We start from the raw sequence: 144,179 nt of genomic DNA on the forward strand, positions 1-144,179 counted from the left end.
GGGAGGATAACGCAGCCATGTCGGCTGCTGAAAGAGTTCAACACAGCTGGGCAGAGCTCTACGGGGTTTGAGTGAGCTGAATGTCCAGATGCAGGTAACTGACTGAATATTGTTTTTATTGGTTGTGATCGAGGAGAAAGGGAAGCGCTCAGAAAAGACCAAAGCCTTCTGTAAACACTGTAAATACTTTCTTTCTGCACGTTTTGTCAAATTTGTGAGTTTTTTTTTTTTGTCACTAGAGTTTGTGGAGCGGTGAAATAAAAACCGTGAACAGTCACCTGCGACTACGCCATATTTGTTGAGAGGTTTTGAGGAAAGAGCCCCGTCACAACGTGGCTTCTCTCCAGCGGCCCTATTCTTAGCCCGGGTATCATCCTCGTCGTGTGTTGGAGTGAGGGTTATTTTTAGCCGGGCCGTCACGTGACGCCAGCGCCAGCGGAGTCTCACAGCTGTAAGCTCTCGGTGCGACATGTTGCAGATCCGCTGCTTCGACATCTCGGGGCTTTTTAAGGAACTCAGACGTTCCCCATCTTTTTTTTTTTTTTAAGCTTCCGGTGCGGAAAAAAAAATAACTGAACGAACTCGAACAATGGCTCATTCAGTGGCTTTGTTATTGTGGCTTGAAATGACTACTTTTCAGATTCCATCCTGCTCTGTAATTTCAGTTTGAGAGGGAAAGCTTGATTGAGTGTCTTTCGGAAACTATGACAAAAGAAGAAAAAGATTAATGTAATTACTGATTCTCTGAAGACGGTGAAAATATTCCAGTTCAGAACTATTAACCTTTCTATAAATTATGGATTTCTACAGTTTGTCTGTGTGAAGGTATTTGAATAATGCAGCCATTAAACGTATGCAGAAGCCGCAGAGAGCCACAGGTGAAGCTCGGACCGAAACGGGAGACTTTCTATTTAATGCTAATTATTCTCACAAGGCTTCATGCTTCGCTTTATTCTCAAACTTAGACGGTAATTAATACAACAAAGAATGTCTGCTGTGTTGGAAATTTAATAGTGGACCCGGCATCCAAAGCAGGTGATTACGGGCCTTCAATCTGCAATTACTGTTTGGATTACCGCCTGTGTTCGAAAATAAACCCGGGAGGAAAACAACAAGAGGCTTGAGGAGCTTTGCCGCCCGGCAGCCACACCTGTACAGGTCAGAACAATTAATCACGGGACGCTTAAGTAGAAATGACAGGAGCGACTTGCACCCTGTCATTTCCTTGCAATGATATGATCTATAATTTTGCTGGGAGAGATTTCTATCGTCACTGAAATCTACTAATTTAGCGACTTCTGCGCCACTTCTGAAGGAGCACAGGCTCTCTCATCCGACGGGGCTCAATACGCCTGCGGGTCCCACACTGTAATTTTCCCTCTCCGATTATCCACGGTTATCAGTCATGGTCAGCGGAGAAAGTAGTTTGAGAGCGAAGGGAGACGATGGGAAGAGGAGCCGCCCACACTCCGCAAACCTGCAATCAAGAACTTTCTATGATCCAGGTGTATTGGAGAAGCGTCGCAGCAGCAGCTGCATGGAGAACAGACAACGGGCCTCCACAAGCAACTCAAGGATTCCATAGATTCCCAGTTTTCACCACATTTCAAGAAGAAACACCATTTTTGCTTCTCAGTTTCAGACAAATTTCGTCTTCACACGGCATCAATATCCCAGCTCCTCCTGGACTGGGTAGTTTCAGAGTTGACAGTCACAGAACGACCATTTAACGTTATGCCTGATCAGTCTGTGCACTCACACAGGATTAGAAACATCTTCACCCGGACGGGATTCATTCTGACTCCCACCTGAAGGAATCATCCAGAGAATTACACCAAACACACCAACACCTCACCAGAAACCATCAAACTGCAATTTCAGTCCACCGAGAAAAAGAAAAAGGAAATCCTCTCTGAGATTAGAGGCAGACATTACCGGCGCTCTGCCTATTTTGGACATTATTCGCGATGAGCTTTCTGGGGAATAATGACTTCGGCTCTGGTCGTCATTCACCACAGCAATAAAGCCCATTTCAGCCCGGCTTCAATGGAGGAGGCTCTCAAATCTTCTCTCAGAGAAATTACAGTCATACAAACAGGAAATCTGAGTCGAACAAAGCCAGGAGGCAAACAGGTCGTTTCCAGTGATGCTCTCAGGTTATCAAATGCATAGAAACAAGTCAATCTTACGGAGATTAAAATAAGAAAATCACAGGCATCATGTGTCTAAAGCATTTCAATCCATTATAATGCTGCATATGGCTTCTCTACTTCCTGGTTCCCATGAAATGGATTAGAAATACATTACTTTTATGTGTACAATTAATTCCAGTCATATTCTGGTTTTTCATCCCTATGACTTTTTCTATAAGATGACGATGATCCTCGTCCTCATCCGGGCTTCAGATCGCCTCATGTCATAACATCCCCAGCCGACGCGGCGCTTAAAGAAAACCTTGTGTTTTGGCTCTCAGCAGCCCGGCCTGCTGCCGCCGCAGACAGAACTCACCAATCAGCGGCCCAGCGTGGCCCAGCGTGGCCCAGTCGGAGGAGGATGGCTGATTGCAGCTCATCAGCCTGTCAGCTGGAGGCGCAGGCTGAACGGAGCCCGGGGTCCAGTGGCTTTCCCCGATGCCAGCCTGTCGTCCTCAAGATCAGTTATGTTCTGTAAAAGATGAGAGCGGCTGGATGATGCGGCACGTCTCGGAACATTTATGTGAATGTGATCGGTGTATAGATGTGCTGAGGCAGGTCATGTGAGGTTGTGCAGTGTCGCTACCCTCACGAAATTTAACAAAAATCAAGGTTTTCTTTGAGTTTTTTACCATTTTTTTGGTGATTTGACAGGATTGGAAGCTCTTGCAGAACAGTTTTGGTCCACGGGCCTTATATTTGACACCACAGCTCTGTGTGCATTTCCCTGATCTGGTCGCTTAACAGGATTTGAAGAAGTGAGAGTTTCCCCAGTAGACTTGCTGGAGTAGCACTTCATGTCCGTGCAGCTCGTGAGTTAAATGAACATCCTGCTGTAATGGATCCAGTCCATTCAAACGAGCCCAAAGCACCATTAGAAGGAAACTAAACTCATTCTGGGCAGAAATGCACATTTTAAATCTAATAAGAGTCCTCTTGGACATATGCCAGCGGTGGTTTGTAATTTCAGAATCATGCTTTCTGTTATTTATTTGAGTTCACAAAGAGATAAAATATGATCCTTCAGCGCTCCACGTGTTAGCAGCAAACAGCCCATTAAGTCTCTCAAAAACGAACATTTTAATTTAAGGACAGTGAATGTGTTGTGAGATGGCACAAAAACACATCAATACCAAACGCGTTTTCAAATTAATTGAACGGTTCAGAAGCGACGGGGGAACAAAAAGCGTTTTCAAGCAGACGGCCTCCCACGCGCGCGTGTCCACATTAAATCAAATGTACTTCTGAAGCAGCTGTTTGGAGAGCCGACGTGTTTGTGATTGTGGTGAGGAGCAGGCCGGCTGTGAGGGCAATAACTCCGGTATCTGCACCGAGAGAGAAGATTGAAGGACAGAACGAGAAAGCACACAGGCGAGGAGAGGTCATCCGTGTTTGTGCCCCCAACCTTCGAAGGAAAAGAGAAGAGAAGGTACTTTACGGTGAGAGAGAGAGAACCGCAGATCAACACTTTGAGTGCTGCTGCTGCTGCAGATTACAATCTGACTCTGCAAACTCACAGCTCAGCCCATAAAAAAAAAAAAAAAAATTATTTGAAATAAATTCAGAGGGCAGTAGAAAAATATCAAGTGTCAGGCTCTGATTTCATCACTCATAAGAGGATTGAGGAAGTGATCAGGAAAATCAGCTCAGGGAGGAAAAAGCTCGGACTGGACAGACGGATGGATGGAAATACTATATTACACAATTTAAAAATGAGTTTAAGAGCAAAAACTCTGTCCGTTAAAAAGAAAAGAAAAAAAAACCAGTCCGTGACACACACCAACTTCCCTCCGGTTCGCAGGTCAGAGTCCTTAGCAACCAGCATAGCAACAGCTCTGTAGAAAAAGCTGTCGAATTGCACGTCGAAATGAAAAAACTGCAGATCACATCCATAAACCGAGTGGAAACTATGAAGATAAAGTGTATATTTGTCTCTAGAGAGGCATTGTAAATTACAATACAGAGATTTCTCCATTCTATAGTTTTTATTGTTGTTCTTCCTTTTATCCATTTCAGAATCAATTTCAAAGAATGTGTTATGTTTTGAACATCAAACTGAAGTCATTATTCATAGTCTGTAGCATGAATTAAGACTAGTTGTTCTCTAGAGGAGAACAGTCTTGTGTGGGAACTATAGCAACTAAAGTACACAATTAACATTTTGAAAATTTTATAAATACAAATACACTATAGCAGCAGAGAAATGTAGACTGAAGACCGTCAATAAAATACAACAGACTACTGTGTATTAGAATAGAACAGAAATACTTCATAAATCATTCATACAGTCAATAACTTTCGTATGAAAAACTATCTTTTAAACAATTTGTTTTGTTTCTAATAGTGGTGAATGACTGAATATTTTCAAGTAGAAAAACAAAACTATAGGTTATGGTATTTGAGGCACAGTGTTTGGGACAGTGAACAGTACTATTGTGTTTTACATGGGGGGGTTATATTCATAAAAAAACAAACTAATTATAGGAACTATAAAAGACTAACCTTGGCGTGGCAGATGGTGCATCCGTCATTCTTGTCCCCCTGAACATCCGCCCATGTGTGACCGGTGTGGATCTTTTTGGAGGCAGTCTCCATTTATTTTAGTACTGAGCCCCGGACATGACATGGTAAAAAAAAATAGAAAATTAAATTGTGGCCACGAATTAATAAATCGTGCGCACGAATTACTAATTCGTTCCCACGAATTAGGTATATCATTCATATACTGAACATTCCAGTAAAGTTGGCAGCATATTGACAGATACGGACTTTCGGTCTCAATACAAAACATCAGTAACATACAAAGGGCGCTTCCATCCCATCGTTGTGAGGTGGACGATATGCTACAAGCTCATTTTTATTAAAAGTATCTGTATCAAGCAGCAGAAACAATATTGATTTCAATCAGCACCCAGTAGTGCTTCGTGGTTAAGGGACCATCTACAATTTACAAGACGTTGCAACAGTGAAGACAAATAGTACAAAAAAACAACAACAACAAAACATAATACCACCACTGGGATTCACTACAGTGTCACCATAATCACCACAACCTTCATTTGTCTCCTATCAAATTTATTGGATATGGTATTTGTCTTCACTGTTGCAGCGTCTTGTAAATTGTAGACGGTCCCTTAACCCCGCAGCACTTTCTGCTGCTTGATAGACAGATACTTTTAATAAAAATGAACTTGTAGCATATCGTCCACCTCACAACGATGGGATGCAGGCGCCCTTTGTATGTTACTGACGTTTTGTGAAAGAGTTATTGAGTTTGAAAGTCCGTATCTATCAATATGCTGCCAACTTTACTGGACTGTTCAGTATATCAATGATATAACTAATTCGTGGGAATGAATTAGTAATTCGTGGCCGCATTTTTTTTTTTTTTTTTCACCATGTCATGTCCGGGGCTCCGTATTTTTGGGCTCCTGACACACAGCAGAAAAATAAAATCCTCCCGTCAGCAGTCACTAAAACACATGCCCCTACACAGACCAATTAATAACAAAATGAATATCTCATAACAAGTTTATGCTAGCTACAACAGAAATTTCGCCGGACTCAAATGCCGCTTACCTCCCCCGCAAAATTCAGAGACAAAACGGGAGAGAATTGGCGCGAAAAAGGCACTTATCGAGGGCAGTGTTACACAGAATGTGGCACCCAAACCAAAGTTCCACTTACTGACTAGGAGGTACAAACAGTCAGGCGTTAACTGAAACAAAAACAAACAAACAAGAACCACAGATATATAGACATTAAACCGAAAATTATGCATGAATGCTTGAAAGCAGTATTCAATTAGACAAAGGCAGCCACTGACGGAACAGAACAAACAACCCAGCATCAGCAACAATAAACTCTTCAGAACAGAAGAAGGAATAAAGAGCAGCTTTTCTTACCTGTATTTGGGCTGTATGTTCGTAAATCCTTCGTTATACATTAGATAAAGTTCTCCTGGTCCGAAGCACGTTTTCACAAAAACTGGATTCTCTTTTGTTTGTTGACAGGTGTGCTTAATTAGAGCAGCTGTATGTCACACGTTAAAGTCGCCGCCATCTTGGACCGGGCAATGTACGGAAAGCAAAGGGAGTCAATTCAATGATAAATATGGAATCTTTAATTTACTTTATCAACCTTTAAAATAATCAAAAATACTCATTATGTTCATCAATAACATTTCTATGCGTTCATTTTCACATTAATGCCATGTAATGTAGTGTTTCTGAAATTAGCTCTTGTATCTAACCAGCTAACTAAAGTAATTAAAACACCTGAATTTCAGTTCATGTGTTTTCTGACTGGAACCGAAAAATTTGAACAAAACTCAAAATCGGCATCAAAGTGACAAAGAAAATTATTCAAAACTGACTTTCTTCATTAAATATTCTCACTTAGACTGCTGTTCGCGTCTGTTTTCTGATGACTGTGTGAGATTGTAAATCCGTTTCTCATCGTGTTGCCCGTTGAAGTCGCCAACGCTCCATGTCCCTGGACATTCTCAGGCTCTTCCAGCTCCAGCACTTAGAATTCACCATCATATTTCCTCCCAATAAGCAGTGATCACAGGAGACAGGTGCAGCAGTAGGTAGCGGAGTGGCCATGTTGTGTCAGTAATGGTGAAATAATGTCCACAACAAAGGCCTTGTGGGGCTCTCACTGTCTTTTATCTGTCTGTGGTGAGGGAGGAAGGGAGAGAAGATGCAAGAGAGCATCATTACAAGTCCATCTGCACTCTTTATCTAATCACAAATGGCTTTGGAGAGGAGTTTCAAAACCATCAGCAGTGCTGTTTCACAGAGTTTCCCGCAACAACCCCCCCCCTCCCCAGCCAGCCATTATGGAAATGAAAACACAAACCGTGCCTTTCCCGGCTTTTTGCCTCGGTTTGACCGTGACATATGAAATGAAAGACGATGACGAAAGCCGGAGTGAGACGGATCTCTGGGGGACTGGAAGTGATTTTGACGTCTGATGCGACGGAAACGTTTCCCGTCAAGGTGACCTCTTTATCCCAGGGAAATAGTCTTAATGTGGAGCCACCACACAATGGAGGGGCCGTCGTTTCAGCGCCAGCTGTCTTGTTCCCTTTGAGCTAAAGGCCAACACTGTGTTCCTGAAGGCTGCCTCGTCCGCAGCTCTCCTCGGATCTGCACCATCGTGTGCCCAGTGGAAGTTTCCTGCTCGTGTAGTGTCATGGCGCCACGTGGAGCGCGACCTTTTCAACCATGTGTCACCTGCCCCGCGATGCTCAGGGTGGCCCTCTCAGCGCCGGTCGTCTGAATGTCAGCGTGGTGAGGCTCCAGCGAAGCAGCCGGAGCTCCAGAAACAGGAGAGAAGACGGCGGATGGAGGAACGTTCACATTCAGTAGCTTCTCATGGATGGATGTCAGACTGTGTTTTCATATGACAACATATTATCCAAAGAGATGCATGTGGGAGATTCCAAGAACCACATTCACAACAAATCTACATAAACACTTCAAAAAACTGCAAACAACTGTGGTATTATGGGTAGTTCATAGAAGCAGCCCTGGTAAATGTTAATATATATAAATTTAGGGATGATGGTGAAAGTGTACTCAGAGAAAAAATATTATACTGAAATTATAATAAACAATGTATTTGTAATTCAGGAAGAATCGTATCCAAGCCTCTCTATCAGTCTCACAATGTTAAGGTCCATTTGAACCATCCTGCAGAAGCGTTTTTTACAAAACTAATACGATTTTTACCCTAAAATACATCATTTATCCTAAATAATGGATGAAATGTCCTCCAACTAACATTTTTAATTAATAATATCAGTTTGAAACCTTAATTGTGCTCTCATTGAAATATGCACACTTAAAAAAAAACACTTGTTTTAGCAAAAAATGTCATTTTAAAAACTGCAACATCCTCTCATATTTAAATGCAAGTTTTTACACCTGCAGCAACATTATTATAATTGTAAATTTCATTATGCAGTGAGTTTCCTCTGGCTGTGCAGCATGCTGACTCACCACAACACACACAGTCTGATCCTCTGCATGACACTTCACCTAGAGCAGGAGTGTCAAACATGAGGCCAGTGGGCCAAAACGGGTCCACAGGAGGCTCCAATCCGGCCAAACCACCAAACAAAGCAAACAAACAAAAAAATTAAAAAAATCAAGAAAACATTGATTATTTTCACAAATTTCCTCAGCGTAGAAACAACACTGACACCTGAGCAGAGATATTGGTGATGCTGCCATGAAAGCTAGCTACCTGGCTACAATCAAACTAGCTTCATGCTGTCAGGGGGAGTTTGGAAAAACGCCCATAATGCAACAGCTAGAGAAGGTTTTCATTTTACATTTCACTGTATTTTATACCAGGCTTCACTGTATCTGGCTTTAAATGTTCTGTCATTTCATTGAGATGTGGTGGAAAAGTTTGACTGTTTCTTTGATCTTTGAAAATGACCTGCTGCAGTTTGTTTTCCGTTGGGTGTTTAGACCTTCACGTCGACTCATGGCGGGTGGTGTCGGAGGTGCGCGTCCCTCCCAGCAGTGCAGCCTTTGCAGGAGCGGAGTGAAAGCAAACGGGGATAATTGCCTTGTTAGGGCTTCCTGTGAAGTGGGCTCCCCGGCGGGCTGCCATGGAAATGGCCATAAATATATGGATGAACCCGGTACTCCGTCTCCACGCCCAGGAACCACCTGCGAGCCATATGGCAACAAACCGGTTCAGGTAAACTACAAACGTGGAGACACATTAAAAGCTGGTGGTGAAACAAAGCTAACATGAGAACGTTGATGCTAACGCTACAGTAAACAGGACCTCCTTCATGTCACTGTCAGGGTTGATGAGGCTCTGGTAAACAGGAGCTTGGCAAAATAGTAACAGTCAAGACAGCGGCTAATGCTAATGGTGGAGCTAACAGTTCCTGAGCAGGACAGAGAGACAGCAGCTCCAAAACCAAGACTTCAGTGGATATAAATGTTTAAATTAAAGGAATCTAAAACTAAACATTATTTAAAGGAAAGTCCTTTTTTCAGATAGTGGTCAAGGGTCTGCTGCGGGATTCTAACCTGCTCCTCTAACCTCCAGGCCATCACAGTCCCACCAAAACCACTGGAGGCAGAAAGAGATGGGGAATCGAACCTACAACCTTCCAAATGTGATTTAAAGTAGTTACTTCAGAACAACTTTGTCGCTAAACGCCAACAGACGAACGGAAGGACAAAGAGGATGTCTTGATTTCAGTGTTTAGATGACAGATGGCTGATGAGTGCGTGTGTGTGTGTGTGTGTGTGTGTGTGTGCATGTGTGTGTGTGTGTCATCCATCTGCACAGAGTCAACTCTCCCTGTTTACATATTGCAGGACGGAGCGAAGGTGAAGCTCCGGCCACTTCGGCTCCTCGTCTCACTGGGAAGGATCAGCTGGAGTCTCAGACAGTCGGATAGCAACGCTAGCGTGCGTCTCTCCTGGGGGGGGGGGGGCAAAATGAGAGTCAGCTCAGGGCTGAACATGCACCTCTGCCTCTCCCCTGCTGACTCTGGAGTGCTGATAATGAGGAGGAGGAGGAGGAGGAGGAGGAGGAGGGATGCCCATGTCTGCCTGTGCACACACGCCATTGCAGGTCACCTCCTTAAATCACGCCACGCAAACGGCGCCAAAACACACACGACGGGCAACAACTTCTCGGAGGGAGGCCGGCGCTGCCATGGTAACGGCTCGGAGTGACCTTCAGAGGCTGCTGATGCTCCCCGGAGCCGCCTCCTATTCTGCTTGGCGTGGACTTTGTGAGTCATCAACAACATTCAAATTCACATGCTCTCCCTCTCCGGAGGTTCGGCTTATTAAAATGGATGAGCGAAGTGGTGGGGGTGTGGGGGGGACCACAGAAATAGCAACAAACCCAAGTGTGCTGAGAGCTTTTCCAGCCCGTGCAAAGACGATAACAAATCTGTCAGCAACAAGATCTGTCCTGAACGAGATCAAGATCAAAGGACCTGATCCTCCATGAATCCATCAGTTTATGGAAGAGCGGTTAAAGGAGTCTGGAGGAACTCCACCAGACCAGGTGGACCAGCTCACACCTTCAGGAGCCAGGCACCGAGGAAAACCCCAGCAGGGCCAGAGAGGCTGCCTCCTCAGCTCACACTGACGGGATCCCGGCTGAGGACACTGCCACCCACTGGTGGAAGGCCAGAAGTGAAGCATGATGGGAGTGATAGGAGAGGCTCTCCATCTTCTTCTGGATGCCCGCACCCTCAAAAACACCAATACTCAAGTGTCTTCGCTGAGTTTTGATTTACCGACGTCTGAAGAGCTGAGAACAGCGTGAGATGATTGGATATCGGGTGCAACGTCTCTCAAGACGGACTCGGTCGTGTGTCTTTGAAGACGTTCCACTGTTTATTTGGGTACCGTCGTCATTCTGCCACACGAACAGCCGAGGAAAGTTCACAACATCCAGGACTTCACCCTTCATCAGCACATTTCTTCCTGGTTTCACAAAAAATTAACTGCAAATTGATGAAAATTCCCAAAATATACACCCAAAATGCTTTTTTTTCTCCATTTAAAACAATGGTATTCATTAGTGTGTAGCCATGGAGTGTGTGTGTGTGTGTGCAGGGTGGGGGGGATCTTCACCAAGAATTCCCTCTCAGATGGATGCGACCGGATGACCACACACAATTTTTTTCAAAACATCGATACACACGTCGTATGCCCCGTTGCCACGGCAACCCCGCCGGCCGGCAGCACATCTCCGGAGCGGACGACTTCATTCCCCGAGAGGGAATTAAACCCTGGAGTCTGCCAGGAGGAGGCTTCTATGTGCTAGTGTGTGTGTGTGTGTGTGTGTGTGTGTGTGTGTGTGTGTGTGTGTACTGAAGGACTAAACTGACCCACATTTAAAAAGAAGAACAAAAGTGGAAACTTGGACCCTTAATCTAACAGCATGTTGAAACACTGGTGATAAAAACTGCATATTTATTAACAGTGAATTTAATTTAAATATAAAAATTCAAAAAGTATTTGCAAAAAAATAAAAATTCACCCGAGATTTTTTTTTTACATCAACAGACTAATTTATATGCAAATATGAAAATAATTGTTCCTTCTTCATCACCATTCAGTCACAGTGCTAGCAAGATCATAAAAACTGGAAACTTTTTAATTGGCGTCCATAATGCCGTCCGGCCTCAGGGCAGCGGAGCAAGTTCACAATTATCACTGTCTGAAAGAAAGTCCAGCGTCCCTTTAAAGCACGGACGTGTCCCAAATGTCAGATTTTCAGTTTAAAAGCCGCCTGGAGCAGAAGCCAATCAGAACGTCGGAGTGAAGTCAGTGCAGAGCGTCTTAATTTCTCGTACATGTTAAAGTGAAGCCCCCCCCCCCCCGCTGGTCTGTCAGCTGGAGCATCTTTGTGTCGATGCTCCAGCTTCCTCATGAATATTGAGGTCCAAATCAAAGAGCGGCGCCGGCTAATTGCATTTCAACGCAGGAAAAACTCCTTTTGTTTTCTTTACAAGGCAGTAAAAATCTCTGTTCCGTTTCTTTCATCTTTCTTGTGGTTTTAGTCATTTTTCCCCCAATGTCACACTTGCATTGAGGAGTTTCTTTGGTTTCCTTGGACAGTAAAAGCCAAACATTTAAAAGTAAATGTTGGATTTTTCCCGGCCTGATGAGCTTAAATGATGCCATTTGTTAAATGTCAGGTCTGAGCTGCTGCTGTTCGCTGATTCCTTTCCCGGTGACTCTTCTGCTGCATTTCAACAAAGGGCAGCTCCGCGGTACGAAGACGAGGCGTCTCAAGTCTTGCTTTTTTTAACAGTTTTCCAGATCCGATATGTTCGCCTTCAGAGGACGGCGGGAGATCCAGTTCAGGAGAGGAGATCTGAGTTTTAAAAAAAATCTTTTTTGTTTTGCACAAATAATGATCTATAATGACGACAATGATAATAAAACAATCTAGATTACAGAGAAATATGATCAGAGAGAAAGAGGAAGAAAGAAAACCATCAAAACATTAACCGAATGAAGAAAAACATTTTCTAAATTTTCTGAACTGATGGTTTGGACTGATGAACGCGTTTCCACATGGTGTAAACTGGAGCCGACGACTTCTTTGGCTCCCTGCTTTAGTGGCTTCACGGTGCTCGCTACCATCCTGCAGTCTCCAGTGGTATCTGGCAGGATCCTTGAGATTGGAACGGTTACATAACCACACACGGTGCCTATATGTAATCCTCTCAGCCACTATAGCGGGCGACGGCGTGAACCGTCTAGAAATATTGCCGGTGCCGGGAGACACTTTCTGCAGAGCCTCACAAAAGAACCGCCATCCTGCCCCGACGGCAAGAAGGCGGCTTGCTGGGAAACCGTGTTCGCAGGCAGTGAAACCTGTAATTTACTGAGCGCTGATAAGACAGACAGGATTGTGATGCTTTGGTGGGGGTCTGATTGTGCTGCTGAGAGCGAGCGGCGGCTTATTGTGACAAAGCAAAGGCACGTATGAAATGTGGCCGCCCTCCTTTCACCATTCCAAATGGCAAACCCTACAAGTTCCCATAAAAATGCTAATGGGGATTACGGAGAGAGCCTGCAGCACTTCCCATCAGGCGAGGGGGGGGGGGGCATTATCTGCAAATTTAGCTGACATTAGTCCTGATACAGCGCCTATATGAATCCTCAACTCTGTCACCAGGTGAGGGAATTAATGTGTGTGTGGCGGAGACGGAGGCTTCAGGTTTGTGATTGGCATGTTGAATCATCACGGTGTGTGTGTGTGTGTGTGTGTGTGTGTGTGTGTGTGTGTGTGTGTGTGTGTATGAAACGGAGCCCCCCCGCTACCGTCACATTGCATTACCGACTCAGTGGCATGGTATCATCACATCAAATTAGTCTTAATGAACACAAGCGAGTCGACTGAGGAGAGAGATAATCAAACTTTTATTAAATGACTTAATCTTCTGTACATGCATAATGTAATGGAGAGAGAGAGAGAGAGAGAGATCTATGATGTCTGCCCGTGATGATGATCTTCACCCCCCCCCCCCCCCCCCGAAGTCTGAGTGCACAAAGAAGCAGGATTGCTTTTGTCTATAGATGCAGAGCTACCAGACCAGCCTGTTTCCCTTGAGTAAACGACAGAGGTGCATTTTCAACAGTATATTCCTTCAGTTCATTTGGTTATCATACAAAATTTAAAAAAAAAAAAAAGTTCTCCAGGCATTTTTTTTAAAGGTTTGACAAAAGCAGCTAAACATCTATCAGACGTTGCATTGTGTAAACCCGAACAGAATCCACACATACTCATAGAAAGCATTGTTTTCAGGCTTTCACAGAAACAAAATGACTCGGGTGAGTGTGTGTGTGTGTGTGTGTGTGTGTGTTTGTGTGTGGAGATGTGTGTACTGATATGTGAGTCTGAGATTTTTAAGTGCAGGTAAACATTAGTGCATGTGTGGGGTTAGATTAGATTCTGTTTTCACCCCTCTCCTGGTGGATTTTGCTTCTGCTGTTACACAGAGGGTTTTTTTGCCCCCAGTTTGGACTGGCAGGCTGACGCTCATCAGGCCTTTTGGTCTTTATTGATACCAAGTTGATTAGTCGTAAATCAAAGTGATTACAAATATAACTTCACAAGGAGAAGCAAACCTGTGAGTCTAGGCTGAGGGCAAAGAAACCCCATTAGAACCTCAGAAGTACCATGACACACACACACACACACATCATTCTGCTTCCAGAACAGTCCCAAACATTTCTCCACTGACAGGAATAAAACTCATTAACCTCAAGAAGAAACTATTGATAAAGAAAAGCGTCGAATTGATCGTATAACATGTTTAAAATGAGCCTTTATTCAGATTTGTAGAAGCCCCCCCACCCAAACCTCCACCCTCAAGTGGGATTAAAAATGTACCGAGAGGCGGATCTGGTGCGGCTGCTGGCGACCGAAGCTCCAGGCTTCCACCAGTGTTCGTGTTTTCCAGACTGTGAGGCACTGCGGAGCTTTGGCTGCCGACTCCTGCTGAATTTGGTCCAAACTGCTTCGGCCTCAGACACAATCCAAACGCCGCAGATGGATGTCAAGTCTCCATTTTAGCCTCTTTTAAGCCATTTGTAATTTTTTTGCAGCACATACATTCATATATTTTTCCTTTTTTTTTTTTTCTTTTTTAAAGACTTTATCAGAAATCCAAAAAAAAACCAAAAAAATTAATCTAAGTGGCCTATATACAAAACATTTACATTAAATATGGAAAGGACGACCTCCACCGCTCAGCTCAGCCTTCACCGCACATGGAAGAAACCCTCCTCGGGGGAGGGAGTGTGTTTTTTAAAGGCCACAAGCCTCCGAGGACGACTAGCCAACAGTCTCACCTCTAACAGACAACAGACACGGAGAACAGGCGGCGCGGTGGCACAGCGGGACGGTCGGTCAGGCCGGTGGCTCCGGGTTCTACCTCGTCAGCTGACCCACCACCTTCAGCAGCGTCTTGTTCTCCTGCTTCAGCTGCTCGTTCTCGTCCTCGATGTCGTCCAGGTCCTGAAAACGGCATTATTGCCATTAGAAGGTCAGTTTTGTTTGCTAATCACTGGATATTGAAAAATGCGCGACAGTTAAACACATCAACCTCCTCAAAAAAAAAAAAAAAAAAAAAAACCTGCCACTTTAACTTTCCAAACTACAAAATCTCTGTTCCTTTATCAGTAGATGGTTAATCCTGTCTGCAGTCTGAACTCTCCACCAGACAGGATTTCTGTCTTAACAGCTTATCAAACACAGCGGTTAAACTTTATCTTTTCATTCTCTCCCAGACAAACTTCTGCGGTGACTCCGGGTTCAATCCTGCACCGCAGACGCCGTGCGGATGGGCTGTTATCTCCGGCTTTAGCGCCGCGGGAGCCTCTCTCAGGGACATCTGTGACGCCTCCCGCTGCGCTGACCCTCCTGACATCAAGCACTTCTCCTCCAAACAGCTTCCCGCTCTGGGTGTAATGCTCTGGCCTCTGCACCGGCTGACGGGCTGTGCACCGTAATCACACCAGGTGAGAACATTATTTCAGCTTGTTTCGGAAAACGTACACACGGACGGGTGTTTCAGCAGAGCACCGAACCCCAGAGTAGTCAGAGGGAGACGGAGGCAGGGCGGGTCTGGAGTTTTACTGAGTGACGACTTCCTCAGGACGAGAAGGGACGACCGATTCCTCTTCATCAAGCCGACATGACACAACTTCTTCAGCCTCGTTTCTATTCCCAGCAACTTGCATCCCTGGGTTTTAGTTGAGGTATTTCAATTGTAGATACAACTTCCAAAACATTCTACAAATTTCAAGAGACGCCAGGAGACACTCCACAGGTCAAGAGATGCTCTAGAGGTCAAGAGACACTCTAGAGGTCAAGAGACACTCTAGAGGTCAAGAGACACTCCAGAGGTCAAGAGACACTCCAGAGGTCAAGAGACACTCCAAAAGTCAAGAGACCCAAGAGACGCACTAGAGGTCAAGAGACACTCCAGAGGTCAAGAGACGCTCCAAAAGTCAAGAGACACTCCACAGGTCAAGAGACGCTCCAAAAGTCAAGAGACCCAAGAGACGCACTAGAGGTCAAGAGACACTCCAGAGGTCAAGAGACGCTCCAAAAGTCAAGAGACACTCCAAAAGTCAAGAGACACTCCACAGGTCAAGAGACACTCCACAGGTCAAGAGACACTCCACAGGTCAAGAGACACTCCACAGGTCAAGAGACACTCCACAGGTCAAGAGACACTCCACAGGTCAAGAGACACTCCACAGGTCAAGAGACACTCCACAGGTCAAGAGACACTCCACAGGTCAAGAGACACTCCACAGGTCAAGAGACGCTCCAAAAGTCAACGAGACACTCCAAAAGTCAACGAGACACTCCACAGGTCAAGAGACGCTCCAAAAGTCAACGAGACACTCCAAAAGTCAACGAGACACTCCAAAAGTCAACGAGACACTCCAAAAGTCAACGAGACACTCCACAGGTCAAGAGACACTCCACAGGTCAAGAGACGCTCCAAAAGTCAAGAGACACTCCAAAAGTCAAGAGACACTCCACAGGTCAAGAGCTAAACTGTTGATGTGTTTCACAGAACAGAGAGAGAACAGTCAGTTTGAACACAACTTTCAATTCAGAAGTTTTGAAGTGACTTTTAGTTTTTCTTCTATTCCGCCTCAAAATAAACCAAGAAAACCTGAAGTGAAAGAACTTTAAATGAAGACTGAAAGCTGTTTACAGCTGAACGCTGTGATTTTTCTGATGTTTTCATCTGAAACTCCACAATTCCTCCTTTATTGATCCCTGTTAGTTTTCTTTTTTTTTTCCTCTAACAGTGAGTACTTATCAGAACCTGGTGAAAGCAGCCGCGGCAGGGAAAACCAAAATGACAGAAAACACTCTCAAATTTAACTCGACACAAAGAGCATTTTCGTAGACGAACAGAATCTCGTTTGTTGAATCAATAAAGCGTAAATGTAATCTGTGACACAGGCGTTCAGTAATAACCTGTTAGAACGGCTTTTAAAGGGCGAGGCGCATTTCGCTCGCCGTCTTATTCCCAGCATGCGCACGTTTACAAAGAAAACACATGTTTATGTCCAAATCCTGATGGAAACCTAGAAAATAGTCGAAAAAGACACGACGATCACGCAACAACTCCAGCAAAATGTCAGATGCTGATTTGTGACTCCCACACGCCTCCCACACACACAAAAAACACAAAGCAACACGGGGGGGGGAAGCAAAAAAGCAGACAACAGAGCAGAACAGTGGTGCCGGCAGGACTCACTCTGTTCAGCAGGTCGATTTCTTCTCTCAGCCTCCCGATGAGATCGTCTTTGTCCTGGTGAGCCTTCTGCAGCCGGCCGTTCTCCTGCCGCTCTCTGGCCAGCTCCTGAAACACACGGACGTTAGCGGCACGCTAACCTGGACGCTGGGACGGCGCTTCATGCAAACGTCGCGGATTAAGGGAGGAGATACGACGAGCACTGGCTTGTCCAAACATCATATTTGATGTTCTTCACCGGTTTGAGGCACTCGGGGTTTTATGTGATTGGCTACTGACTCGGGGTTTGTCGTGGAAGAGAATAAAGAGTGCAAAAATGCTTCAACAATCCAGGTAAACGAACACTCGAAATGTAACTAAAGTCTCCCATTTTCACCTGAAAACGTCATGGAAATTAAGCCCAAATTGCAACTGGTGCAAAGAAAAATCAAACTGAATCTAACTCAATTTGCAAACTTCTAAAACTAACTGTGGCTCTTGTTCAGTGTTTGTCAAAGCTTGACTGAAAAAGCCCCTTTTTCCCGTCAAAATCACACGATAGCGCCGACTTTTCACGACTTGACAGCTTCAATAACAGTATGCAATCTTCTGTTTTCCAATTCCGCTCCGCAGACTCCACTCCGCAGACTGCCAGCAAATAACTGTCTCCTTTATATACTACTTTTGTCTTTCTTTCAATTGTACTTAAAAGCCAGCGTCGTCTTGTCCGCCTCCTCTCGAGGAAATTAATGAATATTGTTCCTCTTTTCCAGAGACAGAAGACTGTATGCTGGTAATAAACCGAGCGTTATCGAGCACGCATTTTCACGTCTCTGAGGAGTTGCAGAGGAGTATTCAAAGAGTTTCTGAAGGAATTCGCAGTGCAGGTACAGGAGGAGGCAAAACGTCATGAAAGAGGCCGTTTTCATCCCGAGGCTCAAAAGAAGATGGGAGCTTTGAATTCCCCCAGAAACTCCACAGCATCTGGGCATGTTTTTAGAGGAGTCAGGCGCTGAAATCCAGCGAGAAATTCAACATTTTTAAGAAACTCACGTATGGGTTGATGTGACCGTCTCCTCCTCCGAGTCTGGTTCTACAGAAAGTCTAAAATATAAGAAATTCGCGGCCCCAAAAAATCTAAAATGGGATTTGAGAGGCATAGCTTGACCCGTAGAAACACTGAAGGCACAGAGGTCAGAGCTGCACTTACTTTAAAACCCACTTTCTTTACTTTTCAGGGCTGAGAGGAGAAACGTGACTCACTGTTCGCACCTCGCTGCCTCCGCCGGTGATTTAAAAGCCTGGAACGCCGCAGCCACCAGATGTTGGGTAAATATCAAACCTCTGTGATACGGAAAGACTTGGAGGACGCTCAAGAACAACAGGAGACGACCTTCTCACAGCGGGCAGCAGAGAGAAATCTGCCCAATTTCTGACTCATCGCCACCATGAAACAGCACAACTCACTTCTGTAAGAAATTCCTAAAAATAGCAGGAGAACTCGCCGAGCTTCCTAAATAAACTCTCCAAACGGCTCCTCGTGTCGCTGTGTCAGACTCCAGGCGACTCCACCCGTTTACCTTCTCCAGATCTTCTATCCTCTTCTCCAGGCTTCCGGCTCCTCCGTCTCGGCCTTGGCGGTTGTGTCGATGCCTCGCCTCTTCTTCAGAACTGACACAAAAACAAAAACAGGCACTGCTAGTGCTCAGCACAACCACTCAGGTCTTTTTTTTTTTTTTCTTTTTTTGTCTTAAATTATTCAGAAGAACAAGAAAAGTGGAACAGAAAGTGTTTGATTTCCGGCGTTGAGGGTTTCCGGGGCTGCATTCGTTTGAAGGTATGAACCACTGGCTTCAATAGGACGACACGTCCATCATCAAAAGAACAGGTGGGGATATCTTCTGCCCGTTCGCCCTTTCAATTAGACGTGCATTATTAACGGCCCGTCCCTCCGCCTTTTATTCCTCTAATGGAGAAACGGCCGTCAAGGATTTGCAACTCTGGTGCAGAAAGGATTCTGATTAGGAAACAATTTACACTGAAATAGGCTCAGGAATGGAATGGCGGCGGGAGAAACGGCTTCACAGCTCTTTGTGTGCAGCCGGAGCAGAACATTAAGCTTATCTCCCTCTCGCTTCCCGGCTGCTCGCAGGGCATCCGGGGAGGAATATTCATGTGCCGCATACTTTCTCACTGACCTTATTCCAATAATTATTGACGTGGAAACTTGGGAGCGAAGCGAAAACACCCACTCGCCGCTATCCGAGGACTGTGGCAGGTTTCGGAAATCTCCCGGGGAATCAAATTACTGGGGAGTCTGCAGGCTTCACTGGGTTGTCTGAAGCGGGACTGCTGGCAGGTTTCAGGCAGACAGGAAAAGTTGTTGGCAAGACAAAGGACAAATATAACTCCTTTGTACCATCTGCGCTCGTTTTAAGACCTGCCAGATATGACGTCCCCCATTATGCAACCCGTTCACCTCCGCGGGTCCAAACACAAATCTGCTTCTCTTCTCCAGCTTTTTGCTTTTCGTGCAGCAGAACATCAACACGGTGCTATAAGGAACACATAATCAATTTCATTCCTTGAAACACTCATGCTCCAAGATAAAGTGCTTTTCATTCGTCTTCCTCAGCGTCTTCATCACTAACTGATCTTTATCAAGAACAGATGTGTGCACATAAATATGGAACAAGCAATATAGCAACACAGTCACCGTAAAATATGGACCAAAAGAGAGATGCATATATAAACAAGACGCCTGGGCAGGTACTCCAGCTCCAGCATGAACAGCAGATGTTGAAGCTGAGCCTAAACATCCACAGCCTCCATGCTAAATATCACACTGCGGCCCATTAGCACCCCGCGGGGTGAAGTCTGGGGGAGGAGCCAATCACACTCCTGGGAGTCTCAGCGGGCGGGACGGACACGGCGGGGAGCCCGGGCAGCCGGATCAGGTAGAACCACGTCTCCACAAACCCCGGCGTCAGAACGGGCACGCTGTTCAAGCGTCTGGCGCCGACCCACGCCGTTTTCAGCTGAAGTTATGAACGCGCCAACGTCTCGGCGCAGATCAAACCTCCAGGACGTGGCTGCGTCGTTTCAGGCCGGAATCCAGGCGTGCTCTTCAGTGTGACGTGCGTTAGCATTACAGCGTGGTGCTAACCAACTTCTACTGTTACACTACTGCTTTACATTTTTGCATTGCTGAAAAAAAAAAAAAAAAATCTGAAAAAAACTGAGCGGTCCAGTCCCGAAAATGTCAAAGATTTTACCAAAATATTGAATCTGATCCATTATTAGTTTTAGTGAAATGTCAATTCCCTCTTCAGTAATTTGAGAACAGAAATTTCCCATCAAAATGATTCTTTTAATACCAGTGCCATTAAACATAATCAGACTTTCTGTAATGGGTTCAACTTCTTTGAATTTTAGTCAAATTTGTCATTTTAGTTGACTTTAAAATCTTATTTACTCATTACAGAGCTGTGCATTAACAATTTGTGGTCTTACTAACTGCACTTTTCCACTAAAATTACAAAATTACTGCCAGACTCATTAAAAATGTATACTTCACATACTTTGGATGTATTCACACCACGTCATTTAATTGATAATCATTCGATATCCGATGGACATATTCAGGATTTCAAGCACAGTGAATTACAGTAAAATACCGTGTGTCCACTTCACAAAGAAAGGACTTTGACTTTCATTACGATCAGGAGCTGAGAGTGAGACCGAGGGGGGGGGGGGGGGGGGGGGGGGGGGGGGAGACGGCCTGGACGAACTGTCCGAGGTACAGATGGCGTCCTGTCAGCTGCGGTTCAAAACAACCATCAAACATGGTGAACCATGGGCGCTTCGAAGGAAAAACAACAACAGCGAGGTATCGGGGGGGGGGGGGGGGGGGGGGGGGCCTCGGACCGTTTCAGGGAAAAGCTGCTCTCGTAATTAATGACTCAAACCGACGCTTCTCATCGCTGCTTCGCCTCATTTTCCTGACGCATTAGTGGTGATGCTGAGGCAGAGATACTCCACAATAAATAAAATAATATGATTAAAAAAACAAAAAAAAAACAGTCTAACCTTTTGTGGCGGCTTGTTCCAGATCTGGGAGTCTCCTGAGGACAGAAAGAAAGAAACGTGTTCAGTTTTTGTCTCCACAGAAATAAATCTAAACTCTCCAACAATGATTTTAAAGCTACAATTTCACAGGGATATTGATGAACAGCTACAGACGCAGAGTATGCAACCAATAAACAACCACAACAAAAACAAGATTTGATTCAATAGAAACTGAAAGAAATGTTAAAGAAAAGACATCTGGCGTACCACATTTGTGAAGAAACAAATATAATGGAGCAGAAAAGAAACTTTTCAGGGGCAGCAGCATTTATAGAAAGAAAGGCCTTGAGGTTGTGTATGAATGTTTGTGAATAGGAGCTTCTTAGCTGATGAATAGCTGGACTTTATTCCATCTAATAGTTCAGCAGAGACCCGGTGGCCCCGAGTTGTGGAGCACAATCTAGTTCTGCGACATGACGGTGCATGTTTATCTTATTTTTCCCATTATTGTAAGATCTAAAGGTTGTTTAGATCTATACTGCGGCGATGCTCTAATAAAAATCGCCTTGGGTAGAAAAGCATTTCTCTCGCCAAATAAAGTGTGTGTCACAGAGGGTGTAAGATGAATTCGCAGCTCTTCTTTCCTGAGGTCCTGTGCAGTCAAGGGTTGCGGGTTTGATTGAGGAGCCTCGGCTCTGCTGCAATCTATCAGTCAGGGCTCGGCTTTGGCCTGAATCTTAGCGTACGGCCGCCTGTCTCATCCAGGCCTCATCCATTACCGCCGTTCCACGGATCCGGGACGGATTCAGCAAGGCGGAAGGAAAGGAGAGAGGTTTGCAGCAGCAGGAGGCTTCACGCCGAGCGAGAGCAGGTTCCACTCTCATCACCACTGGAATTAATTAAAAGCTGTTGGATGAACGTCGCTCCAGACGCTGACAGACAGATGAGGTTATTCAATACGCTTCTATTCTCCGAGAACTGAACCCACGAAGACCGTTGGACTGCAGGACCACGACTTCACACAGAAACTAGGCTTCCACAAACTATCATCTAAGATTCGCTCCTTGTGTTGCAGGTAAGAACACCGGAGCACATTCAAGACCGATATTGTCCACCTCAGGAAGTGGTCTGGCGCTGGAGTGCAGCGGCGCTAATGTCTCCTATTTAAGGCTGCGAATGAAAATAACATTCATTGTCACCGAGTACGAATCACACTGATTGCTTCACAGTCGTTCAGATTGTTTTCTGAGACGTGAGAAACTGCAATCACTCTACAATTCTTCCAAATCTGGAACTTACAAAAAAAAAAAAAAAAAAAGGAGATTTTTCCTCTGCCAATCAACCAAGTGTGTACAAATACAAAATGCTGTCTAAATGTAAATGTACTTTCACTGTCTGCAACGTAAGTCAGCCTGGAGGATTCTTTGAATATACAATTGACCTGCGGGTCCAGAGTGCGGCTGTCCGACAGGCGCCTGATAATGTGAGAAATTATTCTTTGCTTTCACCGAGGAAGTCCGGCGCTGCTATTTCGTGCGATGCTGCATGCGCGAGTGTGCTTCATACGCCGAGTCAGCCGGCTGACAGTCGAGGAGTGAGCCAGCCGGATTATTTCCTGAGGTAATAAGAGTCAAAACAAGGGTGTGCGGGGAGGTCGCGGCGGTCGGCGCCCCGATCACGCTGTGCCGGTGGCTTGTTCGCACGCGGTGACACCGACATTCAAAACAAATGGATAAAGAGATCCCAAGAATACGTCTGCCTTTAAAACCACAGGAAAGAGGCTGGAGCACGCAGCGATCACAGCAATTCAAGTTAATGTCACGCATTAACAATATGCACCAATAAACTCAAAAAAAAACTATCATAATGTGTTGAGTGGAAACGCGGCCTCTCTAAAGTGTTTCACGGCGCTCACCCGCTGCCTGCTGCGCGAGTCTGAAAGCCAAGGCCGGAGTAACTCATGTACAGCTGCCTCCCCGCACACAAAACCAGCTTGTGTAACTTTATTTATCATGCTTGAGCTGCGCTGACAGCTTCCATAAGCCACAGCCCTGAGCTCAGACTCGCTGGGAAAACACACACAGGCTGAATATCGGCTGGAAAACGAGTGTTTTATCAGCCAGCCGTCCCGTTCTTCACCGTGGCTTTCCAACGTGTGCCGAGACACGGGCTGCATGCGTGGATGAATAATCTCACTTCATGACAGGTTATTAAATCTAAAAGCCTCGATGGGATTTTCCTCTGAAGAACTAGATCTTTAGCCAAACAGAGCTCAGAAGGTTTCTCTGCACAAGAGTGATAAAGATCACCATTTCACTGGAGGCCTTCAATAAGGTCAAGGTGAACAAGAAAAATGCATGATGGGGAATTTAAAAGAGCGCGCAGCGTAGTAGAACCGCATGGCTGAGAGAGATAACCTGCTGCAGAAGCACAGAATACCTGCACATCATCTGAGCAGGTTGTAATTGTCTCGACGTGGCGCGTTCTGTGGTTCAGAGACTCCATTATCAAAATTAATCTAATGACTCGACTGGCTCCGTAATTAATTACTTCAGTCAGAAGACGTTTCGTCGTCACTCCCATGCTTCAGTTTCTGCGTTCATCGTTCCTGCTTCTATTCGGCTCGTGTTTCTTTGCACGACTGTGTTTTCGTTGGTTCACCAACTCACAGGAGTGTTGAAGCGACCGAATGTAGAACGTCGAGCGTCCAGCACTCCCACAACGTGCTCCGTACCGCCACTGCTTCCAGACCGAGAGGCGATAATGAAAAATGCAAATGAGGTTAGAAGTCGCTGGCCGGACGCCGTCGGCGCTCCTCCAGGTGCAGGAGACGAGACGGGGCGCCGCATTAAAAGCAGATGATGCCGAGGAATGTTCCATGTGCTTCTGGATCAGTGGAACAGGTTTTTTTTTTTTTTTTTCTTCTTTCCTCCTTGCAGGACTTGCATACCAGAGGAAAGTCAGCTCTGATAAGCAGGAGCACATGCCTGCAGAGGGCCTCACAGAGTCCAGGAACGTGGCGAAGAACACCGATTCCAACACGTCGGAGCTTTTTAACCATCTGATGGACTATTTGACACTCCCTCCACGAGAGCGTCTCCCGGCTGGAAGGCCCGGCTCCACGCGCCCCATCAGCAGGCCCGACACGGCCACCGCTCGTCTGGCTCTTGATGAATGCGGCCCGGAGAGGAACGCCACATTTCTGAGACGCTCCATCTCTCACAGACGTCTCCAGATGACAGCTCTGTTCGCAGAAATCCCATCTCTGCCCCCCCCCGCCATCCCCCCCGGCAGAACAGAAATATCAGTTTAATATGAGTGACGGTGGAGCGTCTGACGGTTCCATCCTGCGTCGCCACATCTGCTGCGTGTTAGAGTTCATCCAGAGGTGGGGGGGGGGGATCAGACCCGGAGGGCACCGAGCCCTCCGCTCAACCAGATGTGTGTCAGGTCGTCTGAACCGCTCGCTGTTTGTTTACGCGCCAGCATTTCATGTCAACAACCCAGCAATCCGTTGCTTTTTACCGGGTTTTTTTTCCCCCTCCCTCTTCTCGTCTCCAGGCCGTATCCCAGCAGGTGCCGTCACAATCTTCCTGTTAGCGTTGTGTTTGTGTACATATTTCATACACAAGACTTCGCTTCGCGTAAACAGCCTGAGACGGTTCCAGCTAACCCCCCCACCACCACCACCACCCAAAAACAAAATAAGCCCGCTGATGCAGAACAGCCAATCCATGTGGAACGCCACTCGCAGCGACATCCAGAGTTGTCGCACACAGCGGCGGAGCCATCCCTTTCTCTTTTTTCACCCTTAATGTCTGTTAAAATGGCAATTTTGGTGTCAGTCAGAGGAGTTCTGCAGGAATACAAACACAGCGGATGCTTCGCTCTTCGCTACACAGCTGGACTCCTTTCACATCCTCCGTGCTTGATTTCATATTGAAAATCGCTCGCCGTGCATCGGGAGGCAGTTGCAAATCGCGCCGCCGCTCCTGTCAGATGGAGCAGCTGCAAATTACAAGCGAGTCACTTTTCTGCTTCCGTTTAGTTTCATTACTGAATCATTTACGTCCTCGGTTTAACAGATCATTTGTCGCGGCTTCGTTCTCGTGTCCACACAGCCTGACTTGGCGTTTCTCCACCGTGCGTGCTTCAGAGGAGAACGTATGGGGATGCATGACGTGCAGGAGGCTCATGGCGTGCATCGCTGCATGCATTTGTTGATAAACTGAGGCAACGTGGCGTGAGGCCTCACACAGAGCCAAACGGGGGGGGGCACTGATGGAACAGCCGCCCTGGCACTTCCAGATGAAGTGTGATGATTTATCTCTTCAATTCACCTTTTTTAAATCTGAATTTGATCAATAATCATTGTGATCATAAATCAGAGAGGACAAAAGAATAAGAAAGCTGTGCAATGACTGCAGAAAGAGCAGGAAGTTGTGGAAAAAGTCACGACTTGTGAGGCGGTGTGTGTCCGAGCAGCTTCTCAGCCTTTCGGGGTGTGTTCTGCGGCGCGGAGCAGTGATGAAACGCTCAGACACCTCGGGACGTTGCATCAGCGCAGAGCCGCTGATCTCCGCCGGAGTCTCCCGAAGCAACACTGCCTCTGTTTGGCAGCAGGCGTGAAACGACCTGCACAGGATTCAGACCAGAGGCGCTGCCACTGCAGACCCCTCCCCCCCTCACCATTAAGTAGCCGGTGGCGGGGTCGGCCGTCATGGACTCGTTCTGGAAGGTGTTGGCCTGAACCAGCTCCTCCTCCTCCCTCCGGTCCTTCTCCCCAACATCGTCGTCATCCAGCTCGTCCAGACTCTGAAAAGAAGAAAACACATTAAATAACACAAGAAAATATTGATTTTTAACAAGTTTTAGTCAGATCACATCCTGACTTTTAGCAGCTCGTGTGCAGTCAGTTGCAGGTTCTGTGCATGTCGAGGCTCCCGGCGGTTTAAACCCAGGAGCAAAACTCCGGCCGGACTCTCTCTCATCTGTGGTGACGGAGTACGGCTCAGAGGCTTCAGGAGGAACTGCAGGGTTCAGGCTTACCCGAGCTCCAACCCTTTCTCCTCGACAGAAAGAATGAGGCTCTGATTCCACGCAGAAGTTTTGAAAGTGAAACTTTGAGAAACTTTCAAATGACTACTCGCTTGCTAAAAAAAACTCTCCTTCTAATGGAGACGAATCGGCCCGGATCGGGAGAGATCCTTTGAAGACATGATCACATTCGCTTCCAGGAATCTCAAACGCTGCCCGGCACCCTGAACCCTGCCGAGGCAACAGGAAACCCGTCTGAGCGAAGGCCTTTCACCTCCTGGGGACGGTGGAGGAGGAGGGGTTGGGTGGGGGGGGGGGGTCTTTTGACCAGTGGAATGTCCCTTGAAAACACAATAAAAACAGAAGTGTGTAAACACTCGGCCTGTGACGGCCTGGACGGGAGTTAGCTTTCATTATTCAGGCGGACATCTCAGACATTTCCTGGGAAAACCTCCAGCTTCACTCCTTCTCCTCCGTCGTCGTCTGGATTCCTCGCTTTATCTCGGAGTGGGGGGGGGGGGCCTGCTGCTGCCCCCCCGGCTTCCTCCTTCGCAGCACGTTCCAGCGTGGCAGTTAGCGGGTTCATGTGTCGGGAGTGGCGAGGACAGATTGCATAAACAGAGCTCAACCGTTGGGACGGCCGGCCGGATCGTGACGAGAGACGCGGACCCCCCCCCCCGGGGCGGTGGGGGGTGAGGGGTGGGGGGGGGGTACTTTTCCTGTTCCTCGCTGCGGGGCGAACAAAAGATGCCCGCTCGACAGATCCGTCGGCGGTAAAAATAGCCGTACAAGGCTAACAAGGAATGCGGCCGTTTGCGAGGCCTTTCCTGCCAAACGCTTTATCGGCCGTCCTCGGGGAGAACGCCAGCTCGGCGCTCCGCTCCATGCCCACCAATCCTCACCCCCCCGCATGCGCACACACACACACACACACACACACACACACACAAAACCCTCAGAAATCAGACCTGGAACCAGAGGGCTCCAGCCCTTCACAACCAAACTTTAATTGTCTAAATCTACAAGCAAGCGGGACGCCGCTCCGGAGCGGACGGGGCATCATTTTAGGATTAGGACCAAAACAATAAGTTGGAAAAGCAAAAAGCGAAAAAAAAAAAAAAAAGACATTAAACAGAAGCCCGTCTGTGTCAACACGACGTGACTCAGCTCTCTGCTATGCACCAACTCGCCTGAAATGTGAAATCGGGGATCTTGAGGTTTATTTTGGACAGACGCGCAGCTCCATTTTGCTCTCCGCGATCCCAAATTGTGGTGGTTTTTTTTTTTTTATCTAATCCAAATACAGGGGGAAAGGGAGATCTGTGTGCAACCATATAAGGGATGTTTTTACTCCTGATACCCTCAAAATGTGTGTGTTTTACAGGCTGGATCCTGAAGAGAAAGTGATGAGAAGCAGATTAATATCTGACAATGTTTTAAAACTCAATTAGAGTTGGAAAAAGACAAGGCTGCTAAAATGGTAAAGGAGACAATATTTACATATTTTTAGAGGACAGTTCCTACAATAATGAAAATACTGTGTTTTCTATTCTGCTTTTTGATTTACTTCAGCATATTTTCATCTTTTAAGGGAAGAAGCACGAGATTTGTTCCTGCTACCAGTTTCCTTGTTGACTAAACTAAAACTCAAGTAGTAGAAAACAGTCCAGGTTTAAAGTTTCATATTTTAAACCCCGTTCTTGCATACACTGTGCTCAGAAAGAGCTCAAAGAGCTCACAAGCTCAGTTCCATGAGGAGTGGGCCGGACCGGCCAACCAGTCCAAAAATAACCTTAATATTTTGTACTTTAAAGGTTTTCTCTATTGTGATTGAGCATACAGTATGTTACGGAAATGTCGATATTCTTGCAAAAACCAAATAGTTATCACAGTAATTCACAACAATCTCAACATGAAGCCAATTTTCAATGAAACCTTCTGGTGCAAAATACAGAAAAATGTGGAAAAAACTTTCCCTAAAGCTGTTGCACTCTGCATGAGTTGACAAACTCACTCTAACACCATGGCTTTGGACGTCCTGGTTTTCCAAAATGACGGGACTGTACTTTCAATAAAGCAGATCGTCGTCTTCATTACATGAATAAAACACTGAGCAACTGATATTTCTGTTTCCAGAAAGCAATATATTCGTTCCTAAAACCAACCCTTCGCTCACATGCCTAAAAAACCCCCGAAACAATGGAAAATACTTTTATCATTGAGACTTTTCTCCTTAAAACTGTATTTGTTTGTAGATGTTGTGTTTATGCAGCAGAACTCTGACCACACGGACATGGAAACTTCCGAGGATTCAAATAAAGCCCACAAGGCCTGAGACTAATTATGATGGATGAAGACACTCAACTGTGGCGTTCTCAGATTAGATTAACAAAACACCGCTGGATTACGAGCGGAGTGACCGCAGGGGATTACGTTAAACTGTGCGAACGGTCTCCTGGTGAGTGAAAACTCAGAACGATGAGGAGGAAACATGCCAAGTCAGGGATGTGTGGGAGAGCAGAACACGAGGGGCCCGACCTGCAGGATGCTCCCTGCTTCCTGTTTACAGCAGGACGGAGTGTCAGGGCCTCGCTAAACTGTTTACTCAAGTCCAAAACCCCGGCGTCGCTCTGAACATCCAGCACGCCGCACATACAGAATTGAAGAAGCTGCATCTGGAGCGGAGATTCACGCTCTATCGGAAAGCCTGTTGTGGTTGGAAACTCTCTCTTTGGGGAGGAAAATGATCGCTCATCTCTTCTGAAGCTGGAATGTGAAAGCAGCGGCGCGGCGGGCCGCCTGATTTACTCTGAATCTAAAGACGTATGTGTGACGGCAGCTCGGGGCGAAGGTGGAGATATGAAAAGATGAAATGAGACATAAGTACCAAGTTCAGATTTTTTCCTGTATTAAGAGTTTTGCAGCATTGATTAAACGTCTGATCTCATTAACCTTTACATTTTGAACATTTTATTTAAATTGCTCTAATTATTCATTACCTTCCTGCTTTTGGTTTTCAGTTCTTGATTTTGTTTTTCTGAGGTGTCAGAATAAACATCAAGACTCCACAAAAAGCTTCTCAACAGCACAGGAAATGAAATGTATTAAAACCCTCTGATTAAGATAATTTCTAACCTGGCACATTCCTTCTAAAATAATAATATGGTGATGACAGTCACAGAATTAGAGCATACAAAAGTAAAACACATGCAGTCTGAACTTTTACAGACAGCCAATATTAAAAAAAAGTTTTGCCTCATTTAAATTGAGAAACATGTAACAGTGTCTATATATTTCCATATATCCACACATCCTTGTTTATTCCCTAATACATATTATTTTCCAGCTCCTTAGTATTCCAATGTCTGTTTTACTTTAGGACTCTGAAAGAGCAAAACACAAAAACAAAACAAAAAAAACAAAAAACAAAACACTAAACATTACCAAAGGGAGCATGTACCTAAAAATGGAGTAATTCCAGTCTGACCCACTGGGTGGCAGTAGTGAGTCACTGTGCGTCAAACTCCTGAACGTTTCTCCATTAAAATCCGAAGCTGCTGCTCACTGCACCACCCTGTGGCACAAACCGGCATTACAAGACCGATTAGGTTCAGGCTGAAAGAGATTTCTCTGTAACATCAGTTGCTTTAACTTTACAAAGTTTGATTTTACTGTAAGAAAATAAACGTGAGCATGCGAGCGGTTTTGTGTTGGTGCCAGCGCCGCGTCCACTTAGCCCTCAGATTCATCTCTAAACAAGCAAAGGGCAGCTCGCTGCTTTACCGAGGCCTTAATGATTTGTTTGTATTAATCACCCGCCGCTCGCCGGCGTCGTTAAGATGATCTATTACAAGAGAGGGCGCTGCTCGCACGCCGCCTCGCCGGTCACTCCAGGTGACGGCGCCGCGCCGCGCTCAGGTACGGCACAGATCAGAGCGAGGACATCCACAGCGGAGCCGCCGGCTGATTAACGCGCCGCCGCCGACTGGCGAGGTCAGCGGCCGGTCTGGCGGCGGCTCGCCGGCTCTGCGCCGCAGAGAGACTTCCTCTGACAGCCGTGAAGAGAGGATGGCAAAAAAATATATCACATTTAATCCCGTAAAAACGGACTTTCCTCACCTGCTGTGGCCTCAGTCAGATAAACTTTTCTTTTGTCTGGCGTGGAAAAAGTTGGCGAGTGGGAGGCGACACACTACAAGCTCTCAGGCATGTCAGATTTACTCCAAAATTTAACATTTTTACTGATTTTAAGGGATCTTTAAGAAAATCATAATCTAATCCAGCCTCATTGCAACTGGCCGAACCAGAGTGATAATGTTCATTTCGTCATAAATCCAGCGTCTTTCTGCTTGATTCAAGTCTCTAAATAACACAGCGGGGGTTTTTTTTTTTGGCCGCAGGGTTATTTAGGGATGAAGTCAAATAGTGTGTGAGACATTCTCAAGAGTCAAAGCTCCAATTGGCCTCAGAGCCGGAGGCTGCTCCCTTCAAAGTGACGCGTTTATCAAGTTCAATCCCGTCAGCCTGACCCCTATTTTACACTCCAATGGGGACCCGAGCTGTTTTAATCGGCGCTCATCCGAACAAAACCAGCTCCATTTAAAGAGGAGGGGAGCAGAAAACAATCAGCAGGGGTCTGGATGTGAGAGCTGACCCGGCGAGCAGCGTCAGGGTTTCTGTGGAAGTGTCGGCGCGAGGAAGGGGGGGGGGGCCGAGTAGTGCTGGGCAGAGAGCTTAATACATGTGTGGGAAACCGCTCTGCGAGCGCTTCGCCAGGCTTGTTCTCCGCTCTATAACCTTCACGGCGGCTTGGAACGGAGCGGCGCTTTCAGCTGAGCTTGTAAAGTTTCTGGCTCGCGGTGTTTGAGAGGGCGGGACGGCGTGGAGGGGGGGCATTTAAAGCGACTTCACAGCAACTCCACAGAGAAATCCCTCCAGGGTGGATTAAATAATTTGGTGCTCCTGCAGCTCCCGCCTGTACATGCGCAAAAAAAAAAAAAAAAACAATCTGCGCTATTTGCATGCATGTTAAAAACAGCTTTACCAAGTTCCAGGCTACTTCTTACTTCTGGTAATAACCAAATCATTGAAATAAAGTAAAAAGGAGTTCTGCTGCAGCTTCCTGCCATGCACATGTCTTCTCATACATTTGCAGGAATCCAGCAATTCGATACAAAACAGCTACAAGTCCCACCAGGAGATTAAACTAAACCATCTTCGCGCGTTCTGACTCATCCGAGTTGCACAGGTTGAATTCTGCAGTAACTTTGGTGTAGAAACTTGTTCCAGAGTCATTTGGGAGGTTTCCACTTAAGTTAGCCGTTAGCATAACGCTAACACTAAAACCCACTACACGTGCTCGCCGATTGGTTTCTATCGTCGCTGCATATCTTGCAGCGGTTCTGTTCAAACTCTTCTGTACTAATTTATTTCTCCTGGAAGTCCACACGTCAGACTTGTGCCAGTTTTAACTTGTTGAGATCAAGTGTTCCGTAATATCCGGCGAGCTATCATGAAAGTTTTCACACTCACGAAATCTCATCATCTGCAAAGAGATCGACTTCCTGATCATATGATTTACAGGAAGGAGGCTGAAATGAAGAAGAGATGCTGTTTGCACGAGACTCTACATCAGACAAACAAGAAAAATGGACACAAAACACTCTGTATTGCAGTTTCTGTAACATTCCTCTCACTTTTTATCGGAATATTTTGAAGCATGTCTAAAAAAAAAAAAAATACAAATGAAACAAGTTTTACCACTAAAAATATCAGTAAAACATCACAGTATTTCAGTGGTCTTTGCAGTTCAAACCAGGTGATCTCTGAACGAGGCGGTGTGCAAGAAAAGGTTTGGAAATGTTGATACTTGGCTGTAAGTGCGTTGTAAGTGCGTCAGCGAAGAGAAGAAACCAGCTATCACCCCCGTCAGTCAGAGCTGCCGTGTCTCTGGCATCGGCAGGTGCGTATTATGTGGTTTCTTTGTGGGCAGATAATAAATAACAGTTACTCTGCTTCAAAAGGCCGCCTGAAACAAGACTCGGCGACGAAGCAGGAGAGTGGGAGGGCTTCAGAGGAGGACCTGGAGCTGCGACCTCAAGCAGACCTCCGACACAGTTTTCTGTCCACCACTGATTAGCATTTGAAAGCAGTTAGCATTAAATCATTGAAAAATGTGCAATCGGATGTTATTTATGCCTGCTGTTCTTGATGCTCTACGACCAGAAAAATCAACAAAAAAAAAAAAAACCCTCTCATTTACCAGGCTGGCAGTGAACACAACTCCTGTTTTCCATTGTTTTCACGGAGCCCGGCCGGTCCGTGCTCTCCGGTTCCTCCGGGCGTAAACACTGTCAGCTCAGGAAATGCAGAGCAGGTCAGGACTGCTGTGTAGGACGTTATCTGTGGCTTCACTGGTAAAAACTGCTGGGTATTACCGATGCTGACCTGCATCTGGCTGCAGGAGAGTCGTGTTGTAGTAGCAGACGCTCATATCTCTACATATGAATGAGATGAAATGAAGCTAATTCCAACAAACATGACCAGAAGGGCCCACTATGAGTCAACTCTAAAACATTAAGACAAGGAAATACTGGCAATGCATTCTCCAGACTATAAGTCACACTTGTTGGTCGTAGGATTTATATTTGCAGACACACAGATACCATCTGTGACCACTAGATGTCACTATAGCAGCTGAAGAATCTTATTTACGGCCATGGTTAATGAAAAAATATTGTCGATATTGATCCTTCAGGTTGTTGGTTTTATGCAATTTATCTTCATCTGATTCAAATGTTTTCCGTTTGCGTGTTTTTTCGTTTTTTGTTTTTTTTTAAGAAATGGCTGTAAATGCATAACCTCGCTGCTGCCCAATGGATGAACCGGTTAATGCATTCACACTTTGAATAAATGCATCTGGTAGATAAAATATTGCTCCGTATGGAGGTTGAATTACAGAGCCAGGTTTTATTGCATTTTAAGTACTGAAGAATTTGCCTTTGAACTCATGTCTAAATGCCACATCTCACATCAACCTTACTTACTTTCACAAAAAAAAAAAAACCGTTACATCAGGTTCAACTGAATTAAAATCTCTTCACTCATGAATTTGGATCATTACAAGAGTTGATGTTCTCACAGCAATCAGCTATGAGAAGCAAAGCTCTCAGAACCAGAACCAGAAGACTGTTAATGATATCCAAGAAATTCAAGACCGACTAGAAAGCATTTAAAAGGATATCCGAGTCATTATGGAGGTCACCAGACTGACCAGACTCTGAAATATCTGTAAAACAGCAACGTGAAAGAATTGACGTCATTTTGCAAAACGTCACAGAAACTTTCACTCATCGCTCATTTTTTTGACAATTCACACGAACTCTAAACAAATCTAATATTAAATGTGTTTTATTGGGTTTGATGCTTCAGATGAAACTGAATGAAAACTAACGTTCCAGTTTCTGCCCAAAAGTTTGGATGTGAATTGGTAGGAGTATCGGTTCACATGCGCTACGAAGTAGGCGGATTTGGGACTCCAGAGACTATCCAGTTGTCGGCTGGTCCAAGCTGCGGGGCTGTATGCTAACAGTCTTAGCCACATACGGGCTAACCGGCTTTAGCACCGATTAGCTCATACTGCTCGGAGCTAAAGCGCCACAAAAGTCGGAAGAGTGGATATTTTACAAGAACAACAAAGAAAGAACAACAAAGAACATGCCAAAGACGGACGACATGGAGGAGATCAAACGATCATTGAACTTTATGTCTGGAGAACTGTCAAAGATAACATCACAACAGGAGCAGCTGCTCAAACTCGTGGATGAAGTAGCAACCCTGAAAACTCTGTTAAATGAAAAGGAGAAAAGGATTTCTTTCTTGGAACTACGAGTCGATGAACTTGAGCAGTACACACGGAGGGAGGATTTAATCATTTCTGGGCTGGAGACCCGACACCGGACCTACGCCAGAGTGACAGCCAACGCAGAGACCACGGAGGACGCACCGCGGGGAGAGCTGTTGTCGCTGGAGCAAGAGGTGGTGGATTTCTTGAACAGTAAAAACATCAACATCCGTAAGGAAGCGATTTCTGTTTGTCACACTTTACCCAGAAAGTCAGAAAACACCAGACCTGCTATTGTAATACGTTTCATTAGCAGGAACATGAAAAACGATGTCTTAATGCAAGCAAGAAATCTGAGAGGCACAAATGTATTTATGAACGAACATCTTACAAAAAAGAACGGAAGCATCGCGAGAGAAGCAAGACTTTTTTTTTTTTTTTTTTTTTTTTTTTTTTTTTCCTTTTTTTTTTTTTTATTATTAATCCAATTTCAAACACACAACAGTTACTCAGAACACAAAAGGGGGATACACATACACATAGTCTAAACAAAAAGTACAAATTAGCACTGCAATATGTCAGCCAGCATAAGACAGAAACAAAACAGTCAGCGTGAGGGGAATCCCTTAAGCAAGTAAGATGATTTCGATGGGCCTATAAATGTCAAATACAGGTTCCAGGTGGAATAAAAAGCATCAGATGAGGAAGTGAACATACAAGTAATGAATTCACTAGGAATACATTCCATTACAAGATTGTGCCAAGTTCTCTTGGTAGGAGCCGAGTCTTTGATCCAAAAACACAAAATATTTTTCCTGGCAGCAAAAGTCAACAAATTAAACAGTCGTTTGTGCTGCTTAGAATGAATACGAGGGTCCGGAAGGCCGAGTAGAAGATGTTTGGGATCCAGGGGTATTATGGTATTAAATATAAAAGACAAGTCTTTCACCACACCAGACCAATAATTCTGCATTTTGACACAGGACCACACGCAATGGAAATAGTCACCAACCTCAGATTTGCATTTCCAACACAGCGGAGAAAAATTTGAGTCCATCTTATGTTTAAGAACAGGTGTTATGTGTATACGATGCAAGATCCTAAATTGAATTGACTTAGTTCGATTACAGATGGATATTTTGGAAGCTTTTTCCCAAACATCATACCAAACCTCTGGATCAATTAATATTCCCATATCCTTTTCCCAATCTAGTTTTACAGACATGGAGACTGGGAGAGTAGTAGAGACTATCGTTTTATAAAATATTGAAATTGACTTCTTACCACTGTGGGAGCAGAGTAAGTTTTCCACCACAGATAAGTCATTTATTAATTTTGTGCCACTGGTGACAAAATGTCTGAGTTGTAAATATCTAAAAAAATCTGTTTTCTGAAGGCCAAATTTTTGCTGTAGCTGAACAAATGGTAACACTTCTTGATTTACAAACAGGTCACCTAGTTTTGTGACCCCCTTGTTTACCCAAAGTTTAAATCCGTCATCTTTACAGCCGGGAAGGAAGTCAGGATTATCTACAATTGGAACCAGAGAGGACGTAATATTACTGCGACCTTCCAACTTACAAATCATTTTCCAAGCTTTAACAGTATTTATGGAAATTGGGTTGGAACACAGTTCTTTAACTGATTGTTTTACAAAAAGAAGGTTCCAGAGAGGGCAGGTGCACTGAGCGGATTCAATATCTAACCACACTGAAGTGGCATCATTCTTACACCAGTGCATGATCGTGCATAAATGTACAGCGAGCTGGTAATGTCTGAAGTTGGGCACATCAAGGCCCCCATCAGAACCAGGTCTTTGGAGTTTAGACAATTTCAGCCTTGGTTTTCTCTTGCTCCAGATAAAAGAACTCAGCCATCCCTCAAGCAACTTAATAACCTTATTTGTCAGTAAAAGTGGTATCATCCGGATAGGATACAGTAATCTCGGTAGAATAAACATTTTCACCAGAGAGACCCTGCCCAGCCAAGACAAAGGCAGAGTTCCCCACCGATCTAAATCTGCTTTTATGGCATCCAGAAGAGGCGGATAATTGGCTTTATACAAAAGTTCAAAAGAAGGGGTTATAGAAATACCTAGATAAACAAATCCTGAAGGAGACCAGCGGAAAGGAAATGCAGAAGGTAATGTAGGAACAGATACTAAGGACCCAAGTGGCATAGCCTCTGACTTGGAGAAGTTAATTCTATAGCCAGAAAATTCACTAAACAAAGAAATAACACGAGTGAGAGTCAAAATGGACGATTGAGGATCGGACAGAAAAATTAGCACATCGTCCGCATAAAGAGAAATTTTGTGTTCTTTATCATTCACGGATATGCCAGTTATTGATTTGTTCTGTCTAATTACTTGGGCTAGTGGCTCAATAGCCAGATCAAAGAGCAGAGGACTCAAAGGGTCGCCCTGCCGGTTGCCTCTGAAGAGGGAAAAACAATCAGATTTAAAACCATTCGTAATGACAGATGCAGTGGGAGAGTTGTAGAGAATTTGAATCCACTTAAGAAAAGTATCACCGAAACCAAATCTAGAAAGAACAAAAAATAAATAGGTCCATTCCACGCGGTCAAAAGCTTTTTCTGCGTCGAGAGAAACTACTAAGGCTGGATCATTGGAGCCATGAAGAAGTTGAATAATATTAAGTAGTCGTCGCACATTATCACTCGAGTTTCGGCCCTTAATAAAACCAGTCTGATCATTGTGAATAACATCAGGGAGTACTTTTTCCAACCGTAAGGCAAGTATTTTAGAAAGTAATTTTTGATCTGAATTGAGTAGAGATATTGGTCTATAAGAGGTACACTTTTCTGGGTCTTTTCCTTTTTTAAGAATAACAGAAATATTAGCTTCCCTCAGAGAGGGAGGAAGTACACCTAGAGTAAATGAATGGTCTAGCATGGCTAGAACGGAGTCTATGACTGTCTCCCCAAAAGTTTTATAAAATTCAGATCCAAATCCATCTGGTCCTGGTGCCTTTCCTGATGGCATGGATTTCAATGCAAAAAGGGCCTCCTCTCTGGTAATTGGGGCATCCAGCCTCTGTCTCTGGACATCTGTGATGCGTGGAAGTGTGATCTCTGAAAAGAAAGTGTGCATAAGATCTAAGGCATTGTGAGGTTGCTCTGATTTGTACAAGTTTGAATAAAAAGCTGCAAATTCGGCATTAATGGATTTTGTATCGAGAAGCCTGGAGCCATCTGAGCCAGTAATAGAAACAATAGTTTGGGCAGCATATCGCCTTTTAACCAGATTTGCAAGATATTTTCCAGGTTTGTCTCCTGATTCATAGAGTTTTTGCTGAGCAAATTTCAAAGAGTATTCTGCTTGTTCTATAAGTAGTGTATTCAGAGCTGTTTTAGAAGCTGAAATTTCAGTGAGTAATTCAGGATCATTTGTGGATATGTATCTCTTCTCCAAATCAGCAAGGCCACACTGAAGATCATTAATATATTCTCTTCTCTGACGCCTCCTGGATGCCACATAGGAGATAATCAGGCCCCTGCTGTAGGCCTTACAAGTCTCCCAAAGAATCGAGGGATTTCCTGCCGGTGATGAATTAATGGACAAAAACATTTTCAATTCAGAGGTTAAATAAGAAATAAAACGGTCATCCTTAAGAAGAAAGGTGGGCAATCTCCAAAATTTAGATAGAGCACAGTTACTGGTAAAATTATAGACCATAAAGACTGGAGCATGATCAGAAAGTATAATGTTGCCAATTGAGCATGATAGAACTTGAGAAATATTAGTTGAGGGGACAAAAAAGTAGTCCAGTCTGGAGTAACTTTTATGGGGAGCAGAGAAAAATGTGAACTCCAAGTTTGTGGGATGAAAACATCTCCAAACGTCAATGTAACCTATATCTTTGCACAAAGAAGAGAGCATTTTGGCTTGTTTGGAGACAAAAAAGTTTTTATGAGCTGGGAGTCTATCAATAGAGGGGTCAAGAATACAATTAAAATCGCCCCCTACAAAAAAATGGTCTGAGGTTAAATTGGCAAAATCTGAAAAAACCTTTGAAATAAAGTCAGGAGAATACCCAGGAGGGCAATATAGATTTAAAAATGAAACAGTCTGACCAAAAAGTGTCCCTGAAACCCTAACAAAACGTCCTAAAGGATCTTTAAAATAATCTGTAGCTATGAAAGGGATTTTTTTATTAACTAAAATAGCCACCCCCCTGGCATAAGATGAGTATGAAGAAGCAAAAACTTGACCAGCCCACCCCTTACAAAGTTTGGAGAAGTCCTTGCTCATAGTATGAGTTTCCTGAAGGAATGCAACAGAAATCTCCTCCCTCTTCAAAAACGAATAAATCGCTGCTCTTTTGGCAGATTTTTGTAAACCTCTCACGTTCCACGAACATATTTTAATTTTCACATTAGAACCAACCATAAACAACAGTCAGTAGAAGTATAGGCGCTGACATAGATAAAATATGCAAATAAATGTGGACCAAAAATGTATTCAAGAAATGGATGAAAAGAATAAGCAATATCCCCTATCTGAGCAACAAAGAACAAGTGTGAAAACCACATAACATTAGAACAAAAACGTAACAGAGCAAAGAAAATAAAAGGGTCATTCCCTAAAAAAGAAGGGACACCATTCTCATATCCTACTGTTATCAAACAGTGTATAACTGTACAACTAAACAATTTGCATTTGCACCACTTGGCTTAATCAATGAAGATATTTTTAGTCAATCAAAATGCAACATAATAACCACGGGCATAAAAAACGGAGGCATGTACCGGTACTTTTATGAGTCAGTCATGGAGTTCAAGAAGGCTTCGACCTCCTCCGGACAACTGCACCTCTTCTTAACACCGTCGTGGGAGATTTGCAGAGTAGCTGGGTAATACAGTCCGTAGGTTATTCCTCGGTCCCGTAGTTTGCGTTTAACGGCATCAAACGCCTTGCGTTTCTTCGCCAAATCCGCGGAGAAGTCATTAAAGAAAAAAAGTCGGGATCCGTTGAAAACCAGAGCGTTATTATTGCCGGCCCGGCGAGCCGCCTCCATTACTCGTTGTTTATCCTGGAAAGCGTGGAAGCGTAAGAGCAGCGGCCGGGGTTTGTTGCCCACGGGTGATTTTGGTCCAGGGATCCGATGCGCTCTCTCCAGCGGGATGCGCCCAGTATCCGCTGGTAGCTTTAAAAACTGCGGCAACCACGACTCAAAAAACGTCACCGGCTGACTCGTCTCAGTTCCTTCAGCTAGTCCCAAGAGGCGAATATTCAAACGCCTGCTGTAGTTTTCAGCCATATCCGCCTTTTCCGACAAGACACCGACCTGCTTCTCGAGTTGTCCGATTCTTGTTTCATACGCCAGAATGGAGTCTTCGGAGGCTACCATCCGAGCCTCCGCCTGGTCAAGACGTGAGTTGGCGGACTTAATATCCTCCGCATTCTGGCGCACAGTTTCGGTCAGAGGTCCGAGCTTCTCGTCAATAACTTTAGTGATGTTAGCGGTCATTAGCTCAAACGCCTTGGCCATAGCAGGATCGAGGTCCGCCGTAGCATCATTAGCATCGGGGCTAGCGGGCCCATCGCCATCTTGGTGCGAGTCACCGTCAGCCGAAGGTGCGCCGTTTTTGTCCTTTACCCTCCGAGGTTTCCCCATGCTGTCAAAAGATTGTGGCCAAAATGTTTCTAGGGACATAGCCCGTGTTGTCCACCTAAATATCAGAGAATAACTCAGGAGATTGTCAGGATATTAGAAGAAATAAAGCCAAGTGGCACGGAGCCTCTACCTAAACGCTGTTTTCACTTCGCCGCCATCACGTGACCAACTGAGAAGCAAGACTTTTGAGAAAGCAGAGTAGGATTACTGGGACATGGACAAGGAATGGAAATGTATGGATAAGAGAAAACGATGGAGCAGCAAGGATGATTAGAGACATGAAGGAACTTGGGAGATACAAGACTGGACATTGATGGAAGACTGGACAATGAAGGAGGAAGGCTACGTCTGAGAAGATCTGAAAACGCTGAAAGCAAACAGGTTGGGTACACATCATCATGGACTTACACACTGATGTGGTTATGGACACAAACGTTGACACAAACAGTGATAAAATTTATGAATTGGAAACTGAGTTAGCACATAAGATTATAACACTTGAAGATTGTAATTATTATACAGCAAAACAGTTTAATACTAGAACGGATGATGTTTCTGATAAAGCATTTTCGATCATACATCTTAATAGTCAAAGTCTGACATGTAAATTTGAAAAAATTAGGGAGTTTTTCAGTGATCTTAAACGCACCTTCAAAGTAATAGCCATTACAGAAACATGGTTAAAGGACATACATATTAACAAGGTACACATTGACGGTTACAACATGTTTTATTTAAATAGGTTAAAGAAGAAAGGAGGAGGTGTTGCCCTCTATGTTGATGCAAATCTAAAATGTAAGATTGTGGAGCAGAAAACAACTGTGAGTGACTTAATGGAAATATTAACTATAGAAATCATTAATGACAAGGGTAAAAATATATTAGTAAGTTGTGTGTATAGACCGCCGGGGGCAGGTATTGACTCATTCACAGATAAAATCATTGAATTGTTTGAAAATGTTAATAAATCTGTAATCGTGTGTGGGGATTTCAATATAGATATTGGAAACCCTGCAGTAACCAACAATTTTAAAAATTATATGGAAATGGCTGGCCTATGCCCTATGATAACTAAACCAACCAGGATCACTAGTCACAGCGCTTCTATCATAGACAACATATATACAAATATATACGGTGAAATAATTAGTGGCATCTTCATAGTAGATGTAAGTGATCATCTCCCTGTGTTTCTAATCTATGAAAAATTGTGTTTTGATTTTGTGCAAGACAATACTCCAATTGTTATAAGAGATAAATCAAGTAAGGCTTTAGAGGCCTTTAAAGAAGACCTCAAAAAGCAAAATTGGGATCATGTATATGTAAGTAATTTAAATGATGCCTATAATTCATTTATGACTACATTCATAACCTTATATAATAAAAATTGCAAAATGATTAAAATTCGTGGTCAGGATAAGAGAAATACTCATTGTCCATGGATGACAAACGGATTGAAGAATGCATGTAAGAAAAAAAATTACTTATACAAGTTGTTTCTTAAATTGAGAACAAAAGATGCAGAGGTTAAGTATAAAAAATATAAAAATAAACTTGTATCAATTATAAGAATACAAAAAAAGGACTATTATACCAAATTATTGGACAAAAATAAAAATAGCATTAGAAATACATGGAGTATAATAAACACAGTCTTGCATAAAAACAAAGCTAAATCATATATCCCAAACTATTTCACAAAGAATAATGTAGATATCTTTGGTAAAGAGGAAATAGTGAATGAATTTAATGACTTCTTTGTGAATACTGGACCAACTTTATCACAGCATATTCCTAAGGTAAACACAGACAATGATTGTAATATAGCAGAAAATGTAAATAGTATTTTTCTGGAGAGAGTGCATGGGAACGAAATTTTGTCAATTGTGAATAAATTAGCGAACAAAAAATCCAACGATTATACAGACATGAATATGCTGCTGATAAAGAACATTATAGATGCTGTTATTGAACCTTTTACGTATATATGTAATCTGTCATTCACCACCGGACTGTTTCCTGACCATATGAAAGTAGCTAAAATAATACCACTATTTAAAAAAGGTAATAAAAATGATTTTTCAAATTACAGACCCGTGGCTTTGCTATCACAATTTTCAAAGGTATTAGAGAAATTGTTTGTGATTAGACTGAATAAATTTATTGAAACATACAAAATTTTAAGTCCCAGCCAGTATGGTTTTCGTGCAAATCATTCAACTGCAACAGCATTAATGGAGCTGACTGAAGAAATCACCAATGCTATGGACAATAAGCAATTTTTAGTAAGCATCTTTGTCGATCTTCAGAAAGCATTTGATACATTAGACCATGAGATACTTCTGCAAAAATTATACAAATATGGTATCAGAGGAGTCGCACATCAATGGGTCGCAAGTTACCTAAAAGATCGAAGTCAGTTTGTGGAAGTTAATGACACAAAATCCAACTTTTGCAATATAACTTGTGGGGTACCCCAGGGCTCAGTCCTTGGACCAATTCTTTTTCTCCTCTATGTGAATGATATTGTGTCTGCTTCAAATGTACTAAAATGTATTTTATTTGCAGATGATACCACATTGTTTTACACGGGAAAAAACATAAATGAGGTGTTACAAACAGTGGAAAATGAGTTTCAGAAAGTATTACATTGGTTTAATGCTAACAAACTATCTATAAACATTAACAAGACAAAATTTATGGTCTTTACTTGTAAAGAAAAAGATATTGGTGCAAGACTTTCCATTCAAGGGTTAGAGATCGAACGAGTGCACGAAGTAAAGTTCTTGGGTGTTTTAATTGATGAACATTTAACATGGAAATCACACACAGAACGTGTTAAAACAAAATTATCCCAAACTGTTGCTGTGTTACACAAGGTTAAAGAGTCTCTCAATAAGAATGCTTTATTACTGTTGTATAATTCCTTAATTATTCCACATTTGACTTACTGTATAGAAGTGTGGGGAAATGCATGTAAAACCTACCTTGATCCAATTTGCATTTTACAGAAACGTGCTCTTCGTGTTGTAAATGGCAGTGGATACAGAGCTCACACAAATCCAATTTCTTTACAATTAGGAACATTAAAATTTAATGAATTGGTTGAACTTAACGTTCTCAAATGTATGTATAAAGCTCACCAGAAAACATTACCAGAAAACCTGCAAAATAGATTCAAAAAGAAAGAAAGTAAGTATAATTTAAGAGGATCAGATTTTTTTTTTGTAAACCTAAGTTTAGAACTAAACCAAAGGAAAGGTGTATCTCAGTCCACGGTGTAAATCTATGGAACAGCCTTGAGTGTGAAATCAAAACCTCAAAATCCATCCATTGTTTCAAAAAGAGTGTGAAACTAATTCTGATGGATAGATACAAAGACGCCATGTAGGACATCTTTGAAATTTGTGTTGTATGATGACAACTTGTTTTTTTGTTATGTATTGTTTCTTTGTTATGTATTGAATGTAGCGCGCACATCGGAAGTTTAAAGGATTTCTGAATTGACAAGGGGCAGATATTATAAGCTTTTGCTTCTTTCTGTACCTTTTCATTCATATCTGTGCTGAAGTATGCAGATGCAAGTATGTTGCATTCACTTTTTGTTTTATTTAAATGAATGAAATAAATAAATCAAATCAAATCAAATCAAACATGTCTTTGACACTTCTGCTATAAATCATACACTCTTTACATTGTCGAAACGTGCAGTGCTGTCTTGTTCTTTTGGACGGGGAATATGTTTATCCCACAATTCCAGCTGTGCGCTGGGTTCCATTTCGCGCAGCATGAAAATCTATCAGTTCAGATGGAAGTTGTGCCATTCATCACTGCGAGCTTGCATCCTGCAGAGTTACTCCAAACAGTTCCTAAAACAAGTGGACGACCATCCGGAGCGCTTCAGAGGGTCAAAAGATGATCGATTTCAGGAATCTACCATTGCAAAATCAATAATCCAGCTTCAAACGCAACAAAGCGGAATGAAAAACCGTCAATAAAAACGGACACAGATAGATACTGCAGGTTACAGATGTTCGGCTGGGGTGACATGACAGGCCCATCAAGACACCCATCCTCCCGATGCGCCACATTGAGTAATAACCGCCGTCGCTTCGGGGGAGATGGTTAAAACACATGTCCGTCCCGACCGCAGACCGGGACGGCTGGAGCTCCAGCCGCAGAGCGAGGAGGCGGCTGCTGGAGCGCTCATCCTGCAGCAGCAGTAATAACGGGGTGCTTTCCGCGTTCTCGTGTTTGGTCTGACCCCCTCCTCGTCTTCCTCCCCCGTCCACTTTGTTTTCACTGTAAACCCTCCAGTGGAGCCGAGCTGCAGCACCGCCGGGGAATTTAAAACACTTCTGACTGCTCAGTCAAGAAAAGCTGCGACTTAATGAAACCTCCGGGCCGCCCCGCTCTTTATTTTACATCCCACTGTCCAAATATGAGCGGTATTAAAAACACATGTACACAAGCCACTAAAACAAACACATAAAGACTAACGGAGCTCAGAAAGCGCCCAACGCCCTGCTGCTTTAATATCGACCGACGGCACACTGCTCTTCCACAACGATTTCACATTCCAACGACCGTCTTCTCCCTTTGTTAATGTTTGCATCGTGTTCTCTGCAGCAAGAGAAAGTCACTTCCTCCAGAAGAACTGGAGGAAGTAACTTTATGCAGAGTCAAACAGCGGCTAAAACCTGTTAAAAGCTGCAGAAACCCTCGATAGAGGGTCTTTTTTACAGGTTTATTGTCTTCGGTTTTACAGAAACTGTAATAAATAACATTCCAATGAGAGAAAGGTATGTTCTTGCATTGCAACTTGATTTAATTTCCTCTGTATCGAATGAAAGTGCACTGCTCTGCATGTCTGGCAGCCCGGTGACGGAGGCTGATAAGAGGGATATCTTGTACCTAGCTTGTAGTTAATAATGGCTTATCTCACGGCGGGTTTATCAGAGGTCTACAATGTGATCCCTGACCCCCGAGCCGCGGCTGAGAGCCTCCAACCTCTGCGCAAACCTCCTCCCAGGAATGTCTGGTATCTGCTCGCGTGTGGACGGCACGGCGGCCCGCGGGCGCGATGCCCAGCGGCTCGTTCAGCATCTGGATGGTTCTTCTGTTTCAGCAGCAGAAGCCGGCCCGGGTTCACCTCGTCAGAACCCGGCCAGATGCCATTCGGTCCGCTCCGTGTGCCTTGGCTGCGTGTTCTTGGCCCGGGATTCGCGCTCGCGCTCACCGAGGTTTCACAGCGCTAGCAGAGGGACGGCAGCCCCCGCCGGCCGGGAGCGGAGCCAGGACGCTACAGCGGCTTTCACACATCGTCAGAGCGTGGCGAGTCGGCGACACACCTGGAGAACGTCTGTGAGCGGCCGGTCCAGAGCCGCTCGGGACATTTTTACAAGCTAAACCACTGACCTGGCTCACAGGTACTTAACCCGACCCGGAACCACTTTCACAGTCCACCAGCGGGCGCAGGAAGCGGTCTCAATACTGTGGATTTCACCTCGTGTGACTCAGACCCACAAGACGCATTTACGAGGCCACACAGCGGCGCAGCGGTCAGCACTCCCACCTCGTCGCGAGAAAGAGCCTGGCTCAAGTCCGGTCTGGTCTCGAGGCCTGATCTGTCTTCTCCTCCATGTGACGCCTGGTTTGACAGTGAAAACGCCAAACCTTTGTTTACACAACAACTGCTGCTCATCCAGCCCACGGCCCTAAAAACTAATAGATGGTTGGATGTTACAAAACGCCAAATGAAAGAATATCATCCAGAGTTACGAGAACGCATACAGGTTTGTCTGAAATTTAACAACAAAGCATGGCAACATTTAAACCCATTAACCTTCTATAACCAACATAAACCAAGTTAAGCTCACGAGGTTAAAGCCGGTTCAACATTTTCTTGGGCTAAATGTAGAAAACGCCGTGGATAGAGCAGCGGTCCATCACAGGGTGAACGGGAGAACACAACTGAGCAAAACTGTGTCCGAAACTCCACCAGGAGCCAATACCTGTGGAGAAATCCCACAAACACACACACAGGGGCAGAATCCACTCGGAAAAGTGGTGTAAGGCAACAGTTTTAATCATAGTGCAGCGACAAAATCAACATGAACTTTGCTAAAGCTAATTTTCGGTTGCACCTTTGACAGGGGAAATTACAACATTAGTAATTGCCTTCTGATTTTCCTCAATTTGCATTTCAAAACGAGGTGTTTCATGATGCCGTACTTAAGATGCTGTGGTAGTTTGTGCCTGAGCTGATACATATTAATGCTGTTTTTGCAGAACTTTAATTCAGGTTTTGAACCGAGGTCATAATGACCGTCTGCAGACACACCGAGCAAAACTCTCATCAAGTACAAGTGATGGCTTTCCTAACAACTGAGGCTGCACTTTCCATAATGATGATGGTAATCGCATTTTAAAAGAGTTAATGGTCATGGAGGGAAATGGGCAGTACTGCGTTATGCTTGAGAATCGTTTCGATTTGGCTGGACTGAAACACCCGAGCTGCAGTTCAGGTTAAAACCTGAAGAGTTCAGGAACGAGTAACTGTAATTCCACCGATCGGAGCTGGCTCAGAATAACGCTCAATAAATGCATCCAAACAAAGTATTCTACTGCACAACACAATAATGGTTTCATATCTGAGGCCCGTTATCTCCCTGAGATGTCCACAACACGCCTGTGCAGAATAATGAAGCGGCTCTGAGACGCTCTGTACCTGCTGAGTGACTGATTATGAAGACAGGAGTAAAAAGCAGTGAGTCAGCCTCCTTGTGAGCGTGTGTGTGTGTGTGTGTGTGTGTGTGTGTGTGTGCTGGGCAGCTGCAGAGCAGTAGCAGCCTGAGGGCACCTGATGGCACTGCCTAACCATCCTGCTTCCTGACCAGCACACCTGGCGCAGCGGCGGCTTTGCGGTCGTGTTCCGCCTCCTGGTAAACACAGCTGCTGGCACGGCGGAGCCTCACAGATGAAGGATCAAACGCCGTCCCGAGGGACGCCGCCGCCGCGGCTCCATCATCCCTTTTGTTTGGAAGTCAAAGCTATCTCAAATCGTGGCTGGGATTTCTTTCTTTTGCATCCGATTCGAGTCGGCTTGAGGTGTGGATGATCAAACACTGCGCCTGACGACCAGACAGTAGGAGAAAGAACCAAAAACAGTGCAGCGAGAGGGAATAAACTTTCCCACACTGGAGCCCGGAGTGAATTCTGTCCTCTGGAGAACATTCAGTCACATCCAGGACGAGTGCGGCAGCGCCTCAGGCTGGGCCGGTACTGTTGTTTTGATGGAGTCATTAGTGAAGAACGGCTCTGAGAGCACAGATTTCCTCCAGAGATTGTTTGCTCTTTGTCATTTTTAAAGGGGTCGGCCTGGTGGAGGATTTCTGGGAGCCTAATTAAGGAGATAATGTCTTGTCGATGCAAAAACAAGAACCTGTGGCGAGCGGCGCCCGGCGTGCCCTGCAGCTTCAGAGCAGGTCACAATTCAATTATCTTACACGGAGCACGACGCAGGATCAAGGCAGTCTCTTAAAAATCAAATTTAACTGTGGGATTAGGCTGCTTCGCAGGAAATAAATTGCCTCCTTTTGTCTTCTTCGCTCTGGATCTCTCTCTATTCTCCACGTTCTGCTTACATGTTCCTCCGCAGCCAAAGAATTGAAAAGGTGGTTTTCAGCCAGCACACACCGTAAACATGGATTTAGAATAATTAATAACATCTGGTCAACATTGTCTGCTTCCTACAATGCATCTGAATCTGTCTGCCGGGATCTGCTTTTTACTTTATAGTTTGTTTTTAATGGACTTTTCGTGGAGAGACGCAGGAAAAGCTCACATTTCACAGGATGCTGCAATTCCGTCACAGATGGAGGTGGCCCACAACACGCTGGAGAACAACACGGTTCGTGCTATAATTTTAGGGGACATGCATTTGTGGGATGAGCAGTTAAAACTGACCGGCCCCCGTGACGCCGGCTCAGTTCGGCGAGCAGACGTCAAACCGGCGGTATGAGCGGCGAGGACCATACAGGTCGACGATCCGCCCTCCTGATTCCACATGTGGAGCTGGTCATAACCCGCCGGAGCATCCCGCTCAAACAAACACTGGACAGAGGGCTGTCTACCTACCGCACAGCACAGCAGGAGGGGGGAGGGGGGGGCTACTGTAGCTGTGATTGACACCGCTTAGAAAAAAAAAAAACCCACTTCTATTTAAAGCCCACGTCTGCCATCCTATTCTCCACGCATGATGACTCCTGTTGAGAGACGGAGCGCTGTAGATGAAAGAGGAGCGGGCTGGATGCCGGATGCATTCAAAAGCATGATTTATAGAAAGGTTGGGGTGGGGGGGGGGTCTTCTTCTTCTCCATGAATAACGGAAGGTTTAACAGCAGCATCTGCTTGACAGCTGTACATAAGGAAAAGGTGGAAAATCAAATTCCCAGGACATTTGGGAGCGTTTAGCATGCATTGTTTACACTGGAGAGTTCCTCCGTGTAGATGGTGACAATTACACACAGTACACAAAGACGGCACTAGCTCAGCCCGCCGGGTGTCGGCTTCGGCTACAGGCAGGTGCTGTTTGGGGGGGGAAAAAAAAAAAAAAAAATCTGTCTTCAGCCAGTTGGGAGGAAAAAAGGACAAATGCCAGATGTAGTTCAACAGATGTGGAGCCAAACAAGCACAGCTGTAACGTGAAGTCTACTCTGTTTACCAGCACCGATAAAAAACACTAAACTGAGCTGAAACCCAAACTGTCCCTGAACACACCTTCAAAACAGGCAATCACCGAGATCCTGAAAATGTTCTACGAACGAACCTGTTGGAAAATCACTGTCAGACATGCTCAAGTGTTCCTGAACGTCTCTTTTGAAACTGATAAGAGCTCGAATTGCCAACACTTCAAGAACAATGGACACTCAACTGTTCTTCCTCTGGACTGTCACCGGACAGCTTTAAGCATCTGCAAAGAGCTCAGACGACCCGGACACCTCCTAGAAACCGTCAGTCCACACACTCGCGTGTGTGTGTGTTAAAAAAAACCTAACTGCTGAATGCCATTCAGGTTTTATCAGCTTTCAGTGTGGAGATCTCAATAACCAGCAGCAGCGAAGAGACCAGATTTATGATTCTTTTTAAGATGAAAAAGCTGCAGAAAGAAATGAAGAACATTTGTTTTATGAAGCAGCCAGGAAGAAGATTTGGTGCAGCAGTAGCAACAGCGCAGTGGATGAGCGAGCGAGAGAGCGAGCGGTGAGCCAGCTTCAAATATCAGAGGAATTTCAATGAAGTGCCAGTTGATCCTCAGAGCCACGGCAGCGCTCCGGACGCTCATCCAGTCTGTTGTGTAACCTGCCAACACAAACCCTCCGACTCTCCAGAGTCTGCACAGATGAGTCGCAGACACTTACGCCGGGAACGCACTGGACGCGGAAGCGTAGCGGAGGCGCCGCGCGCGCCGCGCGCGTCTCTGCGCCGGCGCTTGGCTGTTCGCACTGGAGGCGCCTGCGCTCTCCGCGCTGGTCACACATCGGCTGCACTCGGCTCGCTCCGTCAGCTCTCGGTTTTCACGTTTGTTCCCTGTTCCCTCCGTCTCGCTCTGCCAGGATGGATGTGTGTGTTTTGGTGACCTGTGGAGAGACTTTTTCTCCTCCTGTCTTTTTTTCTGCATCAAGTGAATGTCTGTCGCTGTGTGTGTGTGTGTGTGTGTGTGTGTGTGTGTGTGTGTGTGTGTGTGTGTGTGTTTGGGTGCGTACATGCGTATGTCTGTTTGTGTGTCCATCTGTCTTGTGATTAGACCCAAGTGACAAAATATAGACGGACGAGCAACACCGCCCGTAACTAATCGTCATTTAATTTGTTATATTTTGAAAATTGACCGGATTCTCTTGCCTTTTCTGTTTCCGACTTCCTGTCTGGTCCGATCTGCTTGATCCAGCTTGACATATGGCGCTCCCTGCGCTCGCGGCTCGCGTGAAAAATAGAACGAAGCGGAGCGGGCGCGCTGCAGAGCGCGAGCCGCGGCGCGCGCGGCGCTCCGCTGCGCGTTCGGTGCGGCCGGTCAGATAGGTTAACATGGGAGGCGATCAGAAGCGCAGTGCGCGGCGCTACCGCGCGCGGCGCTTCCGCGTCCAGTGCGTTCGGGCCGTTAGGAAAACAACCTCTCTCTTTCCGCCCGCTGTGCAGCTGCCGAACACGGAAATCACATCTGCTGGGGTGATTGAACCTGCGTGGCCACCGGGGCCGGAGCACAGCTCCCGAGTCGCACCGCAGACGGTTCGAGAGCCGCTTCCAGCCGGAGAGCGCCCGTCCAAATGGAAGCCGGAGCGTCGAGTCTGAACCGACGGAAATGAGAAACGAGCGGCGCGGCGTTAACGCGACAGGCCGATGATCGGAACCGGCGTTCAATATGTGAGGAGATATCATCTGGGGCCTCAGAATAAACAGACTCGTTTCACTGGCAGGTACAGTCTTATCGGAATTCAGCTGACACCAATCGGAAGCCGAGAAACGACTTCGCAAGTTTACCGTTTTCACAGCAACAAATGAGACACGAGCGTCAGGAAGTGCGTTTAATCTCAGGATCACGGACGCCCACCACTCACTGACAGCCAGCAGACTGCTGAGTCCGATGGAAATCGGCCCGATCTGTGTAAATATGTCCTGAAGTGGTGCCGCTTTGGTTTCCTTTGACGTAAAACATTTTAATTCCACCCTCTGCAGGACGTCCGTCACTGGCCTTCTCTCCACTGATCTGTGGCTTCGTGGTTCTTCCAGCGGCTGGACGCCGTTCTGCTTCCTCATCTGGATGTTTTTTTTTTTTTTTTTTTCCATCTCGGTCGAGGACAGCAAGCATTAGACGGTAAACTCCGCAAAACTGATAATCAGACCTCAGTCAGCTGAACGTGTTTTGGTTCTGGTGAGAAACGGTGGATTCCTAAAGCTGTAGATCCAGCCGTGGTGGCGAGGGCAGCAGGACACGTCACGAATGGAAACAGAGGCCATAAAACAGGGTTAATGACCCATTACAAAAGCCCCGGTTCATCCTGCAGACGGTATAATTCCTCTGCTGGAGTCTGGAAACTTCAAACTACATCGTTTTCAATGCCTCTGCTGTTTCCATGGAAACAGCCATCTTATTTAAAACGTTGCCGTGTAAAATCCAAACTCTCCTGAAACGCCGTGTATAACGTATAAACGAGTCCTAAATGTTCTTAAACCCTGCTTCTCACTCTCCTCGGCTCCCGCCGTCGTCACATTTTGTGCCTTTAAGTCTAATTCTGTTGACACAAAAGCTGCTCGGAGTTTCTATTTGCTCAGGAGGCCTAAAGTCAACAGGCGGCGCGGCGCTGTGGAGGCGAGTGGGGGGATTAGATAAAGGCAGAGGAAGAATTACGCATGTGTGTGGCTGCAGGAGCCTGTGATTATGTTATGTAATTTCCACTGGAGGTAACAATGGTTTGCCTTTTATTGTTGCACGCCAGTGCAACACACACACACACACACCGATTACATCCTTCCTGGCGGTAATGGGGTCAAACCGGGCTCTTATCTTTTGGGGGCAGGGTTGGGCCGCCCCACACATGACCTCCTTCCTCATCTCTCAAGTGCACGAGCGGGCTGAGAGCAGACCGGAGCGACCATCTGATCCCTTCACCCCCGAAGGCAAAAGAAAAAAACCTCTCCAGAGCAATCGAGGCTGCAATTCCAGCCGTGAAGCGGCGGTTTTAAACGGACGTCCCCGCGGGCCGGCGTGGAATCCGGGCCGAGGCAAACATTATTCTGACGCTGGGTCGCGAAAACAAGCAGACTGAGGAGCCAAGGCGGCGAGGGATCTGTGGAGGAAGCCAACCGGTTCCACGAGCTCGGCAGAAATTCATCCGATGGGCGTCGCATGCAGCGACACGTGGGGCCAAAACAACAAGGTTCAATTCCCCCGAATCATAACGGTTTCAGGGCTCACACACCAGCCATGCTACAGGCTGGACAAGGTTTATATCAACCGATTAGAATTTGTCCGTATTGGTTCAAGCAAAGGTCAAATCGTGCTGCAAAAATAGAAAAGTAGAGCCAGGCCCAGCAGGGAGATCCCTCCTGGACGCGTTTTTATTCAACCTAACGCGCCGTGGCCGTCTCTGGAGTCCGCCGCTCTCAAAATATGTGGAGGTGGAGAAGCTGGGCGGAGGTCAGGAGGGGTTCTGTTCCTGATACGTGACAATACACTACGTAGTGTATTTACAGACGCTGCTTCAGAAAAAAAGGCAGGTCATATGTAACGGGCGGCGAGTGAGGAGGAAAGACAAACAGTGGCACTAATAAAAGGCCTCTTAAATACCCATTAACCCCTTCCTGACATGCTGCTGACTATTGAATAACTGTGGCTTCACCGCGTGGAAAATCAACTATTTTTGTCCTCCAGCAGCTGGATTCAAGTCTTTAAAACACAAATATTTCCACTCCTATGTGAATATTTTGATTATTAGTGAAGTTAGCGCCACAGGTCTGCTATTCAAACACCTTTTTTCTGCTGGTGATAAGAGCAGAATCCCACAGAAGCTGATTAGAAACCAGACGCTCTTGTTTTTCCACAGGTTTGGTTTGTCCAGACTCAAATAAATATTTGAGTCTTTGATCATCCGGCCTTATCTAATCTGTGTGGAAATGTGCACGATCACAGTGTGATTACTCACTTTCATCACTTCGATTAGACTTGATCAAATATCAGCAGGACTTTTCCCACAAGGGTTTCTCATAATGAGTTTTCAATACGTGAGATTATCCGAAATGAACGGAGAAAAATAACAGCACGGTTACAAAGTGAACATTTACCACGGCGTCGTCTGCGTACGTGCAGACTGTCTGAAAGCTTCATGACGAGGAGAGCCCGTTTCATAATGTTCTATCAATTAAATTCTTTTGGTGCCAAAAAAAACATTTTAACTGAAAATGAAGAACAAAAAAAAAAAACTTTTAAATGTTATAAATACAAAACCTAAGGCTACAAATTAGAAATACTTTATCATATTTTACTTTTTTTTTTTGTGGCTATTTCAGTCTCATTGGCTGCTGGGTTTTTTCCTGATATTTCGAAAGTTTAAGTGATACTACCTTTTCTCCCTCTTCATTTTGCTTCTTCTTCTTTTTTCATGATTTGTGTGAACAAGTTTGAATCAGTTCCAGATTCTGGAATTCTCTTTCGTCTGTTTTACCCTCTTTATCGGTTATTATTCTGGGGATTTAACCATTTTCTGAAGATCCGTTGAAACAAAAACACAAACAGCTAATTTGCGTTACATGTCCTGAAACCTTTACGGAGGCGTTGCAGAGCCAAACGTCTCTGCACTGCTTCAGACGTGACGTCTCAATTCTTCAAAACTTACATTTCCAACTCGAAGGTGCACGAATCAGGAGATACAAATGATTGGTGCAATTTCTGTGAGACGTGGATCAAACTTTTCGCCATACAACTACTTCCCTGTGTAAAGTGCAAAAAAGCTTTGGATTGTGCTGCGCACGTCTGCAGTGAACTTTTTAACTTGCTGCCTGTTTAACCGCCTGCTGCGTTCCAGCAGCTCAGATACTTAACGCTCATTAAGTCAGAATAAACTTGGTGCTTTGATTTGAAGCTGCTGCTTGAACCCAGTCATTTGGTGATTTGGCGGTGAGACGCAGCGGCTCGGCACAATCACAAGTGATTCGCCGCCTTGATTTCATTTCGGAGCTGGAAGTCTTTGTTTCACACACTAAAGCGGGTCGAGGCAGAGGAACTGGACGGTTTCCACTCAAACGTCCACAGATTCAATACAGATGGGATTTTTTTCAAACTGAGAAACTCGGAATGTACTTGTAGAACAAGGTCTTTCAGCTGCTCGCTTCAAACAGAATGAAGAAAACTGAGATAAACAACAATGAGGAGAGAAATTTAAAAATTGGGAAAAAAATACAAGGAAAATATTAACAAATAAAACCAATAAATGTGAACAGAAAAGATGTTTGAAAAAAAATTTCAAACAATAAGATGGGGACAAATACAAAATGGAAATCAAACAAAGATATAAAATGGAAAAAAAATAAATGCCAAAAAAATGAACATGAATTGAAAGTGTAGAATATACAAATGTTAAAATGTGGATCAATCAAGAAAATAATGATGAAATCAGTTATAAGAGTGATTTCATGTATTTTCATCATGTGCATTCAGATATTTCCAAGTGATAGCAGAGAGATTGGAGGACTGAGTTCCAAAGTTCCAAAAGTCCTTTGCTGGCCTCTTATGAAACGTTCTGATCACCTCAGTAAATTCTCCACTTTAAACTACATATAAGCTCACACTATATTCACTTTATTCACTTTACTGGATTCTTTTTAAACGGCTCACAGATAAAGACGCTTCCAACACGAAGGCTTTTAAACTGCGCTACGTTTCGTCAATGCAGCTCTGCTGCTGCTCTGATCGATCGCCTGCTGCGTTCTTTCCCATCAGAGTCACTTATAAACCAGCACAAAGTCACAATGTGGAGAAAAACAAGCAAAACCTTCAATTTTTACAAGTGAGAAGCGAAAGCTCCGTCAGTCTTATTATCAGGTGCTGATGAGTGAGAAAACAACGTCCAATTATATTGTGCTGTTATCACACGACGCCGCTCCAAAGAGGATTTAACGGCACTAAACACAACTTGAATGAATTTGCAATTTGGCTGTCACCTATTGTTCGTGAGGATTAATTGCGGCGCCGTTTATCAGCAGTCAGTCAATCTGGGATTGACGGCAGCTCGTCGAGCGCTTCGGTTCACAGATGGGAAACGAATTCCGTCTTTATGAGTGCAATGAATCTGGTGTGTGTGCACGAACCTCCAGAACATGGTAATCAAAGAAAGCACAGGAGGACTGTTTCAAAACACAGAGAGAAGAACTCAATTTGAGCAAAAATTCAGAACCTCTTTGTCTGTTTTCTGTTTCCTATCGTTGATCTCTGAGCAGAAGATGACCTGGAAAATGGAGCCGGGGGAAACGAGGCGCTCATGATGAAAAATGTTTGCCGTCTCGGCCGAAGCGCCGCGCCGCGCGGAGCGGAGTGACATTTATTCCAGTGCAACTGGTTACAACATTACAGGAGAGAACGAGAGCTGCAGTATAGTTTTAGCGAGCACAGCATGTTCCAGGAAACAAGACGAGCTTTAAATCTCTCCGCTGGGCCGGGAACGCAGCTCCTGTTCAGAACGCCGTTAACGGGAAACTTTACCGTCTTCTGTTCCGACACAGAGGGCGGAAACCGCCGAGCTGGACGAGCAGCTCAGACTGACTGACGATCAGGACGTCAAGACGAGAAACGGACAGAAACTGGACATCGATGAGGAGCAGGAAGAAGCCAAGGAAGACGGAAACATTTTGGAAACGATGTCGGTTTACACGGAACCCGTAGCAACGTTTCAAAAAGCAGTTTACCTCCCGTTTCCATAAAGACGGAGCGTTTCCAAACAGCTCCACAAAGGCAGCAGAAAACGGAAACCAAAACACCACTAAAGTTCAGCGTCGTCGTGGAAACGGAAACCAAAACATCACAAAAGTCAAGCGTTGTCATGGAAATGGACCTGAAAAAGCAGCTAAAGTTCAGCGTCGACATGGAAACGGAAACCAAAACATCACAAAAGTTCGTCGTCACGGAAATGGGCCCGACAACGCAGTGAAAGTTCAGCATCGTCTTGGACACTGTTCCCACCAAAGTTAAGCGTTGTCATGGAAACGGACCACAAAACATAAGCGTCGTCGTGGAAACGGGGCCTGATAAAAGTCCGAGCTTCCAAATTTCAAACAAGTGTAACTTATTCTGTAAACGTCTGTCGCAGACTCGCTGTTTTCTGTGTTCTGGTTCGGCAGGAATCCTGAACCGGGTCACGGCGTTCCCATCACAGGACGGAGGGCGGCTGGGAAAATCAGAGCCAGGCTTCCTGGAAGAACAAACCAGAAGCAGCTTCCCACTCCGCCTGCCCTCTTCCTCCTGTCTTGGTGGGATTTGTTCTGTTTTTTTGTTTTGGTGGTTTCCCATGGATTAGCCAAGGCAGGGCAGTGCGGGGCAGTTGTGTGATTAGTGCATTCCTCACCGCTTCATCCCACCCGGTGGACCCGGAGCTGCAATAACATCTCCCTTCTCCGCTCGCTCGCTGCGAAGAGCCGATTCAACGCATCGCTGCGTCCTCGTATTTACATACAAATAAGAGAGCGGACGTGGACGCTTATCGCAGCGTGCCCGCCCATCGGAGCGCCTGCACATCTCGGGTTATTTGCCAGGTCTTTTTTTTTTTTTTTTTTTGTGGGGATAGTCAGATAGGAAACGCCTCTGGTTGAGTCGAGGGCCATTAGAGCCGCCGAGGTTTCCTTTAACTCAGATAAGGAAATGCGAAGCGGAGGAGAATGAAACATGTGAAGGAGGACCTCGGATATCAGCTGGTAACACAACCAAGGAGCAGCAGCACCTGCTTAAATCCACACTGAAAGCTTCATCACATGAATTAATCCTAAATCAGTTCAATTTTACGGTAAAATATTGTTTCACTCAGTTTTAACACCTTTAAGAAGCATTCAGTCAAAGTAACCTTGGAAGAGGTTTTGTTCTTTGAAGTCGGCGGGGTTCAAACGGTTCGTGTGAAACGCCTGGTTGACTTTCTAACTGCTGTCTCACAGACAAAAGCCTCATTTAAAGGAGCTGTTTGTTTCTCGGTAGCAGCAGATCTGCTGCGTCCCGCTTTGAAGAACTGCAAAAAAAAAAAAAAGCCGTGTGTGACGAAGAGGAAGGAATCGGTCCACGATTGGATAACGGATATCTCTGGAAGAAGCCCAACAGCTCATCAGGGCAGCGAGGAAGAGCAGGAGGGACAAAGACTTTCGCAGTAAATGAGTGTGTGTTCAGGCGTGTCTGCAGCCAAAGGCAAGCCGACTGAGCTCAAAAAAAAAAAAGATTTGAAATGAATATATTGTCATTTATCTTTGGGAACCATTTGTTTCTCTGCTGCTGTGGTTCAGTTTCACACGTCGGCTCGATGTTCCCAGAACCGGAAGGGTTTTTGATGAGCTGTGGAACGCTACCCCAAAAGAAGGCGACAATCACGGAGAAACAACAGCGTCGACAAGCTGCTTTAGTTCTGATGGGAACTTCAAACAGAAAGATGATGGGACAAAAAAAAATAAAGGAGAAAACAAGGCCACGTGCAGGCTGACATGCTGAGAAGGAATGCAAACATAATTCACTGCAGTGGAGTGGCTCTTCTTCCAGCTCCAACGTTCTGATGATGATAAAAGAGCAAAACGCTGACGGCTCCTGACGGCTTCAGCAAAATCACCTTTTCAGAGGAAAAACTGGTTCCAAAGGGTCACAGAGGCATCAAAAGCAGAGACGGGAACTTTGTGGAGCAGAGCAGGCCTCCCATGAAGCCCGGGGGCGTGGGGGGAGCGAGCCAACCGCCAATTAACAAGGCACAAAATATGAGGGCCATGTGACGGGAGGGCCGCCGGCTGCTCTTAGTCAGCAGCCTTTCTGCGCAGTCACATCAGGAAGTGTTCTCTTCAACACAGACGGGACAGGCCGTTCTCCTCACCGAGGTCTCAGACGGTTCATCCAACCTTTACATGTCCCTGAAATGGACATAAAGCAACGGAGCGAGCTTTGTCATCCAGATTCAGAAAGTTTCTGCCGGTACAGTTCATAGTGATAAAAGTGTGTTTTGCAGGCCGGGTGCACGAGGCGGCGAGCCGGTCGGCCGGCCCCAGTAACACAATCCTCACATGTACAGTGTCGGAAACCGTTAGAGCGTGTTTGGCATTCCAGCAGCGGAGAGGCAGGACCATTGTGTACAGAGACCATTGTGTAGCGTCCGCTGGCAGACGGACACCAAACCAGACCGTGAGTCATGAAGGCCAAGTCTGAACAAATCCCCCCCCCAACCCCCGGCCATCCAAACCACGCCACATGCTTTAACCTACTCTGCAGGTAGCTACTGTTTCTATCCAGTCAGGAAGAGGCAGATGGAGCTCGCTGGTGGCAACACGAAGAGTTTTCAATGCTGCTTGTGATCGACATGAATCCCCACAAGGCTTTCCTTCATCCACGTACGCCATTCCTGACATTTGAAGTCGTGGTCGAGCAGCCTGTCTACGGTCGAAAAGGCCCGGGAAGAATTCCCAGGGGGCCGTGCAGCGCTCGCTCGCCCGCCGTCCTCTAGATAATGTTAAGGCAGCGACCGTTTGCACTTGATTGCTGCGACCTTTTTGGAGCCGAAGATAAATCCGAGGCGGTGGACGGAGAGAGAGCCGGCGACACCGGGCCATTCATCCTGCAGCGGCGGCGAAAAGGGAGGAAAAATAAAGAGGAGGGCGAGACGGCTCACACACACAGAGAGCGAGAGAGAGAGAGAGAGAGGGACTCATGTTTACTTATGAGCTCCAGGCCCGAAGTGTTTGGACGCAAACAAACGACTTGAGATTCATGCAGACCGGAGGACCGATTTACTAATGAGCCTGTTGAGGAGATGACTGAGGACGAGAGAGGGGAGAGAAACGAAGTGACCACGAGCCAAAATGCCAGATCAAACACCGAAACAGACAAAAACACAAACAGGGAGCTGGAGGTAGAAACCCGGGGAAGTGGAGACAAAGTATACAAGCGAGTGACGAGAATCCAATCCGTCACGCCGAGCGCCGGAGCTCCACCGCCGATGAATGTTTCAGGAGGCCGGCGGCTCGGCGGGGAAAGGTTGATGCTGGCGCAGGAGGGGGAGAGATTACCGCTGTTTGTGCACGCGGAGGCGTGACGGAGACGTCTCGACATCTGTCTGTTCCGGTTTCGCACGCAGGTTCGGACACGAGCGACCGCAACAGGTAGAGACGCTCTCCGCCGCCGCATCAATTATGCAACGCCTCCTCTCCCGCTTCAGAAATTAAAGGGAAAATATGACACGGCGGTGGAAGGAGGACCGCTCTGGGGCGTGAAACGTTTCGCTGCTGTGATCGGCTCGGCGGACAGTTTGGAGATGGCGCGGATGAAACAGAGGCGCTCCACATCCAGAACCCCCATCTGGGTTTCCCCCATAAGAAACGGGACTGAACAACGGCTCAATTCTTCGTTCCTTTATTTCCTGAAGGCGTTAGAGCAGTGGTGCCAAACACATGGTTCATCACCCATAAAATAACTACATTCACAGCAGGTTTTCATTAAATCAATGCAGTTCCTGACTTGTCCACTTGGTGTAGGACAGATGATAACGTCCAATAATTTGGAGCCATTTTTGAGCCTAAAGTTAATAAAATTCACCACATAAACCCAAAGAAAAGGTACTATGTTCCAAAACTGACCATTTCTTCTCATCATAAAAACAAACCGCGCCAACTTGTGGCCCGGCAGGCTAACAACATGGCTTTCTGCGTTTCTGCCGTTTCCATGGAAACGTTTTCAAAACATTGTCATGTAAATCAACTTTTCTGAAATGACCTTCTGGTTTCCTTCCCAGTGTGACTCTCATGAGCTGAAGTACGTCAGAAGTGCAGCAGCTAATAAAGCTTCAGTCTTCAGAAGGCTGAGTTTTTTTTAATGAGGATCCGTTTTTCTTTAATGGTCATGAATCTTCGGACCATCGTGACTAATTATCAGCACGATGAGGAGAAAGCTAAATAAAAACGGTCGTCTGAAGGTCAGAGTGAGCGCAGATCAGAGGGTTTCCGCTCCGAGTTGCTCGGTGCGGAGGGGAAAAGTCTTCCCGGCGTAACGCGGCGGCAGATGGCTGCAGTCGCACGGCGGAAGATGAAAACACGTATCATTATCTTCAGCCGGCGAAGGCCGGCGTGGGTCAGAACCGGCTGCGAGGGGGCGGGGTCGTCGCCCGCAGCGTCTCAACCGAAACCCGGCCGAAGACACGAAGAGTCTGACTGTCCAGACCGTCGAGCGGATCAGGGTCTCGCTTCAAGAAAATAGATCAATAAGCGACGTGGAGAGGAGCTTTCTGCTCCGAGGTGATGGAGAACGACTCCTGTGTTCGCAAATCCAGAGAGAAAATGAATGAAGGAAAAAAAACTTATATAGTTCTGAGACTTTGGTATTCGATAAGCACTAATCTAATAAAAAAGGTTCTAAAGCATGAAATCTGTGAAAATAGACATTGACACCACATATATTCTGAACCACAACAAAGAGTGTTTGAGTCTCCTTCCTCTGAGAAGCCGACACACCACAAAAAGCTCTCGCACACACAAAGACACTGAGGCGGCGAGGCCGGCGCCTCGCACGGCGGCAGGTCGGCCCTCCACCCAGGAGGACAGGCTTTGTCCCTCGGATCAAGGCTTCACCGTCGCTGCAATTTTTAAGGAACATTGATTCCATTTCAAGGGATTTCTGGAGGCTTTCAACCCCGTCTGCTTTTCAAATGTGACTCCTTCAGTCAAACGGTCCATTTTTTTAAACCAAGACAGGAATAAAACCCTGTGTGACAGTCCAAAACTACAAAGCTAAAGCAAATCCACTGGTCTTCAATATCACTTTTACGTACACAAGACCAACCTGCTGGAAACACACTTCTCATTTTAGAACCGTAAATGTAGTTTCCATGCCAGGCCCCTAGGGGCGCTGTGGGAAATTGCACCATTGAATTTAGATGACTGTAGTAAATATGAACTTCCTTGAAGAAAGTAAAACTTTGCAGTAAATTCACCCTTCTAGCAGCATAAACAGCATCCAACACTACCATTTATCTAAACTATTTAATCCAACACTGGAAAGTTTGTATCCTAATAATCAAATCCAAACAGTGGGACTTGTTGTTTCTTTGCACTTAATGCATGAATACCATAACATTGATTCATTAAAATGTTTATAAGTCAAGAAAACTAAACTTTTGCGTTTTTAAACAAAGTTCCAATTAAAAAACAACAGATCCTACAATATCTTGTTTCTTACGCATGTTTTTTGTGAATGTCTGAAATGTATTCGTTTGTACAAGTCAAGTACGGAAATAACGGTTCAATATTACAATTTTTTTTAAACATTTTGTCTTAATAAAACAGGGCTAAAAGATACTAAAGTGATGACCAATACTGCCAAAACTACAAAAAAACAAAATAAATGAGAAAGCATAAGAGGAACATTTCGGACTATTTTGATAAAATACCTTTGCTGCCATTTATTTGGCCTAAAGTGGCGAAATAAGAAGTCTGATCAGGGGAAAAGAACATTTCCCTTCAAGTTTCAAAAACAGCCCAATTTCATCTTCCGTCCTTCCCTCTACTGGCCTCATGCTTGACACCAACAACTGAAAGTGTTCAAACTCTTGTGAGAAGAAACAAGATGACTTTGAGGAAAAGTTTCCAAAATCACAGACTCGAACCAGGATAATCTGTCTGTGAGGCAAACTGACAAACCACTGCACCACTCTGCCTCCTCAAATGACTCCACTACATCCTCCTCTGCAAACCCAACGAGAGCGAGTCTCAAAGGAGCCGACATTCCTCCTTCACCCTGTGGATCTTCCACCCGTCGCTCCTCGTGTGCCAGTCGAGCCACACGTGAAAAACCGGCTCGTCCCACCGCGAGCGAGCGTCGCCATGGCGACATAACAGGGCGGTGCTGGAACCTGTCAGACAGAAATCCGTCTGTTGGTGTTCAGTCACTCAGACCGATTGTCCCAACGTGACTCCAAAGGAGGAAAAGGTTTCAGGTCAGAGCCCAGACACAATTCCACCGAAGTGCCAGGTTAAGGTTCTGGACCGGACCAGGGAGATCTGGACCAGGGAGATCTGGACTCTCTCCGTTTCACTTTCTAAGATTGTAAACCGTGTCATTAGTCGAGTCGTGAACCAAACCGGTTTCTTGTGCTCGACTCTTGAGGACGTTCTAAAGATTAGAATCAAGAAAGAAAGTCAACCTTCATATATTTAAAACCCTTTCAGGTTTTTCCACTTTTTAAAGTCTGCATATTGTTTGAGAAATAAAATAAGTTTTAAAAGGTAAAACTGGGTGAAATATTTCAGAATCTGACGCTTAGAAAACGAAAAATACCTCAAACTTATCATTGTGCATGCACTGTGCTGCCATGTTCTGCTATAAAATATGAAAAATAGGGTTGCTAATGGAGAGTATTTCACGTTTCTAACTCATTTAAAAAACAATATATGGTGGATATTTATTCTTTGTAATTAAATGTGAATGCAGAAATACACAAACATCATCTGCATATATGATAACAATGACTGCAAGTCGCATCATTACACTGAAGCTTAATATTGCTTTTAACATCAAACTGAATTTAACTTTTATTTCCTGTATAAAGATCAACAGTGACTTGTTAAAGCCAAAAAGGGAAACGAAAAACTACAGTATCTGAGTGATTGGGAGAAAATATTGAAGCCTAAATCGAACAGTTTTGAGAAATGATATCAATGAAGCCTTCCTCAGAGCGAAGAAAAACTTTAAAACCAGAAATACATCACTCTACCTCAAATATTCACTTTTGTAGCCAATGAACATTATATTAAATCAAACTGAAAATGCTCTAAAAGTAACTTTTCCGAGTAGTTTTTAAAACATGCAACTGTGGCTCCAGATGATTTTAAGGGATCTTTTCTATCTAAAGGAGCTAATAAGTCACTGATTCACTGAGTGATATTTTAAAAGAGGAGCTTCTACATTTCTGCTCTGGCTGCTTCTCGTTTGGGAATAAATAGTCATTTGAGGGACCGTTTCTTCTTCTGAAAGAGTTTTGAAGTGAACCTCTGATGAGAGAAAGCTGAAAAACAAGCAGAACAAATGAGAGAGGAGAAGAGAGTGATGAGGGAGAGGGGGGGAGGAGGGAAAAGAAAGTAATTCCACTTTAATGAATCCAAAATGCCCCATCATGCCGAGTGGCCTGATTAGAGCCGACTCACAAATTCCCCCAACAAGAAAGAGAAATTCCCCGAAACGCGCCGGAATGTTTGATAAACAGGTCACATCAGAGTTACATGATCATCCCGGTCAGGGAACAAGACGAAACGAGGGGCATAAAGAGTGATTCTACTGAAAACGCAGGCCGGGGGGTCTGGAGCCGATGAAGTCTGGACTTTGGAGTCACACCGACGGCAGGGTCAGCCGAGGACGAGGCGGGAGCGAGCCGACAGCTTTGAAGCCTTCGGGTGGATTCAGTGAAACATTTTCACTGAGAACAGTGAAGCAAACCTTCACACCGACTCAGAAACTCGGTTAATCTTCATTGTTTCATATTTCGAAACTGCTGAACCAGCAGAAAAAAAAAACAAAACATCAAAGTGTCAAAAATACTGTGAATTAGTAACTTTTCACAACGATCCAGATCCACATGAAACCAGAAGAACTCTGGGACTTTACAAAGAATCAAGTATAACTAAAATTTTATTAGGAATTGAGCAAAACTTGAAATAATACTGTAGTAAAAGCTTCCAAAAACCACTCATAGAATGAGTCAGTTTTGTGCTTTTTGCAACTATGTACAGCAACCGAAGGGGGACAGAAACAGGACGCACTCAGCTACACTGATTTACATTGTACTGGAGTACAACAAACGCACAGCAGCTTTTTAAGAATATTCCAGTAAAAGTACTCAAAAACCACAGGATGCAGTTTGATTTCAAAGTAAGGAATGATTTGTGAAAATCAGGTCAAAACGCATGAAATTATCAAGTGGAACTAATGTTTCACTGATTTAATTTCACTTCATTACACCTAATTAAAAGAACACTGAAGTAAAAGTTCTCAAAAACTTTCAAGTGTACCGTCAAAAAGAGGAATCCAGGTCAAACTGTGAAACCCGTTTCGCAGATGAACTGATGATTAGATTGAAAGCGCGCTTTCCTGAGAGAAAGTGGGCTTCCCGTCCGTCTCCTCCTCCTCGGACTGATAAAGCAGCTCAGAGTAAACTGTGTAACTGGAGCAGCTCAGATCTGCAGGATAACCGGCCGACAGGTGACGTCCCGCAGGAGGTCCGCGGCTCGCGCTGCGCGACGCCGCGCGGGACGGCCGCTCGCCGGCGCCGACGCAGGGGGAAGAGCGGCGACCTGGATAAAGGACACTCTGAACCGTGTGCGCAAACAACCGGCTGGAAATGTCAGAAGAGAAAAGGCCAAACTGCTGTTTGGGAGCAATCAATCAGCTTAACGCAGCGAGGATCAAACAGGACAGTTCAGGTCCTTAAAATATTTGCCGTTGAAGGAATCTGAGATCGCTTGAGATATTTAAAGTTTCCGTGTTCCAAACTTCACGATCATATCAGCTGTTTCCTCCTGAAAGACATCGGGTGAGAGTTTCCTTCTTCCCTTTCAGAAAAACACGCTTCAATTAAACAGTTACACAGTCCTGTTGTTCAACCTGGAAGAGAGAGAGAGCGAGAGCGCAAGAGAGGGCGAGAGAGAGCACCACAGCCAGCCTAAATAGCTGCTTGCTTAGCTAATCCCATGATAAAATCCTGGAGGTATTTACTGTGATGATGTGGCCTTGTTTGGTTTTAGGAGCAAGTAAAACTCGTCCCGCCTCGTGCAAATTTACACTCCTGGATTAAAGCCTAATGAAAGGCTGCTGCGGACGTCACCCTCCGCCGGCAGATTCAGGCCGATTTCAGGAAATTCACACAAACACACAGAGCGGAAAAACCTGAAAAACTGTCAACCAACGTCGAGGAGCTGCAACAATCAGCCAGTGAAAAGGTAATTAAACCAAGTGACACACTGAAAGGTTTTAATTGTGAGGAACGCCGCCGACTCGAAAAGAAGAAAACAAGCTGTTGTGTTGACATGACGCCACCACATACTCCACTTTACCGGTTCTTTTCATGTAATTGAAACTAAAAGGAGTAGAAACTTTCTGCTCTTCATTCTCAGTTTTGTCATTGATTAGACCAGTGATTCTTAAACTAACCGGAATGAATGGTTTATATGTGACACACACACACACACACACACACACACACACACACACACACATAACAGAACTTTCAAGCCTCTGAAACATCACTCCAAACTGAATTAGGTCAGTATGCTTATGCAAAGTTTGACCACAAGGTATTTGTCAGGCACAGATTGGTGCGGGACATTTTAATCTTCATTCATTTGAAGAAAAGTTGGGAAAAAAAGTGAGAGTGAAAACAAAGTGGAACCGCGTCCAAATTTGAGTGAACAAAACCCTCTGGGCACAGCCCCAGATCGCCACAAAGCAACTCTAAAGTGGGTCAAAACCGAGTCCCACTGGTTAAACTGTCGTGAAAAAAAAAAAAATCTCCACAAATGATTGACGTGAACGGAGCAGAGACGAGCTGATCTGCTGGGTTTGATCCTCTGAGGCAAACGTTTAATGTTTGAAGGTGAGTCAACTGTTCCAGCCGATCGTCACGGATCCCGATTCTCTTCCTGGAGAAATGACAGCATTGTCAAAGAAAAGCACTAAATGACCAGATCCAAGTGCCTGAAACAAGAAAATACCGCTTCCAGCCAGTCATTGATCCACTTTACACAATTAGATTAGCAAAATTCAATCATATTATCTCTGCTTCAGTGAACAAACCCCTGGGAAACGGCTAAAGTTCACTGAAAACACCAAATCATTTCTGCTTCTTCCTGTTCAGGCAATATTACACTTTGTAACATCTGTTTTTTAAGAGTGGAAGTGTTGAGGACGCACGATTAAATTAGATAAAGAGAAAACGTAATAAAACAACAAATCAAAGACGGCAAAACAAGTGAGCCGATAATTGACACACTTGACACACTTGGATATAAATGAAATGACTTGACGCCCGTTCAGCTCGAAGACTCTGGGAAAAACACTTGGCTCCAAAACTGGATCATTTCTGCCTCTTTCCTCATCAAACACCCTGAAATGCACCAAAACTAACTCGCTCAACATGTTAGCTTCAATTTTGAATCTGTGGTTTCTTTGTAAAACAGATCATTCAAGTCTATGTAACCTACTTATTTATGTTTTCTCACTGAAAAAACCATAAAGCTGTTCGAACAGCCGCTACGCAGACGACACACCGTTAAATGTTTACAGCTGCAGACACTTTTAGCAGTGTACAATTTACAACTTTTGCCTTTTGTCTTGAAAATATACCAGAATTTATTCTAAAAATCCTGGGAAGGGGAGTGCAGGACCTAAAGCCGATTTTTTTTAAGGGTTTTGTGAGATGTTGGAGCGTGCGAAAAGATTTCGTTTTTGTTTTTTGGACAAACAAATTTTAAAAATGTAAATGTAATTGTCCATTTTAAAGTGACAGTTCATGGCTCGAGTCCTTATGCTGAAAAAACAAAAATGCACTGAAAGCCGATTCGGCGTCTGTTTTAGAGGGGTAATTTGACACCAGCATCACAGCCTTTCCACAGATATGCTGGCAGTAGAGTTCAGTGAAACTGTGACCAATCAGCACGGTGTTGACAGGCCGAGTGCTGCACGTTAAACCCGCTGACCTCCTGAGTGCCGCTCCGAGGGGCCGGCGAGTCCCCGCTTAACCCCCCCCACAGCCCCCCAAGACCCCCGTCACAACAGCATAACTCACTCAGTTCACAGAAGGTGAAACACAATGAGCGCCGTGAGTCGCCGCGCGGCGTGACGGACGGGAAACGCGCTTACATCACGACCAGAAACATTTTCACACGAGGGGCCGCTTCCACACACACACACACACACACACACACACACACACACACACACACATTCCTGTGTTGCATAAGCATGTGGTGAGCGGGTCAAAGGGCGGCAGCGGCGACAAAGCGCCCCCGTCGGAGGTGGGGAAAGGGGACACCTCGCCGGGCGGAGGCGGGGCCGATGTGAAGCGTCCTTTCTGCGGGATTTCGGGAAGCGGCTCTCGGGCCATTGTGGCGTCCGCAGGCAGGGGATCGGGTTCCCCAGACGCCCTGAAATCCCGTCAGCGGCCTTTTATGCCGGGCGGATCGTCCCGCCGTCTCCATTCACACCTGTTCAGCCCCACAAAGGGCGTCTGTGTTCAAAACCTTCAGCAGCAGGAGAGGGGGGAAGCGCTGGACTGCGGCGTTCACTGGTTTCCTGGTGCAGTGGTTGGTATTGGTACACCGTAGACGTACCCCGGTTTGAATCCAGCCTCATGAAACATGGAACCGCGACAGTGTAAAGCAAGAGGAGAAAGGAGTTCTGCTGAGAACCAACAAATTAGCAGGAAAGCGGTTCATTATTAGAAGCTGAGTATCTCCTGCAGCAGGAATCATGTGATCCTCCGCCGCCGCCAAGGCCTCACCGTCGGTGCTCCAGCGTGTTCGCCTGCATCGACGGACACGCTGAGCCAGAAGGTTCAGGTTCATCCCCTCCGGGAGCCGCTCCCAGAAGTTTCACTCTCGGTTGACATCGGGTTCACGGAAGGGAAGCAGCTCTGGGAGCAACCAGGGGTTAAAGGTCAAGACGAGATCAGGGATCAACAGGAAGACGACCCGTCCAACAAACTGAGAGGTGGATTAAATCGAGAGTCCAAAGCTCATAAACACCATTTTAAAGCACCTGGCAGAAACACGCTGAGCCGCCATAAAGCGAGACACACAAGCCGTAATCAGTTCCAGGGCGAAACCTTTATGAAGGCACCGTGGTTACATAACCGCAACGGGCTGCCAAAAAAAAAAATCCCGCTTGTAAAGCGAGAGCGTGACGCAGAATGCCGAACATTCCTCCAGCATAGCGCCCGGCATTATCGACCCCAGCAAAGCCTTGGATTTTTAACCATTGAGGAATTTCAATAACTGCGACGTCGCCTCCGAACCGATCCGTGGACGAGCCGATAAGCCGGTGACCGGACGACCTCGGTGACCTCGGTTTAACCCACATGTGGAGGAAAGGGTCAAATAAATGTGAGACCATTTATCGATTTTCTGATCCAAATTGTGATTTCAGACAGATTCGGAAGAAAAGAAAAGCAGCATGTGGGAGGATTCTGGGATATGTTACCATCTGCTAATGCTAAGCTAGTAGACGAACTCAGAGAGGATTTGGTGATTATTGGATGCTTTATTCTTTCTCTTATCACCGTTGCATCCGTCATTTGTCTATTTATTTCATCTTAAACTACTAAAATAGTCTAGAAAACAGAAGTGTTTCTGGAATTTAATGTTTTGGTGGTCTGATCGAATTTTCTGTCATGTTTTAAATCAAAGTTTCCGCGCATGGTGGATTATCCACCAACGCTGGGAGAAATGCCGCAAACTGAAATCGAAACTTGATCTTTCCCTGAAACCTGTTCAGCCCTGTTGAAAACGCTCAAACTCTGTTACCATAGAAACGAGGCTTTCTGGAGACAAGAGGCTGCTCCACCGCCAAGGTAAACAGTTCTTCTGTTCCTGGTCCAGATTCTCCTGGACTTCTCAGTCAGTCCAGGTTCTGACCGACGGCCACCTTCAAGGTTTTCCTCCAGACCCCCCCCCCCCAGCTGCACAGCAGTTCAAGTCTGGCTCCCCACCAGCTCCCGAATAACAGGACGCCGCGGACCAAGTGACGGACCGGGAACCACGCTGCCCCCCCCCAGCGCCAGTCGTCGAAAGCCTTCACACCATTTTTGGACATTTCAGAAGAGTTTAGAATCTGGCACCGCGAGTGTTTCACTGGCACAGCTTCAGATCTGAGTTACTCCATGTTCCGAGTGTGACATGTTTCCAATTCAACAACACACACACACACAGACGTCTTGGAGGACCTTGGAAATCCTCAGAAATCCTTCACATTTTACAGTTTCCACACACTTAAAAAAAAAAAAAGAAACTGCTGGTTTCAAACAGGAATGTTTTGAGAGATCCGATGAAAACAATCTGCAGAGATCAAACATTCGCCGACGACTGGTCACTTAGCGGTGAAGATACTGTCTGATGGGACGAGTGCAGAAAAGCTTCATCTTTCATAAAGCTCTGCAGGCACGTCGGGAAAATGTCAAAATGAGCCGTTTCTTAATGAATTGGTCGAGTTACTTTACATACTTGGCCACGAACAAGGCTCATGACTGACACATAACTTGATATGAAGGGATTTTAAACTGATTTGGGAACAGAAATAAAAACATTTTGCTCTCAGCACATGACGATAATCTTATTACCCATATTTAACCCAGCCAAAGCATTTCAAATCATCCAAAGTAACTTAAAACATCCTATTTTATCCTTAAACGTCAGATTTCACTGAACAAATTCTATGAAAATCAGTTTTTGGTGAAAATAAACTTGCATTTTCTCATCAGTTACTCTGATTCTTTTTATCATCACTTTCTGCATTTTAGCTGAAGTCTAAAAGGTTTTTGTGAATTAAAACAACCAAAGCACGCAAACTCTTCATATACAAATCCGAGGCTTCCATTCTTTAAGCTTCTTTATGCTGCTATATTACATATTTAGAGTTAATCTGTTGGTTTGTGGATGAAAGCAAATAAAACGTCGTTTTTCTCCAGATCACACTGAACGAAAGAAGAGAAAAAAATATAAAAACTGCTGTTAAGTCAACATTGTTTATTTTCAGTTCTCTAAGCTGTTTTTCAAACCTCTCTCTACATTCTGTGTTATCAGGGCTTCAGAATCCAATAGAGCACGTCATCTATTTCAACTCATTCAGAGCATGTTTATCAGCTCCAGAAGTATCACTTTCCTCAATATAAATACATTTATCAGTATCACTCTTCATTTCTGCCAGTTTTCCATTCCTTTATACATTTTTTTTACTTCATTTTCAACAAAAATCTGAGTAACTGGAGGAACTATGCCAAAAAAAACTCCTTTCTTCCAGAGTCTGTTCATCAAAGATCCTTGTACTTTATCCAGAACGATCACTTTCACTGAAATAATCTACAACTCCAATAAGCATTCTGTATATTTCTGCAAGATTTTGACTTCTTTATCTGGTTTTTTTAATCAAAACAATCTGAGGAGTTGCAGAGGGATGCAAATAAAGATCATCTGCATCCCAAAACAGTTAAATCCAGTGAAATGATCTTGAAGCAAAGCCCCCCTGTGGACCATGCGAGTCAGGCTGGACCTGGACCTGGACCTGGACTCACCTCATTGGACGGGATGCTGACCACACCTGTGGATCTCCTCTTCTCTCTCAGCTTCCTCTTCTCGATCTGACCTTTGCCCTTCCTGGCGCTGGGCCCGCCGCTCTTCTTCTCCTTGCCCTTCCCGGGTGACGGGCTCTCCTTGTCGCTGTCGTTGCAGGCCATGGGGCTGCAGTCCAGCTCGGTCTGGCCCTGGTTCGGGTTCTGGGCCGGGGCCGGCTGGCTCAGGGCCGAGCCGGAGGAGGAGCGGGACACGGAGGGGTGGCAGCTCCCGGAGGAGGCGTAGGGCGGCTCGGAGCCCGGGGACGGGGGGGAGGCGGGGGGAGGAGCAGCGTGGCGGATGTTGGACGAGCTGTTTGAGCTCGCGGCTCCCAGAGGAGCGCCCGTCGCCGCCGCAATGTCCCCCAGCATTTTGGCCCGCATTTTCTCCCGTTTCGCCTTCCACTCCTCGAGGAAATCCGTGGTGGCGTTAGATTTGAACCCTCCCGTGGCCATGGTCCCTGTTATATAGGGGTTTCTTCACGTTCCTTCGCCGAAAAAGCACGAAAGTTGGAATGAGTGCGGAGTTTCAGCTGCGCGCTTCGTCCTTAATGGCACCGCCGCATTCCTCAAGTGATTAACTCTGCTGACAGGTACAAGAAACACAGTCAAACTCCGCACAAACGCACATCCGCTCAAACTTTCTACCTAAAGTTACTTTCTCACGCTGTAGCAGTTCATAAAGTGACTAAAACATTCGTAAATGTCCACACGGTGCAGCGCTCTCTCAAAGTTTAACTCCTCAAACGAGACATTTAAAGTATGTAAAAGTGTGTGGGAGTGATTAAAAGTGAGGTTAGAGGAGAAAACTCACCTGTGCGGAGCTGTTGGAGTCGGTAAACTGCAGCCTTCTCTCCGACCAGGTGTGCCCACGCCGCGCTCGGATGAATGGCGCAGATCACATCTGAAGCGCACAGAGCGGCGGAGCTGCGGCACACCGGCGGAGTCCGGAAACAGCCGAACAATGCCGACTGGACCCGAAGTCCGGAGCAATAGAGGAGCTCCGGCGAAGCCCGGAAACAGCCGAACGCTGTCAGGTGACGACACGGACGGAGGCCGGAAATAACCGAACATAGCCGAATGCTGCAGCTCATGCAAGCCGACAACAACCGGAAACAACCGAATACTACCAACTGCAGCCGAAGTTGAGAGCTCATGCAAACCGACGCAGACGAACGCCTCCGACTGAAACCGAAGCAAATCAGAGCGGCACACCGGCGGAGTACGGAAATCGCCGAACATTAGTTTAGTGCGTTAAACACACTTTAACTTACTTTTTCCATTTCTTATACGATTTTATACTTTGTTCCATGGGAAAAAATTGTTAATTTGTACTTTTTTTCATAAAATATATCAGCTTTTATGATTTAGTTTTGAATTAAATACTGTTAATTACTTCAGAAGAAATTAAAATGCTTCCTCAAAACATTTACTTATTCGCTTCTTTTTATTTGCATTTACACTACCTTTTACCTATGTTAGTTTATGTATTTATTACAGCTTCATTTGAATTTTACATCCATTTCTTGATTTGTTCTTTTTGTTTGGTTTTTCTTTCTTTTTTTTAAGTTATGGGCTTATTTCATTTATAAGCTCATTCATAAGTCCATAACCATTAGTTCATTAGTTTACCAATTTTTAAAAGTTGATTGGCTTCATGTTGAGTTTTAAATCATAGAAAGTATTTTATATTCCATTGTTTGTATTCTAGTTTTTAATTTCTAAATTCACAATTTATCCTCAAAACATTAAATTTATATGTGACTTGTCTGGTTTGACGTTTCATTGTTTAATGTTTGTTTAATTGTCTCTTTTTCCTCCATTCATTTTCACCTACTGGGTATTTTAAAAATACCCATTACATTTGGTCATCTTTGCACTTTTACAATGTTTTGTGATTTTTAAAACGTTTTTTTCCTTTGCAAATTGTTTGAAAGAGAATTGGAAATAAACTCTATAATAGACATTTAGGTTCCATCACGGCTGCACATCAACATTTATTGAAATCATTTAATTCTGTGTAGAAACTTTCAGTATCTCTGTCATAACAAAAACGGTGCCACCGTGCTCGACCTCCCAGGGCGATCATGAGGCGTTCATTCATTATCTGAGCATGTTTCCAGCACTGTTCACATAATGAGAAATCCTTCCCTAAAAATAAACCCTCATCTATGGACTCAGGTCGCTCTGCTGCATACTTTGCATTTTTTCCTGTCTGCTCGGTGAGAAAAAAAAAAAGTAAAAAAGCCCAAGGGTGCGCAGAGGTTGAGCGCTGTGCTCCACTCCAACACAAACTGAAATCCAAATGAGCATTCCTGTGATGCATTAGCGTCGTTAAGGTCGCGTGTGTTTAGTGAGGCAGCACACTGTGTAGACCTGAAATCTGGATTAAACACACCGGCGTGTTTCAGTGATGTGACAGGAATGTTTGTGGGGAAACGTTCGGATTGTCATTTCAGAGCGAGGAAACCTGCTGACCCCCCAGTGAACGTTAACTTCCTGTTCGTGTTTCTCTCCACAGATCAGTACCTCGGAACTGGAAAAGCTCTCTGGAAGCAGAAACTGGTCGGAGTCAGTGAAAACGCTACTTTTCTGAAACACTGTTGCACATGCTCAGTAGAGGAGTGTTAACGTGTGGCTTCATTACAAACAGTGACCACTAGTGGCCAACATTAAAACTACATCAGTCATCAATGTGTGTTGTTTTTATATACGAGTCTATTGTGCAGGAGTAAAGCAGTTTGCATTCCATTTCTCAAGGCGTCTCCTGGTTTTCGATGTTCAGGTGGAGATGTCTCCATCTCCTCTTAGCCCGGAATCACATTTCTCCGGTTTGGTCTTTGTTTCACTGACAGATTCCAGCTGTCACTCCGTCCCGACGCCTCCATTTGTCTTCGTTTGTCATCGGAGAGAAACTCTGCTGCCGTTCGTCCTCCGAGAGGCTGATGCTCACACAGGGATGGAGGGGGGAGAGAGAGAGAGAGAGAGAGAGAGAGAGGAGGAAGAGGGAGGAGAGGTTTGCTTGGATTGCAGCACATTACAGTGGAGAGAGAGGGAAAGGGAGAGGAGAAACTCCTGATGTCAAATTTTAAATCTTCATTTGTACCTGAAAGAAGTTAAAAGTAATCAAAAACTTTTATTCTGCATGATTGCAAAGTTTTAAACCCTCAGATTCCACTTTTCTAGTCTAATCAGGTGATTCAGCATGCAGCGACTGAAACAAGTCCCAGCAGGAGGTCGTCTCCATCACTCTAACTGTTGATTCCCTTCCTTTAAGACACGCAGAAGAACACAAAGCAGCAGCGATTAAACCTTCTCCCAGCTTTTATCTTGAAAATCCTCATGGGGATGTTTTCCTCCTGCGGGCTGAAGAAAGGTGGAACTCCCCTCCTCTCAACCGCAGACTCAGCTTCTGTGCGTGTCTGCGAGACATTCCAGCAGATTTACCTCAGCGTCTTCATCACACAAACACCCACCCACACACACTCCTGCAAGGAGATTCAGGAAGACACCAGAGTTCCCCCAATCACCCCCCACATCTCAGATTTCTGGTCAAGAACATGTTGGAAACATATTTATGTTTCAAAACGGACAAAAAATGAGAAACATGAAGATCAAGCTATGATTCTGTTAACTGACTCTGTGTGTGTGTGTGTGTGTGTGTGTGTGTGTGTGTGTGTGTGTGTGTGTGTGTGTGTGGCAGCATCACTTCGCCACTCACGCATGATGAGGGACTTGATCCGGACTGGAGTTTAAAGCTGTGCGCCATCTGCTGGCAGGACGGAGTACCGCAACACTCGATGCTTAACACAAACAAGCTCTCTCACACAAACACACATGAATCAAGAGCTTATTCGCATGTAAACACTCTTTCAAACAACTGTTCTCACACAGAAATTGAGGATTTATTAATATCACATTGATTTCTTCTGTTTTTATCTCAGTTTCTTGACGTTTGAGAGGAAAACTCAAGTTTTCCTTTAATGAATCAACAAGTAACCGAAGCACTCAAACGGAACACTGCACGAGCACACACACAAATAAAGAGTCGTGGGAACTTTACAATGTACAAGTTTATTTTAATGAACTCTTCAGTGGTTGGTAGTCACAGCACAGCTTGCATGTATTAAGCCACACACCTATTTTACAAGATGATGGGGAAAAAAAAAACAAAACAAAAAAACAAAAAAATGAACAGTAGATGGGCCATCAGTCCATCTGCAGCGACTCTTTCTGTAACTTCTTTCACTAAAATCTCCTTAAAAAGGCCACTGAAATGCATAAAAGGTCCCGGGCTGAAGGTGGGATGAAGGTGGCGGTTTGAAGCCGACATCCAGACTCCTGGCGTGGCGCCGACAGTGCATGTAGACTGGGTTAGCAATACCTGGGCTGGGCAGGACACTACAGCTCCAAAAAAGAATAACAGCACTCTTCCAAAGATACTGGATACAATGAAAGTGAAATGTAGTGATTACTTCTTTTTTTTTTTTCCTTTTTTCTTTTTAAATCTTATTATCTCACAATTATGTGAAGACGGAGGAAGCGGCTCGAAGCGGCGCCGTCCCGAGTCTTTAGACTAAAAAGAAAGAATTAAAAACACACCTGTTTGTCCTCTGGAATTTGTATACTTTTTAATAGTAACAGACGGGAACCATAAACGCATGCCATGTGCTGGTCTCAAACGAATACATACAGGTATATACAGCGTCACTCAGTACCTGCTAAAACAACGTGAGAGAAATACAGAGTATAAACCGACTACACTACAAACTTAAAACGAAAACAAGGGGGGGGGGGGGGGGGGGGGGGTCGTCGAGCCGTGGAGGCGGTGGAAGAGTGGAAAACAAATCCTACGTGTGATGATGGAAACTCACCGATTAAAGCATTTTGAGAGAAGAAAAGAAAAAAAAAAAGAAAAGAAATGCATATTGCACATACAGTGAAAGCTTAAATTCCACCAGGTCCGCCTCGAGTTTGTTTTTTGTTTTTTTTTTATATTTCCCCTCTTTGAGGAAGACACACAGAGGTACAAAAAAAATATATATATAGAGAGAGAGAGAGAGGGATGAGTGTGCATGGTGGGGAAAACGAAAAAAAACAAACAGGGGGCGGGGCCACGAGGGGGAAAACTGCACCGCACACGACACGAGAAGAGGAAGAAAAAAAAAAAAAAAAAAAAGACTGTGGCACAAATAAAATCAGGTGTTTGGATAATATCTGGAGGGAGGGGGAGGGGGGCGTTTCTCTTTTTTATGTACAACTAAGGCTTATTGGTTAAATAGTCTTCAGGCTTTCCTCTCCTCCCCGGCGAGACGCGACGCGACGCTTCACATGCCGAGAAAACACGAAACATCCCGCTTTCACTGTGTAAACTGGGCGGGGAGCGAGGGGCGGGTGGATGGGTGGGTGGGTGGAGCGAGGGGAGGATGGATGGATGGGAGGGTGGAGCGAGGGGAGGATGGATGGGTGGGTGCAGGAAGAAAAGAAACAACGGAAAAAAAAAACACAGGAGTCTCTGATGTCTGATGCAATTAATATCTAAATGTGCAATTCCATTAGTCACTGCCAGGGGGCGCTAGAGGGGGAGGGGGTGCAGAAGGAGGGAGGAAGAGGAGGGTGTCTACTTGGAAAGCTTGCTAATGACTCGGATGAGCGCTCCGTTCTCGTCCTTTAGTCTCTGGTTGTCTGCTTTCAAGTCTGGGAGCATCTGGAAGGAGAAGAGATTGGTCCAGGAAGAAGAGAGAGAGAGAGAGAGAGAGAATGAAGGAGAGAGAAAAAGAGAGAGAGCTTAGACAGGTTCGAACAGGACTCCTCCTCCAGTCGCACCGGTCTGTTCTCGGTTAATAAGCAGTCCTGCCAGTCACACAGCAGCTCTCAAACTTCATCTTCTTTTAATAAACAACAACAAAAGGAAAGAGCTTGTTTTCGGTTGGGGAGGGAGAGAGAGGAAGAGAAGGGAGAGAAAGAAACGTCTGAACTGAAGCGACACACCAGAGAAGCCATGCAGAGTCCAGAGAGAAACCACCTCCTCTGATTCTCATTCTGAATTAAATGATTGTTCTGCTGCTTCTGAAGTCGACTTTCTGCCTCTTCTGCTCCAAATTCAACTCAAACATTCTGAATCTTCACCTTATTTTGATTTTAGACTCAACAGAACTTCTCTTGTTTGATGTCAAAGCAAAAATTAATTTTTTCCTTTTAGAATAAATATATTTACTGTTTCTTTTGGTTTTCATTTTTTTGACATTTTTCTCAAAATACGACATTTTTTTTACTTAAAAAATTAATATTGATCCTTTATTATATTTTAATCCGACTACTTTTTGAAATGTGTATTTACATTTTTTATATTTAAACATGTTTACTGGATTTTCTCTTATTTTTGATTTTCTTTTTAAAATTAAATTTACTGATTTAACTCATTTTTCTATTTTTGGAATTGTTTTATTTTTACAATTTAAAAAATATACCTATATTTTTCATTTTTTTTATTATATTAAAAGTTTTTTTTCCCATTTTTTTAAAATTATAATTATAGTTTTCCTTGTTCTTGTTTTCATTTCTTATATTTTTTTTTTAGTTATTTGTGGAAAGCAGCTGTATGAATTACATTTATCTGATCTGTACTTCTTAAACATTTTTATATATAATATATATAAAAACCGCCGTTATTCTTTATTCGACCTTTAACCCTTTGTGGACCGTCTGCAGACGCTTGGTTCTGATGCTTCATGCAGCAGGAATCAGAACCCGGATCTCCTCCGATCTGACGGAACCACTGTGATCTGAGCACAGCAGCTGTTCATGCAGCTCTCCGCTCTAAAAGATCCACTTCATGCAGAGAAGCCAGAACAAACCAAACGGAGGGAGCTGCTTCTGATGGGAAGCAACACTGCGGAACACTTTCCTCTCCGGCAGAAACGTTTCGGGGGGGTCTTGGGGGTTGGGGGGGGGGTTAAACGCTTTAGTGCGGGAAGAGGAGAGTGTCCCGCTTCAACAACCAAAGAAAAGTCTGAGTAGAACTGCTGGGGCGGCTGACACCTGCCTGTCTACGTGAGCGGGGCAGAGCACGAATGGAGCATGAGGAGAACGGGTGGAGGGGTGGGGGGGTGGGGGGGGGGAGGGAGGGGGTCAGAGGTCGACGGTGGGCAGCTGGCTGCAGGCCGACTGCGACAGCTTGGCCACCACCCGGGCCAGAGCCCGGTTCTCAGCCTGCAGCCGCTCCTTGACCTGCCGCAGGGCCTGAACCTGCTTTACCTGGGGGAGGTTCTGCAGGGGGGGGGGCAGAGAGGGAGACAGACCAACACACACAAAGGGTTAATGGAGGACGGGACGGAGTCAATGAAGAGGAGAGAGGGAAGAAGAGAAGACTGTTAGAAAACCAGGACAGACAGCAGAGAGGAGAGACTCGGGCGGAGAAGACTCAATCTGACACCTGATCCAGGAGACAAACCAGCTGTTACTCTGATTACACACTACAAGGGCTCAGTGCTGCCACCTGCTGGGCGAGACGAGAACCGCGGGATGAGGTTCATCCTCTTTAAATTACTCAGTCACGGTCTAAACGAGGCCTCAGCTCAGAGAATTCACTTTTTACACAAACTGATGCTTTTCAGTTCAATTCTTATAAAAGTGTGTGTGCGTGTGCGAGTGTGTGTGTGTGTGTGTGTGTTTCGGTACCTTAAGTTCCTCCTCCATCTCAGAGATCTTCCTTTCTAGAGCTCTTCTTTCCTGTTGGGAGGGAGACAGGTTGGTGTTGCGCTCGTGGCCGAGGACGGTCGGAGGAAAACACACGTGGGAGCCAAGCTTTCAGGAGGGCGGAGGGAGTGTGTGTGTGTGTGTGTGTGTGTGTGTGTGTGTGTGAAGGCGGTGAGGGTGCAGCAGAAGCACACACGGTTGAGGTGGAGGCGTCTACAAGCGACAGTGCCGAGTGGCGGGAACCCGACCGCACGTCCGGACGGCGGAGGAAACGGCGCTGGAGGTCGTTTCTAATGAGCTTAATGTCTTTTTTTTTTCTCTCCAACCAAAAAAACAGACATTTCTCTGCTGGACTGACTGATCTACGGGTTTTAATGATCACCAAAGACGCCAGCGTTATGGCTGAACGAGGGAAAACACACACAAACACACGCACACACATGCACAGGCTCTGTCAACAGCTGCTCCACTTCCTGGACACTTTTTTTTTTTTTTTAATAACCAGACAGTTTATAATGAGGAGGAACAAGCAGGAGAGTCGGGGTGACCACACGCTGCCTCTGGGGCTGAAAACACGTGAACAGAGAAGGTGGCGGTGTTCTGGGTGGCGTGGAGGAGGGGAGGGGCGGGGCAGACCCCCCCCTCCCCCAGTCTGAGCCCGGCTACACGACAGGCAGCAGCAGAGAGAACTGAGGGGAAGGTCGTCATACCGCCACCCAGGTGATATTGGGGCCTGCTTGTGACCTTTAACATAAACCCAGGGGCAGAGTTACTGTTAAGCGCTCTGGGTGACCAGTCTGAAACACACTCAAGATGGACGTTAAGCTTCTCATGAGTCAGGGGTTAATGAGCGGGAGGAGGGGTGTGTTAAAGCGCCGTTACCCTTTTCTCCATCTCCAGCTGCGACCGGTCGGCGTAGCGCTCCTGCCTCTGCGGAGATCGAACAGAAACACAGCGTGAGACGACCTGCGAGGAACCGGGGGAGGGAGGGAGGCGGCGGCGGCGGCGGTGCGAGGCGGCCCTACCTGTGTGGCCTTCTCTAGCTGTAGCTTCAAGTCCGCCAGCTCCAGGTCCGTGTCGCGTAACTGGGCCTTCAACTTCTCGTTCTCAGCTAAGATCTGCTCGTAGAGCTGCGGACAGGAAGCGGACGCGCTCAGGACGCCATTTTCCAGGAAGCAGAAATCAGGCAGCGGCGCAGTCGGTACCTTTTTATAGTCGGTGGTGTCGTCTCGATCCAGTCGGCTCGTGTACGGCCTTCGACTCTCTCCGTAGCTGCGGCTAAAAAGAGCGTCGTTACGGTCTAAGGATGAAGTGCTCTCGTTCCTGTAACACACACACAAACACACACACACACACATACAGTTTAGTCTATTAAATCTACCAAACACACAACATGTGTGATTTTGATCTGGAGGAGGAGATACGGACCTGGACAATCTGTCGCTCTGCAAGAAAAGAAAAGGAAACCATGAGTGAAAGTTTGTGATGAGGAGCAGATGCAGCTGAAGAGCGAGAACTGAAGCTGCTTCAGCCTCCGACAGAAACACACACACACACACACACACACACACACACAGCTGTAAAGCAGGCCACACACTCCGCTGTGGAGCCAGACATCAGATACGGAGGCCAGGCTGGAGGGCCGGCTCTTCCAGCTATTGAACAGCCTCCTTCCTGCAGCCCAACGATAAGCTGAGCTCAGAGATCCTGGAAACGCCGCGGCTTGAATGTGGAAAGCGGTTCGATAAAAACGACGCTCAGAGACTGAAAAGAGTTGCTTAGAGGTGAAAAACACTTGTGCTGCCTCCTCTGACTTCCTCTCCTTACATCTGAACTGAAGGTTTCCACAATCAGCGGAAGATGTAAACTAAGAAGAGTTGCGTTTTCCTCCGTTTCCATGGAAACCGTTTTAAAAACACTCTGTGTTCTGGGCCGTTACCTGCGGCTCCCCCTTGGTGCTGCCCTCCTCTGAGTCGGACTGCTGCTCGGGGTCGTTCTCATCGCCCTGGAACCAGAAAAACAGGGATTTTAACTTGCGACGGAACAGAAACAAACCGATGGGAGAGGCGAGGCGAGGCGAGGGAGGGAGGGAGGGAGTTACATCTTGAGTCCAGAAGGAGACGCCGGTGGAGCGCCTCTTCTCGCGGGGCCGCCGGCGATCCCGGATGGAGCGAGGCTGGGACTTGTCCTCGCCCTCCTTCTCCTCCTTATCTGCTTCTGGGAAAGTGAAAATAAAACAGACGGAGCGTCAGAGCCTCCCCTCCGCCGCGGCCGGACTCGTCCCGCCGTTCCCCCGGCGGCCCACCTTTCTCTGCGTCCCGGGACGAGCGGCTGTAGGGGGAGGTGATCCCCGTCAGGCTGTTGGGCCGGTTCAGGGAGCTGGAGCTGGAGGACAACGTGTAGGAGGGGGTGGAGGCGGTGCTGATGGTGGAGATGGCCGAGGTGGAGGAGGACGACGAGGGCCGGTAACGCTGGAGGAGGAAGAGGAGGAGGAGGAGGAAGAGGGGACGAGAGAGAGACATGAGGGGCTGCATCACCTGAAGCCCGGAAACACAAAACGCCGCCGTCAGCAGAGACGTACGTCTTCGAAGCTGGACCGGTACTTGGACCGGTAGTCGTCCTCCTTGGTCTCCGTCTCCTTCTTCTCCTCCTGCTGCTTCTCCTTGTCCTGCTTCTCCTCCTTCTCGTCCTCCCGGCTCTTCGGGGGGCGACTCCGGCCGATGGTCTTCTCGGCCTCCTGCAGGTCGGTCAGCGTCACGCCCTGGGTCGACCTCCGGGACTGCCGGGCCTGCCTGGACCGAGCTTTCCTCTGAGACTCCGACTCCTCGTCTCGAACCGGAGTCAGGTAAGACCTGGGGAGGAAACACACACACGCACACACACACACGGGAAACTCCGGTCAGCTCACTTCCGGGACGAGAGGCGGCGCCGTGTCGGTTTAATCACGCCGCAGGAAGCCTGGAGGCGCTCAGAGTCTGGCTCGGCCTTGAGCTCAGCTTCTGCCCGCCTTCCTTACAAGGAGACGTTTCTGGAGCAGATCTGAACCGGCCCGACTCCGGCGGTGACAGGTGGCTTATTTCACACACACACACACACACACACACACACACACACACACACACACACACACACACACACACACACACACACACACACACACACACGCACGCACACGCACACACAAGCTTCCTTTTTCGCGGAAACGGAGGAATCTCTCACTCCCGACCCTCAGAGCTTCCGAACGGCTGTGAAACATGAGCGATGAGGCGAGTTCTGGGCGGGTCTGCGGGTTTACCTGCGTCGCTCGGGGCCGGTGGTGGTGGTGGTGGCGGTGGTGGTGGACATGGCCGTGGTGGTGGCGGTGGACGCGGCGGTGGTGGTGGAGCCAGTGTTTATAGTCGGGATGACGGCAGCAGATTCCTTCTCTTTGTCTTTTTCCCTCTCGGCGCTCTCCTCTGACCAGTACCTGCTCACACACACGGAAAATGAGGCGTCCGTGCGGATCCCCGACCGGGAATCGGCGTTTGCGGGCCGGCGCAGACCTGCTGGTGAGGCTGGTGGAGCCGCTGCGGGTGGAGGAGGAGCCCAGGCTGGACAGCAGGCCGCGGTGGCCGGTGGGCGAGGTAACGGAGGAGGAGGTGGTGGTGGTGGAGGAGGAGGTGGACGAGGTGGTGGAGGAGCTCAGGTCCTCGTGTCTCCTGCCGAAGGAGCCGCTGTGGGGCGGAGAGCGGCGGCGAAAACCACGAGAGGTCAATAAGAAACAGAAGCACGACCTCTGAAAGGATGTTGAGGTTTTATCTCAATCAGAAGAATTTAACCTATTTTCATTTTACATAAATCTGAAACGTTTTCCTGCATTAAGTAATTCTCGTTTATGGTCTACGAATGCAGGAAAACAACCTTGAAATGGGTTTAAACATTCTTTTATGGTGATTTTTTGTTGATTTATGACCAAGGTAGCGAAGCACTCCATGTGTCCACTGTGTTGGAATGACTGCACTTTGGGAAAAACACTTTTGGTTTCATGAATTGGAGATTAATCAAATTCTGGAAGAAAAGGTGCCTTGAGGAGTTTGCACGTTTTATGCGAAACAGCGCCCCCTGCAGGCCTTGGGCGTAATGCAGCTTAGTGAAAAACTCGTCCCTGTGGCTCGCGTGCGCGGAAGAGGGGAACTCCTTCCTCACTCGTTTAGTAGCGCTCAAGTAAGATTTAAGTGTCTTCTACCTGGTGGAGTCTGTGTGGAGCTGTGGCAGTGCCAGAAGCCAGTCTGTTCTGACTTTCTGGAAGCTCCTGCTCAGTTGTTGCTCACTAAGCATCTGGCGGAGTAATGGCGGACAAAACGTAACCTAACCAGCCGGAGCGCGCATTACATCATTCCTCTCAAATTCTCCCCCAAAAAATTCTGGTGCCGGACCGGCACTGTGACTTTCGAGTGACAATTTAGCGCCGTTAGAGGTTCTTGTAATGAATATGTCAGAGCACATTGTACACATCATTAAAAATGTGTAACACATTTATGGTAGAAAATAAGTATTTTTAAAGTTGAAAAACTCCTTAATGCACCTTTAAATAAATAAATGTAACGACAAAATTAAATGTAGGAATAAATTCATGTTGTAAATAAATGAAGGAATAAATTAAAAATGATAGATAAATAAATGTGAACAAGTAATTTGTGAAAAACAAGCGTACATTGTGTGAAAATAAAAAAATAATAATAATAAAAAATATGGAAAGATGCGTATAAGAATATAAACTAAATAAAAAGTTACATAATATATTAAAAATAAACAGAAATAAAATAAAAAGCAATGTGAATACAAATTTTGGAGGTAAATGAATCAATGGACAAAAAACTAAAAGGAAGGAATTAAACAAAACACTGACAAAATATATAAAATAAAAACTGAATAAAGAAACGTTGAAAAATAATCCATTTGCAAGTAAATGAATCAATATGTGAATGAATAAGAAATAAACAAAATTAAAAATATGGAAATTAGACTATAGTTAAACAATAAAATATATCAAAACTGTTTTAGCAATTTCTATCAAAATTGCTCTTAATTTTGTGACACAACTGCAACATTTAAGTTAAAACAGATTTCTCTAAAATTAAAAAGTTCAAAAAGTGAAACTTCTCAACTGGATTGTTGGATTTTTTTTTTCGACCTCTGTGTTCATTTTGTCAGCTCTGATCGTTCTCTGACTGTTTTTAACCGTTTTAATTTCAGGCACACAAATTAAATTTGAGTTTTAACCGACATTAACGTCCATCCAGCAGGACGACACACACACACACACACACACACACACACACACACACACACACACACACACACACACACACACAGAAACACACACAGGTCTCCGGTGGACGAGGACAGGGAGGAGGACGGGGTGGACACTCCAGCAGAGCAGAGATGCAGTGAGAGGACGGGTGTGTGTGTGTGTGTGTGTGTGTGTGTGGACGGGGCCGCCGCTGCTGCTGTACCTGCGGTAAATGCTGTAAGACTGGTAGTGGGAGGCGGGCGGCTGCCAGGGTTTAGTGTTACAGGTGTTAGGGTCCAAGCTGGAGGTGGACGAAGACTTGGCCGGCACGTCCCGCGTGCTGCCGCTCCGCCCCAGCGCCAGCGTGTGGGAGGTGCTAGCGTGGCGGCAAGGCAGGTGGGCGAGAGAGGCATGTTAGCGGTGAAGACACACACGCACGCACGCACACACGTATATATTTACAGTACAAGAAACACACATGAGCTCGGACACACCGCGGTGCGTTCATGTCAGGTGGGAGGAGCTTCATCACAGAGAAAATGCAGCTGAAGCAACCTGATAAAAACCTGAACTCTTCTCCCAGAAGGCATGAACGAAACGTGCGCTCCCGTCCAGGTTCTGCACCGCCAGCGGCCTGGCGGGACGCGTACAGTCATGCTGCGGACCGTGGAGGTGACGGCGCACTGCCGCCGCAGGACTGAAGCGCGTGCACACAACTCCAAGCAGGAATAACCAGAGGACGATCGATCACGATCAATCCTCAATCGGCGGGAGGGGCGGCGGCGGCGGCGGCTCACCTGCGCTGGTAGCTGGGGTTTCGGTTGGTGGAGCCGCTTCCTTCGCTGTTCTTCAGCTCGTCGTCCCAGCGCCGCCGGGTGTAGGAGCCGCTGCGGATCAGGGCGGTGGAGTCCCTGGAGAAGCACCAGGCCCCGACGTTCAGCGTGAAAGACCAGCCGCCGCACGGCGTGCAGGGGAAGGGGAGGGGGAGGGTGGGGGGGCAGACGGCTCACCTGTTCTCCTTCTCGTCGATGTCTGAAGTGCTGGCCGGTTTCCTGGGGATGGTCGGGGCCACGTAGGCCAGCCGGGTGCTTTTATCCTTCTCCTAAATGCACAAAGAAAGCTTCGTGAAAAAGGAGGCGGCTCATCAGAACCAACGTTTTCAAACATTTGACCAAATTCTGCACCGTTTCTGTTCATGAGTTATGTGACCATGCAGACAGGGGCTGTTCTGTGAAGACAACAGAGAGAGAACTGATCCAGTTCTGAGAGATTTATATGAATAATGTGTCATTAGGGTCAGTTTAATGCCTCTGAACCTTAAACTGACCTGAGATTGTATTTTCTTTCTGGACAAACTGGTTTTTGATAAAATAAAGACATTTTTATCACATATACTAGATGAGAGATTTATACTAGATGATAGATACATAAATTTAAAGGTTATCATGTCTGGTTCACTTCTCAAGATGAGGAGTCGATCCTGAACTAAACTGACTTAAACTCTTGCAGGAGATCGTCTAATTCGTCCCTGAAAGGGTTAAAGTGTGTTTGAGCCGGAGAGGGTCATGTGATCTCCATGTTTGGTTTGGCTGCTGGAGCCGGATGTCCTTCCTGAATCTACCTGAGGATCTGGACGAAGCAGGAAACGGCGGCTGCGGGCCGCCTCTCCCCGCCTCTGCTGACAACGCTCACTGTCTCGACGTGAAAGCCGCACCTTGTCTTTGTCCTTGTTGTCCAGGGACGAGGACAGCCGCGGGCTGGAGGCCGAGCGCATCACCCCGGTGGTGGTGTCCTTCTCCCTCTGCGCCTCCTTGGCGGCCGTGATCTCGGCCAGCGCGCCGTAGCTGCCCGTCTTCCTCAGGCCCAGGCGCCACGACGCCGGCGACTCGTCCTTCCTCTCCTCCTCCACTTTGGCCGAGACTTTCCCCGCCGGCTGCGTCACCTGGAAGGGAACGGACGGCTCCGTGAATGAAAGGTTCCCAGCTGAGGGGGTGGGGGGTGGGGGGTGGGTTACTTCAGGGTTTTAGTGTCTTCGGTGAGTCACTAAGGTCAAATCAGGTCAGTTGATTAGCAGGATGTCATCTGGGAAGACATGCCGGCGAAAGGACACGTTTACACCTGTGCTATTAGAAAGATGGAGGGCGGAGTGTTTGTTGACTGTCAGTGAAAACCAGAGCATATGGAGGGGGGGGGAACTGAAGGTGTGCGTTCGGGGGCTTCACACCTTGCTTGGGTTTTTCCACCGTGGCTCGTTAGTCACTGATTAGTTATTGTGGGCGTTTTTCCACCACAGCGACGCTGAACTCCTTCATCTGCAGCTCGTTTACAGTCACTTCAATAAAACCAGACTGGGAGGCAATAAAACAAGTCGGATCCGGCCGAAGACGACCGGGACACAGGTAAACAAGGCCGTGTGGGCGGGAAATTCCAATTAAAACAAAGATCGGCTGTCTACACATATAGTAAACAAGCACGTTGCAAAACCTGATGGAGACGGACGATTCCTGAAAGACATTTCACTGATTGAAAGCATAAAGTCACTTTTCTCCTCCTACATTAGCACTGTTCTCGTTCGGCCGCTAATCCTGCTCTATTTAAACTTTGTGAAATAAATGCATAGACACCATAAAAGTCGTAGCGCAGCGTTAAACGGATGCACTGAGGAATAAATGAAGATCAACTGTCTTTTTTCCCCCCGTTCACACGACAACGTTTAAACTCAAATCTCATTTTTGCTTTGGAAAAGTTTCACGTTTGCACGGCAACGCTGTGAAAACGAGGTCTGTTTCCATGGCGACGGTAGAAAATTACATTGTTAGGGTGCCGTTGGTCTTTTTTTGGCAAAACTTAATATTTATAGCAGATTGTTCATTGTCTGCATGATTGTGTGGTTTATTTACAATAAAAAAAAAACCCCAACAGTGCCACCTTGTGGCCTGGCATGTTAACTACACTGTTAACTGCATAAACATGAAACTTTTCTGAAAGGAAAACGCAAAAACGATGACTAACTGGAAACACTGTTAGACAAGTTTGGGATTTTTCCGACGTTGCGACGCAGCTGGTGGAAAAACCCTCCATCGCTTTAATCACCTGCTGGTTAGCTACCGGTGATCTGGGTTGTTGTTGTGTTGTTGTACGTGCACAGAGTGCATGTGAGAGACGGGGGGGTGGGGGGTGGGGGGGTGGGGGGTGGGGGTCAACTCCGGTGCACAACAAAAGCCTCACCATGGGTTTTTTGGGCACAAGAGAAATGCCAGTTTTGCGCAAACCTTGACGCCACAATGCGGGACAGCCTGGCTCCGCCACAGGCATGGCGGGGGGGAAACAATCAAACTAAAGCCAACCGAGACACGGGGGACGAGGGAGACAGGTTCCAAACAGAGGGGGGGGAAAAAAGCCAGAATAAGACGGAAGCAGCAGCAGCAAAAGTGACACACATCGAGGGTCAGGGCGGAGTTTTTTAAAGCCTTGACACGCCACGTCAAATCAGGAGAATCACACTGAAAGAGACTCATTTTGGACCAATTATTAGAAGATCGTGGCGTGGGGGGGCTTTAAAAAAACGTTTTATTTCAAGAAAAGAGGCAGAAATAGAGGAGGCCACAGGGAGCAATCTGAAGGCAGCAGGGTGAATTCAAGGCAGGCGCATCGGAGCGGGAATCCAGAACATCTGAAAGCATTTCAATCACTGGTTTAACATTATGTCCATTTTCATTTAGCGAAGTAGAAGAAGAACTGGGGGGTAAATTAAGTATGAAAATATACTGATACATTTCTATTAAATACTAAACAAAAAAAGTTTGGCAAATATGCTAAACGGACTTAACTTCATTCAGTCAACAATTTGGGGTATTTTAAAGAGGCTTTATATCAATTTAGCAAAACTAATAGAAAACATCATATTTAATGATAAAATGAATGTTTCACACTGCGTCATCAGTGTACGCATTAGTCAGCAGTTTGTGTACTTTGTTGGACTTCGTGATGATTTTTCTGTATATTCTGCATTGAAATTCATCACTTTGAAGAAAAACTGAGCCAAATCAGGCATTAAAAGGGTGAAAATCCTATAAATTATGGCAAGTTTGGCCTTTTTTTTTTTTTTTTTTAAATTGTTAATTTAAAAACATGTCCAGAACTGGAAAAACTACTCATTTTCCAGACGGGACACCTGTCTGGATTTAGCTGAGTGTTCTGCCTGGTTGTTCCAGCAGGGGGCAGCAGACTCCCAGACAGAGCCATGGACAGGAGCTCCAGTGTTCAGAGAAGACTTGTGTTTGATCAGCTTTAGAGCAATCAGCCTGTGGCTTTGACACTTGGTAACGCGCTACGCTACGTCAAGCGGTCACTCCGCCGCACGCGCTGAAGCGGGAGCGGTCACCTGGTTCGTCGGGCTGGCCGGAGAAGACACGGTGATGCCGGTCGAGCCGGGCGTCGTGCTGTTGCTCACCGCTGGCGTGGGTTTGCTCTTCTCTGGAGGAGACATGGGAGGCGCCGGGGTCAGAGAGGCTGGGAGGCGGGGCGGACCGGTCCCCCCTCTGGACGACCCGTCCCGCAGGTACCTGCTTCAGTCTCCGACTCCGAGTCCTCTTCCTCGTCGTCCTCGCTGGAGCAGCTGGACTCGTCCTTCTTGCCCTCGTCCTCTTCGTCCACCTTCTCCGGCTCGAGGGTCTCGATACGAGGGGCGCTCTTCTCCGGCTCCAGCAGCAACGTTTCTTCACTGCGACACGAAAATAAAAAGAAAAGAAAAACATCATTTATTAAGATGGAGAGAAGCGGGAAGTGGTGACAGAACATACAACAACCCAAAACCAAACAGGAGGTTTCAAAATTGTGAAAATTTCAAAGAACAAATAGACCTTTTAACATTGCTTGTAAAAAATACCCATAATGCAACAGCAACAGGACAAGTTTTCACTGTATTTTACAACAGAACATGTCATAAAAATTAGCTTTATGTTGAGATTGGAGTTATTTTCTGAATCATTTCTCAAAAACAAGAGTTTTTCAAAAGCTTCTACTTGATACCAAAAGATAGAAGGACATTTAAAATGTAAATCTGAAGGTTATTACGGGACTATTTAACCAGAGCAACTCTAATCGACACTTCTTCCCTCAGTCAGAAATCCACCAATCACATCCAACAGTTTCCTCATGTTTGAGGATCCATCTTCCTCTTGTTCTTATGCAGAAACTGAAAACTGAAGATGTTTGACTGGCTATTAAAGCGTTCACCTCTTGAGTGGTTTCAGTGATTGATTGTTGTCCCCTGTGGTTCTCGTTTCAATCCAAGGAGACTTCTTCACATCCTTCTTGTCACCAATCAGCTGGAATAAAGAGAACCAGAAGGTCAAAATGACGCTCGAGCCTCTCCAATGATCTCATTTATCCGGCGGTTTTGAACCAACTCACCAGATTCTGCTTCTTTTGTAGTTCTTCTAAGTATCCCAGAACGTCTTCATCAGCTACATCAAAAGGGGTCTGGCCCTGACGGGGAGAAGGGAGACGAGGTGACGGCGTGCACGGGGCGCACGGCCCTCCGGGAGAAGATTTCACACCCTTCTCCTCACTCACCATTTTGTTAATGAGGTCCATGTCGCAGAGATGCTCCACCAGAATCCTACACGCTTCTTCTTTGCCCCAGTGTGCAGCTGCATGTAGAGGAGTCCAGCCGTCGTAGTCCTTAATATTTACATCATACCCTGCTTGGATTAAAAGTCTGGGGGGAAAACAGGCGAGAACCAATGTTTGAATTAGTTGCTGCTGGATTTGACTCTCCGTCCTTGTTGCTTTTTAAGATTTATCCAATATTTCAGGGAAAACGGTCTCTTTGCGACGCTGGGAAAACTCGTGATATAAATCTGTCGTCGAGGGGAAAACATTTGGATCCCCGTCTCGTGTACGGCGGCTGCGCTAAACATCTGAGATCTCCGAGCTATCTATGGCAGCGGAGCGCGCTGGCCGCCCGCCCGCCCGTCCATCTGCCTCCGGGCGGGCGGGCGGCCGCGGCTCCGTCCTCCGACCGAGCCGCTGACGAGACGCAGAGGCTCGGATGTGTTTGGCATGAGCCGAGTGAAGAGAAACGGATCCCGGGCCTCGACTGTAAACAGTATTTATATCATGTAACGTGCAGGAGGGCTCTTATGCAACGGCCTATAAAAGCGCCGTCATCGCAAACGTGTCGCACAGACTTGACGTCCTGTGAAACGGAGCCGGCGGCTTACTTTAAAACCTCCACGTATCCCTTGGCGGCGGCGACGTGGAGCGCCGTCCCTCCGGACTTGGTGTGCCGGACGTCTTGGATCTGCCCGCTGTTGAGCCACTGCCGGGCGTCCCGCAGCATGACGCGCTCCTCCTCCTTCCGGGCCGCCTCGATGTCCACTCCTGCAGACCATTTCAATGATCAAAGTAAAAATCGATGTTTTCTCCACATTTTTCTTGTTGGTTCTGCCAGATTTTGCAAACATTTTGAATAATTGGTCCGTAATCAGACATGAGAAGAATTCATGTAAAGTCCTTGTAAAATAATAACAACCTGTTCCTGGAACTGGCTCCTTCAATGTGAAGCTATTTTCATTAGTTTACAAGAGTCATTAATCAAGATAAACTCCTCAACTGAACGCCACACCTTGGGATTTCCAGGATTAACTCCAATCCCCTCAAATGAAAACAAAACCAAAAAAAAACAAAAAAAGCAGATCATAAAAGAGTAAATCCAGCTGAGTGACTTCACCATCTTCAATAACAAGCTTTAAACTTGTTACTGGTCCTTTTTTCACGAGTTGAGCAATCCCAGTCGGAGTACAAACGTCACATGAACATCTTCCACGGGTTCGTTCGTACTCACACGACTGATTACGGCACCCGCGCCTCGTTGGTATAAAACCTCAAAATCACGGGTTCAGTTATGTATCCAGAAACTTTAGCGCTGGATGGAGCTTTCTGTGCCATCACAGCTTTATTTATCCAGGTGTGGGAGGCATCGATTATCTGCGAGGCTCGACTGAAGAAAAACACACATTCGACTTGGAAAAAGCTCAGCTGTTGAGAATCAGAAGCTTGAGGAGACATTTCTCTGCCAACCCTCTGTCAGTCTGACCACAGAACGGGAGCTGTGGAAGGCCCTCGGCCGGCGAAGCGGGTCGGCGCGATGCAAACAGGCCTGCATTGTGTCGCTGACACCTGGTTGGAACATAAGACCGTCTGAAACGCGCCGCTGCTGCGTGAGTCAGCTGAGTTCAGCTGCGCTCGGCTGTATAAACAAGGATGCAGAGAGTGCTCCGGGGAAGGAGCCAGCGCTTCAGCTGATCTTATAGCTTTCTGTTCGGGGATACGTCATTACTCCCGTCCGTGAAAACCAAGACGACTTCAAGACCGTCCTGGAGCTTTTTAATACAAATGAAAACACACTGCAGTCAGACTCGGCACCTTTGGTTCACTTTTAGAGAGAGACATCTTATAGCAGAAGTAGCTCAATAAAGCATGGATCTGTAAATATCCAATCGATCAGCGGCCAAAAAAAACCCTCGCTTTCAGTAAGTAATGGAGCTTGTTTACAAATTATTTCCTGTCAGTGTGTGTTCAAAACAAACGTGGGCTCTTAAGCTCGTGTTGTGTGGTTTCACTGTTCAAGACTGGAAATTCTGCTCATTAGGAGGATTAGCGAGCTGAAATCTGAGAAAACCGAAGAGAGAGGATGAGTCAGTGTCTGCCTTTATGTTGCAGCGAATTTCAGTTTCACTGCAGCAGGAGAATGGAGAGTGGACGATTGCTCCATGCCGTCTGGACGGTAATGCCCAAAAAGAGGAACTCGGACCGCAACATCGAAAACGATACCAGAAACCTTGTTTTTAATGTGACCCAAGCGTGTTAAAAATAGGAGAAAAACTACCTAAAAATGGTGTCGGATAAGATGCTCGACTCACTCCAGATTTCCTCGATGGCCGAGAGGAAAGCCAAAGTAAAAATAAAGTGTGGCTGGATGGAGGCCGGCCAGGTAGGCCAGCATCCTCTGATCTCTGGGGAAGCAGCCTACGGCGTCTAAAAAAAGCAAGGGAGCCTGACGGCCTCTAAGTAGAGCTACGCCGAGCTCAGAGTGGACTCCTCACAGGAGAGAGGCGCATCTTCCACCTCACAGCAAACGTGTCAACACAACGCGAAGGAGCACCTCCAGCTTCCCTTGAGACCGTTTCTCATGACTGTGGCACAACCCTGGGAGCGGGGTCAAGCAGAGGATCAAGAGGTTGTCCCTGCTAGCTGCAGACCGCGGCCGCTTGGCTAACGAGTTTAACCCCGTGACTGGCGTCTCTCTGCTCCGCGAGGAGAAAATCACATTACAAACATACAGAGGCGTTACACAACAGCCAGTTGCATAATGCCGGCCGGCTACCTCTCGCATGAAGAACTGAGCGCTGGATTGTCCGCCGCTGCCCTCGGGGTCAGGAGGGCTGCACATCGCCCTGCAGCGGAGTCCCGGCTCGAAACCCGCTCTGTGTGCGCCAGTGAGTGAGCGAGTGAGTGTGTGCGACATGATCGTGATGGAGTGTAAAGCAGTGTCCATCAGGTCTTAATAGAAACCACCAGTAACCAATGAGGACATGTTGCCCCAGACGGGGGCCAAGCCCCCCCACCCCCACCCCTCTGGCCCAGCTCCAGGTAACACGTCTGCAGGCTCTTTCATCTAGAAATAGAAAGGCCCGGCGTCTCGGTTGTGAACGATCACATGAGGACTGAGGACACAGCTGGACGGCTGCTGAGCGTTACGTAAGTTCTCCTCAGACAGCAGGTGACCGACGCTGCACCGGGGTTCACGGCGGATTGGGATGATGTCTGCACCCGACGGGCCCTGGCCTCGAAACGGCCACGAGCGACCGAGACATGGACGTACCTTGCCGGTTGATCTCGTTCTGCAGCAGCTCCTCCATCGCCTCCTCTTCGGCGATGTCCAGAGGCGTCTCGCCTTCGCTGTTCACCACTCCCACACTGGCGCCCTGACCGATGAGATATCTGCGGGGACACAAAACGGCAGGGGAGTCAGGCCGGCGGCGTCGCGGGTGCTTTTTGAAGTCCGAGGTCAAAGCGAGGCCTCTGGAAGGAAGAGGCTGGAAGCAACGCGTCGCTTCCTTTGACGGATGAGGGAGCAGCTGAAGGACGGGAGGTGTGTAATGCACCTTCTGGGTCGCTGCCAACGTCGACTGACACCACGCCGCAGTCTGCACGCCCGCTTCAGACGGTGGCACTGTCCTAACAAAGCCAGGCCCAATTATACACAATGCATTCACAAATTACAGCCTTTACAACATTAACAAATGCGCCACATGTCGCACGACGACGGAAACGTTCACAAGAACAAAAGTACGCAAATGAGAAAGAAAGACGTTTTTCAAAAGCACACAAAGTGCTCCGGCACGGCCGCAAAACCACAGCATATGTTCAATTAAATTGGGGTAATTATGAGCCTGCAGTTTTTAGCACATATGCACTCATTCAAAAAGCTTCGTCTCAAGGAAAACGGCTCGTCTGAAGAAGAAAGTTCCCGAGTTTAACCAGTGTCTTTTATTTATGCTGAAATCAGCATTTAAAGCCAAATTCATGGATACTTTAATGGTAAATGGACTTAAACAGCACATTAACACTGCCAGAAGACTCTAAACACACAGACAAGTAAAAGCTTGTCGTCTTTTCGTCTCACCAGTTCAAGACTTTCTACTCGGTTCCTGGTAGGGGAGGCGTTTCTATGACAACAGGACGACTAAAATTAGATGATAAAATCAAGTTGTGTCATAATTCCTTTCATTCACTCGTCCGACATCCACGTGCGGGAAAAACGAGTGACGGCGGTAAACCGTCAGCTGAGGGATTCAAACCTGCCAACCTCTCCTCACCAGTTTCTGCTCAACCTCAGTTAGAAACCTTTAGGAGTCCAGTGTCCTGCCCAAGGGCACTCCGGGGTTGGAACAGGACGAGTCCCCACTCTACCCTGTTAGGGATTTAACCCTTGGTGTTGCGGCCTCCCTCCAGCAGCGATACAAGACATTTAACCCACATCTGGAGTCCAGCTGCTTCCAGCTCCAGCTGTGGTGAGACTGGAGGCCTTCTCATTAGACCGACACGCCACTTGAAACGCACTCGGCGCTCACGACTTCCCCTCGGATGGCAGCTGAGTGACTGCAGCATTTTATATCCGTTTGATTGGACTTTCTATTCTGCCTATTTTGGGGTTTGCGGTCTCCGGTCCTGCTGCGGGCTTCCTAACCAACCCTGCAATCAAGACGGCCGCGGGGACACCGGGAGCCAACAGATACAGCCCGTCGTCCGCAGCGAGCGCCCGAACACGGGCCTATTGAGAGCTCGCCGCCCACGCCAGGTTGTGGAGTTTCTCCCTGTGACACCATGTCTCCATTACTCACCCGTAGCGGGACGGACGCTTGACCTTCTCACTCAAGATGTGACAACAACAACGGGTTTGTTTTCCGATGCTCAGTTCATGAGGACAGCCTGATCTCACACGGCAACGATTTTAAACATTTAAAAACCGGGAGACAGTTCATGTATTGTTTTTGTCACAATGCTCCAAACAGAAAAATATACATCTGATTACATTTTCAGGGTTTTTTTTTTTTTTTTTTCCCCCCCTGACAATAAAAGCTACTGCAGTTTCATCGTCCATTACTTGTCGAGTGTCTGTCCTGGATGAGGTTAAACATGCACGGGGCCGTGCAGAGGATGCGCTTGCACGCCGCCATCCTCACCTCTTCCATCACCGTCTGGTACGCTGCAGCGTCTGCCAAGGACAGCAGCAGGCTGCAGCGTATCGGCCGTACAGCAGCCTTCCCTTCTGATTCTACTGGTAATGGCAAATGTTGGAGTCCAGGAACAGCAGAAACACTAAAACTGATGAGATTAGCATGTTGGGTTGTAACTTTGCTCTGTTGGTTGTCGAAAAACATGAACAAAGGGAGAACACGGACATTCGTATGGCCACAGGATCACGTTGGAAACTACCTTGTGCTCAAGCCACTTCAACTTATAAGCAAGTCCACCTCAAAACAACTGTGTTGACAAACATTTCTACTGCCTAAAGCGCAATTCAAGCATAATCCAGCCAGTTCAGCAAGCCTGTGCTGAAGCTCACACTCATTTCTTCTTTCTTTGCAGTATAGGAAAACGTCAACAGCGGGATCATCTTTAGCCAGGATCCTGTAATGTAACACAGAAGTAAAGTAGGTCACAGCACACTCCCAATATGCTGAACAATGAGCGCAGCGGCGCCGCTTCAGCCTGGTTCAATATCCTCTGATAACATCTGCTGTGTCGATGCCCCGCGAGTCGTGTTCTTACCTGGGAAAAAAAAAAAAAAAAAAAAAAAAAAAGATTCGGGGCGAGAAAACAAGCGATTCCAGATATAGTGAGTGACCCTGATCTCTGCATACTTGATTACATCCGTCACTCTGTGTGTCTGAGCGATCAGATGGGCGGGCTGCTGCAGTGAGGAGCGTGACGTGAACGCCATTGATGATCACGACGCAGCAAAAAAAGGTTCATTTTAATCAGAACAGCACAACGATCACATCTCAACCATCTCCCTTCGACTGTCTGTCCTTGGAAAGATTCACTTCGGGCAAAACTTCCCAGCGGCTGAAAGAATTCCCAGTTCAGTCGAAGCCAACGGGAGCTGAAACTTTGAAGGGAATTGTGCGGCCGCTCCATATTTCGCATATTCCTGAGATGATTCATGCTCCACTTACACCAGCTCACAAACTATTTAGACTTAGAGCTGATAGCGGAGTTGCGCTCGGTGGTTTGTTTGAAAACTTAAAAACTTCAAAGGAAGGTTTTAAGTCAGTCGCCGTTTGTTCGAGCTGTAAAGGGGAGGAAACGGAACACCCAAAACGGCGAGTCGAGACTTTTCTCCAAAAATGGCGATGCAAGGCAATGAAGCCAACGCCAACGGCTTACAGTCCTCAAACACGGAGGAACGAAGTGCATTTTTAAGGTGGTAATTAGCAAATATATGCATTTTGAATCTCAACCTCAGCCATTATCTTGGCTTTCATGTGGTTTACGGTTCAGCAGACGGCTCCCTCTTTGGGATTTACTCACACAAAACTTAAAAATTAAAACACACCTAAAGAAATTGCTCCCTTTTCCAAAAGCAGCCACATACATGCAACGCTCCAGGCGCCGTCGTCATGCTCAGTTACCATGGAAACTGCACAGTAACCCGGTTGGCGTGAACGGGAAGCATACCAACTTCAATACATCTGATTTACATTTCTGCTCCAAATAAACATGTGAAATGACCACTAAGACCCTCGACACTGAAACAAACAACTCGACAACGTTTTCAAGTGGAAACGCAAACCTTTCACTGCATTTTGGACATCGAGGAATGGCGCTCAGTGTAAAACGCATCAGACCGACGGCTTCGCGGCGCAGTGCGGCAGCGAGAACCGCCTCTTCGAATGGGCCGAGACACAAAACAGGATGTGCGGAAGAGTTTTCCCTCATACTCACTCTGCTATGTCGAGGTATCCACAGGAAGCGGCGGCGTGGAGGGGGATCCAGCCCTCGTTGTCGGGCTGATTGATGCACGCTCCGTGCTCCACCAGGAAAGTCACCATGTCAACATTGTCATCGATGCATGCCTGGATGAGAGAGAAGCAGCAGACAGAGGAGGGGGGATTAAGGCCATGGTAAAAAGCAAGGGTCCAGGACGTGCCCTGTGTGTGTGTGTGTGTGTGTGTGTGTGTGTGTGAGCTTATGTCAGCGAGACGGCCCGCTCTCCGGTTACAAACGTCTTGCAGGGAAAGAGCATTGCGCTGCGTCTGATAGATTGCCATGTGTGTCCAGAATTGTTGGGGAATTTTTGGCAGCCGGAGCGTTCCCGAAATGCCTCCACATAGCGGGGCTGCTTGAAATACCACATAGCGTAGTACCGCGGATGGAGGCGCCGCGCGTAGATGTGGCTGATTGATGCCGAGAGTCAACCATGTTCAAAAATAAATCTAACTAAAATATACATGCATATACTTGCAAGCACACAGTGATTCACTCAATTTAATTCAAATTTTTATTAAAAAAAAAAAAAATAAAAGCAGACACTTGAAAATACATTTTTACTTGCCATCATAAGCAGGTCTATTTCTGCCACAATTGTTAATTTACACCAGTTTCCTTAGTCGAGTCCTTCTTCATAAGCTGAGAACTTCAGATTACAGTGACTCTGGGTAAATTATTCCAACCTGGACTGAATGCCATTAGCCAACCTAATAATCGATTAAAATAGAGGGATTCCAACCTGAGATATTGTTGCTTTATTATGGAATTTAAAGCTGTTAAAGGTTGAACCTAATTGATTTTCCTTTGGTTTTAAGTGTTCAGACTGTAGTTCTGTTGAGCTTTAAGCATTTTTCGTCAAGAAGACTTTATAGTTTAGTAGTATTTAGCATAAGCGTCTAAATTTCAGACAGCCTTGAAGAAAATATCATATTCTACTTCTTATGACAATGGGAGATGAGAAGAGCATGTAACTCAATGTAGCAGCTTTGAAAAGCCAAAAACAAGCTCAAAAAGAACAACAGCAGCAGTAACACAAACTGCACAGCACACAAAAAACAGGCATGGAAACACTCAGCATCGCTCATCATTATCAAACAAGATGAGAGGCAGAGGTATCAAACAGGATTTCACCGAGTGGGAGCTGTTTGCATCTTTATCTATGATGTGCCATTTTTTAATTGAACTGCTGCTGAAACGTCGACAGAATCTGCATTTTTCAGACAAAGTAGAGATCAAACCTGGAGTGAACTCATGGCACAATCACCATACATTCGTTTTGAACCAGCAAACTTGTGCATACAGAGCTGCTTCCCTAACGTTCAGGCCTACAAGTCAGAACCAAGTTCAAGACAGCCTGTAGCGTTCTCTTCATTCAGAAACACAAAACCTCCGGGGCCATGAAGCCGTCACAATATGACGTGCAAAGCCTTCTCAAGTAGAAAGAAAGTGACTTTTCAAGTTTGTTTGCAGTTTTCCTAAACAGCTTGACAGAAAGTAACGTCCACTGACAGCCACTGCGCTGAAGAACCACCGCAGACATCAGAAATCTATGAAGCATAAATGCCACTTATCGACATCTAAACTCTGCCCCCGACTCCCGGGATGCATCGGTGAACGCCGCGCCTGGACCGTCTCACTCTGTCCTGGGGTTGCTATGGCAACGGGAGCGTCCACAAAGGAAACAGACACACATGGACGGCTCACGTTCGGGGCACACGACTATCTGGCTGGAATCCTTGTCCAAATTTGGGCCGTTTACAGCAGCGGGGCTGAAGAGAGAGGGCGAAGATTATCCCAGTGTGTGTGTGTGTGTGTGTGTGTGTGTGTGTGTGTGTGTAGGGTTTCAGAAGTTCACATGCTACAGATGGACCTTTTGACAAAGGAGAACAGATGATACCCATTAAATCCATCTATCGCCATCTCATCGCATCAGTGAGCGCTGTGTGCGTTTCTCAATGAGGATGATCCTCATTTTTCACAGTCGCTTCCAATCTGTGGAGCTCCAGAGGCTCATCATCATCATCATCATCATCATCATCATCATCAGGGCATCTCCTTCCAGGACAAACAGGGGACTCTTCGCACTGACCTGGCAGCCCACTAATCCTCACCCCTCTGGGTGGGCGCAGGGTTCGATTCTATTCACACCACAATGTTTTCAAGTGAAAACACAAAAAAAACCCGTCGGAGGTGTTTCGGGTGTCTGTTTCAGAGTCACTCAAAACTGAACTTTTCTGATACGCTGCCACTGCACAAGTGCAAAACTTTGCTGTGTTAACGAGAACAACGATGTGCTGACCTGACTACCTTCAGCAGCTGGTAAACGATCCAAGTCTGACTGGAAACTGTGTGAACAAAAAAAAACAAAACAAAAAAAAAACACACATTCTTACGTAACACGACCGCCACACTGTGTTGCAAATTCAGCAAAAAATGGCATTTAACCAGCAAGGATGGTTGATGTGAAACTGCTCATCAATTCAGCTGATTATTTCAGACATGGCAACTCGTAGAAAATACAATGAATCTTTTTCCAATATCCAAACTTTTTTTGAAAGTTTTCACTAAGTTTCGCTCATTAACACGATATTGGGGTTTTTTTGACAAGCAGTCTCATCCAGTTTCTTCTCTGGATAAGAGTTTATTTCCTCCAGTGCAGCTGTTGTATATCCACTCATATCTGAGCAGTCAGATGGTGATTAGCAGTTTAAAAAGGCCTGCTTCTCATCTGAAAACCCTCATCCAAAGCCTCCCCCTCGGTCATTATCTCTTCAAAGTCTTCGGCCGGCCTAAGAATGGAAACAAGCCCCTTAAGGTGAACGCGGAGACGGCTGCGACCTCCCTCCTCGCCGCGTCACCGCCGGCTCCTCCCCCTTGATGGCACTGTAGCTGTCTGTGGCTGACAGGTGCCGGAGGGTACGCTCAGCGTCGCGGCCCGGGGGACGGCGAGGAGCGAGCACAACCAAGCCAGAGATAATCGTTAACTCTGCAGCATCACAGAGGGTGAAGCCTGTGAAGCACCTTCATATGTGCACACACGTGCACTACCAATCCTTCCACGGCACAAAACAAAGCCATAAAAATATTTCATCAGGCAAAGCGGGTGCGGGCTCATCCCAGCCAGCCCCCGACTGACATATAGAACCTGTACGGCGCTCGCAGCGGAGCGTTCAGACGTGCCGTGACTCACTCGCAAACAGACACGTAGGCCATTTAAACCTGTTTGGCCAGTGCGCCTCCGAGGAGGAGAGAGGACGCCTTGACAGGCTGGAAGTCAATAAGATGGAAGGTGGCAAGAAGAGCGAGCCAAGAAAGCAAGAATTCAAATCTTAAAAAGGGGAACCGTCTCTATCACGGCCACAAAATACAAGTGTACGCTTTCGATCTGTGAGGAGACGCAGCAGAATGCTGCTTGCTCTGATAAAAGCTCTTCTAAAAGGGAAACCGCTGCTTTCTGGGAAGTTGATGTGACAGCAAAAATCCAATCAAGCACTAAAGCGATCGATGGACGCCGGATGCTGCGTTTGATTGGTCGATGGGCTTTAATGTGCAGCGCGTACCCGGCTTCAGAAAGCACGCCCTGTTCCATTAGGCTTCGTACGCCTGCCATCAGAAAGGCACAGAACTTCAGTAACGCAACGCTACGCTGCCGGAGCGGTTCAGTGTAAAACACCACATAAATTAAACATTCATGATACCAACAAGTGTGTGTACGAACTGATCTAAGGCATAACTTTGGCTGTTATTAAGAAAATAAGAGAAGAGCTACAACCAAACGCCCAGGAGAAAGTAGTTCCACCACTTCAAGGAATCATCAATTAACAATGTGATGCAGAGATTTAGGAGTTCAGCGGAGGGATTAATATCAAATATGTAACACATACACAGCTGTCTGATCCTGAAATCATGTGGATTATTTTGGATCCCAGACTCGACAAAAAAGATGGGCTAATCCACTCTGGAAAGAAAAAAAACAGAGGGAGAGAAGAAGCTGCACCCATGACGTGAGACTAAGAAAGGAGGCCGGTCTGTTGCCACGACAGCAAAGCCAAAGAAAGAACAGGGTTAAGACCTTGTAAGAAACATAAATAAATAGAGAAAAGGCTTCATTTTAAAGCGCACGGGAGTCCTTCACAAAGCGCCCGGCGGCGGAGGCTCGCAGACGTTCCCGTTACAGACGCCACCTTTTATGTCCAACGCAGCAACGACCTGCACCGCGATCCTGAAGACGCCGCTGCTCTTCGGACGTCTTCGGACATCATTGCTTGTACCATTCTGAAGAGCGTATCTGTTGCCATAGCAACTTGAGGTATGAATTTCAACCATAAGCCAAAACAATGAGAAAACAGTAGTGTTGCTACTTGTGTACTGCCGTGAGTTTTTCCCACTAATTCCACTTTTCATCACCAGTGTTCACAAATTAAACCCGACATGATGTGATGATAAAAACACACCACATGACCAATAACAACGCCATAACATCAGAACTTTGTTTGTGTATTTTATTAGTTTAATACCGTCAAAAATGCATTGATGACACTCACACTGCTGTCAAACCTCAATGAGTTCCTCCTGCTATTGTTCAAGGCTACTGTATGTGTGAAAAGAGGCTGGTGTTTTGTTTTTTTCAATCTGCTGGGACATCGTTCAGAGAGCTCCGAGCTTAACTTAGCAGCACTCCACATCAAGGAGACACTTGAAGACCCCTCCCCTCCTCGACTTCCTTGAGTAGCACCCTCGGACGGGCGACCGGGGCAGGAGGGTGCCACGATCTGCCAGCTCACTGCGCAAACAGCTTCTCAGCAGCAGAGGGGCGTGACAGCGGTGTACGGCCGCCGTGACGTCCACATTAAACTTGTGAAAAGCTCATGCCAATTCACCAATCCTTTAAAAAAAAAAGAAAGAAAGAAAGAAAAAAAAACGACGTCATTCGACCGACTCCACATGATGGAAAAGATTCCTGCACATGAACAGACACATCTCCGAAGCATTACGTGAAATGCTGCAGGCACACGCAACTCTGCTATACCTTCAAGGTCACCTTTTATCGAGGCGAAGCAGTTTAACGCCCTTTTCCTCACCTCTCAAGGATTTCCCGTTTCAAAAATGCTATTAGACATATCGTGAACATTACATAACATCTCTTTGCAGAAGAGGGTCTGAGAGTGCTTTTCTGCAGTGGGACACACAGACTGGCGTCTCTCCATGTGTACTCCGTCAATCCGTCATCAATCCGGGCATATCAAGGCCTTTCTATCTGCATTAAACGGAAGCAGCGTGGAACACCGAGCTCTCTGCATTACTGTAAAGTGTGAAATGTGCAAGCATTGTTGCCCTGCACATAATTTTCCGCATTGTTGATATTCTACATACTTCAGCGATTGACGAAAAGGTCAATTCAACACACACACACACACTCAGATTCCTGTTTGTACAGCCGTACTAGAGTCCTGATTGAGATAATGCTTTCTTTGTACCATTAAAAGGCGCACGTGTTGTGGAATCAGGTATGGTGGCAGTTTGGCCTCATTTTGGAACCCACAACAGAATAAAATGAACACACACCAACAAATATAGCCAGAACCACACGTTTCCTTCTGGGATTATAGCCGTTATTCGTCAGTAGGCCTGGGCGATTATATGATCGTGATTGGTGATCGCGATTAATTTCCAGTCGATCACGGTGATCAGCTGTGAGCACATTTACTCGATCAGACATGGCAGAAATGTGCGTGACACAGTCGACTTTTTCCTGCTCAACTTCCGCCTGCAAGTTTGTCTGAGAAGTAAACAGAGATGGAGCTGAACGTGGAGCAGCGAAGCAGATGAAGTCAGCCATGTATTGGCGTTATCCTTTGAAGATGAGGCTGCTGCTGACAGGACAGGCTGCTCCACCCGCACCGCTGCTAGCTCACCGCTGCTAGCACACCGATCCGCAAAGAATCTGGTCTTTTGAGTCCAGGAACTACTTGTGATACAGTTTAACTAACGATCGTTCAGTTCTTCTCTTTTACTGAAAATGACGGTGCATCGCATCATTGAACATATCACCACTTCTTGCCGCTAACGCTCTGTTTCTAACAACATGCAGAGAGAGCCTGCAGCGGCTGCAGCGCCGGTCTTCTTCTGTGGTGTCTGTGTAAAATAAGGTTGAACATGCAAACAGCACACCTAGTGGCATGAAGTGCAATTGCAGTCATGGCGTCGCCTGTGGCTGTGGTCTGAATGAGGATCTCCCTGGGGTTATTCCAAATGTTTCAGAAACCAGAATATTTATCTTAACACGAATATTGACTGCACGTAAATGTAGCCAGTGCTGTCTTTTCAGGCCACTGCACCATACGAGCAACATTGTAAGAGGAGAAAAATGATTAATTTTGTCTATTTTTTTATATTATTGTAGTTTTGCACCGTTACATTTTAAATCTAATCTGTCCAATCTAGATTATTTAAATTTTGTACATTTGATGCAAGCATTAATGATGGCAGCAGCATATTTAGCATCATAACTTGAAAATAATGTTTACATTCTAAAGCACCTTCATTATCCCCAGGCGGTTTCTTTAGTTTTTTAATCTTTTATAGCAACAAAAATCCTCAGGGCTGTAAACTGTCACACTTTAACTAACGATCGTTCAGTTCTTCTCTTTTACTGAAAAAACGGTGCATCGCAGGATTTTATTGTCTTGGTGCTAGATTTTTTTTCCCATTTACTGCACTGTTAAGTGAGATAGTGCTTATATTTTTCAATGTTTATATTATTTAATTTGCATTGCTATTTGCTTGGTCTGTTAATAAAATGTTAAACTATTCTATAGTTCTAGTTTTTAGTGCAGATGCTTTAAAACTGGTTTAAAAACAATATAGCATATCGTGATTTTAATCGAGATTGAATGATATGAAAAAAAAATCGTGATCATTTTTTTTGCTATATCGCCCAGCCCTATTCGTCAGTGTCATTAAATGTTTCTTAACTCAACCGTCACATATTTCAATCAGATTTCAACTCAAGTTCATCAAGTTAGCCTGAGTGAGGCTTGCTAGCACCAGCAAACATCCTCTCACCCAGGTTAATGTCCTAAATTGAATATGGATTATTTTCCTCCTAATGATCACAGTTGAGAAGACATCTGTCCAACCCCAGTCCCAATGTAAAGGAATTAATAGCGCATATGGATTTTTGGTGCCAACTCGCAATGGGACGGATGCTTCAACGTTTAACCCCAGTGTGTCAAACACATCGTAGTTAAGGGGCCACATAAAGCCCAATAGTAAAATAGTGTCATAATAACCTGAATGTAACTTTCAAAGCTTTTCTTTGTTGTGGTGCACAGTATAAGGGATGAAAACATCTATATTTTCACAAATTCCCCCAAAATACTACAGGCTTTAACTCCAATCTGAACACAAAGCCAATTTGGTTGAAACCTTCTGGCGCAAAATACAGCGAAATGTCCAAAAACCCTCTCCTCTCGCTGTTGCATTACACATGTTTTTGATAATTCCCCCTGACAGCATGGCTTTGAAGCTACTTTGACAGCAAGCTAGCTTTCATAGAAACCTTAAATTTTCTTGCTGGTTTGGTGGGCCGGATCGCAGCCTCCTGTGGGACGGTTTTGGCCCACAGGCCTTATATTGAGATTGCCAGTTGATACCTCAACAAACCCCAACAAGAAGACAACACACAGCTCTGTGTGTAATCGTGGCTGAAAGCCATCCGTGTCTGTCAGAAACACCAGAGGTACTCCAAAAGGTTTCTGAAACACTGTCTGCAAAATATTTAGAGGGAAAGCAAGCGTGGTGCTCAAGGTGTTCATTACAAAGCTGATTAACACGCAGGGCTCACAGAGGAAGACGATCTAGCAACACAACACGCACAACAGAGTAGCTCGCGCTGAAGCGCTGAGCTGGCCTCTTGCTTACTTTACTCCTCTCCCTCCCCCCTCCACAACTACAACTTCTGGAGTCAGAAAGCAGCAGCGAAGGCCCTGGACTAGCATACCAGTGGAGAAATTCCCAGATAAGTAATACTCCTAGCCTTGGGGCTTCAGGCATCGGCGCTCTGGCCACTCCTGTCGGGCTACGTCATTGGCTCAGAGGCGCACAGCCACTTCCACAAAAGGAATTCCTTCTTACCGCCTGCATGTAAGTCTGAGTGTGTTACGCGGCTGTATTTGTGTGTGTGTGTGTGTGTGTGTGCGCGCGCGCGTGTGTGTGCATGAGACAGGTCAACCCAGGAACAAACACTAAAAATGAAAAACACACCGAGGCAGATAAGAGGAAACTGATTAGAGAAAGTGTGTTTCAAAGAGAGATGGGAGCGTGACGGCTTGTTGGGGAAGACTGCTGTGTGTCTGGAAGTGTGTGTTTACGACGGAGACAAAGAGCTCGCAGCTCCCGTGCTGTTGGCAGGGTTCAGGAGGCCAGAGGGGATGGGGCGGGGGGGTGTGGGGGGGGGGGGTTGAAGCGCTGCGGGGCGACCAGCTGGGTCCCTCCGCTAGATGAGCTCTGTAGGGAGCTGCAACCAGACTGCTCACACCACACACACACACACACTCTCTCTCTCTCACACACACACACTTCAGTGCTGCTACCGAGGACGACCATATATGGCCCTGGGATTCCCATGGAAAAAGAAGAGCAGGATTGTGGAAGAGGGAGAGGGGGGGAGGCCGGTGAAGATTATAACTGTATGTTTCACTTGGGCTTTTTCGCTGGGCTGCCAAAACAATGGCCCCACTTGAGAGCCAAGTTAGTCTCCTTGTGAAGGGGGGGGGGGGGGGTCCGAAGGCAAGAGAGCAGGGCAGCGATCCGAGAGGCCACGCAGAGATACAACCTCTGTTGATATTTCCATAGAATAGTCCCCTTATGTGGAGGCTTCTATACAGAGGACAGCAGAGAGCCCAGTCAGCAGTCACAGCAGACTAAAGAGGCACTGACCCCCCCCTCCACCCACACCCACACCCATACACACACACACACACACGGGTTGGCACTGTGACGGTCCTTCACGCCAATCCGGCTGCAAACACAGGGGGTTTGCTGGCGATGCCAGGCTCTGCCTTACAGGCGTGCCTGGCATCCCCGTGCCAACTTATGGCTTGATGCACGCGTCATGTATTGAGAAAGACCACTTCTGCAGGTCTTTAAGGTTAAAGTGGGCCAGAGTGAGCACATCTGAGGGCTGCTTTTGGTCCACAGGCCACATGTTTGACACCCATGACTTCATTGATAAAAGGTCTCTCAGCACAGTATAATCTGAAGTGATTGACTTTCATCTTAAAGCAATTCTGAATATCGGGCGCCTTTCCACTGCACGTGCGCAGGCGTCCATGTTGGGCTCGTGTCAGTGACAGACTCCGAGGGGAGTGGAAGAACTGGAGCCTCAAAGAGGAAATGAGAAAAATAAACAGCCACTTCCTGTTCCTCTCTGGCCTGAGATCTCCAGCACGCAGACCCCTCCCACCAACGCCACCCCGGTCCGCACAGACCAGCGAGAAAAGCCCCCGAAACACACTGGAAGCACACCACATTAAGGAGGGGTAGACAAAGAGAGGGGCGCATGCAAATTCTGATAGACGCCACATCAATATTTAAGAAGTCAGCTCCTTAAAAAAACATGCAGTGCATTAGAGATCAGACCATATCAAAGTTTTATATCACGACTGTCATGACTGATCAGAATCATCAATGAAACCAAGATTTAAAAAAAACAAATAAATACTGACATGCACAATAAAACTCTGGGTAGAGGAAGATAAACTCCAGCGCCACGTTTTCACTGACCTAAAACAAGCACATTTAAAGTGGGCAAACACTCTCTTGAATAAAAACACAGCTTGCCAACTAATGTATTAGTTTTTGGTGTAATTACAGTTTTCTTATTATTCAATAAATGCATGTAGAAAGCCCTTGAGAGGGGTTCAGCATTAACAAAACGAGAATAAGATCCGTCGCAAATTAGAATTCACTTTAATATGTTAAGATCAGAGAATAAATGGGTCCACGGGAAGAAAAGGTTTGCAATCTCTGTTCTACATACACACCGCACAGCCGGAGTTGTTTTGGTTCATTAATTATTCATTAACCTCTCAGCTTGGCCTCACATTTATGCTCTATATAGCATACAAAAAATTACGGTGGAAGGACAAATGATCAGAAATATATTGGCGTTGGATCTCATATATATGGATCACTCGTGCTCAGAGAGGAAGAGGAGAAGAAAACAAAAACACGCTCCAGGTTCTTATTTCCTGTCCACTGAGGAACATCGCCGACGTGCCCAGTCCAGGTTTACAGCCGCTCTGGATTTTTTTACAACATGAAAAACAGATACACAAAATAACACACAGGCTACACTTATATAAGTCCATTTGAATAGAAAGAGCAAAAGTACTCAGCTTGTCAGCCTGTCAAGGTCCAGCCCATTTACTGACTGAGTTTTATCTGCAGGAAGAGGCTTGACCGCATGCGCTCGCTCACAGCAACACTAATGGAGGGCGACGGCGGGCTCTTTCCATCGATCACAATCAACTAAATCGATGGCAATCACATGAAGGGTCTTCATTCTCCAAGTCTCCGTTCAGCCCAATTTCATCTTGAGTGGTAAAACAGTGCCATAATACCTTTTAAATTCAAACTCTAAAGTTTTTCTCAGGATCTAAGTGATGAACATGTCGATATTTTCACAAAACCAAACTGTTGGCACAGAAAATGGCAACAATCTCAACATAAAGCCAATTTAAACCAAATCTTCTGGTGTAAAATGCAGTGAAATGTCCAAAAAAATTCCTAAATAATGCACGTTTTTACACCCTGACCGCAGCGCTTTGAGGACAATGCTAGTCAGCATCACTGACATCTCAGCGTTGTGTTGTGTCTGCTTCTCTTAAGAATGCAACAACACTTACTCAAATTGCAACTGCTCATGTCAATGGTGAAGGCAGAAGTAAGCAGGGTGTGAAAACAATGGTTATTGTCAGTGTTTCCACTCGCCTTCCTAAAGATGCATCCACTTTAACAACAGCTGGAAAGAATGCGGGCTCGTCCCTCCGCAGACGACCAAATTGGACATTCTGCTTTAATTGAGCGCACCCTTCTGAAAAGACAATGAGGAATTCGGCGTCTCTGAGGTCCAGGTGTTTTCAGTTCAAAAGCAGCTCATAAAAACACTCAGTGTGAGGCATGAGGCCGTGGCGGCGGCACGGCTCGAAGAAGACCCGGCGTGAGGGGAAGACAGACGCTGTGCCACGGGGCGGGGAATTAAAAAGAAACAAGCTGAAGTCATCTCGCAAACATCTGGACACAGAGGGCCATTAATCTGTGGAGTCACCTGACCACATCGGTTATCTAGCTCAAGTGCTAAAGGAACTGTCTCAATAGTGATGCAGCTGACTGTGTGTGTATGTGTGACAAACACTCATCAAAGGCACACACACACGCACTGACATCAGCAGAGAGGAGGCTGGTGGTAAAAATAGCTTCCTTCGGTTTGAACTTCTCATTTTCTTCCAAATTCCTGCACAGCGGCTCTGCCAGGTTCCAGCGACGCAATTATTACATCTGGCTCAAAGCTACAGGACGACGTCAAGAAAAGTAAACATGAGAAAGGCTGCTTCATGTGGCACGAGGTGCGCTCAGGGTCACGCTGAAGAAGACGCCAATTAACGACTGATGCTACCGTCAGTGTCTGATCACTACTTCTGACAGCTTTAGCTAAAACAGCTGCTCAGTGGTGTCCACTGTTAGCATTAGCTCAAGCTAACACCCGGCACGCTGAACTTAAAGAGAGAATCAGTTATCAAACCGCGCTAACACCAATAATGCTGGTCAGGTCACCTTTATCTGTAACCGGCACAGCTCTGGTAACGTCCACCTCAGCTCATAAACGTCGCACCGCTGAGGAATTCCCATTACGACCCCGGGTGAACCAGTTCAGACCTGCAGTGGCGCTCATCAGAAATGCTTCACACACACACACACACACACACACTCACAGATCATCAGGTGGGGAGCCATTTATCTGCACTGTGCATTATCAGGCTGCCATAAAGAGGGTGGAGCGCACAGGGCTCACAATCGAACATGACGCCAGGGAATCCTGACAGGTAAAACCATAAAACGCATTCACAGGTTGAAGATTTTAAAAGTCACGCGTCGGGGTGTCACAATCAGCAGATGACAGGGCATCTCGCAAAGCGCTGGTGCGCAACAACAACAACAAAAAAAAAAAAAGAAAAGAAAGAAAAGCAGCATGCGGCCGACTTCCTGCCGTTGATTATGGGGTTGGTGCAGGAGCCTGAATGAAACTGAGTGAGGCCAGCTTGACAAGGAGAGACCTGCCAATTACACACAGGTGAAATATACCCGTCGCAGGGCGCCGGTGCTAAAATTAACCCTCTCGGTCGTCAGGAGTGCCGAGGTTACAATGGATTCCCTGCAGGCTGCAGCTTTGAGTTTCACGAGCTGCTGTGTGGCGGTTATCTCGTGTTCGGGCATCTTCAGCTCTGCTCTGCCAAAGCACACAAACAAACGATTCTCCCGATGCTGCTCCGATGCACAATAACCAAACAATTTCTACTGAAAATTACTATACTTTCTACATAAGACAATATCAATGAAAGCTTCTGGTGCAAAATACAGTGAAATATCCCAAAACACTGAATTTTTCCAAACTCTTCACTGACTGGCTGACATTTATGACCCAGAATCAGACTTTTTGCAATAAACTCATTAAATAAACTTAAAATTCCATTAATTTCTCAAAAGCTTGAGGAAAACTCACTGGGGGAAATAGTTATTGAGCATCTTAGAGGGCTGAATCCAGAGAAAGGTCACGGTTTACTGGTCTGTTTCTTAATTTCATGATGCAATATCATTTTCTCTCCTGCTCTTATTCAAAGCCTGCAAATCCATCCTCATTTATCATTTCAATTCAAGCATCGTGAAGACTGAAAAAACAAGATGCGGAGGGTGAAATTCAAAAACAAATGTGCTTTTGTGCACATGGGACTGGAGTCATTCTTCTACCCTGAGTGGCTCTTAACGTGGTTTTGAGTCACACGCTAACATACATTGCATAATGAGCGCTAAGTGGCTGTTGAAGCTAAAAACAACAAAAAGCACGGCTGATAAAATTAGGGGATTGGAGCCAGACAAAGAACAATCAAATCTAGGCCCCGGCCTATGAATTATTGAGTCACATCTTAATGTATTCAGTAATGTGTTAGAAATGCATGAGTGACGAGGTGAGCAGGACCGTAACAAAGGAGCCGCCAGTCTGCTGCACGCTTGTTTAACAACAATGGACAGAAGTCAATATTGAAGCAATTCAGCAGGATATTAAAGGAATTTTTTTTCAGTTTCATTGAGTTGGTGGTGTTATTTTGATCATTCAGCCACATGAGCAAAATATCTGAATCACATTCAGGCACGCACCCAGACAGATGGACCAAAAGTACATTGATTTATTTTCTGTCATAAGTTGAATCTATCCTCCCAAACAGGGATGTCAAACATGAGGCCTGTGGGCTAAAAACAGGCCTGCGAGACGATCCTATCTGGCCCGTCAAACCACCAAGCAAGTCAAAATGTCAAACAATGATTTTTTTTCCAACGAATTTCTTAACAGAAGCTGATCTGAGTTGAGATATAATGCTGCAATAATGCGTCAAACCCATGCTGTCAGGGGGATTTCATAAAATCACCCATAATGCAACAGCTGTGGAAGTTTTTGGGACATTTCACTGTATTTTGTACCAAAAAGTTTGATTAAAATTGACTTTATGTTGAGAAAGGAGTAATTTTATGTTGTAATTGACTGTTTCGTTTTATTTTTTGTGAAAATAGACATTTTCATTAAAAAATACTCAATGCTGCAACAAATAAAAAAAAAATTCTAAAACTTAAAGGTTGGTATGTCACAATTTTCTCAGTCCAGCCCACTCAAGATGAAACTCAGCTGGACGTGGACCCAACTGCATTAATGAAATCTAAAATACGCATGTTTGAAAGGAGGCATTTAAGGTTACATGCTGCCAGAAAAAAAGATCGATCCCTAACATCTCCATTTATATACATTAACAGAGTAGCTATGCCTTGATCACTTCTCATCATAAACAAGCAGTGAAGCTCAGACACTGATTTCAGGTTCATAAATAAAGGTAACTGTATAAAACATGGAGTCGGTTGGCCGAAAGCAGCTCATTAGGGGCTCAAATCTAAAGGAATGTGTGTCAAAATTATCAAAAAAGCAGCAATCTGTGCAATTAAATAACAAAAGCCACCACTAGAGCTGGGGGGTTCTTCACACCGGGAATTGGATCCATTTGACTGCGGAGGTTAAATAAAGATTGATGGATTTTTCTTTTAAAAATAGAGGTATAACAACAAAAAGGCCCAGATGTAAACATCTGGCTCGTTTATTGCTTCATGACAATGGCAAAATGAGCACTTCTCTATCCATTAAGACTAAACTAGGCAGGATGTGGCTACTCTACTGACAGCAGTTTATCAATACATTGACTGCAAAGTAGTTTGACACTTTGACAGCAGAGAAATGTCACCCACATCACTAGTTCAGCTCGCAAACAGCTAAAGAAAGACTTTTTTAGTGCACAATCAGAAAGCGTCACTTTTAAAATTCTGCTTGTCGTCTTCTTGAAAAGAAAGACTCGCTCTGTCAACTGATGTTCCTCAAGCCTTTAAGCTGCGCGCTGCACTCCCATAAAAACCCCACAAGCTGCCGGGAAGCTGAAAGCAGCGCCGTGCCTCGCGTCTCATCCTCAAAATATGTAATCGGAGGTAAGTCTTTATCTAACAGTCATCAGATCTGGGAGTCATTACGTGGGCAGATCACGGAGCTGGAGACTTGACAGATTTTCATAGATTAAGCTGTTCTGTGTGTGTATGTGTGTGTAAATAACCTGCCTGCCTATTGTGTGGGCAAACAGAACAGGTGAGAGCGGCACAGATCTGAGAGATGTGATGGGGTCTGGAGGAGGATGTCATCCTGTCTTTATCGGGACAGGATGGAGGTGGAGAGGGAGGGAGATCCACAGTAATTATGTAACGTGTTAATATGACTGATGCTGGTCGCAGCCACCTCATCTTCTTCCACCACATGCTCTGCGATTGTTCCATTACAGATTCATGAGGCCGACTCTCCTCTGGAGCTGCCAAAGACTCTCTCTGTTCGGTCTGTTATGCAACTCCCACTCTGTCCATGCAAATCCACCGACGCAAGCCACCAGCAACCTAGCGAGTGGTCGCCATGGCGACGGCGCGAGATAGTGTTCGTCGACTTCAGGGCCGTAATGAGGGTGTGTAATGTCAACAGAGCGCGGGCATTGTAACGCCCGCTAAGCCGGGCTGAGTCCTGTCACCTCGGAGCCGGGGATCAGCGAGGGCCACGAGCGCCGGAGCAACAAGTTCAGGTGTGGGTCAGCGGGGAGATTTGCCTGGTGCGAAGCCGCAAGCCCCGGTTACCTCCACTCTAATTGCCTTGATGGAGCTCAGTGGGCGACAGTCCTCCTCGCCCCGGCGTGGCACGGAGGGCAGGGGAGGGCGGGGGTTAGGTGACAGCTGAGGAATGTCTTCCCCGCTCTCTCTTTGCTATGGTTTCCAGCGACCGTCATGTGAGGAATGCACGGGCCGGGACGACGGGGACTTGGAATGCTCCCCTCCGAGACGAGGTCAGCCGACGGGATCGGGGACCTCCGCTCGTGTGCGGGAGGGACCCCTCGTTCACTTCGCCGCTGTCCACCTGCATCCGTGTGAACCCATCTCAAGCTAAATACTGACTCTGACCATGGCTTTAACGCAAGGTGATCACGCTCACACTACCTCAGGAGACAAATACCAGCTAATCTGATTCAGAACAGGCTGGAGCAGTAAAAAGACGGCAGAATAACCTGGAAACGTCGTGCATCTTTAATCTGCTAGTTTTACATCTGTATGCTCTACAGCTGCAGCTTTAAGCCCACAACACCAACAACCCCTGACACTTACCCCAGCATGCACTTTAAACTCTTGTAAGAATGTAAATATTGTCAGTCATTGTCTCATGATACATTTCTATTTTCTATGATTTAAGTACCTATTTTTTAGTATCGAAATTCTTTCTTCTTTTACTTCTCTATTATTTACTGGCTACTGCCATCGGCTTCCTATTAGAAAATAAAAATCAACCTCATGCGAATAAGCTGAATTTGTGCAACATTATAGAACATGTTGGAGAAATGAGGCAGAATGACACATAATGCCACACAATCTACCACTGTCTCTTTTAAATCCAGGCAAAAACAAAGCAGATGGATTTTAGATCCAAAGTTCTGAAACAATCCTACATTAACATACTCTAAAAGAGTCACTTCCAGATCTTTTTTACTTCATTATATTTGGCCCAAGTCAGGTTTTTTTGCAACTACTCAGCAATTTGTTTAACATCTGTTTGTAAAAGTGCTCTGAAAATCCAGCAACATTCCAAAAGACAACCACTCCACCAACTGAGCCACGGATGGTCCCTTCAGTAAAAAGTCGATTTTTAGGAGACGGCAGGTCGGCCGGTGACTGACACAGGGATGCAGCCTCTCACTTAAATGTGAGATTATAGCCGGGCCACACTACAAGGCGCAGCTACAGACTCTGAGTCATACCCAAACTTAGTAGCATCTGCTGCAAACCCAGTTAGGGAGAACTTGTGGCGGTGGTATTTATAACCCTGCACCGGTCACCAGCGATGGGAGTGATAGCTCTGCAGGAGTGAGGAGTGAGCGCGACACACTTCACAACAAAAGGTGGGGGGGTCACTCACCCACCCAAACACTTTTACTTCATCTGTTCAACTACTGCAGCTAAGAAAAGCACAGAAAAGACAAGTATCTTCTTCTGCGCTCAATACAAACTCTCGTATCCTTTCTAAGACCCCGAAATCCAGGGATCACATGCTGCCCTGTAAAACACACACACACACACACACACACACACACACTTAACAGCAGCGTCTAGTCTCCAGACATGGTTAGGTCTGAAGAGCGGCACTGCGAATTCTTTCCTCGCCGGAGCCGCTCATCCCTGGACATCAGCCCAAAAAAAGGCAACGTTTCCACCCAGTGCGTTTGCACAGGGGGCCATGCTAATTCCAGATTCAAATATAGCCCTCGATGAGCACAACTAGAGCTCCACTTAGTGCGACTGGAGAATGCACAGAGGAGACACCAACCTGAGGCTTGTATGTCATAAACATGAGCACATAAGGTAAATGATACTCTGGCTTATTTAAGCTACACATGTAGACATTAGTAATGACGGGAAGATATATGATGACATGACACATTTAATGTGTTGATTCTTGAGGAGGAGAAGCAAAATGCCAATGCAAATCCTTATGCATCAGTAATAACTAGATTGACATTTTGATGAACATAAAGCCATAAAGCCAGGAGCTAACAGGAAGCCACCACTATGAGCAACAGATAAACACTGAGTTGTCGTCTATCACTTTCAATTGATTCAGTACAGAAATGGCGCACATTTGGATTATAAAGTCACATGCACGGAGCACCATAACGCATAAAAATACCCGAACGTACATTTTACACGACAATCAACCACCTGTACAGACAGAAAATGATCATTTTTATGCAAATCCTTGGTTGGATTGCATCACTGTTTTCTACCTAGTCACAACTTTCTGCAAGCTAACTGCACCAAAAGGCTAGCATAGCGTTCAAACTAGGAATCCGCTGATAAAGAGTCGATCCTGTCTGAAATGTAATGTGGTGTTTGATGTTAAAGCAGGAAAATCGAGGTGCCATTTTCAGTGTTTGAGTGGAAACACCGGAGGTACAGCACGAAGCTACCGAGGCTACAGTTAGCTTGGCTTTATGACACTCCGGCCACAACGCTACGTATCAACCACATTACGCTTTTTAGTTACTTTCACACGCAACGAGGCGATTACATGTCGTTTTAGGAACAGAGACACCACTGTAGTGTCGTCTCTCAAAGCAGATAGTGAATGAATTAACCCCAAAACAGCCAGCTCCTGCTAGCACGGAATGCTAGCGCTAGCTAACACTCCGCTCGGCTAAAACTCAACCGTTTCCACGGATTCTCTGCAAAACACTTGAAATATTATCGGTGGGAATGTTACCACGAAACCACAGGAGGAGTACCAACACAACCAGGCGACTGGATGTCGCTTCAGCCGACTGTCGTGAGCTACCGGAGCCTTCCAGAGGGAGGTAAACAACGGGATGAGAATGGCTTCCATTTGACAGGTGCTCCGGGGGAAGCGGCCGGCTAGCGGCGAGGCCCCCGGCCGGGCCGAGCTTAGCCGGGCCGGGCCGGACCGGACCGGGCGCTGGGAGCAGCGGGGGAGCACTGACCTGGTGGAGCGCGGTGAGACCGTCCACATTGGCGTAGTTGATGTCGGCGCCGCGGTCGAGCATTCGCAGCACCTCCTCGGTGTCGCCGCTGGAGCAGGCGGCCAGAAACACGGCGCCATCGTCGAACTTCACCTTCGTCTTCTTCTTCTTCAGAACCGGCGGCTCCTGGTCCGTCTCCGAGCCCAGCCAGCGCTTCAACTGCTCATTCCGCTTCTGCTTGGCGTCCGCCATCTTCATCCCCCTCCTGTCTCGGGCTTCTTATCTTTCTCCGAGAGAGGATATACTTTATAGTGGCACTATCCCACAGCGCACTGGGGCGTGGGAAGGGAGGGAGGGAGGGAGGGCTGTGGAGGAGGAGGAGGAGGAGGAGGAGGGAGGATGGTTCACTTGAAGTCTCGCGAGAAGTGGAGTCTGCAGTATAACGTCATCACGAGAGGAGGATGATGATGAGGATGATGGAGGGTGAGCAGGGTCATCGTCATACACTGTGTCATTATACACTGTGTGTTGTAATTTAGTGCGCAGCACATTGTGTTACACATTAAACTCAGTGTTCTAGAATGCCATTTACACAGTCTAGAACACTGTCTTATACACTGAGTTCTACACAATATATTACTCAGTCTAACACACAGTATAGCTGTGCTATAGACTGAGTAATACATTATGTTACAGATTATCTACACACTGTTACACAGTGTGGAGGTATGGGACGACGGGCACTCGGATAGATGGATGGATGGACGGACAGATGGATGGACAGCCGAATGGATGGATGGATGAACAGCCGGACGGAAAGGCAGATGGATAAATGGATGATGGATGGATGGATGATTGGCTGGATGATGGATAGATGATGGATGGATAGACAGCTATAGGATGGATGGATGGATGGATGGATGGATGGATGGATGGATGGACAGCAATAGGATGAACTGATGGAAGGATCATGGGTGGACAGATTAATGAATGGATGGACAGACATTCAGATGGACGGCGAATCCAGAAGGACTGTCCTCGAATCTCACTGACGCTTGACTCATGAACAATATAAAACTTACTCCAAATCTATGAAGCAGCCGCCAAACGTCGACCCTCCGTATTACCCAACAAACTGAAGGCAGCAGAAACAAAATATGAAATTGCGTGTTTTACTTTACTTTAAGCTTTATAACATCATGTGTTCCTAACCTATTGCTTTCCATGCAGTAATGTTTATGTTTGAAGTGGAAACCTGGTACCTGCAGTTTTCCCTCGCTCCATCCAGCGCACGCCTGCACTTCGTTTACATGCGCTGGGTGATGTTCATTCCTCATATTTGTTTTCCATCTAAAATATCATAAATCAATCTCTTGACAAAAGCAAAACTCTTACCCCAGGTTGGGTTTTTCACTGTGTTTCTGTGTTTTTTCCCTCTTTCAGTCTGTTTCCTGGAAATGAATTTATGTGCAGAGTTGCGGTGAAATTCTTTTTTTTTTTTCTTGACTTCCCTTTTCTTGTCGCGCTATTAGTAATAGTGAATCATTTGAACTTATGGGCTTTCAAAACAAACTTTCATTTTGAATGTTTTCACCCTTTTTTTTTTTGCCATAACTCATCAATGAAAAAGCATATTCCAATGTACTATTTCCTTGACAGACATTAGAATTAAAAATGAGGTGTATTTCTTTTCATTAAGTAAAATTTTTCTGTCATGCTATGACTCACAATGATTCATTTGAACTTAATTCAATGTAGGTTTGCATTTCAGGAACCGCTAACAGCACAAGCTTTAATTTTGAAAGTGTCTTCCCCTTTGTTTTTCCTTGAAACAAATAAATAGTTGTTCTAGGTTGGATTTTCCTTCCAACTCTGTACTTTATTTCCTGGATATGCATTAGTAATCATTCACTATAAAACTCAAAAATCAAAATAACTTTAATGTAAATAATTATTAGAATTATAATTCATTAAACCTTTAATTATTTTTGTTGGTTTTGCAAATGGAACAAATGAAGAGTTTGGCAGTTTTCAACCAGATAGTCAAGACCAAGACTTTTCTCTCATGTTATTAGTCACGGTGAATCATCTGAACTCATAAAGAGGTGGGTTTTCATTTCAGGAAATGTCAAATGTTAATTTTCAAGGTGCTTCCCCCTTTTTTTTTCTGTGCTTGAATGTAACACGTTCAGTTTTCTCCTCATAAAAACGCTCGCCTCGGTTCGCCAGGGGAAGATAAAAACGGTCTCAGCGCAGAGTAGCTGTGATGATCTGATAGGTAACAGTGGAAGTGTTGGGACAGCAGTAGCAGCAGCAGCAGGGTGGTCCAGCTCAGACCTGGAGTGAAAACATGGTGGCCAGGCACAAAGTCAGTTTTTTTTTTTTTTTTTTTAATTGTTCTGGCTCTGCCATGTGTTATTGTTGGCAGACGCCCATGTGTACTCAGCAGGGGGTTGCGGGTATGAGGCACGCGGCCGTTCTTGTTTTGTTTTTTTCACACTGAGGTGCCATCAGAGATGATAAGCGATGCCGTTTGAAGTCTTTTTGATTGGAAACCACCCACCTGCTGAACCTGACATCCTGAAAAACAAGCTGTACAAGTCAAATCCCGATCCAAAACATTTACACAGCCACGACTGTGTGGAGCCACGCGAGGCCAATGCTCTCATTTCAGACCCGTCGTTGGTGTCCCCGACACTGACTGTGGGCAGACCGCAGGTCGAATGAGGGCTCGGAAAGGACAAGTCGCTCGGCCGACTGCTGATTCCGAATGTTACTGAGATGTGAGGGTGGCTTTGAGAGGAACGGCAGCAGCGTCAGTGTCGGGAAGAGGAGCTGATATCAGGAGGGGGAACCGATGCTCCGCCTGATGTTTGGAGGAGACGGACGACGTCAAACTAACTGGCAGCAACATTTTTTTTGGCATTTCTGTATTAAAAAAAAAAAAAACAGACGTCATTATTAAAACATTGCCGTGTAAATGGGAAAGTTTCCTAAAACAAAAATGCTAAATCGACGCCTTTTCATTTGAGATGTTATCTTGTGAACGGGGCTTAAAGCTGTTTCATCAGAACACATCAAATAAATGAATAAAAATGTCAGTGAAGCAAGCAGGAAAATGACCATGTCTGGCAACTTGTGCATATTTGTAAACTATAAAGGATAAATGGAAGGGTATATCACAATAAAAGGAGAAGAGAGAAAAAAACCAAATTATCCATCATTATTATTCCTGTAGCATTTCTTTTCATGACATAATATTAACTGAGGCATTTTTCTTCAAAACATTAAAAACTGTGCTTAAACATGTTGATTCTGAACAGGAAACGGGTGAAACTAACCCACAGTTTAGGCCCCATTTAAGGTTTTAATTTAATGTGGACAGCAGCAGTTGAGACGGTGCAGTTCACCTCATCGAGAGTGTCCTGAGTTCTTGGATGATGTAACATTCCCATAAATGCCCTCACTGGAGCGTACTCATGCTAACGGCCCCCCTCCGTCCCCGTCTGCAGCTGTCCTGCCTGAACACTTGACTCGCACACCTCATCTGGTTTCACAAACCGCACCAGAGGACGGTCGGACGGTCCCTTTCGGAAATACTCAATTACTGCTGTAAACAGTGGCTTCCTCCCCGGGATGGGTCACAGGTACTTCATTAAACCGGCTTCGCTCAGTGACCGGAGACAAACAGGAAGGGTGATTTGTGTTATTGATACACTTGAGTCATTTCCAGACACTTTTATGCTCTCGAGGAACAGCGGCGAACAGTAACTGGGGGTTCAAAGCTTGTCTGAATCAGCAGTAATACTGATATTTACTCTGATTCCTCACAGGCGGCCAGCATTGTAAGAAAAGCACCGACAGTCTGATGGAGGAAAAACTCTGTTTTAAGTATTATCTTCACTGAAAGAGGCTGCAGTGCAGCGAGTAGACACTGTGACGGACTCTGCTGGGGTAAATACAGCTGCTGGGGGCACAACAGGAAGTATAAACAGGATGCAAACCGGGTTCAGTCAAGTATGCAAATACATGTTAAAGTTTCCAAGCCTTCAGTGCTACACGAGGCCCCCCGTTACATAACAGCCGGAGGAGTAAAAAACACACAATACCCACAGGAAATGCTCAAAACAGTCCCAAAATAGTTATATGAAAGTGTTTTCAGGGAAAGTTTACACAACACCTACTATTTTTCACATCGGTTCAATCCATTGTGAATAATTACTGAAAGTAGCTGGTTGTTTTAGTCATAAAAAATAGGTGCACATGCATGAAGTGTGTATAACTTACAATCCTCAGAGATTTTACAGTAATATAATGTTTAAGGGATGAAATTACACAAGATTAAAAAAAAAATCCTTCTCCTTTTTAAAATTTCTTGGATACTAAAAAAAGCGTATGATTATGGGTCTAATCTTAGACCCAAAGGTTCAGAGAATAAACTTACAAGAAGTTGGATTGGTGTATTTTCACTGAAAATGTTACGAATTGCACTATATTACATTACTGCCTATCAAAACAGGAAATCTTTTTAAAAGTTAAACCAACTCGATCAAACATGAACAATATCAGCTTTTTATTTACCATGTTTTCTGGACTATAAGTTGCACTCGTTCTCATTATTTGCCTGGTCTGGCGACTTGTAGTCTTTATGAATTATGTATAATTTAACATGTTTAATTACGACTGATGGACATGAACTGAGATCTAAATGTTACCATCAACCTGAATCATCCTCTCACGCACCCTAGATTTGTGACTGCAAACTAGCTAGCCGGGTCAGCTATTAGCTTGTTAGCTTTAGCCATTGGTGTCAGTCAGCTGTTAGCTTCATGTGACTTTGTGCATTGCTCCTGTTGGTCATTGAGCTCTGAATCCCTCCCGAGTCGTCCCGATGCTTCATATTCGACACAGAGGATGAAGAATTCAGCAGATTCGGTGATGTGGAAGGAGACCGGGAGCTTGGTGAACTTGCTCACCTGACTTGTTAAGTTGATTTAACCTGTTCAGCCTCTCAAGTCTGTTTTTAATGCTATTGTGTGGCTGAATAACTGTTAATGTGTTATGTTAGCATACCAGACGCCTATTCAGCCTGTTGCTCTGTGTGCCATTGTATAGTGGAATAACTTGCCTTTCCAGAATAAATGTCCTTTCTTAGTCTTGGATTTTTGAGAAATACATTTATTTTGATGTGTTTATGATATACATTTTTTCTCCTCTTCAAGATGCATTATTGGACAGATGAGACGTTTACTCCAGAGCAACCGTAAGACACGGTAATTGTCCCTTCGGTTCATGTTTGAACTGGCACATGGGTGCAGGTGACCCGGAGCCGCAGCACTCACACAGTCGTGACTGGTGAAGTGTGGACGTCTGAGACAAACCAGACACGACGCTCCCATGCTCCCATGTCACCCAAAGCCTGTTATTGGCGCCGGCGACGCTGACACACTCAGCTCCTTCCCCGACCAGCGGGCCAGTCCCAGGCTTTATCCAGCAGATAGAAATAGTCATGCTTTGATGCTTATCCTTGGACTTCTAAAAAGTGATGTGGAGAAATACCCCGATAATGCTTGCTCAGCCCTCAATTAGCCTCCGGCGGATTGGAGAGCGTGTTCTGTCCTGTGCTATCAGGTGAGAGTTCACGGCTCAAGCAGACAATGCAAAGTCCGACTCCGGTGACAAACCAAAATAATCTTCCAGGAAAGTTTCATAAGTATCGACCTCGGCGTGACACCGGGAGAGTGGACTGAACCCAAAATTCCTCTGTGATGATCGGGCGTTCAGTTTACAGCGTGGTAGACGGGCATCAAACGTACCCTCCACATTCACTCAGAGCATCGGCTGTCAGAGTATTCAGAGAGCGAGAGGAACGGCGGACCGAACCCGGTCCAGGACCAACCATCTGTCCTACCGGTGGAGGGTGGTGTGCGAGGTAACGAAGACCACTGAGGCCGTTCCCATGGAAACGGCCGGCAGCCGGCTCTGGTCAGTGGTCACAAGTTTTGTCCTGTCTGGGTTGGTTGGATATAAATTCCATTTTGGCTCCAGGAAATCAGTTGAGCGTTGCAACAGACACCTGAGTGATGGATGTTTGTGATTAAACTTCTTTGAATCATTTCAGAAACATGATAATCACCCCTGAACTGATTGCTGTTTTGAGTTAGTTTTTAGGTATTGGAGTTGAATCTTTGTGGCTCATTAGGTCAGCTATCAGCACTATGTGCTAAATTATCTGGATGATAAAATATCGTGAAAAAATTAGAAACTTCAAGGAGGAGAATCAGAAATCAAACATTTTATGATAAATACTGGGATAAATCCTGCACCTATCAGCAGACAGCTGTGAAAGAGGGAAGCTCATGGTTGGTTATTCAAGGCTGCTAATTCATCACATTTATTGGAGCGAATGGTCATGTTACCTACATGCTGCTGTTCGGAGTTACTTCAGCTTTAATGATATAAATGGGAGTTTGATGAAACAGTAAAAGGTGCAACATCAAGTGGTCTGTTTGTGGCTGATGTTAAAAGATGTCTCTTAAAAACAAGAATTTTATCTTCTGGAGTTTTCTGCTCTCAATTTGCATGTAAACAGGGAAAACACGGCTTTTCTGAAACACGGAGCATTGCACATGCACTTGACATTTGCAGAAAATAGTCCTTCTGGCAAGTGTACATTTACTGCACCGTCATCTGCATACGTGGAGAACATGTCTAACATAAAGCAGATAGAGAGTGGAAGAAGAAAGACATCTTAAAGGAGCTTTCATGTTAATATCTGTGCATGCATGTGTGTTCGAATTAGAAACACACAACACCGACTAATGGCCTGGCTTACAAACAGCAATTTTAGTTTCTGATCTTTTTGTACAGAGAGCAATTGTTCAAAATGTAACTTTCCTGAAAGAAAAATGGAAAATGATGCCGGACTTAACAAATAATCTCACTCCTACTGCTAACTGTTATAATGAAAAGCAGAGCATGTTACAATGACGAATTAAGTGATAAAGTATAGTCGTTACCACTGTTAAACTCGAAAATGTGGATCTGATCTGAGTCAACATTTGGATTTTGAGTCCCGCCGTCCTGCTCATTTCCACACAGTGCTCATGAGGTGATCTACTTGCAGACAACAGCTGAGCTGCAGCCCTGGACAGAAATAGGTCGCGTTCACTTAGCGGGGGACATGCGGCCCGAGCATCATTAGATTCTGCTCTTTCAAGCCCACACCGTTACGTTGGCACGGCAACAATGGCTGCTCGGCTGTGCTAACTCAGTCCGCCCGTGGAAAACCAACAGTGGACTCAGTGTGTGGTGCAGACACATGTACCTCCGTGTGGTTTGTTTCTTTAAGGCCAAACCAGTATGAGCGCCTAATAAGACAAGGCTATTGGAGTGACCCTGTTTCCTAGAGAAAAGAGGCTAATAATAGGCCAAAATCTAGAGCTGCGGTGAAGCCTGTAATAGGCGACGGCAAAAAGCTGTGATGAATCATTCCAGCCAAGCAAACCGTGGAAAAAGAGATCATCGATTTCAGCTGTCAAAAATAAATATCGCAGTCCTGCTGGGCGAAGGCGAGCATGTTTAGTGTCTCCACAAGGAAACAGATTACAAGATTACAAAAAGGCCAATGCACCTTCATTTTTAAAAAAGAAAGTCTTTTGTGGCATTATTTATACACCGACATGTACAACGGGTGTTTGAATGCAGATATTTACCCACTTAATCCAGAAGAAGTGGAATAATTAGTTTATTTTTATGAACAAATGGAAGAAAACCAGATTGAAAATTGGGTTTTTTTAGTTGAGCATTTGCATTCACTATGTTGATGAAAACTGCGGCATTAAAGAAATAATTCACATTTCGTAGTCCTTATACACACAGATGCTGATGATTTCGACTATTTCAAGGATGAAAAGCAATTTTTATAATACTGAAAACAGAAAAAAGCCCTGACAATAACATTTTCTGTTAAACAAGGTCTCATCTGCGAAAAAACTGAATTAATAAGACTAACACTGCTGCGTTTATGATTGACTTTTATGCATCCTCTTTTCAACCACATGTTTTTTCTGCTTTTAGATCTGCAGTCCACCTCAGAACAAGTACAACTAGCATAGGAACCTGATGTGGTAATGTCTGCTCATAAAATAATTTGTTAATTGTTGACACGGTTTTGTGTTCTTTGGATTTATCTGTTCTTCTTAAACTTCTTTAAACTCTCCCTTTATAGCAGATTGGAGGTTAATTCTGTGTTACAAATGAGCACTTTAATAAAAGAGGTCTTACAGAGTCATTCATCAGAAGTAAAAGCTGTGCCAGTAGTTTTTGGCATTGGCATTTGTTTTTCTTGGAAGTGGTGAAGACAAATGTTTTTGTCAGTATTTGAAAAAGGGATTTAGTAATTACAGAACAAGCTGTGGTGTAACAGTCTAACAGGTTTGATGACTGCAGGGCATTTCCACATGAATTCAGACCATATTTCCTTTAGTTCTTTCTATTGCCTAGGGACTCTTTGAGTCTTCTGATCTACCAATGGGAAGCATCGAGGCTAGAATATAACACAGAAAATAATCCGCACTGAACTTTGAGCACCTTTGCATTCATGCATATGGAATATCAAGTTAGTCTCCCACTGTGCCATGTGAATTTAAGGCTTATTAGTGGTTATTGGTGTCTGTTTTTAATGCATATGAAAAGGAGGAAATGAAAATGAGCTCAGCTTCTTTTAGTATGATCAAGAGGAGACACTTCCTCAAATGGCTCCTCACAACTTTTTTTTGTCGACTTTTCTTGAGAAGATATCTTCTGTGTTTGACGTTGTAACTGATTATCTCTTTTCTTATTTTTCCCTTAAATTCTTTTTTTCCTTTTTGCTCCAATTTGTTTGAAAAGTTTCTGCACAGACCTAAAAGCACAATCGATTTGTGTGAAAGGGCAGATGAACAGGATCAAGGAAAACTGGAAATGGTGAATCCGAAGGCGGAGGCAAAGGACAAAGGTGAGTTCGGGAAGTTGGCTGGTTTGAATTCCTGAGGAGCGTCCTGAAGCTTGTGTCAATACGGACGTATGTTTTGAAAACTTGATCCGTTTACAAAGCAACGGCAGAAACGCTGAAAATGATCTAATTAGTACAGCTTTTCGTAATGAACAATAAAGAACGATACGTTATATACGTGTTCTCATTGTCCTACTGAGCATGTGCAGAACAGAACTGCCGTGGTGTCCATGAGCAGTAGCATTTATGTGACCCAGACTTCTAAAACGCCTGTAAGGTTTTGCATTTTCACTTGTCATGTAAATGGAGTCAAAAAGGTCGTCCATGAGAACCTCATTTAGCTGATAACGGTAAATATATGACAAAGGTGATCTCATATCAACCTGAGAGCTGATTTGGATTTTTAATGGAACGATTTGATGAGAGGAAAATACATTTCATCCCCTCTGTGATAAAAATAATTCACCAGACGTCTGGGGCCCATTGGAAAACGAGACCCCACAAAAGTTCAGAGTAATTAACCGGTGCACTAAAAAAGAGGTTTCGTAAAAAGAACACTCCCGTTGGTGAGATTTATCTGGATCCGAGATCACGTCAAGGCTTTGGTTATCCTGTTTTAGAGTTCTTGATTTAGCTTTCAAAGCCCTCTGCCCTCATTATTTCCATCCACCTTGATGAAAAGGAGCCTGAGCGGAAAAACTGAGCTGAGCTCAGTCTCTAAAGCCTCAGGTTCAAATAGCGCCCGCACCCCGCGACCCGGGCTCTGCCCACGTGGACGGTCACTGAGGGCTTTCCGTGGGGTCAAGGGTCAGTGCCCGTCTCGTTCATCACGGACGCCACTTCAAGGGACTTTGCTCCACATGTGGGGAGCCTCCTCTGTCGATTAAACAGGTGTGGCGCGCCGGCGTTAATCTCCCACGACCCCGCTAATCCTGAAATGTGCAGCAGGCTACAAACGATATCTGTTCGAGGCCGTAATGACGAGGACGGAGCTTTCAGCCCTCGTCTGTTCAGAGCAACACGCTCCACGGAGGAAGCCCTCCAGCAGCAGCCTGAAATAGATAAGTGTTACTTGTGCTGCTCAGCTGCAGTGAAGCCACCCACATATGATTATTACCCTTTATGCAGCTATCTGACAGGATTATCAGCTCCGGGTTTTACAGCCCGCTGTGTGCTCCAGAGTGAAGGACGGCGTTTTTCCTACACGGCTGTTCAGGGAGATGATGGAGGAATTCAGACTCTCCTGAATCTAACAGAACATTTAGTCCACCGTCCGTCGTCTGCAGACGCTGAGACATTTTCCTGACACACCCTGAACACAGTGGACCTTTACTAAAGTTTATCAGGAGTGATAAAACGTGTTAATTATCGAAAATAAAGGAAAAAAAGGTGATGCAAACAAAAACTGAGGCCCCATTCATTCATTCGCTATTAGAGTTTTAGATTTTGTCTTAATTTTTACAGATTTTTCACTTTTTTCATGGATTTTAATTTTTTTTAACTTTTCATCCTTTTTGTTCCTTATTTCTTTCTTTTCCCCATTTTTCTTTGATTTCCCTGCTTATGTTTTCCTTGAATTTTCACTGCTGCCCCCTTTTTCTCTGAAAAATAATCTGCTCCAGCAATTTTATTCATTTCAATTTGACAATTTTTCCTTCTTTGTTTTGTTGTTTTTTTCTTTTCTTTTGTCAATCAAATAAATAAATAATTAAATTCTACATCTCCTTCTTCTTCTCTCATTTCTTAATTTAACCAGTCATAGTTTAATTTAAAAAGAAATAATAAAAGTAAATGTGTAGGTGAGAAAATGTCAACTGGAAAATTGACCAAATTGAATTACCGTGGGTCAGAAGTGGTCCGCAGACCAGATGTTTGAGACCCCCGCCCTAGAGATTATCAGGATTAATCCTTCGTTCTATTAATGTCGGGCTGGATTGTCAGAAATAGACCAGTTCCTGGACGGGTGTCAGAAGTGACCTGGACCCAGCTGTAAATGTTATCGGTGTGTAACAGTTACGTGTAGAAAATAGGTCAAAGCCACTTCAGTCAGGAGAGGAGGCCGATAGCCGCTCCTGCGGTGGATTTTCAACCCTCCAGACGAGGTCTGGGACTCTCCGAGCCTGGTGTTTGGGGGAGGGACCGTGGCCTGATGTAGCTTTTGGACCCGCCGTGTTATCGGCACGGCCTCACGACAAGGTGCGGCCGCGTCGGGGCTGACAAGGCGCCGACGGACGGCGGTCGTCACCTTTCAGCAGCTCCGTGCCGCCGTTACCTGCAGCAGAGGCTGATGGGAAAGCAAGAGCCTGATCCCTGCAGTGCTGGTTGACTGTTCACTAGCTTCACACTCACATTTATGGAACCGAAGGTTTCAGCACTTTAATTTTCCTCTGGAGCGTTCCCATTTCCTGATGACTCATGAATGCACCATAACTTCAAGCACCCACTGGTTAATCATTCGAACTGTTGGATATCACTGAGAAATGTTGCTTTAAGTGCATGCAGCAAAGAGGTCATCCCTGTCGTCCTTGAGCCAGACCTTTGATCGGCTTCCCAGAACACCTTGCATGGCAGCCACTTCCACTGGTGTGTGAATGTGTGTGTGAATGGATGAATGTGAGTCACGGTGCAAAGCGCTCTGGGGACCACAGACTAAACACGTTCCTTCGCTTCAGCGACACAGACAGATACAGTTTGACGGACAAACAAACACAAACAAACACGACGCGCAGAGCGGGCAGGAAGTGTAACCCAAGATAAACAACTGGATTTATTCCTAAAGCCGGCGTCACATCAACACAGCCGCCTCCAGCGGCGGGCCGCGGCTAAAATTAGCAAAGAAGTCCAAGCGTTTGGTACATATATGTCCACACTGTGTGCCAAGAACATTCCCCAGATAGCGGCAGATGGTCCGTAGATTACTGCCCCGTGAGGAAAAGAAAGTTTGAAGCTCTCGCCCACTCACTCACTCACTCACACACACTCACACACACACACCTGGTGTGTGTCACCTGGGAAAAGCCCACGCAGAGCGTGTGAGGGATCCGTTTTGGCCCTGTGGCTCATTGTGTGCATGGAGTGGCTCTTGACCCCTGTCCTGCCGGCTACCATGGAAAAAGTGAGTTTGCCTCGCTGAAAGGCGGCAGCTGCGTGAGAAGACACGTGTCCCATGAGCCAAGCCGGACTTTCGACACTTCTTGTTGTGATATTGCGCTTCTGAAATAAGGGGAACTGTACAGAACTTCCACAAATGTGTGTTTGAGATGCTGATTTAAGACAGAGAGAGAGAGAGAGAGAGAGAGAGAGAGAGAGAGACAAAGAGAGAGAGAGCGAGCAGCGAATGAGTCCCGAGCCCGGAAATCCCATCTTTCATAACAAGTCTTTCCAGGCTACTGATGGATGGAGGCCTTATTTCAGCTCAATGAAGTCATCAGTGTCGTGTGTTTCTCTCATGTGCTTGATGAGTTTGTGCTTCTCCACCGCTGTCGGAGGGGGGGAGCAGAAGGTGGTGCAGAGAGAGAGAGAGAGAGAGAGAGAGAGAGAGAGAGAGAGAGAGAGAGAGAGAGGGGAAAGAGTCCACGACATCCTCTCTCCAGGCCTTTTAAGGAGCTCTCCAGTGGAGGGTTGAGAGCGCTGGCCCACTTTCCCATCACGGCTTCCCAGCCTCGTCTCCTCTCCCCCCCTGGGAGCCCGGATCGCAGGGTGACCGAGCGGCTCGCAAACACAACGTGGACACGACACACATGCCAAAAGAGCCCGAACGGCACGGGCGGCCGGCAGAGACGAACTGCTGGAAACACGAGACAGACGCGCGACGCCGCTCTGTTTGTCAGAACCCGCTGGTTCTAGCATGTACTGATCGTCTTGTCAAGGTCACACTTCATCTTTTTCTCCCCCCCCCCTCCCGCCGACGTTTTAATATGTTGGCAGCGATCACATCCATCAGAGAGAGATGACCCTCTTTGGCTCGATCTATGCTAATGCTAAACCACTCCCCTCATCACCCCGTAGCAACGGCCTCGTATGTGCAGTGTTGTCTAAGCTACTAAAGAAACACACTTTACCACTAGTTTCTTTTACTAGTTGCTGAAACTACTCTCTACTTTGCTGTATTGCTGTGGCGCATTAGCTTCACTATTAACTCAGTGTTGGTCCGTCAATATCTGATCCACTCATTAGGCTCACCTTCAGTTACGTTCACTAGTTTGAGGGTTGACAGGAGTTTAATGAAATAGTAGCAAGAGATAAGTGCCTCTGACACGGAAACGTTTTAAAAAGAGCAAACTGTTTTTGTAGAGTTTATTAAAATTTGATCATTTTAACAGAATGCATGGATGTCAAAGTAATTTTCTGGCTTCTCTCCACTGATTCCCTATTTACTAAAAGAATTAAGAATAATGTACTAGTTTCAGAACACAGCTGTTTATCTGACCCCCAGGATCATTAGCAGTAGCTTTAGCCAAAGCTAAAGGTTTTTTTTAAAAACCTCCTTTTTTCTGTTGTTAATCCTGAAATGAATCTGTCCTTCTGACAGAATCAGTTCAAATTCATTGCTGTAAAAGAAAATTAACATTGGGCTGTACCTAAAGTAGCTGTGATTAGCAAGGCATCAGCTTAGCTCTCTATTAGCGGTTTGCATATCGGTAGTTTATCTCAGCTGTGTTGTTGCTGCTTCTTCCTGCTGTTTTCAGTTCATGAATGCATTTCTTTTGGGTACAGCTAACATCTCAATTTTAGAGCATCTCAAAATAAGAGACGTAACATCGAGTGTACCTGATGAGTGAATCAGACTGACTGAACACACGCTGAAATGCTACTACCACGACGGCATTAATCCCTCCAAAAAAAAAAAAATCATTTAGATTAACTTTTTAGTTTGTAGTTACTTTTCATTTGGTGAAGGAGTACCTGATATCAGCAACGAGTCACCAGGGGCTGAGAGTGAGCTGCAGCAAGAGAGGAAGGAGTGTGATGGAGCAGATTGTGTGGGCGAGCTCACTGTGTGTGAGTGAGGGAGATTGATGGAGGGGAAGTACTGGAGTGTGTGTGTGTAACAGCACAGAGTGAAAGGCTGGTGTGTTGAAGAGTTTGGCCAGGATCGCTAAGTTTGGAGGAACTTGTTCGGTTTTTCGTCACACAGGAAGATACCAGGATGTGAGTTATGATGAAACCAGAACAGCGGGCGCGTTTCCAAGATGCTCCAAGCTTAATGATAATTTGGCAACTTTTTGAGAGTAAATCATAATGAGTAAATGTAATCAAGATTCAAAGTTTCATCAGTTTAAATGTTTTAAAAATTATGTCAGAAGTAATAAAACGATGTAGTGAGCACATTCGGCCACCAATATGAAACTACACACTCACTCACACACGTGCGTATTTAGAGAACAATACATTATAAACATTAACAGTAGGAGTATGCATTCATTCGTATGGACAGAAACCTTCACAGGTGTTTTTTTAAACCAGCCACAAATTTAGCGACTTTTTCTGATGTTGCTGTAAAGACTTAGAAACTCTAATGTGTTAAATCTTCTAAAATATCTCCGACCTTTAGCTACATCATCCGAGCTCACAGTCAGTTTGAAGTTCTAAACATATTTAAAATGTTTTTAACTCTCTGGTTTGTTTTTAAAATCAAAAAGTAATAGAACCTCACAGAGTATTGGAGAATTGTGCATTAATAAGGAGAACATTATCACTACTTTGGTTGTGGCCGCCTCAGTCATGTTTTTTTTAGTCTCCATCAGATTGGAACAAATTGATGTAGTGAACTGAAATAATTTCAAAAATTAAACAAAAGCCACTTCAACAGAGACCTTCTATATGTAGATCCACATCAGCTGAAGCCCATTCTGCATGGCCATGTGGAATCATGCACGAATGTCCTGCGACCTCGAGAAGCCGGCGGAAAGTCGCCGCAAAAGGAAAATGACATAATTTTGAGGATATTTATCTCGGTAATGCACTGCATTCTGGGTAGATTGAATGTGACACTGGGCGCACTTTAGCATTATCCCGCAGCCTCGACTGGAGGCCAGATGGAAGCTGACAGAGCGTGGGACAGCTGCGGCGAGCGGTAAAGGCGCGCAGAAATAGCCAAATTAATGGATGGGGCTCAAGTCCAAACCAGGGTTCAATACTGGGCTACATTTTAGAGCTATGAGCTGTCATCCAGAAAGGCACACTTCAATATTTACCGCTGCCATGGCACGGCAACCGGGGGCAATTTTCATGCCAGTTTTAGGAATTCTCATTATTTGTGACGCATTGGCGCCCCACCTTAGGACTGGCGCTTCTGTGTAAGAGTCATTGATGTGACAGAAGTAATTCAGGGAACCTTACTGTTTGTGTCTTGGAAAATGGTGCAATTATGACAAAAATGTATGAATACTGCAAGAAAAAAATACAAGGTGGTTGTTCTCTCTTTGAAAATGGATAATCTCTCTCATGCTGCTGCACACAGTCGCAGTGAATAAAGTATGTCAAGCCCTATTTTTCTCAATAAACTAGTTTTATATGTATTTAAGTCAAAGACAAACAGTTACAAAAGGGAGTCAAGCAACAGATAAGAAAAAATAAACCGCTATTTTTGAACGCCTGAGGTGCTAATGCGACCCTGAGATACAGAGTTGGACGGTAAAGTACAAATCTGTCCTTTGGTGAAGGCTCGATATATTAATGTTCACAATAATGAGTGCTCATGGTTTCTTCCATTTATGTGTGAACAGACATCGTTTTCCAAACATTGCTGTGTAAAATGGAAACTTCCCAGTATTTTCACTGGAACCGTAATCTGACAAATGGGTCCTCAGTCTGTCGAGGTCTAATTACCATCTCCTGGAGTCCAAGGTTACTGAACTCAATGAAGGTTTGACAAGTTATCGAAGGAAAATTCACGACCTTCCTCAGTCAATAACTACTTCAGGGAGTCCATTCATCTTTACAGTTCCCTAATTAAATCATTACATACGTCTTCGGCCTCTCAGGGGGAAACCAGGGTGTGATGCACAGGAAGGACATGGGATCCTGAACTGAGGGTCTTCTCTGAGTGCTTACCACTACGTCACTATGCAGCTTCTGTTTTTGTGGTATTGGGTTCAATAAATTGTGTTTGTCTTTTTTGGTTGCTGTCGTAATCCATCTGTCTGAGGCAGTTGGGGCTTGATTCGTACGTTTCATGGCGAACATGAGGATCTTCGTACATTTGGACGCTCTATTTATGGTCCCTCGCACAAGGATATAAAAGGTAAGACCTGCTGCTTTGAATCATATTTCTCCTGACTTGCAGATTTAAGGTTGTTTCTGAGTGAAGACACTTTTCTGCCTCATGAGCCCAGAAGAGTTTCCCCCCCGTTGCTGTGGCGACTGCGCTTCTTTATACCTCACAAAACCTTTTGCTCCCCTCCAGGCCTCTCCGCCTACTGGGTTTTAGCAGATCTTCTCCTTCTGCTCAGGGAAACTTCAATTACCGCCAACACTTTTTCAACCACCGCAGGCCCTATTATGGTCAAATGAGACACTATGGCCGGCCGGGAACGGCATCTCCTCCCCTGTAAATCTGAGAGCGTTGTCTCATGCTCGGGGTGCTGTGACAAGACAAGGTCGAAGGGTCGCGCCTTCAGGTGATGTGTTTCCATAAGGCCGCGGAGAGGAGCTGCACATATATGGTGCGGTCTTTATTTATTGCTGGCTCTTTTACTGGATGACTGCAGACTTCTCCTCCTTCTGCGAGCTCTGCGGCTCTTCCACTCGCTGTCTGTGTGGGATTTCTCTTTAAAATGCTACGATTTTTATCTGCTGTGTACTTCCAGAACAATTTGGAAGATAAGTGCGGACAGTTTTGTGTTCTCTGTGAAGAAGAAAATAACTACCCACGGTGGTAATCTGAGAGTGTAAATGGTTTGAAGGGGTCTGGACATTGTAAGATGAACTTGACAGTCAGCAACACAAAGGGGCTGTGTGCTCAGCGGGTTGGCGAGTACACCAGGAAATCAGGCCGGATTCGACGGCCTTTACGTGTTTCCTATGCAGACAGTGATGAGGGGGAGTCCTGCTGACCCATTACACAAACACAGGTTTATCTGGAAGCTTATCGTCCAGCGCCGGGTCCCCTCTCGGTGTTTCTTCTGTCTCGCTGACTCTGTTGTAGGTATTGGCATTCGATCGCTGCATCCCTCACATTAATCTCTTGGCTCTTAAATTCTTCAGAAGTGTCACACTAAACAAACTCAGAAGTACTCGAGTAGCGTTCTACAAAAGATCAGACGTGGTTTTGGATCGGACTTCTGGTTTAATAACTCCTCAGAGGAGATATCGAGTCTTTTTACTGCTTCTACAGTCTTGAAGTGCTTTGCATAAGCGGTCACATTCACACAGATGGCAACCAACCAATGCCATGTAAGGTGTTCAACTCGGGGTTCAACATCTTGCCCGAGGACACTTGGGGAATAAACCTGTGAGCTTGAAGGTCCAGTTTCCCACAGCTACCCCAAAGGTCTCCACACTTATTTCACTCATCCATTCTCTGTATTTTATCCAGGTTGAGGTTCTGTTTGTCCATTTTTCCAGCTCAGAACCACCAGTCTTGTCATTAGAAGACACCTGACAACCAAATGAGGCCTAATGTGGTTCGGTATAGTCTCACCTTTAATGAGTTTCTTTTTTCCACACATTGTGATGAGAAAAATTAATAAAAACTGAATTTCTACTTGAATAAGTTAACATCTACGAGCAAATGGATCATGTTTGATGGTACAAAACCTTGAAAGAAACAAGAGGACCACACTGCTGTTGAGGTTACTGGTTGCTACACTGCCCCCAAGTGGTGAAACACATGCTGCTTGACTAGATGCATGGGTAAGATCTGAATTTCCTGGAAACTTCAACAGACAGTGCTGTTAAATAAGGAAGGAAAATTTGATCTGACGAAGCCTTCAAACACAGCGCAGTCAGCGGTGGAAGTCTGTGAGTCCCGGCAGTCTTGGAGTCGAGCCTGGAAGCAGCAGATTTCATGATCCATCCAGCGCAGCTCATCAGCAGGCAGTTTCCAAGGGGAGTACTCGTTCCCTCTGACAATAAAAGAAGCCAGGTGCCTGTTTGGCCGTGGCCCACGCTATAAACACCACTCTGGCTGCAGTAAATGTCAGGCATAGGTAGGCACTACGCACCGCACGCATGACTCGCGCCACTGTATACAGATTCCCGAGATGATATCTATCTTCGGCCCTTCTCTGACCCCCGATTGGCCCTGCTGCTTCCCTCCTTTCAGGGTAACAGGGTTTGACAGCAGCCAGGTAGCTAGCTTAGGGATGACGATGGTATTTTTTATGCTATTGTATTATAGTAGGTTACAGAAAGTTACTTCAATCCATTTTAACTGTTAAAATTCAGTGATTACAGTATTAAATTGAGGATTTGATTGAAGTGTTGGGTCATATGTTTGGCTTGTTTGTCTAGAGAATGAGAGTTTTGCTGTCTCATTCCTGTTCTGAAGTTTAAATTCCCACAATGCAACATGTTCTCATGTGAAAGAGAGCGGAGAGTGGACCGATCGACGCCAGCTTCCTCCCACAAACTGCACATTCTCGTTCCTTCATGTCAACATTGTCTGAGACTGTGGTCAGATCAAAGGACTTGGTTTTTTTTAAATCTGTTGTCCAGAAAGGTCCCCCGCTTCCTCTGTCCCGTCCTCACACTCTGACTCTCAGCTCCCCGGGCCTGAGCACAGCAGAACCACTCACCTCTGCAGCCAGGCTCATGGCTCTGGAGTGGAAATCAGGTTGAGACAAACCCAGGTGACCACACCTGTCAGGTTATCATGTAGATTTTTGTTCAGTTTTCTGCTGAGCTGAAATGGTCTCACGCTGAAAACTGTTGTTATTTTATTTACGGACACCAGAGAGTGCTGTTGTTCAGTGGATGAGGAGAAAATGTGATTTAAACCGAATACAGCCTGGGTTTAAACCTTTCAGTAAAGACTTAACCCAAAGCTCAATGTCATTGATTTAAATATAGTTCATATTTCAATAATTAAAAGCCACATGCTCCCCCCATCTTCTTGCACTAAAGGTTTTAATTCTTTGTTATTCATAAAATAACAAAAGATAAATGTTTACTGATAAAGCAGTCATAGTTGTGTTTGCTTCAGTTGCCCTTCCATTTGTCAGTACATTTGATATCCTGACTTCATTTAATTGACAGCAGCGGACCACAGGCAGGAAGTCTCAGTTTTTAAAAGTGAAACAGCATATGTGAACAAATGCTGGAGATTTTATTTTGATTCAGTTTCCTTTGAGAAAATGCACAATATTTATTTCCACTGATTGTGATATTTTCACCCCCCCAAAAAAATCGAATGAAATTTTGAGGTTTCTGTACCTTTGTTTGCTGTTTTAGAAATCCCAGAGCTACTAAAGTATTAGGGATTATTTTAATCCCTGCATCTTAAATTTTTCAATTCTCCTGCAAATCATCTCCAGACAATGTTTAATAAAAAGATATGAACTTATCGGTTATCGGTATCAGCCATGAGAACCAGTTCTTTATTGGCATCCAGTCAAATTTTCATTCGTAGGTCATATATTTGGCTTGTTTGTCTAGAGAGTAAGAGTTTTGCTCTTGATATAATGTAAGTAAAAGTCCATTGAAGGGTTTATTATTCAGGAAATGTGAAAAAGTGCTTGGATGTGTTGATAACAGTTTTTTGTTGGTGTGGATTTCTGCTGCACTGCAGCCGTGGTGGTGGAGATCTGCAGCGATGAGGAGACTTGCTAAATGATGACACCACCCTGAAAATCATCTCCACTGCTGGTTTTATCCTTGATTCTACTCGGCCTGATTTTCACCTCAGAATTTTGATGGGTTTCCATTTTGTTGATGTTGACGACAGAGACAACTTCCCGAGACTCATTCTCCATGGCAGTGTAGGCGCAGTATTGAGCACGGTGAACGTGGACTGTCCATTCTCCCATCAGCTGCTGGAATACAATAAAAGAGCAAAATCAAAAAGTGATTTTACAATAGACTAATATTATATATATATATATATATATATATATATATATATATATATATTACATTTTTCTTGAGAAAGACGATATCAATGAAAAAAAGTAATCCCTACCAACAGTCACCACATCTATCCCTGTCCCTTGTATTCATGAACTTGAATAGCAGAGCAGCTTTAGCGAAACTGCTCCGAGAAAGCGAGATGCTTGTGGTGATCTAGCTTCCCAGATTTAAAAGTGGGTTGTGATGTCCACTTCCATGAATTCAACTGAATTGTGTGGACAAGTAGAATAGGTTGAGAATGTAGCAATAAAGATAAACAATGCCAATTTTGTACCCAGATGTACTGAAATGTTCCCATAACTCATCCATTCCAATATGTTTGCTGTTAACATGGCAGTTATGGAGAACTCAAAACGAGAAAGGCATTGGCACTCCGCTCCGGTGACGTTGCACCTGTCGGGACAACTTTGTATGGGTAGACGTTGCTTGTTGTTTCAGATCAATTTCTGTCTTCCTAAAAGGTCGTCTTCAGTGAAAACCTCTTGTGTGTTGGGAGAGGTGGATGAAGGTGTGTCAATACACTGAGGCCCCTCATCTGAGATGTCATGTACTGTTACCTCTGCTCCAATTACTGGCACATCGTTCAAATGTGGTGGTGTCTCCAGTGCGCTTCCCACCCTGTCAGCAATATGTATTTAAAAAGTCATTACACAACGTTTTCTCATATGAAATTTAGAATTATGAAATTTTGATTCACAAATAAAGATACTGAGCTCTCCGATATGGGTATAATTGATGCTGTTCACTGTGCGGTTTGTAAATTGAGATAAATCACAAATTGAACACTAACTGTGCAGCGGCCTCGACATGATGCTTCTTCATCAACTCCCTCTTCACAGGCGTTGAGGTGTTTGGACCTTCGTAGCTTCAAAATAAAATAGCTCAGTGGCGAGTTCCTTGTGTGCCATCATGCGCCTTTTTGGAAGGAAGCTGACGTTTCTTCGCTTTTAATAAAACTATTTCTGCTCGACTTCCTTTACTTACAGGCTTCTGTGCTTCTGCAGACATAAAACACAGAATGCTGTGCTGCTTATTTGGCAAGAATTCTCATTTTGAAATGAAGGAAACTTGACCAAGACATTGTTGATGGAGACGACAGATCGTTTAAAGGGAGTGTTTCCTGAAGACCATCTGACCAATGGGAACGTTTAAAATCATTTTTACTGTAAAATTTTGAGTTACTGCACTTTTAAGACGGAAACTGATTGTGTTTAAAGGACTGTTTCATGTTTTTATGTGTTAAAATTGAAATTTGTTTAGTTGTTGTTGCCATGGTAATGGGTACCATGAAAGCCTGAATACACAACAATAAAAAAGAAGAGGACAGCAGGAGGGAACAGGTGAACAGCTTTCATTTAAAGACTGCTGAGCTGTAAAGCACATCGAAGAAATGACACCCGCTGGAACACATTAAAATATCTCCAGAGATCAGTCCAGTCACCTACACTGCAGCCTCATTATCCAAAGAAACAGATGTTTCACTCTCAGACGACAGTGAACAAATTTCAATCTGACTGAGCAGAAATACATTTGAACAGAATTCTGTCTATTGTTGTTCAATCATCATATTGGAAGGTATTTCTCAGTCAGACACATTTTTTGTTTCTATAGCCTGAAGATCTTTCACAAGCTTTTAAATATGTTTATATTTATTGTTGCATAAATGAATGTTTGAATGACTGTTTCTTAGCCTGCTTGGTCTTTTCCTTTTGATATCAAGTGCTTTGTAATGCAGCTGCTTATTAATCATTCTGATTAAAATAACAATAATATGAAGAAGAATAGTAAAAGAAGAAGGATCTCATTAATGTTTTTCTTTTTGTTGTTCATACGATCTAATTTTACTTTATTATGGTTTATAGTATTAAAATTACATTGCCTTTCTCTGGTTTTATATGGAGTCCCTCATTTAATATATTTACAGATTTTTTTCTTTTTTAGTATTAGAATTGAATAGATTAGAATTGAATTTTTATTAATTTGATATTTTATCATTATATTTATTCTGTGTGGAGTGATACTGTAAAAAAAACCCTCTCTCTTGGATTATCAAATACACTAAACTGATAATTACATGTTGTTTAATGAATTCATTACTGATTGAGAAAGCATTTGTGTGCTGAATTTTTTTGAGAAACTTTTTTCCAATGTGTCTTTCCTCAAGTTATTTTATGTAAGGTAACAAGAGACATGCAACATAAATAAGCATCACCGTGTGGGTTTTATCATTATAAATGACTGGTAGAAAAACAATAGGTGGAATTAAAAGAGTGGTTGGTGCAAAACCAAGTAATGCAAACAAAACATTTGTTTTAACTATGTAAAAATGCTAAACTTGAATCAGTCAAACCAAAAGCTGACTGTTATGATAATTAAAATCTCTATTTACCTATGTAAAATGCAATTAGTGAACTAAAAAAACATATAAAATATAAAAGTGGGTTTGGGAGTGATATTTGAGCACATTAAAATAATATATTCCAGACTAGAAGTTGTAAAAAGACTAAAAAAACAACTTTGTTGCTCTTTCTGTTTTTTTCCCAGTTCCAAAAGGATGGAGAGGAACTGTCGCAAATGCTGCCGCAAAGCAGCTCGGAGTGCCGTGCCGCAGCCCCTGATGCTCTCCCCGTGAAACCCCGTCGGTCTCTTCGTACGGCACCCTAGCTGCAGACGGTATGTTCATCTACCCGAGCGTCAAAATAACCAAAATATAACCAATAATAAGACGTTCCTAACACGAATCTTCTTCTCTGTGTGTTGTAGAATCATGCCAGCTAAAGGTCCTCTTCAATCTGTCCAGGTGTTTGGACGTAAAGTGAGTAAAAACGCTGAATTTAGCCCACGTGCGGGGTGAGAGCTAACCCCGTAAAGCTAGCTGATTTGAGCTAACGCGGCTATCGTGAAATGGAAGTTGGAAATAAATCCAGTCCGATTTATTTGTCCGTGTGACAAAGTCAGGAACTCCGGCTAAGGTTTACATAACGTTTAATAACTGGTACTAGGTTTTAATTTTTCTCGCGACTTGTATCTTGTTCATCCACCGGTGTAGTTAGCTTCGCGTTAGCCCCTCCGGCTAGCCCGGTGCTCAAAGTGTGATGAGCCATACATGTAATACGCGGTATAAAGCTTCAGTGTTTAGACACTTTATACGGGTGAAAGGTGTAATTGTACTCACTAATGATCATGTTCTGTCCTAGAAAACTGCCACAGCGGTTGCCCACTGCAAGAGAGGCAATGGCCTGATCAAGGTGAATGGCAGACCCCTGGAGATGGTGGAGCCAGCCACTCTGCAGTACAAGGTGAGGATGGACATCTGTCAGGGAGAGGAGGAAGAGAGGGCATGAACACCTCTGTTAGGGAGGAGAGAGGGGTTAAGATCTGTAACCGTGTTAGGCTCCAGGTGAGGATGAACCACTACTGTGTAGGAGAAACGGAATAGAACCTGCAGCATCTGGTATTGAGCTGGGCAGCAGCTAAAGCAGATCTAAATTTCTAAAGAGGTTTAAAGGTTGGAAATGTCTCCTTGAAATATGTAAGATGTAATTCAGAATATCAAGGTTGAGTGGAGATGAAAGGTTTAAATATAGAAAACTGTGTGCCGTCCAAAATAAGAATATGACCTTCGGTATGCTACTAAACATAAAAATTGTATTCACCCTCCCAGATTCTGTGTATAACAGTCCTGCCAACACTTTGTTTATACTTTTGAGAAAATTTTAGTCTAGTAGAACTTAAAAATATTGAAGCCACATATCACAACCAACCAAAACCGTGATATTGGTTAAAGGCTGAGTGTTTTCAGGTTGTTAAATTTGCTTATTGTATTACCAATATTTTAAAGTTAACTTTTATCCTATTTTTTATGCTCTTAACTGCTTTGTTAGAATGATTTTCTTAGCCATTTCAGATTAAGACTTTAAGTTGCCATGTTTTTAAGTTTAACGTTGTGTATGAATGGTGCTAGAGAAACAAGTTTGTCTTGAAGTTATCACAGAAAAATGGACAGAAGCATTCATTTATTAGATGATTCTACTACTGTTATATTAACTCAGGAGTCCACTCATTGAATAGTAGTGAAACACTGGTTTAGACACTGAATCACACTTCTGTGAAAACTGGTGTAGAGATGAGTCTTGGTGCTGCTTCACACCACATCCGTGATAATGGTATTCTGCTTCATACACACACTTCTAATGTTATTTATACTTGGTTTAACTACCTGATATTGTCCTGTGTGGTTTGAATTCTTCTCTAGATCACAGGTGTGTAGGTTTTCTCGAAAAGAAACTTCACGACTAACTTGTTGGTGTCTCTCAGCTCCTGGAGCCGGTGCTGCTGCTGGGCAAAGAGCGTTTTGCTGCAGTTGACATCAGAGTCAGAGTGAAGGGAGGTGGACACGTCGCACAGATCTATGGTGAGCTCCCTTCTCACTCTCTCTGGTGATATGTTTGGTCATGTGATGGTGTAGCTGTCAGCTAACTTTCTTTTCCTCTCCAGCTATCCGTCAGGCCATCTCCAAGGCCCTGGTTGCCTACTACCAGAAGTGTGAGTATTGAACTGTTATGTCCAAGTTTCAGCACAAATTCCACAGATTGCTGAGTTGTCTTTCGAAATGTTTGTGCCAAGGCATTTACTTTTTTTTGTTTCTCTTCCATATTTACGGTGGGTTGGATGATGTTGCACACGGAGCAGCTTTTGTCTTGGGAGACTTAAGGAGGGCTTTGACAGAAAAGGCAACAAACTTGGAAAATAGAGAGAAATTTAATGAATTTGCAGCACAGTGCTCATAAAGGATACTTGATTGACAGTTCAAATCAGATTGATACTGTGTGTGTTTCAAGCTTTCGCATTCGGTGATGCCTGCTCATGCTGAACTCACTGATTTATCCAGTTTAGTATTAGTTTTACCTGAGCTGTAATCCTCAGACCGTCGTTGGGGTTTTCTTTTTTTAATAGATATCAGCTCAGTTTAAACCATCAGAAACATTTCTGTGGTTTTAATATTCTAATGAGGACCGATAAAGAAGTTTTTGATTATTTAATTTGTAACAAAGAAGTTATTTGCATAAAGTTTGTCTTCAGAAGGTGGTTAGGATTTTTAGCGTTTTTGTCTCCCATGAGAGCGCAACCTGCATAAACAGTCATTACTGAATCGCTAAAACAAATACAATGGAATAAATTTGATTGCAACCTAAATGTAGATACAAGTACAATAGTATTTTTTTTTTCCAAGGATGTGAATTGTATATGGAAGTGTTTGTAATGTTATGCTGGGTCACATGGAGTGAAACCTGCTGCTGTATCAGGACACAGCTTGACCTCTGCATCTGCTGCTTTCACCCAGATGTGGACGAGGCCTCCAAGAAGGAGATCAAGGACATCCTGATCCAGTACGACCGGACCCTGCTGGTGGCCGATCCACGTCGCTGCGAGTCCAAGAAGTTCGGTGGACCTGGAGCCCGCGCCCGCTACCAGAAGTCCTACCGTTAATCTCTATGTACATTTTCATAATAAATCGGAGGAACACAGAAACGGGCTGCCTGGTTTTTATTCATGTATTCAGGTCACAGTTGGTGGGGGGTGTCACTGGGCACCGATGGAGCCCCAGTGGAAAGCAGATAGTCAGTGAAGACCAGCGAGGACCAGAGGGCTTCAGTAATGACTCTGACAAACTAACTGCTTTAAACTCCCAACACAACTCTCAACATGCACTATATGAACAAAGTACCAGAAACGGTATCAATGAAACACCAGTAAAGTATCAAAAAGGGATAAATAGGAGTAAAAAAATTCATTTATAGTAAAAAATGCATAATTATTGTATTGATATTTACATAATTGGATTAAATATTCTATATTACAAATTTCATAAATATATGCATTTCTGCTAACTCCAGTTTTAAAAATTTCATTATTCTCAACTAAATCAGGAAACTATTTTGATTAAAGTTTATTGCTTTAATTCAAAATCATTTATGTAAATTTTATATTAATTCATAAAAGATTAAAATTTCTCACTGTGTGAAAATGACTCCAATAAACCTCAGGTTACCTTTTGAATTTAAAATTTAATGTTCCCTTTATTTATATATGAATTTATTCCTGTTTATTATTACTTTTGGTCATAGTGGAATATTTTTAAAATTTTATTTATAATCATCTTGCACTCTTTAAAAAAACATTTTTTTTAAAATTTAGTTATACATAATTATTGCAAATCAACAGCTTTGGCTTATTCCTCCAAACAGACCAGGCGTTTTTAATTCTCTTGTCAAAAACAACCTGGATGGTTCAGCATAACCACATGGTTCACCTGTCAGATCACATCTCTTCCAAAACAGTTCACTCAAGTGTCAAAACTACATTTCTTTCTCAAACAAATGATCAGTGTCCTCAAAATGCTTCGTGCCTTTGGCATTGTGTGGCTCTGACAGTCAGAATGTTGAGATGTTTTGTCATTAAGGCAGAGGAACTGAAATACCCCTCATCTACATTTCTGTCTGAGCTCAGTCCTTGGTTCACAGTGGTTACTCTGCTAGTTTTTTTTCCTTCTTTGGGTTGTTCAGCTGACAGAATATACAATATATTGTGTAAGAAAATGAAGAAAAACAACATTTTACAGTAAGAAGAACATTCGAGTTTTGATTCACGCATTGCTCTCATACTTACAAAAAGATTGTTATCATTTTTATTCACACACAACACTCCCATGTTGTTTTAAGAATGTAATTTCTGTTTGAAGAAATGAGCCACACCAATGGAGAAAAACTGTAATAAATATTCTCATTAAAATAATCTCAATTTTGACAAAAATAAAAAGATGAACAGATAATCAGTTCGATGTCTCATGCTGTGAGTATAATAGCTGGATGTGTTTTAAAACTTGTAGATTCAGATGTTTTTTTTAATGTTTTTTTTTTTTGTCATGGATTTATCATGTCCATCAGTGTATTGACAGCAGTTCTCCAGCAGAGGGCGCCGCACAACAGAGTTAAAGAGAAAGAGCTTCTTCTCCATCAGCCATTATTAGAAAAACATTTGGCCTGCTGCCATTTCACAAAGGTTCTCACACACCAACAAATCCACCAAGAAACTACCAAAATACTCCCAGGCTCATGTTAATCAGTTAAAAAACAGATTTACCTTTAAACAGTGTTCTGATGTTGCAATTGGTTTGGTTTGTTTTTCTAATTTGAGATGAGATTTTTCCATTACCTCCTGCAGATTGCTTCTTATTTCCAAACACCCACATGCACGCTCACTCCAACATCAACAACAACAACAACCACAACAACGAGGGCGTGAGTGTGATGAGGCCGGCCCAGGCCACATGTTGTCGGCCTCTCGGAGTGTGTGTGTGTGTGTGTGTGTGTGTGTGTGTGTGTGAGAGAGAGAGAGAGAGGGAGGGGGAGTCAGACCTGTTTACAGCCCTCCAATAATCAACACAGCGGGGAGGCCCACCCCCCCCTGCTGCTACTGTTGTTTACTACTGTTTATTTTCTGCCCCCGGCTGCCGCCGCGCCCCCTTAAAGGCCCTCTAACGCTACATCCACTCTGCACCTGTGGAAATGTGGAAGAAGTGGCTGTTTACAGCAGGCTGATGCTGGAGGCGGACGCAGAAAATAAACATTCCTGCTTGTTTTCTTCCCGTGGCGGCAGAAAGTGGGCCGTTGTTCACATCACGACTTGATATCACAGAGCAGAAATGGCTTTAATGGAGATGAATCACATCAGAGACGAGCCACAGGTCCGTGGATTTAGGAGTTCATTTAAAGGAAAAGTCGTTTATTAAACTCATTACTTTGATCCTGTAGTAAAAATTAAAAATGTATGTACATTTAGGCTTTATTAATCCCGTTTTAATATGTCCTTCAGGACATTATGGGCCAATTTCTATTGTCTTTTGAATAGAGATTGGTTAGATTAAGTCCTGACCTGGAGTGTAGGGGACCCGGGTTTGAATCCAGCAGGTTTGGGGGAGCTTCGGAAGTCTGTCATGAATCATTGCAGCAAGTTCTGTAGTAATAAAAGAAAAAAAAATGATGAGATGATTAAAAATATGTATAACAAACAATAGATATGAAGAAAACTTGCAACAAGTAAAGTATACATCTATTGAGGGGCACGGTGGAGCAGTGGTAAGCACTGGTCACATCATGGGGAGTTTGTGTGTTCTCAGGTACATAAGGTAAGGTTTAAAAATGGAAAAATATGCGACTGAAAGTGTTTAAAAAAAGCAGCTGGTGCATCATTAATTAGCAGCAGATTAATGACGTGATGGAGAGGGAAGTGAGGAAAACAGGAGCAGCGGAGCACCGGTCCGATCCTCCGCAGAGCTTCACGTCTGTCAAGGATTCAGAGGATCTGCAGAAACGTCAGGCCGATGACCGGACGTCCTCTGTGTTCAGATGAATCGTGGTTCTCCTCGTATGTGGGTTTTCACAGTGTCCTCCGGTTTCCTCCCGCAGTCCAAACATCAATTCTAGGTTAACTGGCGCCTCAGACTTGCCTTGCGGTGTGAATCTGAGTGTGTGTTTACTCTGAACCGCCCGGGGTGTCAACGCCTTTTGCCCCCCGTGACGCCTGATTTACCTTTTAGACACCGTTTGCACAGCGTGGTAGCAGAATTTGGGCTGTCCGTTTCCATGACGACCGTGCTCGGAGTCACTGAAAACACAATCTCCTGGAGACAGCTCCGACTCCGTCTCCGTGGAAACGAGGGAAGACATAACTTTTCTGCAACGCTGCACAAATAGAGCGTTCTGAGTGCATTACAGTCCGTCTTCGACTACTAAAGCGTACAAGACAGAAATGATAAGAGAAAAGTCGTGGGGGGCCAGCTGTGGAAATGTTTCATCTTTTCAAAAATTATAAAATTTGATATATAATTTGCACAATAAGTCTCTACCTATTTAAGACATCTGTATGTAAAACAACTGGATGGATGATCTGGCTTCTTTGTGTTTTCACAGCCTCAAAACATTCACAAACTGGATTGTCAGAGAGGATGTCAGTGCGTCTCGCTATAATTTTCAGCAGTATTTGTATCACACGAGAGTAAAAGTGGAACATGTTGACGCCTGTGTCTTTTTATTTTTTCCTTCTCTTAACAAGCGTTTGCTTCAGGCTGCAGCATTAAGTCAATTCCATCCCAAACACAAGGTGTCTGCGCTCCTTCTGCACAACAAGTGATTCTCAGGGTGTTTAATTTGTGTAATTTAGCGTGTGAGGATTTGTTCTTTTATAACTGAGCACACACACACACACGCACGCACACACACACACACACACACACACACACACACAGACAGACACCTGCCTTTCCTCTGTTAACACCTCTGCCTCTGCGGGTCTCCAAATCACACAAACACCGAGGTGTTGGACCGGGATGCTTTTTGGCATCACTCGCAATTCATGCTCACCTCTCCAAGCATTTATGAACACACACACACACACACACACACACACTCTCTCACACACACTCTCACACACACACTCTGCAATTAACACATGAAAGCATATGAATACGCCCACGTGCCTGCTTGTAAATCCGGCCTCCCATCCTCAGATTAATTCTGGGTTTGTTGCTCCTCTCTGCAGAGCCACGCTCCAAACGGAGGGCCTTCATTAACATATATCGACTGGTTTCTCCTTGCGGCGCTCAAATCGAGTAAACAACAATTGGCTGAAGGTGCCACCGGAGGAGGATTAGGGGGGGTGCGGCGGCAGGCAGGAACAAATGTCGGGAGGAAAGGCACTACGGTGGGGCGACGCGCTCCTGTTTGGGCTGGGAGGGAAAATGAAGGTCTGGGTGCTGAGCTGAAGCTTCGTCCTTCAGGTCAGCGTGAGGGGAAGCTGCCAGAACAAGCTCCGGATTTGTACCTGGCTCCGGGCATCGTTGGCGTGTAAATAGACGCCCAAAACGCAATGAAACGCTGCGTAAACCTCTCTTTAATAAACAGCATCCTTCAATACCTGAGCGACACATTTCTCCAATAACGTCCAACCTAAATCACTCCAGCACAGAGGTCCTGTTGGTGTGTAATTCTTTGAAATATTTGAACAAAAAAGAGGGACAACAACACAAAGGCCGGTGCCGTATTCAAATTATTAACGAGGCCTGATAAAACGTGCAGCGGGTCTGTGAAGTCGGCTCAATGCCGAGAACACAGCGGCCGCAAACACGAAAACCTTCTCATTCATGTTGGGCAAAGCCTCTGTGAGCACTCCTGCATGAATACCGGGTGTGTGTGTGTGTGTGTGTGTGTGTGTGTGTGTGTGTGTGTGTGTGTGTGTGTGTGTGTGTGTGTGTGCTTGCAGAAAACACCAGGCAGCAGCTTTGAACCTTGTTTTTCTTTAGTCTTTGGTGTAAAAGACAAACCAGACCGAGGTTCCTCAGTCATGTAAGGTCACGCTTTGTGCCTCTGTATTAAAGGTTTTCACGGTGTGTGTCGGGGTGCTAGGTTCCCCCCCCGGGGGGCGCCAGAGAGTTTGAGGGGAGAACGCTCATCCGGGGGTCAGGGGGAGGCCTTTTCCTAGCAAATCCCTCGATCTTTTCCTTTTATTCTCGG

The 144,179-nt window shown here is 45.2% G+C and overlaps 3 protein-coding genes across 6 annotated transcripts; 1 reads left to right on the forward strand and 2 right to left on the reverse strand.

Annotated features, from left to right (window-relative positions):
- Positions 1–13,691: 13,691 nt before the first annotated feature.
- pawr (PRKC, apoptosis, WT1, regulator) lies at positions 13,692–70,592 on the reverse strand. 2 transcript variants are annotated; one of them, XM_030113029.1, is made up of 7 exons: positions 70,456–70,592; positions 69,606–70,224; positions 25,732–25,857; positions 21,064–21,098; positions 18,555–18,645; positions 16,999–17,103; positions 13,692–14,729 (listed from the first exon to the last, which is right to left on the reverse strand). In XM_030113029.1, the coding sequence occupies exons 2-7, from the start codon at positions 70,095–70,097 to the stop codon at positions 14,643–14,645; spliced, it is 936 nt and encodes a 311-aa protein (XP_029968889.1). In that variant the 5' UTR covers positions 70,098–70,224; positions 70,456–70,592; the 3' UTR covers positions 13,692–14,642. The 2 variants fall into 2 exon arrangements, with proteins under 2 accessions (XP_029968889.1, XP_029968890.1); XM_030113030.1 differs by having other exon boundaries at positions 69,606–70,227; positions 70,456–70,571.
- A 3,956-nt stretch (positions 70,593–74,548) lies between these two features.
- ppp1r12a (protein phosphatase 1, regulatory subunit 12A) lies at positions 74,549–113,896 on the reverse strand. Of its 2 annotated transcripts, XM_030113027.1 has the most exons (25): positions 113,565–113,896; positions 95,131–95,261; positions 91,502–91,620; positions 88,839–88,998; positions 88,189–88,333; positions 88,027–88,101; positions 87,850–87,941; positions 87,177–87,334; positions 86,996–87,087; positions 84,326–84,553; positions 83,622–83,713; positions 83,409–83,522; positions 82,835–82,987; positions 80,882–81,052; positions 80,635–80,805; positions 79,921–80,191; positions 79,645–79,810; positions 79,441–79,556; positions 79,279–79,344; positions 78,768–78,784; positions 78,545–78,662; positions 78,365–78,469; positions 78,222–78,269; positions 77,322–77,372; positions 74,549–75,348 (listed from the first exon to the last, which is right to left on the reverse strand). In XM_030113027.1, the coding sequence occupies exons 1-25, from the start codon at positions 113,799–113,801 to the stop codon at positions 75,262–75,264; spliced, it is 3,183 nt and encodes a 1,060-aa protein (XP_029968887.1). In that variant the 5' UTR covers positions 113,802–113,896; the 3' UTR covers positions 74,549–75,261. The 2 variants fall into 2 exon arrangements, with proteins under 2 accessions (XP_029968887.1, XP_029968888.1); XM_030113028.1 differs by lacking the exon at positions 82,835–82,987.
- A 22,255-nt stretch (positions 113,897–136,151) lies between these two features.
- On the forward strand, positions 136,152–139,140 carry rps16 (ribosomal protein S16). Of its 2 annotated transcripts, none has more exons than XM_030113299.1 (6): positions 136,152–136,281; positions 136,372–136,423; positions 136,806–136,907; positions 137,926–138,022; positions 138,106–138,153; positions 138,953–139,140. In XM_030113299.1, exons 2-6 carry the CDS (start codon positions 136,376–136,378, stop codon positions 139,096–139,098), a joined length of 441 nt encoding a protein of 146 aa, XP_029969159.1. In that variant the 5' UTR covers positions 136,152–136,281; positions 136,372–136,375; the 3' UTR covers positions 139,099–139,140. The 2 variants fall into 2 exon arrangements, with proteins under 2 accessions (XP_029969159.1, XP_029969161.1); XM_030113301.1 differs by having other exon boundaries at positions 136,259–136,281; positions 136,372–136,427.
- Positions 139,141–144,179: the final 5,039 nt, after the last annotated feature.

The sequence above is a fragment of the Salarias fasciatus genome, chromosome 17, assembly GCF_902148845.1.
Source record: "Salarias fasciatus chromosome 17, fSalaFa1.1, whole genome shotgun sequence".
Lineage (NCBI taxonomy): Eukaryota > Metazoa > Chordata > Actinopteri > Blenniiformes > Blenniidae > Salarias > Salarias fasciatus.

Bases quoted from the DNA above. Each gene is read 5' to 3' on its own strand.
- ppp1r12a (XM_030113027.1), bottom strand. From the start codon at position 113,801: ATGAAGATGGCGGACGCCAAGCAGAAGCGGAATGAGCAGTTGAAGCGC. The intron at 83,714-84,325 runs GTGCGGCTTTCA...TTGTGCATTTAG, and splicing joins ACAACAAGGACAAAGACAAG to GAGAAGGATAAAAGCACCCG. The intron at 75,349-77,321 runs GTACCGAAACAC...TTCTCCTTCCAG, and splicing joins AGATGGAGGAGGAACTTAAG to ATGCTCCCAGACTTGAAAGC.
- pawr (XM_030113029.1), bottom strand. From the start codon at position 70,097: ATGGCCACGGGAGGGTTCAAATCTAACGCCACCACGGATTTCCTCGAG. The intron at 25,858-69,605 runs GTGAGTCCAGGT...TCTTCTTTTCAG, and splicing joins TCAGCATCCCGTCCAATGAG to AGTCTGGACGAGCTGGATGA. The intron at 18,646-21,063 runs GTTAGACTGTTT...TTTTTGTGTCAG, and splicing joins GGAACAAGCCGCCACAAAAG to TTCTGAAGAAGAGGCGAGGC.
- rps16 (XM_030113299.1), top strand. From the start codon at position 136,376: ATGCCAGCTAAAGGTCCTCTTCAATCTGTCCAGGTGTTTGGACGTAAA. The intron at 136,424-136,805 runs GTGAGTAAAAAC...GTTCTGTCCTAG, and splicing joins TCCAGGTGTTTGGACGTAAA to AAAACTGCCACAGCGGTTGC. The intron at 136,908-137,925 runs GTGAGGATGGAC...GGTGTCTCTCAG, and splicing joins CAGCCACTCTGCAGTACAAG to CTCCTGGAGCCGGTGCTGCT.